This window comes from Schistocerca americana, chromosome 1 (genome assembly GCF_021461395.2).
Source record: "Schistocerca americana isolate TAMUIC-IGC-003095 chromosome 1, iqSchAmer2.1, whole genome shotgun sequence".
In the NCBI taxonomy this organism is placed as follows: Eukaryota; Metazoa; Arthropoda; class Insecta; order Orthoptera; family Acrididae; genus Schistocerca; species Schistocerca americana.
Window position 1 is genome coordinate 519,927,403 of NC_060119.1, and position 144,179 is coordinate 520,071,581.

At 39.6% G+C, this 144,179-nt stretch overlaps 3 protein-coding genes across 3 annotated transcripts; 2 read left to right on the top strand and 1 right to left on the bottom strand.

The window, feature by feature from the left end:
* Window positions 1-12,071: 12,071 nt before the first annotated feature.
* On the bottom strand, window positions 12,072-78,940 carry LOC124605310. Its single transcript, XM_047136897.1, has 4 exons — window positions 78,581-78,940; window positions 45,254-47,060; window positions 23,867-23,972; window positions 12,072-12,287 (listed from the first exon to the last, which is right to left on the bottom strand). The coding sequence occupies exons 1-4, from the start codon at window positions 78,808-78,810 to the stop codon at window positions 12,151-12,153; spliced, it is 2,280 nt and encodes a 759-aa protein (XP_046992853.1). The 5' UTR covers window positions 78,811-78,940; the 3' UTR covers window positions 12,072-12,150.
* Window positions 78,941-78,959: 19 nt separating this feature from the next.
* Window positions 78,960-121,058, top strand: LOC124605324 (selenoprotein M-like). The gene is made up of 4 exons (XM_047136924.1): window positions 78,960-79,150; window positions 79,257-79,327; window positions 80,136-80,205; window positions 118,973-121,058. The coding sequence occupies exons 1-4, from the start codon at window positions 79,055-79,057 to the stop codon at window positions 119,087-119,089; spliced, it is 354 nt and encodes a 117-aa protein (XP_046992880.1). The 5' UTR covers window positions 78,960-79,054; the 3' UTR covers window positions 119,090-121,058.
* On the top strand, window positions 79,339-80,128 carry LOC124605318. Its single transcript, XM_047136909.1, has one exon. It carries the CDS (start codon window positions 79,362-79,364, stop codon window positions 80,079-80,081), a length of 720 nt encoding a protein of 239 aa, XP_046992865.1. The 5' UTR covers window positions 79,339-79,361; the 3' UTR covers window positions 80,082-80,128.
* Window positions 121,059-144,179: the final 23,121 nt, after the last annotated feature.

The window sequence follows — 144,179 nt, forward strand, 5'->3', positions numbered from 1 at the left end:
AAAAGTCATCCACATAATTCCAAAGACTGCAAGAGCTGACAGGTGCGAGAATTATCACACAACCAGCTTAACAGTTTATGCATCCAACTTGCTGACAAGAATAATATACATAAGACTGTAAAAGAAAATTGAGGATGTTTTAAACGATGATCAGTTTCACCTTGGGGAAGGTAAAGGTACCAGAGAAGTAATTCTGACAATGTGGTTGACAACAGAAACAAGACTAAAAAAAAATCAAGACATGTTCATAGTATTTGTCGACCTGGAAAAAGCGTTCAGTAGTGTCAGTGTCAAATGGTGCAAGGTGTTCAAAATTCTGAGGAAAATGTGAGTAAGCTACAGGGAAAGATGGGTAACATACAACATGCACAAGAGCCAAGACGGAACAATAAGAGTGGAAGACCAAGAACAAAGAACTCGGATTAAAAAGGGTGTATGGCAGGATGTACTCTTCACTCTTACAGCTGAATCTATAATTCAAAGAAGCAATGATAGAAATAAAAGAAAGATTCAAGATTGGAATAATATTCAAAGTGACAGGATATCAATGATACAGTTCACTGGTGACGCTGTTATCCTCAGTGAACGTGAAGAAAAATTACAGGATCTGCTGAATGGAATGAACAATCTAATGTGCAGAGAATACGGAACGAGAGTAAGTTGAATAAAGATGAAAGTAATGAGAAGTAGCAGGAATGAGAACAGAGAGAAACTTAACATCGGGACTGGTGATCACTAAGTAGATGAAGTTAAGGAATTCTGGCACCTAGGCAGCAAAATAACCATGACGGGCAGAGCAAAAAAATGGTTCAAATGGCTCTGAGCACTATGGGACTTAACTTCTGAGGTCATCAGTCCTCTAGAACTTAAAACTATTTAAACCTAACTAACCTAAGGACATCACACACATCCATGCCCGAGGCAGGATTCGAACCTGCGACCGTAGCGGTCGCGCTGTTCCTGACTGTAGAACCGCTCGACCACTCCGGCTGGCACGGACAGAGCAAGGATGACATCAAAAACAGAGTAGCACTGACAAAAGGGACATTCCATGCCAGAAGAAGTCTACTGGTATCAAACATAGGCCTTAATTTGAGGAAGAAATTTCTGAGAATGTATGGAGCTCAGCATTGTATGGTAGTGAAACATGGACTGTGGGAAAACAAGAACAGAAGATAATTGAAGCATTTGAGATGTGGCACTACAGACGAATGTTGAAAATTAGGTGGACTTATAAGGTAAGGAATGATGAGGTTCTGCACAAAATTGGAGAGGAAAGGAATATGTGGAAAACACTGACAAGGACAAGGGACAGGATGATAGGACATTTGTTAATACATCAAGGAATGACTTCCACGGTACTAGAGGGAGCTGTAGAGAGTAAAAACTGTAGAGGAAAACAGAGTTTGGAATACATCCAGCAAAGAACTGCTGGCTTAGGTTGCAATTGTTACTCTGAGATGAAGAGGTTGGGTACAGGAAAGGAACTCGTGGCAAGCCTCATCCAACCAATCAGAAGACTGATGACTCGAAAAGCACAGCATGGGAAAGTGGCAGAATGGACCAGACGGGCATACTTGTGTACCGGTACACGACAATAACTTCGTAATCCTGAATGATGGTTATGCCACTAGAACAGTAAGACTAGGTGAAGCCCAGACAGCAGTATATGTTGTTTCTAATGCCACCTCAGCTGACACAATCTGACATATGGGAGTTTCTGCATGACACTTGGGGTTCAGACCACTTTCTGATATACATACAGAATGCCAGTGGTAAGAATTACTGTTGAAGACATAGTTCATATGTTTGGAATATAAAAAAACACAACTGGAAAAAAATACTATGAGGCAGGAGAGGAACAATTCTTGTCACACACTGAATCCAGAGACATAAAGAAAGACTACAATGGATTGGTATGGAGAATTAACACGACAGCAGCAACCCCCAACAGTGACAATCTGGTAACATATTTCATGGTCCTGTAATGCTATAGATGTGTGTGCATTCACACTGACAGACTGCCTAGTGACAGAAGAAATATTGTCCTGGTTAACCCCAAAAATGGCTAAGAACATGACTTTAAATGACCAAGTTGACAATGATGACCACCAACCTTTCAAATGGAACTAGAAATGAATATCAAATCATACAAACGTAGAGCCCCTGGACTACATCTGCTTTCCAATGATAAAATTCTTTTCCTCACAGAGCAAACAGATATTATTATCCACCTTAAACACTTTGAGGAAGGATCACATTAAGATGACAGAAATGAAAAAGATATACATTATATCCACTTTAAAGAAATGTGAGCCAATTTATATAGACCGATATCCTTGTTAAACTTTGTGCATAAGATTTTGGACTATACGGTCAAAAACTGTTTAAATGGTATGCAGAACATTTTCAACTAGTACCCAATTTTCAACTAGGTTTCCAGCGTTGAAAGGGCAAAACGCATATGCTATTGAAATAATAATGCTATTGAAATAATAATGAACATCCATCTGTATTACTCCATGAATAAATAGTTAATGACATTTTAAACAGATTTAAATCATGTATATGACAAAGTCGTTTTATATATTATGGTTCAGAAAGTGAGAAACTTGCAACTTTCATTGGCAGCTTGGGTATCTGTTTCAGGAACCAGCCCAGTAATGTTTCTGGATCACAGCGCTATCGGACTGAGGACAAGAATGGGGCTGGCAGAAGGATCAGTTCTTTTGCCCCGTTTTTTAACATTTATACCGGTGACCTCCGATATAACTTGTCACACAGAATTAGAATACTCAGATATGGTCATGATCTGTATACTTATGCTCCTTAAGCTTCCTTAGAGGCCATTAAAAGTAATTTGAGCAAAACAATACACCACTTCAGACATTGGTTACAGGAGAATGGATTTACCATTACATCTAATAAGTCAGCAGTCAGTATAGACTCTTGACACAGATTCAGACTTTCAGGTTCCCTTTAAATGATGTGTTAAAGATCTAGGCCTTCATATAGAAACTATATTTTGATGGTCCCACCATTTGGCTCATATCAAGGACAGGTCTGAAAGCACTAGGAATATACTGCATGCCACGACAGGAAATGTATGGGGTATGAATCCTGTAATAGCTTTACATATGCATCACATGTTGCTATGACCTCAACTAGATTACATCTGCTCATCTAGGACGATTATTAGTGATTGGTTGTCTTAATAAACTTAAACAAAACAAAAAATATGAGAATAGAAGATTATTTTCTGAATACAAAATCACCTTGCTAAAAAAAACTTTGGGTCAAGAATCTTGGGAATCAGTTTATAGAGAGAGGGGAGTTGACATCAAATGGGAAGTATTTGTAAAAATTTTAACTAGACATATAGATATTACTATCCTGGCAAAGAAGATCAATGTAAATAAAAATAAACCACCAGTAGTAAAATGTGTAAAACTGGATGAAAAAACGAAAAGACTCAAAGAAGGAATGGAGTATATGTATAAGCTACACAGAGAAACCAGTCTTGATTTATATAAAGAGGCTTATAAAAAATATAAATGTGAGTATCGCAAGGAAGTAAGGAGAAGGAAAGTAGAACATATTAGCAAACAGATCAGAAATTCTGATTGTGTCTCAAAGTCGTGCTGGGCAGTAGTTAATGATATGAGGAACACTGATTCAAAAACTAAAATTAATAATATAGAGTTAAGTATACATAATGATAATTTTTCTGATCCTTACATAGTTAGCAATATATTTAATGATTACTTTATAGATGCTATTGAAAATGATACTTGCATGAAACAGGAGAGGCAGTTTAAATATGATAAGGAAAAGGAACGGGACTCTTGTAAGCTACCGACAGTAACCATCAAGGACGTAACACAGCTAATTGACAGCCTAAAAAATAAAAGATCAGCTGGATGGGATGAATTTTCTCCTTTTCTACTGAAAAAATGCAAGGGTGAGTTAGCCAGACCATTAGTCCATCCAATAAATTGTGTACTTGAAGAAGGTGTGTTTCCGAAGAAACTGAAACTTGCTATAGTTAAACCTTTATATAAAAAAGGGGAAAGAAAGCACCCACAGAACTACAGACTAGTTGTCTTAACCTCAGTGTTTGGTATATTAATTGAAAAAATAATGCTAGAAATCTTAATCAAGCACTATAATACGAATAACTCAATAGGAGATTTCCAACATGGCTTTGGAAGTGGTCGAAGTACCATATCTGCAGCAGTACAGTTTGACACTGTCTGATGGAGAAAATAAATGAGGGTTACAAAACAGCAGGAGTGTTTTTAGATCTTTCCAAAGCGTTTGACAGAGTCTATCATGGCGATCTTTTAAGTAAACTTGCTTGTAATGGTGTCAGTGGGAAACTGTTGCTTTTAATAGAATCTTACCTTAAAGATAGACAACAATGCACAGAAGTTGTGTATGATAATGGAGAGGTAATCGAAAAAGGAGATCAAAGATAAGAAATACAAATTTTGGTGTTTGTTTGCTACATGAATGATTTCCCAAATTATTAGACACCAGTCATCGTATTACTATGTATGCTGATGACACCTCTGGGGTTTGCTGGGCATGTAGTAATGATGGCCTAAATTCAGTGGTACAGAATTTTGTTGAAAAAGCCCAAACACATTTTGAAAAAGAAAACTTGAGGGTCAATATTAACAAAACTAATTTAATTTATTTTAAGACAAGTGGCTCAAATAAAAATACTGTTGTAAATGAGGACATTCAGGAAAATACCTGTTCAGAATGTAAATTTCTGGGGATATATATAGATGACAGACTTTCGTGGAATCAGCAAATAGATCATGTCTGTGGTAAAATAATATCTAGTCTGTATTTACTAAGGAGATCAGTTCAATATCTATCTTATGGGATTGTATTGTGGGGTGGGTATAGCCAATACTATATAAGAAGGGTATTTGTATTGCAGAAAAGAGTAATAAGAACTATGGCAAAAGTAAGACCCAGAACTTCATGCAAAACCTGTTTATTAATTTTAATATTATGACTATCTATGCAGTATATATGTTTCAATCAATATTATTAGTGAAAAAAGACTAAAAAGTGACAAACAGGTATATGGAAATCCACGATTACGATACAAGACATAAATCAGACTTTCATATGGTGAGCAGAAGATTGAATCTAACAACAAAAACCCCATTCATTAAGGGAGCAATATTTTATAATTCTCTGCCAAACAACCTGAAACAGCTATCTGGTAGAATTTTTAAAAATGAGTTTAAAAAATGGCTTATATTGAAGTGCCCATACAATATGGTGCTGACATGATTTGACCTCAGGGATGCTATGCTAAATATACTTAAATGATCTTTTGCTTAATAGCATGTAATCTACATATATTGTGTATCAATAATCTAAATGTAATTACTGTAACATTGCCCATGCATGTTAAATACATGTTTCGAGCTGTAAGATAAATAAATAAATGTTGTATGGTACAGCCTCTGCACAGCTGCTGTAGACACCTAACAGGTACCAATAACAAGCTATGTGATTATACATAGGAACTCTTGGATCTAGCCTGACAAACACGAAGCACGTGTGTGTGTGTGTGTGTGTGTGTGTGTGTGTGTGTGTGTGTGAGTGCGTGTGTGTGTGTGTGTGTGTGTGTGTGTGCGCGCGCGTGCTTGCATGCACGTATGTAAAGATGATCTTTCACACTGTTTGAAATTTGACTGTTAACTTGGGGGCTGACGTACTTCTTTCAGTATTACTCTAAGATGTATGTTTGATTTATAGTATTATTCTCCATGTAACTGACATTCTCTTTTTTTTTAAGTTTTAAGACACTGTAGATTTGGGCTGGCTGCAAGGGTACAACCACAGCACAGAAAAACACCACTGTGTGTCCTCTATCAGTACTTTCTAAGAGGTTATCAACACTAAATTCTCCAAAACAATTATCTTCCAGCAAAGTCTGCATAACGTTTCCCCTCATCCTCACAACACATGGGTCCCTCTCACCCTGGGGTCTGAGTGACCTAGGATTCTTTTCTAAACTTCCCCAATATATCCCTCAATCCTTTGTGACAAAAGAACTAATAGTTATTAAACCTTAAATTAGTATTATCACTTTTCAATGTACCTATCAGCAGAGCTGGAATTTTGCCTCTTGGAGGTAAGCACTGCTTGTCGGTTACATCCATTTGTAATTTTATAGTTTTCTGAAATGAATGTTTCAACACATACAATTAACATGTTACAGCTGTTTTCAGATGCTTTATCAAGCTTAATGTTTTCCTTCCAGTAGCCTGTAAACTGGTAGTGTGTGTGTGTGTGTGTGTGTGTGTGTGTTTTTCCTTTTCCATAACTGTAGCATAGCATTCAAAGACATGTTCAACAAAATATTCATTAACCTGAAGGACCTGGGACTTAATTCCATTCTTTTTACATATACAAGCTTCCCCTTTCACTTTACTGCTTATAAAGTAGTGTGACCTCCACCCACTTGTATCCATTCTATTTGAGTGATTTCTATGTGATATTCTGATAAGAACACTACTTCTGCTGACATCCCAGCTGTCCTTTCATCTTACTGAATTGGTATTAAAATTGCAAATTTGTTATTAATGACATTTCTGATGTTTCAACAGAAGATTCTCCATAGCCATTTCAACTGAGTATTTTTTCTACAGCTTTGGCTTTCAGACAAATTTACCCTAAAAAGGCCTAAAAAAAACATTGTTGGAACATCACGATTTTTCTTTCCACAGCCGTAGTCTTTGGAATGAACTTAGACACAACAGAACACATATTTGAGATGAAAACTGGTACAGTACAGCTCGACCAAAGTGGAATGTATATAATTCAGAAATCTACCCAAACAGTAAATATTTCAAACCTGATGCATTCAGTACACTTTTATATGATAATTTTTTGTGGAAAGCAGAATGTGCCTAGTGCAGAAACAGAATGCAAGTTTTAAGACTTAAATAATAATTCACCATATAAAGCAGAAACATTCTTATACAGTACTACGGTATTACAGTATACATTAGTTATTCGCAACTCTACAAGAACGCTGCTTTCTACCACAAAGATTTTACAGCCATGACAATGCTGTTAAGCGGCACAAAACCACGAAAAGGGTTCAGCAGAGCGTGGCGCTATGGGTGTGGATATTAAGCTGTGGCACTCTGTGCAATAATGAGCCAGTTACGCATAGTGTCAGTACATCAAGAGAAATGAGTTGTTCATCAGTGTTTCTTGTTTTCAATTAGCATTAAAACGTGCAGGCTCACACTGGAATATTGTTGCATACCTACGAACACTCTGCAGTAATCTCTGTAGTGAAAGAGGTGGGCGATGTTTCATTAAACAATGGTTTTACCTGGCAACATCAAGCATTTCAAAGAAATGCACTACCTGCATTATTTTCTGATGGTCGACCAGTAACACCGCAAGCGTGTGTCGCAAACTTTTAATGAAAAGATTAAGGTAACTGGGGCGAGTGAGAAAGACAACACTCTGTGCATGAAATAAATTGTGTTTCAAATGTGCTAAAACACACATTTATGACACTGTAGGAAACAAGGATAAGATATGGTATGAATGGATGAAAGGGGATGGAGTAGTGAAATGAAAGGCGAAGGAGATGGGAAATGAAGAAATTAACAAGATTATGTGGGAATGGTTCATCAGTGCTTGGGCAAAAAAGTTACTTTTGTCTGGTCTCATGTTGCACAGACACAGACACAGACACAGAATAGCTTGTAAATATGGAATTTAAGGCATCCACAGGATGGCTGGACAGTTTGTGGTGTTCTGCCTACTTATTTCTACGTTTGTTGTCCTCGGTGTTGACATACTGCATTGCTACACTGGTTGAAAAATGGGGTGTGGAAGTACAACATTGACCACTTTAAATAATGTAGCCAACAAGTGCACATTTGCATTTCACAGTACTTTACTTTCACTGTTCACAACCCCCCCCCCCCCCCCCCACCCAATAATACACAGTTATATGGCCAGTGCACTATTGTTTAACTTTTGATAAGCATCATTAATAGGTTGCAAGCGAACATCCACATACTGCTTCAATAGTTTACTATTGTACACCTACGAGCAGTAAAAACTTAACCCCACAGTTCAAAAGTCTTGCAGAATATTGCGGTATGTATTTAACAGACACTGTCATTGTTTTAGCAAAAGACCTAATTGTGTTACACTTATTTCACAGTTAATGTGTTGTTGTTCTAATCAACACAGGTTCTTGTCTGAAACTCGGCCATGGACTGACTGTCTCAGTACCAGAAATTGGGCCCTTATATATCCTCACAATAACAGGTGCTGAAACTACACATTGTTCAATGTTTAATTTACAGAAATTATAATTAAAACTTAACTCATTAAATTAACTGAATACATCGAAAAATTGGTTCTTTTTAACAGTTTCTTCTACAAGAGTTTGGCCAAATTATTTGTTTAAATAACAAATACTGTTACGCAAACAATACTTTTGACAAAATTGTTACTTTTGACCTCCAAATGTTTATAATTAGTACAGAATTTATATTTGTTTATAAGTCAACAATAGAATTTAAGTTACGAAACAATTACCGATTTCATCCCATAACAAAAGATACTAAGTGGGCACATTCAAAATAAATTAGAAACTCAATTACGCACATAAAACTAAGCACAAAATTAGATCTTTGGTTATATTCTTTAAAACTGACGGTCAACCTTTCCCTTTTATGAGATGTAGATTATACTCACTTATTTTAATGCTAATTAGTTAAAAAAAAAAAAAAGAAAATAAAAAAGAGGAATTTAAGGAAGCACATGGCAAAACAAGAGAGGAAGTAAAAATATCCCATCTTGCTCCACCACAAGTTTCGAAGCTAGGCACATTGTCATGTGAAATGAAGTGTATAGGGATGTTAAGAATGTGCAGGAAAGTGTAGTAAGAGAATTGGAGACAATAATATACAACCCTATTGTGAATTATGAGTGGAAAGGTGTGTCCAATGCCGATGAAATGGGACTGTTTTATTGCACACTGCCTTCACAATCTCTAGCAATTTGAGATAAAAAGAGCATCAGCAGAAAAATGCCCTAGGAAAGACTCACTTGTACTGCTGTGTGGAAACATGTTGGACAAAATGGAAAAGCAACTGGTGTCTGGATAGGTGGCAAATCACATTTTTTTTTCAAATAAAAAAGGTGTGAGTTCTTTCAATGCCACAATGAAAACAAGGAAACCTCATTTTCCTTGACAATGCAACCTGCCACCCAAACATCAAGTTAAATGTGACACTGGCTTTGTTTCCACACCATTCAACCAGCCTCGCACAACCTACAGACCGCAGGATTATCTACACATTCAGGTCCTATTACAGGTGATTACTGATGCAATCTCTAATTCTTAATGTTGAAGAAGCTGAAAGTGCACTTGCTCTTTAAAAGTCAGTTTCTGTCTTGGATGCAGTAAATTGGATTGGCAGTAAGGGAAATAAAGCCCAAAACTGTTACCAAGTGCTTCAACAAAGCAGGGTTTAGAGATCAAGAACAAGATGCTTCTGTTGCCACCAAAGCTCAACAAAATCCAGCAGTAATTGATGAATTAATTAAAATACAAAATATTTCATGTAGTGCAGATGACTGCCTTCGAAGTGATGACATTCTGTCAGCTCACTCTGCTCTTATTTCAGCAACAGATTTAATAGAAATACACAACACAGAAGATGATAAGGAAGAAACAAAGGAAGAAGATGAAGAAGAAGAAGAAGAAGAAGAAGAAGAAGAGCAAAATGCTGTCCCTAGAAAAATTAATTCACCTGAAGAAGCTATTGCACGAATAAACAATCTACAACACACACAAATTCTTCCTAGGTGTTGCAACCATCGTACAGTGCGAAAAAATGTGCAGGAAAAACAGTTTCAAACAGGAAATTCAAACAGGTTTCCCTCCTTGATATGTGGTGAAAAAATGTAAGGCAAATAAAAATAGAATAATATGTAAACACATACAACAAGATCAAAATTTAAAGTTAGAGCAAAAATACAGAAATGCTGTATTATTTATCAATTAGTGTGATGATCTGTGTTCTATTGTACAATATACAACAGATGATCATACACTGCGCAGGAGTGAAGGTACATATAAATATGTGCATAATTACAAATTTATACTTCTGTGCATGATATCTGGCACATTTTACTTAACCTAATGCATTTTGTTTAATCCAGAAACTTCTCCAATTTGAAAAATTACAGTTCCATTTTAAGCTAGTTTTACTGTGCTACAATCCCGTAGTGTACATTTTCTTCACTGTAGGATGGTATCTCCACATTGGTGTGGGGGTGTATATTCTCCACTTTTTGAAAGAATTCAGAAAATCAAAGTTGTGTTTGTGTGGGATCTAGTCTCAACAAGAAGCTCTCTCAAAACTTGATTGCAGAACTGGAACCATATGGTTTATTTCTCTTAACTCCAGTGAAAGAAACCAAACATACACTTTGACTTGGATTACTGAAAGTGGTTATATCTGGCTATGACTTGTTTTTGAGAAACCTAAACAAGACTGTTCTTCTTGGAGCATTCGCTAAATAATTTAAGGCCATATGCTTAGCATATACAACAAGTTTATGAAAAAGAGGAATTTGTCATGATTGTCTCAAACCATACAGAGTGGTTAATGGACTGGAATATTCAATATTGTAGCAAGCATTTTTCCACTCAGAACCTGTTCTGGAAAGATGTAACAGTGCCGCTGTACTATTAATCTCTCTCCTGTTTTTATATCTAAATTATCCTCTGGAAGCCACAATATGTTGTGTGGTAGAGGGTACACAGTGTACCTGTAGTAGTCCATTAACTTCTAACATATGGGACAGTGACAGTATAAGTGTCCCTCTACGAAATTTGAATAATTAAGGAGAAAAAGAGAACTCACCAAATACTACAAGTGTTGAGGTGTCAAAAAAATAATGAAAACTTCGCTAGCTTTCAGACAAAAACTTTTAGGGAGGCAACTGGTCAGTGAGATAGGAACGTAGGAGTAAAAGGAAGCAGACGCACATGACAGGAATGCGACAGAAGGGCACATGAGCCAGTGAGTTTGTGCTACACAATACGATGATGATGATAATGATGATGACAATATGGAGGAGTGGACTAGGAGGGTATTGCAGGGCAGAGAAAAGGGAGACTGGTAGAGGGCAGGTTAGCAGATACCGAGGGCCACAGGGATTATGGGAAGAAAGGGTGTGTTGCAAGAATAGCTTCAATCTATGTAGTTAATAAAAACTGGTGCTTTGGGAGAAGGGGAAAGAGTACAGATAGCAATGGTTGTGAAGCAGCCATTGAACTTGAGCATGTTGTGCTCAGCAGCATATACAGCCACTGGGTGAACAACTCTGCCCTTGGTCAGGTTTGATCCACACAAAATGCTGTGCAGAGAGCCTGACGCAACCTCTCTCACCCCAATATACCTTCTGAACTACAGTCCCACCATCATGTGTTCAGTCAAAACACTGTAACTGCACAGGTGTGTGTGTGTGTGTGTGTGTGTGTGTGTGTGTGTGTGTGTGTGGTGGGGGGGGGGGGGGGGCAGGCATGCTGCGTGTGCAGTTATGACTGTATGTACTGCAGCTTGATAAAGAAGGATTCATCTGAAAGTTAGTGAGGTTTTCATACTTCGTGTGCCTCTTGACGACTCAACACTTCTACTATTTGCTGAGTTGTCTCCACACTCCAAAATTATTTCCAAAAAAATGTTCAAATGTGTGTGAAATCTTATGGGACGTAACTGCTAAGGTCATCAGTCCCTAAGCTTACACACTACTTGAGCTAAATTATCCTAAGGACAAACACACACACCCATGCCCGAGGGAGGACTCGAACCTCCACCGGGACCAGCCGCACAGTCCACGACTGCAGCGCCTTAGACCGCTCGGCTGATCCCGTGCGGAAATTATTTCCATTCTGCCAGAACTTTCCTTATCATATCTCTATGAAATTTAATTCCTATAAGTTTACAATTCTTAATTCATATTTCTGATGCTATTGATAACAACAGTCATTCAGTGCACAAGATAAAGAGTTTATTTCCAGTCATTTATATACACAATATTTTAAGAGAAAAATAACAATTTAAGAGCTCATGGAAATAAAATTCTGACATCCATAAGTTCATTCCAATTCAGCTGATGAAGTTTCGAGTCATTCTCATTCTTCTCTGAATCTTCATTCTCAAGATAGAACCTTCCTTTTGGGGCCTCAAGATCAGATTCGCCAGCTGCACAACAGGAAATCAGTTATTAAATATATATAATTTAACCAACATAATCATAATTTTCTTTTAGGAGTGTAAAAACAGATTAACAAGATCTCTAACTTGTAAGAAACATTTTGAACAGAAATCATCAGCAGTAAGAAAAAGATTTCAACTGCAAAGTAAAAATTGGATAATTTCTTGAAGTCAAGCGTAGTGCTAAATGTGCAAAGAAATAGCAAAGCAAAGTGATCTCTGCCACTGTTTTCACAGAACATTGTGAATTTCATGTAATATTCATCAACTTGGAAACCTTCATACACTGTATCCTTGTACAGCTTCAATTGAACTCTAGTTCTTATATTACATGCCTATCTGCATGATTCCAAATCACACTAAAGCAATGATATTTACTTTAACACAAATCTACTGAGTTTAATTACTAAATTAAAAAAAAAAAATGTTTTATGCAAGAAACTGGGAAACTTCATTAGCAGCAAGAATTTTAGAAGGGCTGCTCTCTCATTTCTAGTAAAAATGGAATGTTCTCACTTTCAGAGTAACTGCAATCTCTGGGTTCATGAAATTATTTTCTGTTCCTGATTGTACTGTTCTCCAAAACTATTTTCTATAGAACAGCAGCCAACTTTGTCAATAATAAAGTACCTAGTAAATAGCATTTTCAATTCTGAAGAGCACATCACCTGATAATATCAGTTACTCATTTACTTTTTCAAGTTTAGAACTGTTAAAAGTGACAGACAAGGAAACCTTTTACAAAATTATCCCACTCATTTAACTATTTAAATCATCCATAACGAGATTTTCATTCTGCAACAGAGTGTGCGCTGATATGAAACTTCCTGGCAGATTAAAACTGTGTGCCAGACCAAGACTCGAACTTGGGACCCTTGCCTTCCACAGGCAAGTGCTTACCATCTGAGCTACCCAAGCACAACTCATGACCCGTCCTCACAGCCTTACTTCTGCCAGTACCTCATCTCCTACCTTCCAAACTTTACAGAAGCTCTCCTGCGAACCTTGCAGAGCTAGCACTCCTGAAAGAAAGGATATCAATAGTACTACCTTCTGTTGCATGTTGGACGCAATGTTGCCCTGTATTACAGAATAGGTGAAGCTTCGAGGAAATTATACCGACTGTGACATGTCATCGCACTGTATTTAGAAAGTGGATGCCCTCAAAGAAATAGCAAAAAATGTTCCGATACAGAGCAGAAAGGTTAAAGACAGGCATATAAGAATAACTGTTCCTACTTTTCTGATGTAGTGGACATCTTAACTTGACATAAACTTTACTTGTCAGTGTTTGCAAATGTTTTGTTATCTGCACAAAAGCCTCTGCTCATCACTCAGACTTTAGATGCTTTTGTTTCAGTTGTTATTCTTACCATGGAGAAATGAACTATTGAAATTATTAGCTTGGTACATAATTTTATAGCATTTTTGTTTTGCATGTTGGTATTCTGATTGCTATGGTTTTATTAATCAAGTGTCATTTTTTATTTATAGTTCACTGTTGCTATGTGAGTTTAGATATTGTCATTTTGTTATTTGGAGGCAGTGGCTGGAGCTGTGGGCTCTAGAGTTCCAAGGAGAGAAATTGTAAAATTTCTGATATATTCTTCAGTTTGAGTTCAATATATGGGTGACAGCAGCACAGGCAGCCATAATCATTTGTGTCTTGTATAGGAATAATTCCATTTGACAAAGCTTGGCAAGAAAATGGTTTTCTCATTTTAAGGAGAATCGTTTCGACATTAGTGACTCTCCACATTTAGAAGACCTTCAAGGTTTGACAAAATCGATTAAATGCATTAATTCACAATGATCCAACAAGAATCGGCAAATTTAATGAACTGTGATCATTCCACCATCGTTTGACATTTGCATGCAGTGGGGAAGATTCAAAAACCAGGTACATGAGTACAATCAGGTGTATGGGTACCTCATGTTCTAGGCCAAAATAACAAAAATCAGCAGGTGACCATATGTGCGTCTCTGCTTGCTCACAATCAACTGTCTCACGAACAGCGCCGACAATTCCTACCCTCTATTGTTACTGGTGATGACAAATGGCGTCTTTATGCTAGCACATGGAAAAGAAAGGAATGGTTGAGCCCAAAAAAAGAAGCACTTCCCCGTACAAAAACCTGCATGCACCAACAAAAGATAAAGCTATGAATCTGGTGGAACAGCAACAGCATGTTGTACTACAATCTGCTTTCCTGAGAAGTAACCATCATTGCTGACATTTACTGTCAACATCTCGTAGAAGCATTGCAAGAACAATGACCAGGAACACTGCGTGAAGTGATCATACTCCACGATAATGCCCACCTGAATTCCGCTAGACTGACAAAAAATGTTGTACAGGAGTTGGGTTCGGAACTTACTCCATACCCACCTTATTCACCTGATCTTGCGCCCTCAGATCTTCCCTTCTTCCACACTCTATTGAACGTTCAAGGAAATTCATTTCTGGACGAAAATGCGCACCTCGAAACCATGTGCTTTCTAGAGTCACAGAATCAAGAAGTTACCCCAGCACTGGAAGACTGTCATAAATAGTGAAGGGGAATATATTACTGATGACTAAAGTCTCTGTTATGTGTATCTGTTGTGTTTATTAAACTTACAGGGAAAACGCAACGAACTTATGCACTAAGCCAATAATTTGTTACTACTGGTCACAGAATGCATTCTATGAAGTTCGAGTCTTGGTCTGGCACACAGTTTTAATCTGCCAGGAAGTTTCATATCAGCGCACACTCTGTTGCAGAATGAAAATCTCGTTATGGATGATTTAAATAGTTAAATGGGTGGGATAATTTTGTAAAAGGTTTCCTTGTCTGTCACTTTTAACAGTTCTAAACTTGAAAAAGTAAATGAGTAACTGATATTATCAGGTGATGTGCTCTTCAGAATTGAAAATGTTATTTACTAGGTACTTTATTATTGACAAAGTTGGCTGCTGTTCTATAGAAAATAGTTTTGGAGAACTGTACAATCAGGAACAGAAAATAATTTCATGAACCCAGAGATTGCAGTTACTCTGAAAGTGAGAACATTCCATTTTTACTAGAAATGAGAGAGCAGCCCTTCTAAAATTCTTGCTGCTAATGAAGTTTCCCAGTTTCTTGCATAAAACATTTTTTTTTAATTTAGTAATTAAACTCAGTAGATTTGTGTTAAAGTAAATATCATTGCTTTAGTGTGATTTGGAATCATGCAGATGGGTATGTAATATAAAAACTTAGTTTTGGGTATAAAATTATGTAACATTGTTTTTCTATGAAAGTGGGGAAAAACAGGTTTCCTAATTGCAGAACTGACACTGAAATTTAAATTTGCTGCCTCCAATATGTAATTTTTTCCGAACACACTCTCTGCATACTCATTTCTGATTTCCATGCACATTTTCAATCAGAATTAGAATATATTGCAGTAGCTACAAATTTAAATAACATTTATAGATATATTTACAACATTCATTGTATTTAATTATAATAGTTTCATGGAAAGAAAACAATTGGTAGCAAATTTCACATTTGTTTTGCACACTGCAGTTCTGCCAGCACTTTTATTATAACATACAGCTTTCTTCATCCCAGTTCAAGTTCAAAATGATGCATTACTAGACAGTGCTTTATTAACAAAAATGTTTAATTTCATGCTCTCTGTTATTTCAGAAACCTAGTAACAGCTATTATGATACACCTCCTACAATGTTACATTCAATCAACATTATTTTGAACATAATAAAATAAAAATTTGTCATAGTCCATGTCTCCTGTTCTCTACTGCGGCTCTGAAAGAACTAACACATGAATCTTATGAATCATGAATGAATATGCGAAGGTTAAACATCATGCTGAGAAAGAATACCAGGGGTATAATGCTTTCATGGAGCAGGAAACTGAAAGACAGTTATCAGGAGCCCATGACTATCACAGCTAGAGAACTGGATGATAGCACAACCACGACCTACACGGCAAGGGAGGAAACTGATAAATTGACAAACTTACAAATTCTTCTTCAGATGCTACTCAGGGATGAATTATTGTAAAATGTAAGTATGCTATATTTAATTTTATTTTTAAATTGTTTTAATTTATCTTCATCTCACTTTAAAACAAAAGGCTAAGTATTATAAGGATCTGTATGTTGAAATGTCTGGTGCTAGTAAGTCTTTGATATGGAGTGTTCTGTGCCTACTCATTGCCTGGTATGCCCACACATTTCAGTAAGCAGACATTAACACACTCACATTTAAACTGCAGTGAGTTGCATACTTCCTACATCACTGTCAATGGTGCTTTGTGAGCAATTTTTTCAGAAAATGTTTGAATCATAGCATCAAAGTCTGGGTGTGTTGCCAAATTACATTCAGTTGTCAAGATCTCTGAATCTGAGAGATGTTGTTGGTGCATAGTTTATACAAGACCTTTTTAACATGAGTCAGACTTCTGAATAACCCTTCTACTTCGGCTACAACTGTAGGAATTGTGTAAAAGTTGCACAAAGCTTTATATTTGGCAATAAGCTTGAAATTTTAAGCTCAAGCATCTTACTCTCGAGGTCTAATGGTTCCAAAGAAATGCATTCAAAGTTTTAAGTACAAATTGTTTTCAAATATTTAATTTCTTCTTCTTTATCTATTGTGACATTATTACGGTATTCATTGATAATTAACTCGTATGCTTTAGTGACCTGATCATCAGTCATCTTTGATTATTTCCACAAAATGCAAATGATTCATTTAAAACCATCACAGTTTTGTGATTTTCAAGTTAGACACTAAATTGTGAATAATAACATACAATAAATTTAACTTCTGAATTCAAATCTGCCACTTCACTCCTGGTTTCGTCATGAAATAATTTCCTCTCATTAGGGCGCACCTCTGTAAATACAAGACTGATATTAATTGCACGGGCAGCAACTTTAGATTAGGGAGAATGATGTCTCAATTTTCATGACAGTATTTTAAGTCATTTAATAAGCTCTCAAAGTATCTTATCTCAACATCAATTGTAGTATTTTGAGCTTGTAGTAATTTGCTTCTGTAGCCAGTTGGTACGAACAACTTGAGCTAAATTGATGCCATGATTAAACACTTGAATTATCTCACACAACCAAAACACACTGTACCACAGAAGTGTTTCAGCTGTCCAATTTAACTTACTGAAAGTTTCAACAGCAATGGCAATGTTATTCAAGTAAGCTGAAATCGATATTGCAGTGTCAACCTGAGCTCTCCAACAGATATCAGACATGGAATATAATGAACTTTCAATACACTGTTTCAGTGTTTATCACTGTTGTGAACTACTACTGAATAGTTTGAAAAGGAGTTGAATCACGGTGGGAAAAAAAAGTATCTGCTTTATGACAAGTCTCAGCTGTGTGCACTCCACATAAGGCTGTGATAAGTACACAGAGAAAATTTTGCAAGAGGATTGTATCTGACCTCCTTTACAAGAATTCTAATACTGCTTCCATTATCTTAACTTTGTCTGTGGCATTCACTGATAAGGACTAAATATTTCAGAAGTGTTGATCGTATTAAATGTGCAATAGCAACTCTTATTTTCTGATTACAATTTATGGATTCCAAAACCATTCATTTATTTCATATTTATTAATTTCCTTCTTGAAGTATATATAACACAGGATAAATGTCCTTAGTTCAATATGACTTGAATGAGGATTTGCATCAAAAGTAACTGAATAATACTCATTTTCACTTGGACCCAAGATGGTACTCTTGACATGATGGGCACAACTAAAAAAAAAAAAAATTCATTATGAGACTTACTTGACACATAATGCACTTTTAAACCCTTTCTAGCTTCTTTTGGTCTTTGACTTTTCTAAAGTGTTTTGCAAGGAAAGACTCATAGTGACTCAGAATCTGTAATATTCTGAGGACATTTCCATTACTTGGATCTCCTATTTTCTGAGTTGAACCTCTGAAGACCATGCCTTTGGTCAAGAAATAATGAAACATCAAGTAACAAGAGAGTTTACATGTAAGTTGGCTATCCTACGAGCGACCAAATAAGAACACACTTTATTTTTGAGCATCGACATGGCCAATGTACCTCTTGCATGTCATTTCATTTCTTCACTTTTACATTTATCCCAAGACAACTACATAAAAATAGAAATAATTTGTGTTTACTCTTAAATGCAAAATATTTTCTGTATACTTGTTTTTTGGAATCGGAAGTGCAATATCTTTGAATGCTGTTGACAAACCTACCAGATTATATCAATATTTCACAGCTGTTGCTGTGTATGTTTTTTTGGGAAATGTTTTGGTAGGATTTCCAACATCATTTAAAAGACTCCATCATAATGTGGTTTTAGAGCATGATGACTGAAGAAAATATTGAGCAGTCAAAGTTAAACATGAAACAGAATTGGGTGCAATTTATTTTCCCATATGACTCGTATAGAACTGAAGAACAGAAGTGGAAAGGAAGAGCCAGTTCGGTTATGCTGGTGCTGGGGTAATGTTCTTTTATTTATTGTGTGATACAAAATTTGTTTTACAATAGCAGTGTGATATTTGCCCTGTGGGTCCAAACCTTGATAGACTTGGGAGCGCCCCCCCCCCCCCCCCCCCCTGGAGGCTTGGGCCCTGGGGATTTTGCCCCCCCCCCCCCCCCCCCATTCACCCTGTCCCCCTTCCCAACCTCAAGTCATTGGAGCTGGCCACTGCATGGTGCTGGCTCGACACACCATGCTGGGATTGCAGTCTGGCAGATGTAGTGGAGACTGTGTCAGATGTGGCAGGTAAAGGGAGAGAAAGGCAGTAGGCAGGAAGGGGGGTTGCTTGCTAGGGATGTGGGAGGAGGGGGTGGCACGTGTATGGTTAAGCATGTGCAGCATGGGCACCAGAGCAGGTGGGGAGCAATCCACAATGACGGTGATGTGGACTGGGAGGGGGGTGACAAGACAGAGGAAAGGAAAACTGTCGGGTGGAGGGCATGGGGGCAGAGGGTTAACGGAAATTGGGGCCAGGACAGGTATGGGAGTGAAAGATGTGTTGAAAGGATAACACTCATCTGAATAATGCAGAAAAGCTGGCCACAGTTTAGCAGTGGCCATTCATTTTAGTGGACAGCTGGTTAGTTTTATATTGACTTGAAAAACTGCGTCAGTGATTGCAGCAGAGTTGGTATACACCATGGCTGCTTTAACAGGAGGCATTGCCTCTGATGGGGTAGTATAAACTTCCCTGATCTCAATTTCTGTTAATCCAATATTCTCAAAACTTCCATCCAACAGTTTCCATTTCCTCTGCCTTGTCACCCCTTCCTACTACATGTCTCTGCATCACCTTCATCGTGCTGTGTGTTCCTCCCCACCGGCTCTGGTACCTGAGCATCACACACCTAGCCCATGCATCTGTCACACCTCCCTCCCACATTCCTACCCAGTAAACTTATTGTCTTCCTCCAAGCTGCTAACTAACTACACCCAATCCCATTTACTTTCTCCCACCTCTCTCTCCCTCTACTAACCCCACCCAACACAATCCCCACCCCATCCAAGTCCATGTTCCGAACTGCAATCCTGGCATTGTGTGCCCAGCTGGCACCATGTAGGGCCTCTCTAGTTCGAGAAAGGATTCATTTTGAAAGCAAGCAAGTTTTCCTTCTTTTTGTGTGTGGCTATCAACAACTCAATGCTTCTGCTATTCAGTGAATGGTCTCCTCTATTCCCAAATTACTTACATTCTCTCAAAACAGTCTTGCTATAATACCATTTATTGTTGTACAGGGTGGTATCTATTGTATCCGTCAATTGCAGTTGGCAACCCAGCCCAAATGTGCACTAAATGTTGCACACACACACACACACACACACACACACACACACACACACACACACACACACACACATCTTTGCTATTGTGAAACATATGTTTTCTACTGACTGAATGTCCACAGCTCTTAAGGCAAGCGTTTACAGCCCATGTTTACATGACTCTTTTTCCTTGTTTTGGTTCACATTACCCTATAATCTTAGTTACAACAGTTCTGGTATATGTATTCCACTATCAGAGATATCAGAACAACTTTCATTTACAAATTTCGACTCGGTCATTTCCAGATCAGGGGCCCTTATCTCAAATTGACATATTTACCCTTCTCCATCATCCCTGAAAGTTTGTACCCTCATTACAGAATCACCCCAAATCTGTCTGCAGCCTTCTGTGACTTGTAGTTAATGCGAATGATGAGTTTCAGGCATGAAAATGTTATAATGCTACTACTTAATGCTTCCTCCATCACATGGCACTTCTCGTCAATCAAGATAATGTATTCTCAGCCAGTTATACTTTTATTCATTGTTTATGCCAGTAAGAGCACAAATTATGGCAGTTATTATCCTGAACAGAAAATAATTTCTCTAATTATTTTGGAGCTTGCTCATGATTAGATCAGAAAGGTTTATTATCTTTACAGCAACAATTGGTACATTAGTGCTGATTTGGATGAGAAACAAATGAGTAAGAGCACAAATGATGCCAGTGCAATGTCCCAAAACATGATGGAGTTCTAAAATTTTAGTTAAGTGACTTGCTACAGCTGTCACAAACACGAAGAAATGCATTTTAGCCATCAGATACACAAATTATACATCAATCTTTACTGATTTTGGTCCTATACTGCAATTTAAATTAGTTGCAGCTTGATATTTGACTCACTGGAGGAGACATGATTTCATTGCCCACGTAACGCCTATTTGCGAGCCGGCTTTTTCTACCATGCCGCCAGCAGTTCAGTTGGTAAGGTGCCCCTCTTGCCATGCTGTGGATAAACAGAACTTCGTGGTGTCGCGCATCAGATGCATATCTTGTGTTTGTCAACTCTCATTTTAAAGTGGTATTTTCTGGAATTGCAGTGTTCTCCAGGCATCAGGTATTGTCAATAAGTGTTTTGTGTTGGCATTGCATTAACAACAACAGTGCAGCATGTCTGAACACACATTAAAAGTTGTCATCCAAGAACACATTCACTGGCTGTGAAGATAATGTTATAATGCAAAATATTCCTCTGAATTCAATGATAGTAATGGACTATGCATACCACTCTGTTATGATACATAAAGATCCAACAAATCAGTGGAGGAAAATAGATATTTTGCTCTGGGTGGTAGGAAATGCTCCATTGGATGAAGTTGAACTTAGCACGCATAAGGCAGTGTTAATGGAATTTTTAGTGCTGTACGAGCCAAACACTCTACACTACCAGATGATTCATGAAGGACCGTGACAAGTTTTGAACACATAACTTATCTTGTGACCATGCTAAAATCTGCTTCTTTTGCCAAAATACAGCAGTGTGTCACTAAAATTCTAATGCATTTAAAACAGCAATTGTGACAGAACCTTGAAACAGTACCATATTAAACTAGCAACTGAGGGCAAGATAGGTCAACAGTTAATGAAAACGCCCATTCTCATTATAAAAATCAACATGCAACTTCACTTACATTGTAGTTGAAAAGCCCACAGAAATTCTCATTCCATCAGCTACGGTCCTTAAAATTGCATTATGTCATTGAAAAATACTCTCCTCTCTGGGCACATCATTTTCCAAAATCTTTTTTCAATAGCTCAGACCATTTATGAGATACGATGGATTTGCGAATATTTCATTCTGGCTTTTTCACTGGTGCATGCGTTCATCACAGAGCGCTCTTTAAATGCATTCCATTTTCTCGAAACTGAAGACAGGTAGTGATATCCTTCCACATTTAAAGAATAATTCAATATGTTATCTATATTTCATACACAGAACATAGGACTTCACATGCACCAAATATAATATCATATTGATAGTTATTTTTCACTGTAAACTTTAAGAATTTCATGGAGTAGTTCACTTGATATTAAAATATCACAATAACTACGACCATTAGCAATATGATAGCCAGTTCATCATTAAGCTATAAGATGTGCAAGGATCAGAGTTTAGTATTGAATAGTTTGTTTAAAATCATTTGAGAAAGACTGCAGATCAGCCAGCTTGTCAGCATGTTGTTATGCAGACAAGTGAGATTGACAAGTTTCGCGTCGAGTAGGCCTGGCATTATCGTCATGCGCTGACGTATTCAGCACACACTGGCAACTATGCTTCGCAATTCATCTTTTCTTAGGTGAATTGAAAGTCCTCAAAGTTACAAGAGGTTTACTTAACCATATGTAACACCAGTCCATCAGACTCTGAACAGCATACAACAGGCCGCACAAGAACACATCAATGAAAATGAAAGAAATAAAGTGAGGACTTATCTGAAATCATCTCATACAATTTCTTTCACACTCAGTTGTGACAATATTTCATCCATCCTGGATTTTCCATTGTTTGTTAAACTCAGTTGTGAGTTACTGAGAGCTCAGACATCTCTTTGCTCAAAGAGAACAATGAGCTATGCACAACATAAAGCATTTGGTAACAGCTTTCATGCAATTGCTTGGTGAGGCTGGCAGCTTTGTAAACAATGTAGTTTAGGCCCAGCCTCTTTTGGTATCTTACACAACCACAGTTCAAATTATCTCACAATGACATTGCTATGTTCAAGTGTCCACATCATCTCAGTTACAGCTAGCAGACAAACATAAAACTTTTCTTTCGGTATTATATAGGCCAAACAGGTCAGGATTTTATGATCAGAGTCAAGGAACATATCAGGCCAAACAAAAAAGACTGCTTTCGGCTAAATGGTCTGAATTTAAACATAATAATTTTTTTATTTTTAAAAATGATTCACAATTCAGTAAAGCAGTTAGCTGATGACATACCAGTAATTTATAAAATAATAATGTGATGCTGTATTTAGTTATAACATGATGATTGAGGGGGGGAAGAGGGGGGGGGGGGGAGAGGGATAGGGATAGGGAGCACTTATGAACATATCTGTTATCTGTCAAATTTTTATGTATAAACAGCTAAAGATATCTATCAAATTTTGAACATATGAAGACAATCGTAAGCAGTCAGATAACATTTGTTACCTCGATCTGATGTAATAACAAATGCAGACAATCCATGCATATAAAATGCCCAAAAATTCTGTATTTCATGTTTTGTTAATAACATTGCACATTCTAATGTAGGCAATGGTTTGACAGTGAAAAAAATATTACCTGCAACTTTGACAGAAGCCTTCATAAGTAAAATTAATCACAAATACACTCAGATGCTGATCCTGATACCAACACAATGCTGGAATTACACTCAAGCATATTTTATTGATTAACATTACTACAAAACTATACGATTGTACACATTTATTTCTGCCATGATGTGTGTTACTGTACATGAAGTAGAAATTTGCTGTGATTTATTTTAATCATTCTTTTTAAACACCACATTCGGGACTACTTCCATCATCTGTGAAAGCAATGTACTTATTAAATTTTTTACATTTCTTTCTATTTAGTTAAGGAGAAAGAAGAGCAAGCAGAAGAAAATTTATAGTTGTATTTGTGAGTAGTGATAGATAAAATAAAGGGAAACAGACATTAACCTACATGTTACAACACAGAAAATTATACTAACCTTCTATCCGTAGTGACATTTCCAAAGTGTCTTCAGAAATATTCAATACTGTAGCAATTATAAAACCTGACACCTCAGGTGTGTAATTGCTTGTCATTTTTAACTTCTAGAATAAAAATAAACATATAAATATCAAACATATGGATTTGGACAAACATATGACAAACGAAAAGCATGTTGAAAGTACCTAAAACCACAGAGTTGAACATAGTAATACATTACCACCAAAACAAAATCAACTTAATAACTTACTGGTGACACCTTTGCCTGTTGAGGGCAAGTGCTCTCCGACTGATCTATCCAACAACAACTCACAACTCATTATCACAGCTTTGCTTCCACTTGTACCTCATCTCCTATCTTCCAAACTTCACAGAATCTCTACTGCAAAGCTTGTAGGACTTGGCTCCTGGAAGAAAAGATATTGCGTAGACATGGCTTAGCCACAGCCTGGAGGATGTTTCCAGAATAGCGGAGCACTTGCCCGCAAAAGGTAAAGGTCCCAAGTTCGAGTCTTGGTCTGGCGCACAGTTTTAGTCTGCCATGAAGTTTCAATTTAGCTTATGATTTACCAGTTACAATTGTCAATCCTATCTTTTACTCTACTTCTGAATCACTTTCCATATGTAATACCTCTTCAAGCTATTCTTCAATGCCTGTGTTAATCTATTATTTTAATCTTGTTGTGATCGTTGATTTAAGCTGTTATTTAGGTTCTGATGTACCTATTTTTGAGGTTTAATATTGATGTTTTCTGGTTTGCTTCCTTAATATTTAAATGTTTAACATTTTCATTACATTACCACTGCATTGTCAAAGATGACATTTACTCTGTACTCATACCTCACTCTCAATGTGAAACTTCTTTTTCAAAGTTGTTCATGAGTACTGTGTCTTCTCTGATGATGACAATTAGCTGAAGTGTGATCATGACCTTATAAGTCTAAAACTGGCAAACAAAGTAACTTAAAATTGTAGAACATGCACAATATTGTGTTTTTGATTTATAATTACAAAATGTAAATGAGGTACACAATATGACATAACATATGCAAATACATGGAGTTTTTGAGAATGAGAAGAAAGACAGAGTGACAGCTGCTCTGGTTATTTGTAGAACATTCTTTCAGATAAAAAAACTGGGTGGCAATATCTTAAAACTGAAGATGACTAAGTAATGAACTGTTGTTGCCTTAGGTTCTAGTGTACAACAACATGGCCATTTAAGTCCAGACACAAATACATAACATTATTTACATTAAGACTTGAGAACACTGCAACTATTTTTCGAAAAATTGGTGAGGGAGAAACTTCAACCAAGCACACTTTTTTTAAACAACAATTTACTTTCAGTAATTAGTTTCTGGTCTGTGCCCAGCATCAAGCAGCAGTGAGGAAATCTTGTACAAATTTCTACCACTTATCCTATAATATAAAATAGTATAAGAGATTATATGATTTACAAAAGCTTTTACACTGTTCAACAACAGCTACATGTATACAGTTCTTTGACAAAATTATAAATTTCACAACCATTAATTTCAGGGGTTCTGAATTAAATAAAAAATATATCAAGAATATTGTGTTAATGTATGTAATGTATATTTTGTTAATGTATGGCAGCTGGAATTTTGGTAGTAACAGTTATTGTTACTACCAAAATTCCAGCTGCCATACACTAACAAAATAACAAGGAAAAACTCAGGTAAGTAATATAGTACATATAATAAGTGAGGAAAATGAATATACACACGAGGCAAAAGGGAAAACCTCATGATTCAAAGGTTCTTAAAAAAGTGGCCTCAAAAATAAATTAGAAACTTAGACAAAGCTCTCCCAAACAAGCTGATGTACATCTACATACACACACTGCATGGTGCACAGTGGAGGACACCTTGTACTAGTATTAGTCATTTCCTTTTTCCTACTCTCAAATGGAGTAAGGGAAAAATGACTATCTGCAAGACTTCATACAAGCCCTAATTGTTTTCAAGGTCCTTACATGAAATGTATGTTGGTTGCAGAAGATTCATTCAGCAGACAGCCACAAACACTGGTTCTTTAAATTTTCCCAACAGTGTTTTGTGAAAGGAAAATCGTTTTCGCTCTTGAGATTCCCAAATGAATTCACAGAGCATTTCCATCATACTCACATGTTGATCAAATGAAATGACAACAAATCTAGCAGCACACCCCTTAAATGCTTTGATGTTTTCCCTTAATTTGACCCAATGGGTATCACAAACATTTGAGCAGTAATTAAAAATGGGTTGCACTAATGTATTTAATTGATGTGACTGCATCTAGCAGCACACCACTAACACTGTATTGTAACATTATAGGATTGTTTCTCCTACTCATCTGCATTAAGTTACATTTTCATACACGTAGAGCAAGCTGCCATTCATCACATCAAATAGAAATCTTGTGCAATTCATCTTGTATTCTCCTACAGTCACGCAACAAAATTTTCCCATTCACTACAGCATTATCAGCAAACAGTTGCAGATTGCTGCTCATTCCGTCCATCAGCTTATTTATGTATATAGAGGACAACTGTGGTTTTTTCACATTTCCCTGGGGCATTCCTGATGTCACCCTCATCTCTGCTAAACACTCTTCTTTTTGAACAATGTACTGTGTTCTATTACTTAAAAAGTCTTTGAGCCAATCACTCACCTGAGATACTATTCTGTGTCCTCAGATATTCATAAATCTGCTGTGGTACAATGTGTCAAACACTTTCTGGAAATCTAGGTATGTGGAATCTGCCTGTTGCCCCTAATCCAAGGTTCACATGATATTGTGCAAGGAAAGGGCAAGCTGTGTTTTGTACGAGGATGTTTTCTACATCTGTGCTGATTTGTGGACAAAAGCTTCCCTGATTCAAGGAAATATATTATATTCAGTCTTAAAATGTGCTCAAGAATTCTGCAGGAATTCTCTTAATTTTACAGGTCCATTCTTTTACCTTTTTTATATACAGAAGACATCTGCTCTCTTTCCCAATCACTTGGGACTTGATGCTAGGTGCGAGATCCATGATAAATGCAGGATAAACTGTAAAACCAAAGTAAGATTCCATCCAGACCTGGTGACTTATTTGTTTGTAACTCTTTCATTTGCTTCTCAATGTCAGAGATTTTTGTTTCTATGTCCTCCAAACAGGAGTGTGTGTAACAAATAAATGATGGTATATCTTTTTTTGATCCTCCTGCATTAATGACATAATTCAAAATGTCAGATTTCATTTTGCTATCTTCTAACTGCCACACCACACTGGTTGATGAGTAACTGAACAGAGGACTTCAACCTGCTTAGTGATCTCATGGAGGACAAAAATTTTCTCAGGTTCTTGACAAGATCTTTTGATGGAAGTTGTTGCATGCTTCGTGCATCTACGTTTTTTTAGATGTATGAGTTTTCACCAACTTTTAGCTGTTAACGTTTCTGCATCCCTTTCAAACCAAGAGTGCAGCAATCTCTACTTCTTCAGCATTTTCTGAAAATTTTTATTAAACCATGGTGTGTCCTTCCCATCCTTAATACACTAACTAGGCACGTGCTTCTCCAAAACGCAATCTACAATCAGATTAAACTTTGTCTATAACTTCTCTATTTCCATTATACTAAAGCTAAATGATAAAGGCAGCCATGCAGTATTAATTTAGGAAGATGATTAACTAAATAATAAATTGATTTCTTGAAAAATAACAAGAAAAGAGAAGTCAATTCTGATTCAAACCTTAAATTAAAGGGAGTAAAAAAGTCAAAGAATAATTTTGTTGTACCGTCCTGTAAAAATCTGGATACACACTAATGAGTCAATGAGACACAAAGCTGTCATCAAAGCTTACAATTCATCAAGCGAACTGCCGGTGGCATCCAATCATTAACTAGCAAGAAGTCCATTCTACAAAATTAGAAACAAACTTAATGACTTTCTCAATAAAGCTTACAAATTTGAAGAGAGTTTTTGAGTAAGCTCTAGCTATGGGCTAACAGTAATCAATGGCTCTCAAGAGATTCACATATTTTGATATGGGAAACCTCTATAAAAGTAACCAGTAAATGAGACAACTTCATTGGTTAAAAATAATCTGCTTAAATATAAAATGCCATTTGTCAAATTACGAGTTTATTGAAATACTGACAATGGTGCTATTTAGCAACTACTTCAACTTTAATACTGAATATATCTAAAAATAAAGATGCTGTAACTTACCAAACGAAAGTGTTGGTATGTTGATAGGAGACAATAAAAAACACACAAACACACACACAAATTTCGAGCTTTCGCAACCCAAGGTTGCTTCATCAGGAAAGATGGAAAAAGAGGGAAAGACGAAAGGATGTGGGTTTTAAGGGAGAGGGTAAGGAGTCATTCCAATTCCGGGAGTGGAAAGACTTACCTTAGGGGGAAAAAAGGACAGGTATGTGTGTGTGTGCGTGCGCGCGCGAGTGTATACCTGTCCTTTTTTCCCCCTAAGGTAAGTCTTTCCACTCCCGGGATTGGAATGACTCCTTACCCTCTCCCTTAAAACCCACATCCTTTCGTCTTTCCCTCTCCTTCCCTCTTTCCTAATGAAGCAACTTTAGGTTGCGAAAGCTCGAAATTTGTGTGTGTGTTTGTGTGTTTTTTATTGTCTCCTCTCAACATACCAATACTTTCGTTTGGTAAGTTAGAGCATCTTTATTTTTAGATATATTTTTCCCACGTGGAATGTTTCCCTCTATTATATTCATATCATTGATAATGAATATTATATACAAGAAGATGGATTTGCAATGGACAGTTGTCTGGCTAATCTGCATACCAACATTTACATAAATCATTTGGAGTGGACATTTTTTGGTGCTTCTTTTGGGTCATCCACCCTCTGATTGGTTTGACACTGCCTGCAATGACTTCCTCTCTTCACCTCAGAATAGTGCTTACACAAAATGTCCTCAACTACCTGTTGGATGTATTACAATCACAATCTTACTCTACTGTTACTGACCTTTACAGCTCCCTCTGGTACCATGGATGTTATTCTGTGATGTCTGACTGTATTTTTTCATCCTGTTCTTTCTTTCTGACAGTTATTCTGTGGAGAACCTTCTCATTTCTTATCTTATCAGTCCATCTATTTTCAACATCCTTCTACAGCACCATATCTCAAATGCTTTGATTCTATTCTGTTTCAGTTTTTCCACCGTCTATCATTTGCTTCCATTCAATGCTGCACTTCTAGCATACATTCTTATACATTAATTCTTCAAATTATAGGCAGCATTTGATACTAGAACACCTTTTGGCAAGGTGTGCCTCTTTACCTGAGCTAGTCTGCTTTTAATGTCATCCATGCTCTTTTATTTATCATCCAAGGTAGCAGAGCTCCTTAACTACATTTAGTTTGTGTTTATGAATTTTGATGTTAAGTTTATTGCTTACCTAATTTCTGCTACTTCTGATTACATTTGCCTTTCTTCAGTTTACTCTCAATCCATATTCTGATGTCATCAGAATTCATTCTAACAAACATGTCCCGTAATTCTTTATATTTGCTTAGGGTAGCAATGTCATCAGAAAATCTTACTATTTATGTCCTTTTACTCTGAATTTCTATCTCTCTCTTGAACCTTTGTTTCATTTCTGTAATTGCTTCTTCCATGTTCAGATTGAACATTAAGGTCAAAAGACTCTATCCCTGCTTACACCCTTCCTTATCTAAGCACTTCATTCTTGGCCTATCATTCTTATTTTTTCCCTCCTGGTTCATGTATATATTGCATATTACCCATCTTTTATAATAGCTAACATATTTTCCTGATAATTTTGAACAGTTTGCACTATTTTGCATCGTTGAATAATTTTTATATGTCAAAAAATTTTATGAATTATCTTGATTTTTCTTCAGTCTCACTTACATTATCACGCACATCAGGACTACCTCTACGGTACTTTTACCTTTCCTAAAGCCAAACTGATCATCACTTAAGAGATCCTCAATTGCCTTTTCCATTCTTCTGTATATTATTTTGTCAGCAACTTAGATGCATGAGTTGTTAAGCTGACTGTGCGATAGTTCCTGCATTTATCTGTTGTTGCTATCTTCAGAATTGTGTGGATGATATTTTTCTGAAAATCTGATGGTATGCCTCCAGTCTCTTAGATTCTCTTCACCAACTTGCTGAGTTTTTTGTTGCGATTTACCCCAATGGTTTTAGAAATTTTAAAGGAACAAATTCAGAGCTAATACAGAAATAACCATAAAATTTAAATACAGTGCAACCGCATTTATGCATCCCTCACCTCTAATTTTATTTGCACTTGTACGTTGTATATTGTGCACTTTTTTGGTTTTGCATGCAAAGTTACCCCAGTTTCATACTTTTCCATTTATACTTTTTTGCATTTTTATGCTATTATTTGTCCTCACCACAGTCATTCTGTTGCCCTTATACAGGGTGAACACTAATAAAACCGACAAAGCACAGGAACAGTTTCCTGACTGGAAATGCAGGAAAAAAGTCCTATGAACATGTATCCAAAAATTAATGGTGTGCAAGCAACGACAACAAATCATCCCAGAAGCCAGTACAGAGCTGCATCGCGTCTACATCACACAGATGTTCAAGATGGCCTTCACGGAATGCAATGTCATGCAGGATACACATAATCATACTTTGGTATGCACCAGGTTGGTGGGTTTGTACAAAGGTTCGTCTCAATATCCTGTAGTACCGAGTGCTCAAAATCTGGTGTATACACAGTCTGCCGCCTCCCTGCATATTCATCTCTCTGAAAGGACCCATGATCACACATATGCATAAAAAGAGCTTGAAGTGGTGTGTGATGAGGTTAGTGTCTGTGAAGGTACTTGTTTTGGTTTCCATCTGCTTGGCCATACAAAAACACTATCTTAGCTTGTTCCTGACATGAATACCGACCATTCTCATTGCTTACAGTATGCGTGTCTATCACACAGCTTGCAACACACACGGAACACACAGCACATGCTCAGTGGAACTGTCATTCACCAGCGCCATCTACTCTGGCAACGATGCATTTCCACACACGTGTTCATAGGACCTTTTCTCCTCCATTTCCGGTCAGGAATCCATCCCTGCAGTTTGTGGGGTTTGTTAATGTTCACACTATATATTATAAAGATCAAGAAATCACCAGGTAACTTTCTGTATATGGTGTGGCCAGTGATTGTTGATTTACTGTGTGCGTGGAAACTCTGTCATTATTATGGGCTATAGATGCAGTCCAAATGGCAAACTTTGTTCATGACCACACGGCAGTTGGTTTCAGAGATAAAGAAGTGGAATGTGGTCCACGGTCCAACAGTCACAATTCACAGCAGTGGTATGCAGCTGCAGTTGACAGTAGTGTGAGCAGAGCACATTGAGTGAAATCAGGGGTGTTTCTGCTAAGGATAATTTTTAGTGTAGATTCCCATTTTTGTGCATGTGAAAAATGTTGCTTTCATCACAAAACAAAAGAAGATGTCTTTCCATTCAAGAGAAAATGAACATAATTGAAGAAGTGCAAAGAAGTCCTAGTGAACCTAAAGTGAGCATCAGAAAGCATCTCAAAATCTCATATTCTATCTGAACTAAGTCTACAAAATTGTTTTCAGCAGCAGTGTGCAGCTAATGTGCCTATTTCAGGCCAAATACTGGAATAAAAGGCATCAGAACTCATGAACAAGTTAAATGTTGGAAACTCTCATGCTTCTTTTAGGCAGTTACACCATTTCAGAGTAAGACATGGCATCACTGGCCAAAGAGTTTGTAGGAGTCTGCTTAATGCATGCATGCATCTTAAGAAGAGAAAATACTTTTTCTTCTGATTAGTTGTTCTGCTCGCACCTCCAGTACCACAGTTCAGCAACACAAAACTGGCACTTTTTCAAGAAAATTGCACGAGCAAACTTCAACTTCTGATTTTGGGCGCAACTGCTGCCCAAACACAAAGTACAGGAAGATGCTGGTCCAACATGTCTTCGCAAATCTCGACAGTGGAAAGTAATGTCCTGAACTGGATATGTTGCTTGTAAGCCAAAGAATGCATTGTGGATTAGGATACTCTTTACACATACACTACATATGTATAGCATTCCCTGCCCTTTCCATCTGAACCATAGTAACAATTTTACAATTGATATATAAATTAAATTAAATTTATTTTTACATATCTAGGCAATATAGTACATAAGGGCTGCTTGGGATCGGTTTAAGCCAAACGAATATGCAAATGCTTTCGAAAACCTGGTACCACAAAAGATGAAACTCAAGCTGAACCCAAAAAAGGTTGAAGATTTTGGTGTAGATTTTGATGTACAAGAAGACACTGACTGAGATTGCATTTCAAATGGAACTGATTTTGACGATTTTGTTTCTTGTGGTGCTCGATACTGCTGTGTGTTGTGTGTAAAGTTATGATGGAATCATTAAAGAACTTGTGCCACTATTAGCTGAAAAAAATCTGTTTCGAGGAATCCGGAGAATTGGATGATGAATATTTGGACCCTCACAGTCAGTCAGAAGCACTTTCTGCATTGAAAGTAACACAGCATTATGAATATCAAGAAACATCAGTGATGATAAAACACGAGTTTAATTGCATATGAACACTTGATCTATGAGTGCACTGTTGCTTACAAAAAACAAACCACAACTGAATTATTCTTTACACCTAAGTTACTTTAACTTAAACAATGGCAAATACGGGATGGAATGTAACAATATTATGAAAAGGAAAGTTGCTACTCACATTTTTGAAACCGCAGTCGTGTGTGTGTGTGTGTAGTCTATTTTTGATGAAAGGCCTCACTGGCCGAAAGCTGATTTGTGACAATCGTTTTGTTGTACCTATCTGCAACTCAGCATCTCCACTATACGGGGAGTAGCAACATTCCCTTTCATAACATTGTTACTTTAACTTAATTTAGACATAAGCCTATTTAAACTAATATACCAACAACTGTATGTTATATTTATCTTCTGTTCACATGCATCTAAAATTAATACAAATATATTAAGAAGTTTCATTTTAATGTTAATCTCACTTGTCCATTTATGTTATCACTCTCCTTCAAAAATGTATAAAAGATGCTCTACTGTATTTCAAACACTACTGGATGATACACTTACCTTGTTGCCCCAAATAAAGAATAAATAGATGTTTTTGCCAAACAGCTCAACATAACACAACAAAACATAAATTATGGAACTGATAGTGGCATAAATTTCACTGACTTAAAAATTTGTCCTAACAATGTGGCACGGACAACTGCTTCTGATGTACAGCTGTGCAATATTTGGATTCTTTTCAGCCACGAGTTTTTCCATCTTCCAATCGAGCCACAAATATATACCTTTCCTTATTGATATCTTTTGCCCCTCATATGTCGCAAGTATTGTGTTTTTCTTTGTTTTCTACAGTGAAGAAGATATTTTTGCTTTTTCATCAAATGACAGACCTTGACATTTGACATTTTCAATACCCAAGGTATATGCACAGGATGATGGTGTAACACATTTCAAGGGTCTTAATCCATTGTTCAATTCTTGGGTCCAAGTGTAACATTCACACTCGTAAAGGAGAAAAGAAAACTTGTACAAATCATCAGTTGCAAACTGATGTCTCATCTCATGAAGAATTTTCATCTCTCGCTAACACATTGCAAAAACAAATTTCAAATGTAAAGGAAATCTACTACAACTGAGGAGACAATCAGTAGCACATCATAATACCCCAATGAACATAAAATGGCATATTATAGAGCAATTCCATTGCATACCGAAGACAAGTTATAAGAATATAGTTATTTAAGCTCATGGTAATAGTTATAGCTTTGTAGTAATAAACAAACTCCCAAAGAACACTAAAAACTACTACAATAACAGAAGTACCTCCACATTTACTAGCACAGTCCACCCACTCTCCTCCCCAGTACTGTAAAAAACATTGGTAAGCTGTTATTGTAAACAGGCATGCTAAAAATATCTAATTATTTTTCCCAAAACTAATAAAATGTCCCTATTCTATGAAACAGACATGAAGAATGAAGCACATCAAAATGGTTCAAATGGCTCTGAGCACTATGGGACTTAACAGCTATGGTCATCAGTCCCCTAGAGCTTAGAACTACTTAAACCTAACTAACCTAAGGACGTCACACAACACCCAGCCATCACGAGGCAGAGAAAATCCCTGACCCCGCCGGGAATCGAACCCAGGAACCCGGGCGTGGGAAGCGAGAACGCTACCGCACGACCACGAGATGCGGGCAATGAAGCACATCACAAACACTTGTTTTATAAATTAAACTACACTTCAAAAACAAAATTTTATATTGGCCAAATAGATAGGAGTTCCAGCATATGGTACCAAGAACAAACGGAAGCATTCATGCTAAGCAATTTGATTATATTAGCTTTTGGTATCCACATTTTGTAGCAGGTTACTGTAAGGCCACCCAATGGGTAAATTGGTTTCTCCATCACTAGCTGTTATTGTCCAACTCTGTCTTTACAATGTGAACTATGACTGCCACTCTGATTACTTGGACTAAATCGGGTTGTGGTTGGATACTGACAGCTGTGCTTCTGATTTACTGTATTACTAGAGTGATGCGCCATATCTCCACTCCACAGCTGGTACAACATTTCTGTGTAATACTTCCATTTGATGAGCATGTGGTTTCCCCCCACAACACTAATTTGGAAGTGTGCTTAATATCATAATTGCAATATATGTGAAGGGGTATGCTTGGATCTATATTAATTTCAATCAGGGGCTGTTACTGTTTGGTTTAATTGATTAATGGACAATTTAATCTGGTGGTGCAGAATGCTAATTTCTGATTCAATCAATGTTCAGTGTTTGCAAAGTGAGAGTAACTATAGACATACCATTTTGTTGAGAATGGAGTATAGATGAATTTGTTTGAAGAATTAGAAACATATATACTCAGCCACAAACTGTAACTGCATCTTGAATGATAAAACTAAGAAGAAACTAAATGTTTCTACAACATTTCATCTAACTCCTATCATTTTGTAGTGAAAGAGAAAATATGGATTAATACATCAGAATCAGATTGTATTGCTCATATTTCACATGTAATTGCTAGAATCACAGGAGTTGGCCAAATGTGGAAACATCATGAGAAATACACACTTCTAGATAAATGCCGATGCTAGCTGAGCATGCAGGCAGCGCTGTTGTATTTGATCACGAAGACCACGTGTGCAATGTCCTTAATACACTGTGAGTGTTAGTCACGGCCAGAGCAGTGTCCTTTGTAGTTATGCGTGCATTATGTCAGAGCTAAGTGAATTGGAATGTGGGCAAATTTTTGGTGCTCATATGGTGAGTGTCACCCGAAAGCGAGAGAGCCAGTGTTTGGTGTTTCACGAAGCACCATACCAAAGATTTATACTGCATATGGTGAAAGTGGAAAAAAATTATCTACTAAGTAACAAATCAGACATAAGTGTGTGTCAAGTGACCATGATGAACAATCACTGAAGAGGATTGTGATTAAAAATGAGAGGAAGACAGCTGCGGAAGTCACTGCAGCATTGAATGTTGCACTCATGAACCCTGTAAGCACCAAAACAACACAAAGAGAGCTCCATAAGCTGGGAATTGTTGGGTGAGCTGGATTTCCTAAACCACTCCTCAATTAGGCAAACACCCTTAGTAGCAAAATGTGGTGTCAAAGCCACAAAACCTGGACTACAGAGCAAAGGAAGACAAGTCGTTTAGTCAGATGTGTCTTGTTTCACACAGTTTCCAATCTTTGGCTGAGTTTAAATCCCAAAAGTGAAACATGGCAGGGCTATGGTGCTGATTGGGATGTGTATATCATGGTATTCCGTGGACTCCACAGTTACTCTGCAAGGTTGCATTACTGCTGAGGATCATGTGACTGTTTTGACTAATCAGGTCCATGGCACAATGTTTGTTCCCCAATTGTGGTCACGTGTTATAACATGACAGTGCCCCTGTTCAGACAGCTCACATAATCTAAGATTGGTTTTGTGAGCACAATGATAAATAGTTGCATTTCCCTTGCCCACCGCAGCCACCAGACCTCAAAGTTATTGAACCTTTGTTGTCTATTCCATAATCATTACCTGAACTTGCCACAGTTTTACTGGAAGATTCCCTTTAAAATCAAACAGCATCAGTATTTATCCATTCTGAGACAAACTGAAGCTGTTTTGAATGCCAACAGTTTTCCTATACTGTATTCAGAACAGTAATACGGTTGTATTTTTATTCATCCCTGAATTTGAACAGTATAATACTTAAACAACAAAACAAGTGCCCACTAGTTTTGTAGTAGTTTTGCTTTGTTAGAACTTCAAAAAGAAGTATTAAATATTCCCTGTTAATGTACACATTTTATTACGATGCACATTACTGCAAACTTAAAAATTAAATATTTAGGGTCATTCACAACCAGGAAACTTTATATTATACAGCAAGAGACTTAACTTCCATCACTCTAAGTTCCAAAAGACCACTCAAAAATTTGACTTTTGGTGTCCAAAACAGTTTAGTTGGGGAAAAATGACTGCAGTATTTATACAAGGGAAATTATGACCACAGCTGTACCTGCTGTTATATGAGGGGCATCCACTAATTAATGCAACACATCTTTTTCTGAAAGCAGATCGTCTTTATTCAGGATTCCAATACACCATGTTATTCCCTACTCTTTTGCCTACAAAACCCTGTTTTTCAACATAATCTTCGTGCAAAGTGATGGCCTTATGTCACATTACTGGGAAGCCTGTATGCCTCTATGGTATCACTCAACTGGCTGATGTTGAGGAAAAAGTCTTGTTTTCATCAGTAACCACCCCATCATCTATGTACCGCTTCCTGTGGAGCACATCCGTCATTGGGACAAACAGATGGAGTTTAGGAAGGTGCGACATCCAAGCTGTGGAGTGAATGAGGAATAACAGTCCAATGAAGTTATGTGGGCTCTTCTGGGGTGTGCAGACTTGTGTGAACCCTTGCATTATCATGGATAAGGAGAAGTTTGTTTACATTTTTGTGGTAACGAACACAATGAAGCTGTTTCTTCAATATCCTACAGGTAGCACAATACACTTCAGAGTTGATTGTTGCACCACAAGTGAGGACATCAAGCAGAATAACCCTTTCAGAGCACCACAATACCATCACCATAATTTTACCGTCTGAGGGTGCGGCTTTGAACTTCTTCTTCGGAGGAGTGGATTCCATTATGTTTTGGTTCTAATTGATGAACCCACGTTTCTTCGCCTGTGATGATGTTCGACAAAAGATCATCTTGATCAGTTTTGTAACACGCAAGCAATTCTGCACAGATGATCCTTTGGTGCTTTTTATGGTCTTCTGTTAGGCAGTGGACACACACCTTTGAGAAATGCAACTGGGAGATAAGTGTGTCAGCATTACCAACAGAAGTCCAGTTGTGCAGCGAGAAATTTGATTGTGATCCATTGATCAGCTTGAATGAGAGTGTCCACACATTCCAATATTGCAAGAACCATGGATGCGTGTGGCCAACTGGCACATGCCAGGGTTTTGGACAGGTTTGTGCAACCTTGGTGGGATGATGACAGATGCCCCACCCAATGACTCATTGTGCTTTTGTTCACTGCCAGGTCTCCACAGACATTTTGCAAGTGCCTATGAATATCTATGATCCTCTGATTTTCTGCCAAAATAAACCCAATGGCAGCTCTCTGCTTGGAATGCAGCTCTGTTACAGACGCCATTTTTTCAAAGGCTCCTTACAGCACTGCCACTGATTGGAACTTCATAAAACTATAGGGGCTGCAGTGATAATATTCCACAATGTCTTACTGTAAATTCCACATTTTTTCAACCAAAACTGGATTTTTTTTTTTTTTTTGGGGGGGGGGGGGGGGGGGGGATGGGGGAATACTGCATTGCTTATATAGTACCCCTCACAGCATCAATATCACAGAAGTTAAAACTATCCCCTGTTATTATCACCATTTTATTTTATTTTTTTCCTTACATGCAACCAAATCACTTGTGTGATGAAATGTAAATTGTATATGTGGATCCAAATTGTTGTACTCAATCTATCTCAAGATTTAGTATGGCAAACATCATGTCAAAGAAGCATCTCTATGATGTAAAGGTATAACCACATGTCTTTTTCCTTGTGTGCAATCACTGAAGCACAGGAATAAAAGCACATGCACAAGAAATTAGTAGGGAGAACGCATGTACACTTGTGTGTTCTCGTGTGCACGCATTGCCCCACGGCCCAAGCAGTTTGCTACGCATCCATTTCTTTGTACGGCAATTTGTGCTGCGTTTAGTTTGATGAAAAGTGACATAAAAAGAAAAAAGGAACTGTAGGTAAAACAGTATACAAGCAACAGGGATACGAGAAATAAAAAGTAACTGCTATGCTTTGTAAATTTCAGAAGGTGGTCACAATGAGATTTAAGATTTTCTGCATGGGACATTGCAGCAATAGGGATGACAATACCATTTTTTAGCTAGAAACAGGCAACTTAGGGCCTACATACCAGTACAAGATATTTATCTTACATTTTCAAAACAAAGCATTTCAGTGATTATTCCTGAAACAGAGAAATACTTAAAGAAGTTCTTAGCCATAATGTGGATGGTAATTTACTTTCAACACATCATAAAATATTTTCTTTTATAAAAAGTTGTTGAAAGGAGAAAATATAAAAATGCAGTAAGTGAAACAGGCAAAAAGGAATACAAACGTCTCAAAAATGAGATCGACAGGAAGTGCAAAATGGCTAAGCAGGGATGGCTAGAGGACAAATGTAAGGATGTAGAGGCCTATCTCACTAGGGGTAAGATAGATACCGCCTACAGGAAAATTAAAGAGACCTTTGGAGACAAGAGAACCACTTGTATGAATATCAAGAGCTCAGATGGAAACCCAGTTCTAAGCAAAGAAGGGAAAGCAGAAAGGTGGAAGGAGTATATAGAGGGTCTATACAAGGGCTATGTACTTGAGGACAATATTATGGAAATGGAAGAGGATGTAGATGAAGATGAAATGGGAGATATGATACTGCGTGAAGAGTTTGACAGAGCACTGAAAGACCTGAGTCGAAACAAAGCCCCCGGAGTAGACAATATTCCATTGGAACTACTGACGGCCGTGGGAGAGCCAGTCCTGACAAAACTCTACCATCTGGTGAGGAAGATGTATGAGACAGGCGAAATACCCTCAGACTTCAAGAAGAACATAGTAATTCCAATCCCAAAGAAAGCAGGTGTTGACAGATGTGAAAATTACCGAACTATCAGCTTAATAAGTCACAGCTGCAAAATACTAACACGAATTCTTTACAGACGAATGGAAAAACTAGTAGAAGCCAACCTCGGGGAAGATCAGTTTGGATTCCGTAGAAACACTGGAACACGTGAGGCAATACTGACCTTACGACTTATCTTAGAAGAAAGATTAAGGAAAGGCAAACCTACGTTTCTAGCATTTGTAGACTTAGAGAAAGCTTTTGACAATGGTGACTGGAATACCCTCTTTCAAATTCTAAAGGTGGCAGGAGTAAAACACGGGGAGCGAAAGGCTATTTACAATTTGTACAGAAACCAGATGGCAGTTATAAGAGTCGAGGGACATGAAAGGGAAGCAGTGGTTGGGAAGGGAGTAAGACAGGGTTGTAGCCTCTCCCCGATGTTGTTCAATCTGTATATTGAGCAAGCAGTAAAGGAAACAAAAGAAAAATTCGGAGTAGGTATTAAAATTCATGGAGAAGAAATAAAAACATTGAGGTTCGCCGATGACATTGTAATTCTGTCAGAGACAGCAAAGGACTTGGAAGAGCAGTTGAATGGAATGGACAGTGTCTTGAAAGGAGGATATAAGATGAACATCAACAAAAGCAAAACAAGGATAATGGAATGTAGTCTAATTAAGTCGGGTGATGCTGAGGGAATTAGATTAGGAAATGAGGCACTTAAAGTAGTAAAGGAGTTTTGCTATTTGGGGAGCAAAATAACTGATGATGGTCGAAGTAGAGAGGATATAAAATGTAGGCTGGCAATGGCAAGGAAAGCGTTTCTGAAGAAGAGAAATTTGTTAACATCCAGTATTGATTTAAGTGTCAGGAAGTCATTTCTGAAAGTATTCGTATGGAGTGTAGCCATGTATGGAAGTGAAACATGGACGATAAATAGTTTGGACAAGAAGAGAATAGAAGCTTTCGAAATGTGGTGCTACAGAAGAATGCTGAAGATTAGATGGGTAGATCACATAACTAATGAGGAAGTATTGAATAGGATTGGGGAGAAGAGAAGTTTGTGGCACAACTTGACCAGAAGAAGGGATCGGTTGGTAGGACATGTTCTGAGGCATCAAGGGATCACCAATTTAGTATTGGAGGGCAGCGTGGAGGGTAAAAATCGTAGAGGGAGACCAAGAGATGAATACACTAAGCAGATTCAGAAGGATGTAGGTTGCAGTAGGTACTGGGAGATGAAAAAGCTTGCACAGGATAGAGTAGCATGGAGAGCTGCATCAAACCAGTCTCAGGACTGAAGACCACAACAACAACAACAAAAAGTTGTTTACACAACTTCAATGAAAAGACATTACATATTGATTAATATTGTCTTAGACCCTAGAATACACTAGAACGGAGATTGAGTTTTCCAATTTTATAATTTTTTTTTCTTCATCAATGTAGTTCATTTCAATTTCTAATAGTATGTTGAGGAGATACACATATCCCATCTTTTCTTGTGTTAATATGTCATGCTCCTCAACTGTTGTGCTATTTAGTCACCACAGCATCAATATTCATACACGGTTATCATATGCACTTTTCCTAAATTTTTATGATGTTTCTTCACCTCTGTCTTCCTACTCCACGACTTACATTATTCTTTACAGCAATATGATCAAAGACTTTATCTAATATTTGACACTCAGGGCATCACATCTCAAATTTTTATTCAAAAAATCTTTAGAAGCAGCATTCCATATGAATCCTCTTTGTCTGTTAATCATCTATAAATTTCTGCGAGCTTTCTTTGGAGCCAACAGACATTACTGCACACAGAGTGCCTTAAAACATAATCTAACACACTATACAACAAAACATACACGAGACCCAGGTGCCTGTCATCTGATAAGTGATACCCACTAAACCCAGGAAGTAATGCACTTTTATGTACAGCCTCCATTTCGAAGAAATTACACATGCACAAATGTACTGACGGAAATGTACACACATGCACAAAGTGAAAAAGAAGAAAGGCATATGTGGACACACCTTAATAGTGTATCTTTTCTTAAATTAAGTAGACTGTATAGACTTAGCATTAGTGTAAAAGTTTTTGGAGACTACACAATCAGTTGTAAAAATGTGTGTAATAAATCGTTGCTGAAGATAAACCTATGCCCACAACCAGCAACTGAAAAATAAATTTCATAAAAACTCTCCAAAACTATATTAGGCTACATAAGTACATAAACTATTTAAAAAGCACAACAACCATTAAATAACAAAATAATTAAATACAGGCAATACACAAAAGTGTTTTTGAATATGAGTACAAAGATAAAAATTAGTTGTTTAAAAACTTGATTGTTTGTGCCAGTCTAAATAAAATGCAAAATAGTCCTTCTGAACAACTCTATCTCACTAGGCGTACTCATAGTTACACACAGCAAAAGAATTAATGTAAATGTCTACGTAATTTAATTTAGTGTAATGTTTTGTAAATAGTGATATTATTTAATCTTGTGTTTCATTTACGTTGCAAGCTATTGTTCCAATTAAACGGTGTCTTGGCATGGCTGCAGGTTCTGTGTTACAAATCTTATGAAAGATCCAGCACAAGCCAAAACTTTGGAATTATTAAATCTACAAAGTCTAACAAAGAAATATTTTCAGAAGAGTCAATACAATACTTTATACTTTAATAGGTTACTGAAAATTTTAGTTTCATAACCCAAAAATGGAGGGCAAATCATTATTCAGACTGTGAGCTGACCTACTTTAAGCATTTGGGTTCACTTGTCCAAAATGTGGTATACTGCTGTCCATATACTAAATGTGCCACATACTGATGGGTGCTCTTAATGGACAAGGAAACCTTGTTGTTGCTCACTTACAGTCACTTCTCCTCCCAATGATGCACAATTAAGTCCAACATAATAAGATCACTGCATGTAGAGACATGCTGCATTGTTTCATTGGAGGTAGCCTGCAGTTCTCCGTGGCTGCTGCATCATATACCAATTCATTGCTTCCTGTGTGTCTTGGTACCAGCAGCTTATCCTTTTTTCCCAGCAGCTTATCCTTTTTTCCTACATGCCATATTTTTATTTATATGTTTACTTCATATGGAAACATTAGGGCTATCAGGCCCTCTCTTACAACTAGCCAGACTTCCTAGTTGGGTAGACATAACAATTCGTACGACACACAAGAAATATACACTGATCAGCCAAAACATTATGACCACTGCCCACCACAATGTTGGATGCCGTCTGGTGGCATTACGGGCATGTGACGCGATAACGAAACTATGTAAGCAGAGCAGACATGGACAGGGGATCACCCTGGCGAAGATATGGGCTACAAATGGGGAAATCCAAAGGGCAGATTATTATTACACTGAGCCAGTGAATGAGTATCTCGAAAACATTGAAGCTCGTTGAATCTTCCCATGCTACTGTTGTGAGGATCTGTGGAAAGAGCTACAAAGACAATGAAACTACCAATAGGTGCTAAATGGTTGGACATCCACTACTCTTCACAGAAAGTGGGGTTTGCACATTGTCTCCTCTGTAAAGAAGAATATATTACGATAGATGGTGATCTGTGGCATCTCTGTTGCAAGAACACAATGATGGTGCATGCACAAGTGTTTCGGAGCACACCATATGTCGTACATTGTTGAACATGGAGCTCTACAGCAAACCACCCCTACATGGTCACATGTTGACTTAACGACATCATCAGTTAAGATTGCAATGGGCATGGGGACATCAGGATTTGGCCATTGATCAATGGAAACGTGTCAGCTCTTTTCGCTACACTAGATCTATGGTCATCTCCGCAAATGCTGTCACTGAGGTAAACGGCAGTTTGAAATGTGCAGTACGCCACAGATACAGGTTGGTGAGAAAAATATTTTACTATGGGAGACATTCAGACATTTTCCTGTGCTTGCTTGGACCTGTGGTAGAAATCGAAGATTCGTTGACAGCTGCGAACAACTTGCTTCCCTTCATGCTTAATGTCTTCTCTGACAGTAATGTCTTCTTTTAGCAGTATAGCTGTCCACGTTTTGGAGTCAGGACAATGCTACAGTGGTCTGAGGAGCATTATAGTGAACCCACGTTGATCGCTCAGCAGCCAAATTGGTCTGATGTAAATCCTATGGAATCCATCTGGTTCATTACCAGGTACCATCACAACATATGCAAATCAGCAGCCCACTATTTTAGCAAATTACATGACGTATGCATAGACATCTAGTGTCCCACACCTCCAGAAACCTACCAACAAACTGTTGGATTCCTGATATGCAGAATCAGTGATGTATTTCGTTCCAAAGATGGACAAACAAGCTACTAACAGCTGGTCATAATGTTTTGGATCATCAGCGCATACAGGCAATGTAGTAGTAGTAGTAGCAGCAGCTAATAACGATACATGTAATAATGAATACAAGGAATATAATAAATGTCAGCCTTATTAATGTTAAGCAATTCCCTCATTGTCCACAGTTCATGGTCTTGCGATAGAATTCTCACTTCCCAAGCATGGGGTCCTGGGTTCGATTCCCAGCGGGGTCAAGGATTTTCACCTGCCCTGAGATGACTGGGTGTTGTTGCATCATCTTCATCATCATCATTCATCCCCATTATGGTCGGAGGAAGGCAATGGCAAACCCCTCCATTAGGACCTTGCCTAGTATGGCGGTGCGGGTCTCCCGCATCACTCCCCTACCCTCTGTCAAGAAACATGGGACTTCATTTCCAATTCCCTCATTATGTTATTGTCAAACATGAGTAGGCACATCTAAACAGAAACATATAATAACAGAATAGAAGGAATACATGTGGAGAAGAAGTTGACTGGATGGACGAAAACAGAGAAATAGTAGGGTAAGATTAGCTGTTGAGATGGAAAGAAGAAAACAGAAATTGAAAGCGATGAGAAAAGCATAGAAAGGGAAGCTATGCCGATGATAAATGATAAAGCTTTAATCTATACTTGAGTGCAGAAAGTGTTTTGGAGAAGAAGCAAGTTACAGGGTAATTTGTTCCACAATTGTTTGAGGAAATGAAGAAGAAGATGGAGATAGTGAAAGATTTAGTGTTATGCAAGATGCTGGACATATCCAATCTAGTAATGCGTGTAATGATAAGTATTTAGTATGTGAGGAGAGGTGTTGAGCACACCTGTGACTAAGAAACCAATGAAGTAAATACTGCACATGGAGACCATGTTGTCTACCTGGTTGCATCAACCTGAGTACAGGAACGACTGATGTGATCAAACAACAGAATGTTGCATCATATCTTACGCAAGCATTCATTGCTAGCTCAAGTCATCTGGAGTTATCACCATTTTTGCTATGTTGAACTACATCACATTATTAAAAGTTTCGTACGACTAAATACTTGGACTAATTTTTGTTTAGTTTGAAACAGAAATATTTTTCTAAAGTTTTGGATTGCATATAGGCAGGAGAGAGATTTCCTGCAAGCTGCAACCATTTGTTCTTTCCAATTTAGACACTCATCCAAGATTATGCAAACATCTTTTACTGTTTTTTAAAGTGATAATTGGATGCCACTGAGAAGTATTGGAGGTACTGATCCACGAAAATGTCTGTTGATCGACTTTCAGTGAGGTGTGAGAATGACCTGCGACTTCTTAGGGCTTAGTTTAAGAACTCAGTTTTATGCCCATCATGATACAAAACAATGACTGTCATTCATATTTGTTATATCATTTAAAATTGTTACAGCAGCAACAATGCTCACAGTGTTGGCACTTATATACAACAGCGTATTGTCTTCATAATCATATAAGTGGTAATTACAAGAGGCACAGGATGAAGTCCTGGTTGGGTTGGACATTTTACATATTCCTGGAAACCAATATCTGTGCTAAACAATACACAGTCATTTATCAACATAGATTTTCTAAAAAGCCAGTAAGAACATAAAAACACTTCTAAAAATCATGTGCAAAATGCATTGTGTTCCATTAATTCCTCTTAGATGTAACTGGAAACACCCTACACAAAAGCAACACAAAGATCAGATGGGTGTTAAGGAAATACAAAATCTATTTTTACAGTGTACTGACCTTAAAAGCAATTATATCATTCTTTTTTGGTTTTCCTTCCAGTTGAGGATAATGAAGTGGATCAATTGCATTAGGATTCATTTTCAGGCATGTCATATCAGCCTGATCCACTACTTGTGTACTCTGAAAATCACTTGTTCCTTCAGAATTTTTGTTGGTGTTCTGTTTTGAGACCGGCATTAAGGATTCTGATGCAGATCCAGAACTGTTGCACTGACTTTTTCGTTCAAATACAACAGGAACTGAATTCTGTTTTCCAAGAATTAAGAGCTTCTGTAAAGATTCCTTTGTGTTCATATTCAGATCAGCAGTGTTTAATGCCCACTGCTGATGTAAAGGAATTTGGTTTGGCAAAGATGTAATATCACTTTTAATTATACAATTTTCAGGAGTACAATATTCAAAGCTATTTTTCGTGGGACAGTCCGTAACTTCAGTTTCTGGAGTCAGATCATGTGTACTCTCATCATTGACATTTGGTGATGCTTTAGAGTCACAGGTTTCTTCAGTTGTATTATTTCTCATATCCATATCATTACTCAAAGGTACCTCTTCATTGCTTGTACTTTCTTTTAAATTTTCACCCATTACATCATCAAATCTTATGTGTTTCCTTGGTGGAATACTATACTGTGGAACTGTATGTTGTACGACCACAGATGGTAATGCAACAGCACTGTCATTCTGGATTCCATTTCTCTTTCTGTGTTTCCTTACACGGACCCTCTTACGCTTAGGCTTTGTGCCGATGGTTGTGTTGGTGACATTGTCTAGATGGTTTCCCAGGGCAGAATCATAAATGCTGGTACTGTCCTGCGACAGAAAGTCTGCAACTTCTCTAATCTTACACCCACCAGTAAAATTTGGAGTACTACTTACAGCTCTGTCTACAAAATCTGAACCTCCATAGTCTTTACTGTCACAGTCTTCTATGCCACTATTCACTATACCATCAATATTTTGGCATGTTAATGAAGATCCATTTTTGCACTTTTGAGCTCCTTTAGAACAACTAGTTAAAAATGTCGTGTCAGATGTGAATTCACAACTTAATGATAAACTTTGGTCTTGTGCCATATCTGTTTCTGCATCACTTTGGTTGAGTTTTTTATTACGTTTTTTCAAGTCTGTGGGATGTAGATGTTCTGAATCAAGACTCTTGTGGGCATCCAGTGATGCTAAGTCATTTTTTCTTTTTTTCTTATGTTTCTTGAGGCCTTTGGCAGTTTCTTGTTCATTGTGGTCACTTATGTTTTCAGGCGAATTGTGGCACAGCACATCAGATACAACTTTGTCCTCTGTAACATCTCCATTAATTTCAACAGCTTTGTTTCTCTTTTTCTTTCTGTTAGCTTTATTGTCAAAATGTATGCCATCACTGTTTTTCTTCTCAAGTTCATCTTGAAGGGGTTCTATACTACTGCCGTTGAGGACTTCCTTTTTTACTCTTTCTTTCTTTCGTTTACATTTTTTTTGATAGTGAATTTCAGGTTCAAGATCCTGCTGTAAAACATTTACACTGTTGGTAAACTTGCTCTTATCAATTTCTTCATGTTTTCTCTTCTTGCCTCGGGCTTCATGAAATAATGCTTTACCTATATGGGACAAACAAGAGTTGTTGATTTTCTCATTCTGGTAGAAATCTTGAGAGTCAAAATTCTCTGAACTGTCAGTCTTGATATTTTTTCTGGATTCTTGCTCAGGGTGAATCTCTTGTCTCAGATACTCTACTTCTTTATTGCTCTTTGTAAGATGGTCAGTTGTGGAACAGCTCTCCCCACCTTGGAAGTGAAAGGCTTTCAAGACTCTGTAACAAAATAATAAAAAATAGTTCTAGGATTACTTATTCAAAATGTTCACAAAGTGATAAGAAAGTTAAACTAATTGACAACAGATTTTGTAACATTATAATCATTTTAGAAATTGCAGCTTAAAAAATTGCAACTTAAAAAAGAAAGCTTATATAACTGGTATTGAGAAGCAGCTGTAAAGTAATAAATATCCCTAAAATATTTTGGACTATTACACGCTTTCAGTTTCCATTGTCTACTTTGGTTAAGTTATTTCTTACATTTTTTTTTTTTCAAAATTCTGAATCAAGAGTCTTGTGAGTATCCAGTGATGCTAAGTCATTTTTTCTTTTTTCCTTGTGTTTCCTGAGGCTCATGGTAGTTTCTTGTTCATTGTGGTCACTTATTTTTTCAAGTGAATTGACTTTGTCTTCTGTAGCATTTCAATTAATTTCACCAGCTATTCTTATTCTTTCTGTTAGCTTTATTGTCAAAGTGTATGCCATCACTGTTTTTCTCCTCAAGTTCATTTTGAATGTATTCTATACTACTGCCACTGAGGACTTCCTTCTTTAGTCAAGATGGACACCACAATGGTGCCCACATGAACCAGCTCTGATTTAAGTGTATTTTCTTTGGGAATAAGTTGCTACAAACAGTCAATATTTGGAGCCGCATAAGCTTAAAGCATTAAGTAGTGCAGTGTGTTACTGGTTAGATTCAAGACTTTGTAAACTATGTAACAAACATAGTGTGTTTGCTCGCAGCATACATGAACAAGCGGCTAACATCTACATCTACATCTACATGGATACTCTGCAAATCACATTTAAGAGCCTAGCAGAGGGTTCATTGAACCACCTTCACAATTCTCTATTATTACAATCTTGTACAGCGTGCGGAAAGAACGAGCACCTATACCTTTCCGTACGAGCTCTGATTTCCTTTATTTTATTGTGGTGATTGTTTCTCCCTAAGTAGGTTGGTGACAACAAAATATTTTTGCATTCGGAGGAGAAAGTTGACAATTGGAATTTCGTGAGAAGATTCCATCGCAATGAAAAACACCTTTCTTTTAATCATGTCCAGCCCAAACCCTGCCCATCATTTCAGTGACACTCCCTCCCATATTTTGTGATAATACAAAACATACTGCCCTTCTTTGAACTTTTTCGATGTACTCCGTCAGTTCTACATGGTTAGGATCCCACACCGCGCAGCAGTATTTTAGAAGGGGGTAGACAGGTGTAGTGTAGGCAGTCTCCCTAGTAGACCTGTTACATTTTCTAAGTGTCCTGCCAATAAAATGCAGTCTTTGGTTAGCGTTCCCCGCAACATTCTCTATGTGTTCCTTCCATTGTAAGTTGTTCGTAACTGTAAGTCCTAGGTATTTAGTTGAATTTACGGGCTTTAGATTTGACTGCTTTATTGTGTAACTGAAGTTTAACGAATTCCTTTTAGCACTCATGTGGACGACCTCACACTTTTCATTATTTAGGGGTCAACTGCCAATTTCGCACCACTCAGATATCTTTTCTAAATCGTTTTGCAATTTGTTTTGATCTTCTGATAACTTTATTAGTTGATAAACAACAGCGTCATCTGCAAACAACCTAAGACAGCCTCTCAGATTGTCTCCCAATCATTTATATACATAAGGAACAGCAAAGGGCCACTATTATAAGCATCTTGCATTGAAGTCCGCACTAAATTTAAAGCTTCTGTGAAAGATCGTCAATCTTGGGGGTTTGCATCTGTTTAAATTTGGCATGTTTGTTTCACTGTTTCCGCAACAGTGTTCTGACCCGTTTTGTGTACCATGGAAGATCAGCTCCATTGTTTGTTAATTTATTTGGTATAAATCTCTCAATTGCAGCTGATACTATTTCTTTGAATTCAAGCCACATCTGGTCTTCACTTATATTAATTTGGAAGCAGTAGAGATTGTCTCTCAGGAAGGCATCTAGTGAATTTTTATTTGCTTTTTTGAGTAGCTACATATTTTTCATTTATTTAATCTCGCTATGACAACCCATGTTCACTAATCCCTGTATCCGTTCTGATGCTTGTTATTACCTCAGGATTATTTGTTGCTAAGAGGTCAAGCGTGTTTTCACAACCGTTTATTATTAGCGTGGGCTATGAACTAACTGCTCAAAATAATTTTCAGGGAATGCATTTAGCACCATTTCGGATGAGGTTTTATGCGTACCTTTTGAATTAAACATGGGTTTTCGCCAACATATTGAGGGTAAATTAAAGTAACCACCAACTATAATCGTATGAGACGGGTACGTGTTCAAAATCAAACTGAAGTTTTCTTTGAACATTTCGGCAACTGTATGATCTGAATTGGGAGATCGGTAAAAGGATCCAATTATTATTTTATTTCAGTTGCCAAAAATGACCTCTGCCCATACTAACTCACAGGAACTATCTACTTCAATTTTGCGACAAGATAAACTACTTCCAACAGTAACAAACACGCCATCACCAATCATGTTTAACCTATCCTTTCCGAACACAGTTGGGTTCTTCGCAAAAATTTCGGCTGAGCTTTTGTCCAGCTTTAGCCAGCTTTAAGTGCCTATAACAATTTGGGCATTGGTGCTTTCTATTAGTGCTTGGAGCTCTGGTACTTTCCCAACACAGCTATAACAATTTACAACTGTTATTATGCTTCCTGTATCTACATTCTTCCTGTGTTCGACCTGCACCCTTTGAGACTGAATGGTCTAGCATCCTTCATGTTTCACCACTTCAGCAGGTGTGTTGTGATAACTACACTGTGCATTATCAACAGTAGCTGGGACACCGTGTTGGATCAGGATCTGCGGCCACTAGATGACTTCCTTGTCAGCCACAGCTGCAAGCACCACTAGGGACTTCAGCCAACAGCATCTTATCAACAAAATTCTAGAGGCGTGCAGCCAAAGCAGTGTGTTCCTTTGTGGTAAAAACTGAGAAGACAATGTAATAAGACAGAAAGTGAGTGCTGGCACCTTGACAGTTATGCTGACAGATGATGTAATACAGGATATTTACCAACCATTGAATATGGTTGCTACGACAACATCGTCAATTTCCTTCAAGAGGCAAAGGAAGTTCCCGTTGCTGTAATAAATGAACTGATGCAGAAAGTGTCCCAACGGGTCATGTTTTTGTCCAGGTTGCTTGGACAGATACAAGAACTGTGAGAGGAGAATGAAAGATTACATCAAGAAATCTCCGAATCAGATTTGGGAATACTGAAACCCCTTGTTGAGCTTCTAGAGCATGAGAGCTCCAACTTGACAGAAAAAGCGAGTATGTATATTCCTTCATATCCCATTATAGCTGTTTCACAAAAACCAATGCTAAGTACAACAGCTAGATCCACTAAGAACACAGATGTGAAGAAGAAACTGACTGATGTAATAAATCCAAGGATGGATAAGACTAGGATCTAACTGATATGGCCAGACATTAGCACTGTCCTAGTGGAAACAGAAAATGATGATTACTGCAATAAGCTTAAAGAGGAAGCAAATCAGATATGTAGCATTAAATGTGAGCCACTGAAAAAGAAGAGGTATCTATTAATTGTGTGCAATGTGCTCCAGGAAGCGGACAACACTGACCTTTCCGAAGATATTTATGAGCTTAACTTGTCTGGGCACAAGCAAAAAAAGGAGTTTGAAGACAAGGTATGAAACCTATGTCAGTCACATAATGAAAGTTACTTCCCATGTTCGTAAGCTTCTGCACCAAAAAGAAAACATGTATGTCATTTTCCATGCTTTAGGAATAAATAAGTATGTTGACATGCCCAAATTTTATAAATGCTGTGATTTAGGTCACATCAAGAATATCTGTAAGTGTAAGGACAGAATGTGCTCCCACTGTGGAGCAGAGGGCCACCAGAAAAGTGTAAGCTCAAAAATCAACAAGAAACCTGTCACATTCCTTGTCGCAACAGGAACATTTTGTGACTCACCTGTGAAAGAATGTGCAACCTATGCAATGCTTTTAGAATGTGAAATAGCTAGAACAGACTATGTATCCATCTAAAATACAAGCAATATGGTGGTCAACTCCGTATCAAATCTATGTAAAGCAAGAAGCAGAAGGTATGATGCACAGGAAAAGGAAGTGCAAGAACCTGTCAACAGTAGCCAGAAATTAACATCATGCCATAGCCTGACATCAGCAACTTGGGATTATACTGCCAGGAAGACGAGTGTCACATTTTGATGACATTCGAGCACCAATTATTAGAGAGTTTATTGAAAATTTCATAGATGACATAATACCGCAGAAAAGATTTGAGACAGCAGTTGCAAAGTAACTTAGATGACAGGCTCTTAAATGGGTAATAACCCAGGAAAAGATGTGTTGCACGAGAAATGAACTTGAGCTACAGAAATTTAGTGCAAGTGTAGCTGAACATTCAGGAAGCTTTAATACGGACCGTATAACTCATAATGATCTGTCCTCAAGATAAGAAGGCACTTCCTCATCAAGTGCGAAATCACACAAGATGAAGTTCGTGAACTTTGTTCAAGGACAGACCTTGTGGGGAACATCTGCATCAACCGAAGCTGCGGAGGCTGCTGACGGAAGAGATGTTCCTGGTGCAGTAACACCTGCAACAGGAGGCTTCTCGATTTGGCATCCATCCAACTTGACACTTCATCTACATGTAAATCCTGCCAAAGAGTATGATAAAGATGGCGATGATCATGATAACATCAACACCGCATCTGCAGGGGAGTAGACGCCCATGGAGCTTCGATATTATGTGCAGAGCCTATCCTGTTTCAATGTGGAGTGTGGTGACTGTGATAATACTGATCAGTACGAAAATCACACAACAGTGAAATGCAGTGAAAATCAGGTCCTTCTGTCGGATACAAAAAATATTTCTTGCAATTTGAGCCTTACTAAAAATGATTTTCAATTGCAATCTGACAAAATTTACAATAATTTAAAAGTTAATGTCCAGTTAAGTCATTCGGAGGATCCCAGTGTATTGCAAGTTGCTCTTAGACATTTTTCAGAGTTGGGCATCCTAAATATAAAATCTATTATGTATCCTACACCCGGGGCATTAGACAGGACTCTTTTGAGAGTAATTAATTCACCAACAGAGTTTAAACCATTATGTGACCTCCTTCATCAGGCATTCATGAGAATAGATGAACCATTCGACTTTGGCCATTTATAAGTGGACTTTGCAAATGTGTGAACAAGTTTTCTTCAACCCACCCCTCTCTTCTCCAAAGTGCTTTGTTCAGACTCAAAACACATAAAAGGATAAATTACTAAAGATAAATGCTAGTCGAAGTAAAGTGGCAGTAACTGAAATACAAAAACTATTTGATGTGCTGAATGTTGACATAGTGTATTTGCAAGAACCATGCCGTACAATTGTTAAGCTCCCACATTTTCCTGTGGATATGGTAACAGTAACTGGTCACAATGAGGCAATGTCTGCCATTGGCCCTACAATTGGGAAATTCACTGTGACTAAGATGGCACTGCTGTGTGAGAAGCACATGGTCACAGCAGAAATGATGGATGTGCTGGCAAAGTCTGTTGTAGTAAGCATATATATGCAGTATTCTCACCCCATCATACCTTATGCAGATAAGCTCTGGGTGATCACTCTATATGGACAAGGTGCATGTCTCCTTGTGTTAACATATGCAAATGTAAAATCCTCTCTCTGGCACAGGATGCAAACTGACAAATGTGGTGAGATACTAGAGGAGGCACTACAGGAGCTACACCTCATTGTTTTAAATCTAGAAGGCCAGCCGAGCACATCTGAGGGAAAAGTAGATGGCACTTTAGCAAATGGCATGACAGCAACTAAGATTAAGAGTTGTCAGGTATTAAAGAACCTAACATCTAGTGACCATGATGCAATTTTGATTAAAGCGGTTATAACAATAACACAAAGAGACAAGCAGAGGAAAGCAGGATTGGGTTAGACATCAGGAAAACAGATTGGAATGGCTTAGTTACCTACACTGCAGCATTTCCAATGGAACTGCTTCCAGTACATGTATACTTGGGTGCTAACTCTTGCAAAGATCACAAGATATTTACATTCCTAATAAAAAGGTAAACAGTCAGGCTACAATCCCTCGGAGCCCAGAATGTTCCATGCTGAGGCAAATGGTAAGATCAAGAAGAAATTTTAGGGCAATCAGAGGTCACTGCTAGCTCCATGAATACAGGGCAACTAAGGTGTGCTACAAAAAATTGCTCCACAAAACTAAAAGAATACATGGGAGAAATTTCTACAAAGGCGACTGCAGTTTGACATATGGGGAAGACTGTATAAATTATTGACTGAAAAGGTTAAGGGCCCTTCTGTCATGCCCACAATTCGTAAAGAGGAAGGCTCAATGATGGGTGGATGGAGTCAGCGGGATATCTGCTAACCGTCCTACTTCCTGATGATAATATAGACACAGATACTGAAATACACACACAACATAGAAGTGAACTAGATAATGAATACAACAATCAGACATCGGTGATACCTTTCGCTCAAGAAGAAGTTGCTGTAGAAATTTCCAAGCTCAAAACTGAAAAGGCTCAAATGGCTCTAAGCACTATGGGACTTAACTCAAAACTGAAAAGGGACCTGGTCCGGGTGGTGTCTACCCTGAGATCATATGGATGGTAGGTCCATAGATAAAACCATATTTGACAGCATTACTAAATGAGGCATTGTGAATAGGTAGGATCCCAGTGATATGGAAAACAGCTAGAGCATTAGTAATTAAAAAGGGCAAGGATAAACAACCTGCATCACCAAAAAGCTATAGACCTAGTCACTTACTGAATGCCTTGGCCGAAGTTCAGGAATGGTTGTTCTGTGATCAGATATAGGTGCACAGGAAGCTCTCGGGTCTAAACAAGTGTCAGTAAGGATTCAGAAACGGGATGTCAATAGATGATATGGTTAACAGACCTCTTTAGATTGTAGAAAATACAATAGTGAAGTACGCAGTCATGCTCACGATTGACATGGCAGATGCATTCGAAAATCTTTGGTGGACTGCAATGTTCGCACATTTTTGATATCTCAGGGTCCCAAAATGTCTGTATAAGAGCTTTGTAGATTATTGCAGTGGGTGCAGTATTCAGTGGCTTGTGGGGCAGAACAATGTAATCAGAAAGGTTACCAAAGGCTTTCCTCAAGGCTCCATATAGTGGTCCACTATTCTGGGAGCTCAGAACTGCCAAGCCTTGGTTGGAGCGATGGTGTATTAAAGTAAACGTCGACAAGTGCGAAGCAGATCTGTTTACACGCAGACCGGAACTACTGTGCAAACATCAACACAGTAGACAGATAACGCTACATACACGACCAATATGTTTCTGAGAGAAAGTCAGATATCTTGGTGTCTGGCTGGACCGGAAACTTACATGGGGGGGGGACCACATCGAATACATTGTCAACAGAGCGCACGTGAGGCTCAAACAACTCTACCCAACGCTCAACAGGGAAAGCACACTGAATAGGAGGGTGTCGAGGTCCATATACATGACACTGATTAGACCTCTGATGACGTACGCAGCTCCCGTCTGGGGATATGCAGCTCCCACACGACTGCGCCGCCTGCAGATCATACAGAACAAAGTGCTACGAATCATTAGCAAAGCTACACACGCACCGTGGATCTTCACCAAGAATACCACCCTGAAACCCTCAAGGAAGCATCCAAAAAACACGCCACACGACTATACAGGAACTGGAGACAGTCGAACAATCCTTTCATCCTTACTCTGGGAAACTACGATCACAACCATAGGTGGAAGCACAAGCGGCCAAAGACACTACTATATAGGGCATAGCCACCTATGGCCAGTTAACATATACCAACAAGTGACAAACGTCGGCAAGCCCCTGCAATCAGCAACGCTGACTGGAAATTACCAGCTGCTATCTGAGCTGACCAACAGGCCACAGCAGGGAAACCGACGAGCTCGCCCACTGATGCACAAACAATTCGTCAACATCATCCTACACTGTGTTCCGATATATGACCTATCAGACACAAAAACAATTATAAACCTAACTGTTGCAGATCGCTGAAGCTGATTGAGAGTTCACCACCGGCACCCAGCGGCAGCCGCCAAGCAACAGCACTGCACAACATCAAAGGTATTGACATGCATGATACCCACTACTAACAAAGCCTACCCTTGCACGACCTATCGCAGGCAGCAAGACATCTGCTACTGCTCTTACCACCCAACCTATCACAGAGGTTTTTCCCCCTTGGCTCTTGCCTTGGCACTTTTTTCCCTCTGCCCTTCAAACCGCTACCCTTCGTTTGACTTCGTCCCAATCTATCTCCAGATGAGCGAGTATTAATGGTTAACCTTAACCAGACATATGCAAACGTCGCAGTATCCACATCCCGTGACACCTCACTTTAGTGAAAACTAACCCTTATGCAGAGATGGCAGTAGACCTTTTGAGTTGGACATCATGCCAGTGGGCATGCAGGGGCTCCACCTCTATTAAAAAAAAGGGATCTTAGTATTGAATCCCTATTACATCTATTATATGGACCAGATGCTACTGAAGCTGGTGTTGCATACGCAGATGACATCCTAGAAGATGTGTCTGCAGAGTCCAGTGCGAGACCTGAGGAAAATTCAAATGATGTACTTGCTCAGATGTAGCACTGGTGCAAGAACAACAAACTCACTACAACTGTTCATAAAACCACATACATACTTCTAAATGTAAAACTTTCTCTTGCCAGAAATTCTTCACTGAGGCTTGACAGAATACATCTACATCTACATCTACATTGATACTCCGCAAGCCACCCAACGGTGTGTGGCGGAGGGCACTTTACGTGCCACTGTCATTACCTCCCTTTCCTGTTCCAGTCGCGTATGGTTCGCGGGAAGAACGACTGTCTGAAAGCCTCCGTGCGCGCTCTAATCTCTCTAATTTTACATTCGTGATCTCCTCGGGAAGTATAAGTAGGGGGAAGCAATATATTCGATACCTCATCCAGAAACGCACCCTCTCGAAGCCTGGCGAGCAAGCTACACCGCGATGCAGAGCGCCTCTCTTGCAGAGTCTGCCACTTGAGTTTATTAAACATCTCCGTAACGCTATCACGGTTACCAAATAACCCAGTGACGCAACGCGCCGCTCTTCTTTGGATCTTCTCTATCTCCTCCGTCAACCCGACCTGTATGTAGACATTTAGGCAGTCTACTAGACCAGAAAGGAAACTTCCTAGAATGCACAAAATGTGTTACTCAAAAAGTGGCCAAAATTAGGCATAAAATTGCCCATGCCGGCACTGGCTGACTATAAATTACCACTGCATGTGTTGTGGTCATACCAGGAAGCTGTCTTCAATGCCATTGTGGGCTTCACTGCCAGTGACTGGGTGCATTGCCTTAGACTAGGAAGCTACAAAACAATATTGCTATGAATTCAGTGGTTGAAGCTCACCAGTGCCTTTCACATTACACCTCTGGAGGGTTTATTGAGGATCCTCGGGATATGTCTGGTGCATATCGTTGTACGTTACAGGACATGAGGAATATGATTTTGTGTACGAGATCACAGGAAAGCATGTTACTGATAAAAGACCTTTACAAACCTGAAATCTAGATGAATAGCAGTCTGATTGGGGCACTAGGAGCACTGTAAGGCACGTTTACAGCATACTCCCAAGCATCAGGAATAGACTCAAACTGCGCTATATTGCACTATTCAAGGTATGGTGCACCTGTTAACAGGTCACGGTCCATATCCCAGACATTTTCATCAAGTGGGATGTAGTTAAATATCAATCTGTGAATCTGCAGAGGCAGGTTCTGCTGATCATGTTGTTCTTAGGTGCCCCATTTTCAGGTAATCGGATATCTAAAAGGCAACCGCTTCATTTCCAGTCTATCAGATCAAGTGGATGCTTTGAATATCAAAATAATGTCAACAGGTCAGAAGAAGCGTTTCTTCAGTTATAGGTAATGGTAGGCACATGTAAATGTAATTAAGATGACCTTCAAATACATATAAGGAAAAACAAAAGAAAAAGAAAATAAAAACAAAAGAAACAATGCTATGGTTACCCACACATGTATGCGCAGACTCGAGGATTGCTGAGGCATACACAGTGTTGGTGATATAGAATAGTGCAGCAACAACAGGTTGAGTATTAGGTACAGTTGTAGTCAGCCAGCAATCCTAAAGTTCTTTTGAGGCTACCAATAACATATTTAGTAAAAATGGAAGTTATTCACTTGGAACCTGAGTCGATTTCTTTTATTTTACGTTACCAGTAATATCTCTAGTAACATAGCTTCTGCTGCTGGTGGTGGTGTTCTTGTTGTTAATGTAAGATTGAAGTTATTCACTTGGAACCTGGGTTACTTTGATTTATGTGATGGTTTTTTTTAAAATTGATAATTATTATTATTATTATTATTATTAGTAGTAGTAGTAGTAGTAGTAGTAGTAGTAGTCGCAAAGCTCCCAGAGTGGAAGACACTAAGTAAAGATGTTTCATTTTCCGTTCTCCTTGTTCCTTTTATTTGCCCACCATCAGTTTTTCATTGTTTGCGAGAATTTAGTTCTTCTTTCTTCACTCCATTTTGTTCCAGTTTTTTGGGCTTTTGTCTCTGGTTTAACCTCCCATTTTTCTACTTTTATTCTAAAATGGTTCGTTATGTCTATTTCTTCTTTGGTGATTTTGGCTAATTCCAAGTCTTTTTTTAACATTTTGGATCTATTCTCCTCCATTGATGAGGATATCTACATATTTTCCTATTCTTTTTGTTAGTCTGTGTTTGGGAAGCCTCATTATGTGGCCATAGAATTTGAAGCGTCATTTCCTCATGCCTGTCTCTATGTTAGAATATTCTTCAATTCAGTACGTTTTCTGTAGTCTATATCCATTTTCGGTCCATCTTGGTCCCGAAATTTTCCTAATTATTTTTCTTTCTTCTTTCTTTAGATTTTCTATATCAGTTTTCCTGTTTAGTGTCAAGGTTTCACTGGCATATAACATCGAATGTTTAATTATTGTTTTGTAATGTCTAATTTTGGCATTTAAAGATAAACATTTTTTATTACAGAGGTTTTGCACTAATCCTAAACCTTTATGAGCTTTTTGTGCTCTTTTGTGTTGTGCATATTTTTCATAGATAATTTCTCCTACATATTTAAAGTGTGATACTCTGTTAATTTCTCCATGTTTGAAAATTTCTAAATTTGTTGTTGTAAACACTGTCTTTTCAAATGATATCTGCAGGCCGACTTTCTCTGGGCATTCTTTTAGAGTTTCTATCTGTTTTATAGCCATCTCACAAGAACCTGCGATTATTGAGAGATCGTCCGCAAAGGCTAAGTGGGGATATTTTTTTTTTTAAATGAAATTGGTTTCCAGCAATTTTCTTCTTCAAATGTCTTTTCCCATTCTTCCATGACTCTATCTAGAACTGCATTGAACAACAAATGTGCGCAGACCACAGAGGAAGCGCCTGCAGCCGTTGGTGGAGGGGGAAGGCCATAGGCATAAATACTGGACCAGGTCCACTTGAGGAGCAGTCTCAGGTCGCACCTGATGAAGGTCACAGGCTACGTGACCGAAATATCGTGCAAGTACGATGCTGATATCCGGCAGACACCCGACAACCCAAGATGCATGTAATGTGTTTGTGGACCTGTAATTCTTTCCTCAAGTTATTCCCAATAGCTCATTTGGTATACAATATCAATGAAGTTGAATCACAACATTGGACTCAACTGATAATGACAATACTGACTGCTTACTCCAACATTTGCCAGAAGTTGGTTGTGAAAGTCAGATACAGCCAAATTAACTACAGTATAGTGATGTTAGAGCCCATCTTTCCTCAATAAGAAGTCTAGTCCTCACAACATACATATTTTGAGACTTGTTTATTGATTGAATGTTTATCTTCATATGCTTAACTAGTAGTTACATCACTTTTCCAGGAAATAATACTATAATGCATAACAGTTTACCATCTGCATTCCACTTCAAAAGCTGTCACTTATACTGTTAAGCCTCAACAGATCTTAACAACTGGGAGTAGACAGCTCTTTACAGCTGGGTTAAACAGCCACAATTTTAATAACTGCCACTGTCTGGCACTTCATGCATTTCAGTTCTGGTTTGTTCCCCACGTGTTGTCATCACCACAATCCTTGTCAGCAATCTGGCATCCAATACTGGACATAAGCTGCTTCTAGACTTTTCCATGCATTTTGGTCTTCAATGGTACATTTCAGTGCCATTCCTGCACACTTTTCAATGTCATCCACCCACCTTCCATTAGATGATTATCTTGGTCTCTTCTTATCTCTTAGACTTTAACAACGAATTTCTTTTGTTAGTCTGCCATCCATCCTCCAGCATTATGCCCTCCAGACATCATCTAAAGTAGGACTTGCTTCCCTCTTGAGACATTTCAGGATCTCCTCCTCTGTAGGCAGCACACCACTGCTGATAGTGAGTTGGACAGCATCTGTGTGCTTGTTAGTAGGTGGCAGTTTTCAAATTACCAAGATATTTCATATCTGCAATAAGGAAACCACGAGCAATATCATAAGTTTTTTCACACTCTGCAGCGGAGTGAAAATCTCATTCTGGGAACATCCCCTATGCTATGGCTAAGCCATGTCTCCGCAATATCCTTTCTTTCAGGAGTGCTAGTTCTGCAAGGTCCGCAGGAGAGCTTCTGTAAAGTTTGGAAGGTAGGAGGCGAGGTACTGGCAGAAGTAAAGCTGCGAGGACGGGGCGTGAGTCATGCTTGGGTAGCTCAGGTGGTAGAGCACTTGCCCGCGAAAGGCAAAGGTCCAGGGTTCGAGTCTTGGTCCGGCACACAGTTTTAATCTGCCAGGAAGTTTCATATCAGCGCACACTCCGCTGCAGAGTGAAAATCTCATTCTGGATTCTGGATGACTGACTGATCTGGCCTCATAACATCACCAAAAAAGGCCTTGCTGTGCTGTTAGTGAGAACAGCTGAAAGCAAAGGGAAACTACAGCCATAATTTTTCCTGAGGGCATGCAGCTTTACTGTATGGTTAAATGATAATGGCATCCTCTTGAGTACAATATTTCAGAGGCAAAATAGTCCCCCATTCAGATCTCTGCGCGGGTACTACTCAAGAGGACGCCATTATAGGGAGAAAGAAAACTGTCGCCCTACGGATCGGAGTGTGGAATGTCAGATCCCTTAATCGAGCAGGTAAGTTAGAAAATTTAAAAAGGGAAATGGATAGGTTAAAGCTAGATATAGTTGGAATTAGTGAAGTTCAGTGGCAGGAGGAACAAGACTTCTGGTAAGGTGAATACACAGTTACAAATACAAAATCAAATAGGGGTAATGCAGGAGTAGGTTTAATAATGAATAAAAATATAGGAGAGCTGGTAAGCTACTATGAACAGCGTAGTTAATGCATTATTGTAGCCAAGATAGACACTAAGCCCACACCTACCACAGTAGTACAAGTTTATATGCTAAATAGTTCAGCAGATGATGAAGAGATTGAAAAAATGTATGATGAGATACAAGAAATTATTCAGACAGTGAAGGGAGACGAAAATTTAATAGTCATGTGGACTGGAACTCGATATCAGGAAAAGCAAGAGAAGGAAAAGTAGTTTGTGAATATGGAATGGGGTAAGAAATGAAAGAGAAAGCTGCCTGCTAGAATTTTGCACAGATTATAATTTGGTTTAAGAATCTTGAAAGAAGGTTGTATACGTGGAAGAGGCCTGGAGACACTGGAAAGTTTCAGATAGATTGTATAATGGTAAGACAAGTTTTAAATTGTAAGACATTTCTATGGGTAGATGTGGACTCTGACCACAGTCTATTGGTTAGTTATGAACTGCAGATTAAAACTGAAGAAACTGCAAAAAGGTGGGAATTAAAGGAGATAGGACCTAGAACTAGAAGAACTGGAGTTTGTAAAGAGTTTCAGAGAGAGCATTAGGGAACGATTGACAAGAATGGAAAAACGAAATACAGTTAAAGGAGAATGGGTAGCTTTGAGAGATGAAATGGTGAAGGCAGCAGAGGATGAAGTAGGTAAAAAGATGAGGGCTAGTAGAAATCTTTGGATAACAGAAGAGATATGAACTAACTGATGAAAGAAGAAAATATAAAATGCAGTAAATGAAGCAGGCAAAAAGGAATACAAACGTCTCAAAAATGAGATTGACAGGAAGTGCAAAATGGCTAAGCAGGTATGGCTACAGGACAAATGTAAGGATGTAGAGGCATATATCACTAGGGGTAAGATAGACACTTCCTACAGGAAAATTAAAGAGGCCTTTGCAGAGGAGAGAACCACTTGTATGAATAATCAAGAGCTCAGATGGAAAACCAGTTCTAAGCAAAGAAGGGAAGGCAGAAAGGTGGAAGGAGTATATAGAGGGTCTATACAAGGGCAATATAGCTGAGGGCAATATTACGGAAATGGAAGAGGACGTAGATGAAGATGAAATGGGAGAATGATACTGTGTGAAGAGCTTGACAGAGCAAGTCGAAACAATGCACCAGGGGTGGACAATATTCCTTTAGAACTACTGACAGCCTTGGAAGAGTCAACCCTGACAAAACTCAACCATCTGGTGAGCAAGACGTATGAAACAGGTGAAATACCCTCAGACTTCGAGAAGAATATAATAATTCCATTCTCAAAGAAAGAAAGTGTTGACAGGTGTGAAAATTACCAAACAATCAATTTAATAAGTCATGGCTGAAAATACTAACTCGAATTCTTTACAGACGAATGGAAAAAACTGGTAGAAGCCCACCTCGGAGAAGATCAGTTTGGATTCCGCAGAAATGTTGAAACACGTGAGGCAATACTGACCGTACGACTTGTCTTAGAAGATAGATCAAGGAAAGGCAAACCTACGTTTCTAACATTTTTAGACTTAGATAAAGTTTTTGACAATGTTAACTGGAATACTTTCTTTCAAATTCTGAAGGTGGCAGGGGTAAAATATAGGGAGCGAAAGGCTATTTATAATTTGTACAGTAACCAGATGACAGTTATAAGTGTCGAGGGCATGAAAGTGAAGTAGTGGTTGAGGAGGGAGTGAGACAGGGTTGTAGCCTATCTCCAATGTTATTCAATCTGTATACTGAGTGAGCAGTAAAGGAAACAAAAGAAAAATTTGGAGTAGGAATTAAACTTCATGGAGAAGAAATAAAAACATTGAGGTTTGCCGACAACATTGGAATTCTAACAGAGACAGCAAAGAACCAGGAGGAGCAGTTGAACAGAATAGACAGTGTCTTGAAAGGAGGATATAAGATAAACATCAACAAAAGTAGAACGGGGATAATGGATTGCAGTCGAATTAAATCAGGTGATGCTGAGGGAATTAGAGTAGGAAATGAGACACTTAAAGTAGTAAATGAGTTTTGCTATTTGAGGAGCAAAATAACTGATGATGGTCGAAGAAGAGAGGACATAAAATGTAAGTCTGGCAATTGGCAAGGAAAGCATTTCTGAAGCAGAGAAATTAGTTAACATTTAGTACAGATTTAAGTGTCAGGAAACCTTTTCTGAAAGTATTTGTATAGAGTGTAGCCATGTATGGAAGTGAAACATGGGCGATAAATACTGTAGACAAGAGGAGAATAGAAGCTTTCGAAATGTGGTGCTACAGAAGATTGCTGAAGATTAAGTGGATAGATCATGTAATTAATGCGGAGGTAATGAATTGAACTGGGGAGAAGAGGAATTTGTGGCACAACTTGACTAGAAGAAGGGATCGGTTGGTAGGACACATTCCGAGGCATCAAGGGATCATCAATTTAGTATTGGAGGAAAGTATGGCGGGTAAAAATTGTAGAGGGAGACCAAGGCATGAATACACTAAACAGATCCAGGAAGATGTAGGTTGTGGTAGTTATTCAGAGATGAAGAAGCTTGCACAGGATACAGTAGCATGGAGAGCTGCATCAAACCAGTCTCTGGGCTGAAGACTACAACAACAACATATGGAAGTTTCAGAATCCTTATGTGAGATTATTAGATTTTAGTAAAACAAATTCAACAGGTTGACACAGCATCAAATGCTAAGGAAAACAAAGAAAAATACTGAATACACAGTAACACCTACTGTTCACATATTCGTATGCAGGCTCGTCTAAAGCATTCCAGCCAAATATCAGAAAGCTCTACTATTCAAGGTCATGACTAACTGGTTCTGATTGTTGCTACGATTGTGTAAGTATGTCACTGATATTCAGCACGTTGTGAATGAGAGAAATGATGAATAAGGTTTATGGCGCAAATTATTGATACGAATAGTGTTTCTATAGGTACTTGTGAAGCAATCAAGCAGAAGTTAAAAAATATTGGCACTAACATAAGCTTTATCCCACATTACAAATAAAAATAAAACCCTGAGGAGACCAGACGCATGCACAAACTGAATAACTGATAAATGAAATGTTTCTCACTCCCTGTGGAATCCAGGATGTAAGTTGCTAAGGATGTAGCTCAGGAAAGCACCCACAGACAATGTCACATGTGCAGTATATACAGCTCCTGGCTGTTGGTGTTCAACAGCACTGCAAGTGATGGTAAACCTGCTTCTAAATGCTCTGACATGAAATGGGAATACTTTGATGGAGAGAAACAGTGGTGATGTGCTGGGGAGAAGGTCACTGGTTGCCACAAAATGCACAGCCTACTGTTAAGTTGCAATGGATCATTGGTAAGTTGTGCAACATGGTTACACAGAGAAAGCATATTATCAAAATGGTGAGAATTTGATGAAAACACGATGTGCCATTCAATGCCATTTTAACATATCACATAACCAGCCTTTTCTACCAGATAATTCAGTAAATCAAATGTGAATAAGCAATTTGAAGTGAACTGCTGACAGCTCAAAAAGAATGCAGGAGTGTAAGAATTGTTGGGACTCCTGAAAACAAATCATCTGTTCAACAGCCAGACATGTCCTACACCTTATAATAAGAGAAGAAGTATTCTGTCTCTGCAAATGTGAAAATCTTTACAAACTTCGGATTGTGCAATCTCTTAATACAAACTACAAATCCAGTTCTGTGAAATTTGCTCAGAATTCTCTAAGAAAATTATGCCAAAGTTAACAACTTGTGGTCAAGTGATGAGACACACTTCCATCTCTCTGGTTTTATCAATAAACAAAACTTCAGATACTGCGCAGAGAAATGTCCTCATTTACTTCATGATACACTTCTTAATGCAAAGAAAGCCATAGTGTGGTGTGATCTGCTGCAAATGGTACAAATGGTCAATCCACCCTTCCCTGGCCCAAGACTGAGGCTGGTAATGCAGTGATTTGTTATACTATATGACTTGTTAAGTTGATAGTGTCCAGTATCGGCTGTAGAGGTACCCCTTCCTTGTGAATATTGGGCAGTCATCATGTGAAAAACTCTGCAGATTTCATGAGAATACTGAAGGACATCCAAATACAGAGAGATGACCTACTCGTGAGCTTCGACGTCACCTCCTTGTTCATGAAAGTACCTCTACAAGATGCCTTGGCACTCCTTGATCACCACTTCGAACCTGAAACAGTGAAGCTCTTTGAATATGCACTTACGACCACCTACTTCAAGTGCAATGGAGAGCATTATGAACAAGTGGATGGAGTGGCCATGGGATCTCCTCTTGCTCCAGGGATCACAAATCTTTATACGGAACACTCTGAGGAGGTGGCCCTACAAACTGCTCACCATAAACCCAGGCACTTCTTCCGCAATGTCGAATGCTTTTGTGATTTGGCAGCATGGCAGTCAGGTACTGGAGGAGTTTACGGACCACCTAAACACCATACGTGAGAATATCACCTTCACGATGGAAGTAGAGGAGAATGGCTGTATTCCATTCCTGGTCATACTGATTAGGAAGAAGGTGGATGGCACGCTGGGCCATTCAGTGTATAGAAAGAAAACACACACAGACCTGTACCTCCATGCAACCAGCTGCCGCCATCTGGCACAACATCAGTCAGTACTGACCACCTTGGCACACAGGGCATGCATCATTTGTGACAAAGAAAGCTTCTTAGATGAATTACACCATCTAAGAGAGGTATTTCGGAAAAATGGGTACAAAAAAACACAGATTGGTAGGGCCTTCAAGAGGAGACAGGCTGGTAAATTTCATGAAAAGGAAGAAGAAGAAGAAGAAGAAGAAGAGGAAGATAACAAGAGACTTGCCTTTCTGCCATATTTGGGGCCCCTGTCAGCCAAAATCAGGAGGCTACTGAGAAAATCGAACACAAATACTGTCTTCCGACCACCGTCGAAGACGAAAGAGCTGCTGGGCTCAGCTAAAGACCCACTCAAACTCAACACACCTGGCATATATAGCATTGCCTGCGAATGTGGTGTACAGTAAACTGTAAAAAACGCAGCACTGCATCTCGAAAAGGTGCGAGGAACACATCAGACACATCCGACTTCGACAGACAGAGAAATCTGCTATAGCTGAACATAGTATCAAAGAAAACCATACCTTTGATATCGAGAACACCAGGATGCTGTGCCAAGCCAGGAGCTATTGGGACAGTGTCATTAAAGAATCGATATAAATACGTGTCCACGAGAATCTTGTGAATAGGGACATAGGTTATCAACTTAGCGTGGCCTGGAATCCAGCAATAGTCGCAATGCGCTGCGAATGCATGAAGAACCGTCCAGCTCGCGAGATGCGACTGGAATGCTCTGACGGAGACACAAACGGTGCACCCACTTTCCCCTCCACCCTGCCCGCCGGTTCTTCTGGATCCAGCCTCCCATGGCCAGGTGGTGCGGGGCATGCCGCAGGTATAAAGGGACCGGAATCTGCAAAGTCTTGGCACTTCGCCAGAAGATGATGAGTATGTCACTCATCGAAACGTCGCAGTTTGAAGACACCGTCACCCGGCTGGAAGCTCGAGAACTCTTCACCAAATGCTGTGAATATTTTGTTTTTCTATTTTATTATTTCCTGCACAACTGATTTAGCTGATTTAGCTCCCAGTGACCTTTTTACAGGGGTGTCTAAAATTACAAGTGTTTCCGGCCAATGCACTCACAAAAATCTGAGCTCTCTAACATACTGTTAATGAGATTATGACACCATCTGGCAATCTGCTGTGAGAGATCATACCAAGTTTCCAGGCCAGGCGTCAACAATGCTTTACTTGTAATTAAGGCCATTAGGTACTATTCATAATATAATTTTGTGTTGCTCCTCCAGTGACCTTTCTTGGACTTTCAACTTACACACAATAAAAATTTAATCCTTCAAAAACCAATTAGATTTACAACTCTTCTTGTTTCATTAGCAGGCCCTATACCCTGCTACTGGTGCGCCTTTTGTTATGGAATTATATACTTCTAAGCAGAGTAAAATTTGTTATTCACATAAAATTAATATTGTTGTCTTTTGTATACCAAGTTCACTTGGTAGTACACACAATGAAGCATTTGTTCTAGAGTGGGTATGCAGATAAAGAACATTGTACACATTGCACACACCAGTTATCTGGATGGTACAATTTCAACTAACTCGCTCACTTGCTCTCTCTCAAATATTTACTCAATGAGTAATGACACAATGTTTAACCAGAGAATTTAACTTCACAAAAAGGAGTGAAGCCATTCTTTAGAGATGGTGCACATCTAATAGGTATATATATTTTTCACCATGATAACAAAATTTCAGGATGCAGACAATAAATAAAAAATAAGAAAAGGCAATCAGTTACTTAAAGCTGATGGATTCATGACACACGCACAACCACACAGACAACCAAAAGCACAAAGTTGTGGTGACAACTGCTAGCATATTCGTTTGGATGTCTGTATGGTTGTGTACATGTGTATGTGTACATACCATAATATATCAAAAACTAGCTAAGTCTCTGAACTGTCATGTGTGGCTTTGCACCACACATCACTCCAGTAGCCTGTAGGTAAGTACATGCGTTGAACAGTATCGTAATACGGCTTTAAAAAAAATGAAGTTCACCTTGAAGTACAACCACAAAGACAACAAATTAGCACCTTTCCACCATTAACAATTTTAGATTACCTCAGTGTTACGTTGCATGGTGGGAAAGATCATGTTACGGGAACATGTGGGTGCATGTTTGGGAATCTAGTCATTAAAGAGTCTCCACCTTTCCCCTGTACTTTGCCTTTCTCTCTCAATATTCCTCCGAGTGTTCCCATTACTTGCTTATGCATGCACCTACATGTTCCACAAGAGCATAATCTTTCTTAACAAACTCCTGCCTATCCTCCCTCTTCCCACTCCTTTTATTTCCCCATCACACACAATGGACAATATTGGTGCGCATCCAATTAGGCACACGTCCTGGAGACAACAGTACCTGTGTGTGTGTGTGTGTGTGTGTGTGTGTGTGTGTGTGTGTGTGTGTGTGTGCTGAAGGCACTAAACTATGAAGTCATCAGTGCCTCCTCCACAGGTCCAAACCACTAATAATGGTTCTTCAAGCAGATGATAAGAGGTACTTCATGTATATCACCTTGTCACCCTTAACAAGGGTCTTATTAGTACATACCAGACCACCAAAGGATATAGGGAGTAATAGTACACAGGGCAGGATGGAAGAAGGCAGGTCACCGTTTGGGGTCAAGTTTACGGCCTTCGAGATGCAAATCACACAGCTTATTCTGTCGCAGATCACAACAAAAGAATAATAAACTATGTTCTCCTTCACATCTAAATGGTGTGTGAGGCATGTGAAGGTTCTTGAAGGATAAAGAGGTGAGAAGGAAGAATAAAAACATTTTAGGAGTGTAACCAGTATTTTAAGAAAACATAAAGGGAATAAAAGAGGTAAGACATAGGTATGGGGCGAAGACAATCGGGGCATCTTGGGTATCACATGTGACTTCTCTTTCTGGCATCACCACACTGTTGACATAAACAGTATGAGAAAATTTCTCTTCTGGATGAGGCATCAAACCCAAATAGCTACTAGTTTATCATTGGTCAGCATTGAAGTAAGTGTCTGCCACAGAGTTTCCGGGAGAGGACACCCTGAAACTCAGTGAGCATATGTTAAATTACGAATGAGACAATACACTTACATTGTGGAGGCTTTGTTGTTGAACCAGTATGACCAATGGAGATTTGGCATATGACAAACTCCCTCACAGAATCATGGAGGGAAGATCACCACACTGAAATAGTTACCTGAATCATGCACAGTTTCTTGGAGGGGAAAGAGAAGCTTATGTCATGATATCAGCACTTGCCACTGAATGAGGAATAACAATGACAAGGATAGAGACAGTATGGGTTGAGGGAGCATCTAAGACTTTAGGAAGTGTTGACACTGATACCATCTTCACCTTAGGTTCCTACTTTTTTGTGTATTTTGTATCTTGAGAAGCTTTATCTGATTCGAATTCTAGAAAAGGAAAACACAAGCCCTTACTTTCTGTTGTCCATGGCTCTGTCAGTACTGGCTGAACAAAGGACACTGGTTTATGGTATTCCTGGAAAAGGGTTCACAAGAGGGCACTTTTTTTGCATGGTCCAGATGAAGGACCTCCTTCTATGGTCAAGATTGATGGTCAGGGTTTTGGAACTGATGGAGAAGGAAAGGGTGGCATTCTCTCCTCAAGGGGGCAAACATACCTACATTGCTGTGAAGGTGGTTGGTGGAAGTTAAAGAGTTATCTGGAGAAATCTTCAAAGACAGTGGCACGCAAAGTAATAGGATGAAGACATTTACACTTCCTCCTCGGCCCAAAATATGTCAGGCAGACAAGGGTCTTGGATTAGTAGATTTTTCACTTTTTTTGGAGATAGTCAGTGAATAGGATAGGTGTTGTCTCTGGCAACTGACACTGGATGGAATTCTCATGGCACTGCTTTTTGCTGTAATTTCTGTAGTTAAGGGTGACGTTTTCTCTCCCAGGGGCACTGCCATATTGTAGCACTGTTTATGGAGGCCGGAGTTTGTGCTCTTCAATGAAGCAGAGAGCTCTATTGGTGACAGTGTAGCTACTGGCAAGTCAAACCTAACTGAAAAGGTCTCTGCGGAGGAGTCAGACAAAGTGTGCTTCACGACAGCCCGCCTTCCCTATTTTTCCATTCCTTACCATCCTGTATTTTTCTATTCCATATGGCAACAGGAAATCTTGGGGCATAGTGAAACCTATTCTCCTAGGGGAGAACACCCTGATGACAAATCCCAGAAGCAGAAAAGTGGCACACTCACTACTGGGCTAATGCTGTGCAGCACCCATAACATGGACAGGAGAGATTTACCAATGCCAAAAACCTTACAAGTGTGTCTCAGAATACGATGTTCTGATTTAGGCATTGGCACACGGAATGTTAGAATTCTATATGGACCAGAAGCTGCCAAAATTGTAGCAGGACAGAAAGACACATGTAGACCAGCAATCGAGAAAATGTATACAACACACAAAACCTCAAGCGGAACCTTGTTGTGAGCTTGATGACCATCCTCATAAACGGATACACAAAGGGACCTGGGCTTCTCCAGATGGTAATACCATCAATCAGACTGAACAAATTTCTGTAGATGAGCAGTATATGGGCTATATGATAATTTACAGATTGGTTGGTTCAATTTAGGGAGGGGACCAAATAGCAAGGTCATCGATCCCATTGGCTTTGAGAATGAAGACACCCATGCCCTTTCAAATTAACCAACCCAGCATTTGCCTGAAGCGATTTAGGGAAATCATGGAAAACCTAAACAAGGATGGCCAAAAGTAGGTTTGAACTGTCGTCCTCCTGAATGTGAGTCCATTACATATTACAAAGGGACTAATGCAGACACACACCTTTACCTAGTAATTGGCAAACAATAACTACAGCATATATACACTCCTGGAAATTGAAATAAGAACACCGTGAATTCATTGTCCCAGGAAGGGGAAACTTTATTGACACATTCCTGGGGTCAGATACATCACATGATCACACTGACAGAACCACAGGCACATAGACACAGGCAACAGAGCATGCACAATGTCGGCACTAGTACAGTGTATATCCACCTTTCGCAGCAATGCAGGCTGCTATTCTCCCATGGAGACGATCGTAGAGATGCTGGATGTAGTCCTGTGGAACGGCTTGCCATGCCATTTCCACCTGGCGCCTCAGTTGGACCAGCGTTCGTGCTGGACGTGCAGAGCGCGTGAAACGACGCTTCATCCAGTCCTAAACATGCTCAATGGGGGACAGATCCGGAGATCTTGCTGGCCAGGGTAGTTGACTTACACCTTCTAGAGCACGTTGGGTGGCACGGGATACATGCGAACGTGCATTGTCCTGCTGGAACAGCAAGTTCCCTTGCCGGTCTAGGAATGGTAGAACGATGGGTTCGATGACGGTTTGGATGTACCGTGCACTATTCAGTGTACCCTCGACGATCACCAGTGGTGTACGGCCAGTGTAGGAGATCGCTCCCCACACCATGATGCCGGGTGTTGGCCCTGTGTGCCTCGGTCGTATGCAGTCCTGATTGTGGCGCTCACCTGCACGGCGCCAAACACGCATACGACCATCATTGGCACCAAGGCAGAAGCGACTCTCATCGCTGAAGACGACACGTCTCCATTCGTCCCTCCATTCACACCTGTCGCGACACCACTGGAGGCGGGCTGCACGATGTTGGGGCGTGAGCGGAAGACGGCCTAACGGTGTGCGGGACCGTAGCCCAGCTTCATGGAGACGGTTGCGAATGGTCCTCGCCGATACCCCAGGAGCAACAGTGTCCCTAATTTGCTGGGAAGTGGCGGTGGGGTCCCCTACGGCACTGCGTAGGATCCTACGGTCTTGGCGTGCATCCGTGCGTCGCTGCGGTCCGGTCCCAGGTCGACGGGCACGTGCACCTTCTGCCGACCACTGGCAACAACATCGATGTACTGTGGAGACCTCACGCCCCACGTGTTGAGCAATTCGGCGGTACATCCACCCGGCCTCCCGCATGCCCACTATACGCCCTCGCTCAAAGTCTGTCAACTGCACATACGGCTGTCGCGGCATGCTACCAGTGTTAAAGACTGCGATGGAGCTCCGTATGCCACGGCAAACTGGCTGACACTGACGGCGGCGGTGCACAAATGCTGCGCAGCTAGCGCCATTCGACGGCCAACACCGCGGTTCCTGGTGTGTCCGCTGTGCCGTGCGTGTGATCATTGCTTGTACAGCCCTCTCGCAGTGTCCGGAGCAAGTATGGTGGGTCTGACACACCGGTGTCAATGTGTGAGTCCAGATCATGAAGATTTCATCAATAAATCTGTACCAAACTTTGGGTTGGCAGGCTTGGGTAACCAAGAAGGCTTCCTCTAAGCGACCCATGAATAGGTTGGCGTATGAGGGGGGCCTTCCTGGTACCCATGGCTGTTCCCTTTAATTGTTGGTATGTCTGGCCTTCAAAAGTGAAGAAGTTGTGGGTCAGGATGAAGCTGGCTAAGGTAATGGTAATAACCTAAAACCTCTTTCCTCATTACCTTAGCCAGCTTTTATATATATATCTGATGTCTGATCACTGGACTTAGAGTATTCAGCTCTGGCTGAGCGCCTCCGGCACCGCTATATATATTTACTTAGCCCGTGTTGCTGGAAAATCAAACTTATCAGCGGAAGTGACGTCACGATAAGGCGCGCGTGACGTCTTATCAGCTGTCCTTGGTGCTCTGGCTGCTGCTGGCTCATTTCACTCGCGGCAGCCGCAGAGTACACATCCTTATCTATCCCGTGAGAATGTTCTTTGAAAACGCACATATGAAGCAAATGACTACTTAACATCTAACAAAGAAACCTCCCCCCACTTCCACCCCCTCCATTATCTCGGTTTCTTATATATATATATTTCTGGGTTAACACACTGTTTAGGAAGAAATTATTCATTAGCCAAATGGAGGCGGTAAGAAAATGCCTAATGTGTGTGCAAGCGTAGTGATCTTGCAGATGCCTCTTAGATAAAGTTACGCATTTTAAATTGTTCTTCACAATAACGATAACTGCGAATGGAATTCATGATAAATAATCCATTGCACTTTTAAGAGAATAGTGATGTCCAGAACTACAACATTAGAAGAAAAAATTATCTTTATTATTCACCAACCAAAGTTGTCAGTAGTTCAGAAAGGAGTTCAATATGCTGTCACAAAATTCTTTGTTCGTGTGCCCTACAACATAAAATGTCAAATAGGTAGCAAAGTAAATTTTAAATTGTGCTAAAATTATTTCTTCTGCACAACAACACACATTCTATTCTGTAGATGAATCTTATCAATAGCTACATAAGTAGTACTAAGAACAATGATATGTTCATTACAATTAAATTTAAGGCAGAATGTTCTTTGAAAACGCACATATGAAGCAAATGACTACTTAACATCTAACAAAGAAACCGAGATAATGGAGGGGGTGGAAGTGGGGGGAGGGTAAAGACAGTATGAAAAATACACAGTAGTTCAGTCCATTTTTTGGCATAAGGAATTACTGTGGGCTGGACAGCAAATACTTCTTTCACAGCACAATGTCTTCAGTCATGACATAAAAAGCTAATAACCACAAACTACCATGTGATATTTTTCTATTTTAAAAAATTAAGCAGTAAATTAAATGTCAAGAGCTGGCATTTCATGATGTGACTACTGTTCTCCCATTCGGTACATTCCATGTTAAGTGTCCTAGAATAAAAAATAGTCCCCACTCGACCATCTCAGATTTGGTTCAAAACTTGTTTTTGTATACGTATGTATGTGTTAGGTCAATGTGCAAAATTTTGGCTCAATTGTTATAGTGATTCACAAAGCACACGGCGTGATGAATCAGTTAACTTTGTGCATCTTCTGTGATATCTATCACTCTGAATTTTTGTATCCTAGTACAACTTTTGTTGCTGAATGCAGCTAAAACATTCAGATTCCTTAGAAATGACTACCCATTATGCCACTTGGTCTGAAAGTGCCTTGTACAATTTATTATGAAAGATTCAAGCCCTACTTTAATCATCCTTTACTATACGGGAAAGTCAGCTGGTACCTGGATTTTTGGACTGCTAGTCAACAACCAGGTGCTCACTATACTACACCAGTATTAACATTTATTAGTAAATAGTTCTGATTTTGTTGACCCTTGTCTCAAGGGTCAAATTGAAAATTGCAAATTTCTAGCAATTTCAGGATCAGTTTTCTATATTGTTATCAACTCTGATCTTCTTTCTATTGACACCACTGCAAAGAACACATTGTTGCCAAAAGGGACTTGAAAAAGTAGAATGGTAATTTTCCATATAAGGCATTTAAAATAGATTAAAAGAAACCTAAGCTGTTACGGTCACCACATGTATTACTGTGTTGGCAGCTGTTGTGCTGGAGAATGTCAAGGCACTTGTGATGTGATTTGCTGGTAGAAATTATTTGCAGCATGATACTTCTGTTCCTCTGATGTGCAGGAGCAACTGTTTCATATATTGGTCCAGAAATTTCTGGAAATTAAATATGCAGGTATGACTTTTATAACACAGGGCATGGGTTCCAGAAACTTCTGTAAATTAAGATGCTGTTTTATAACACAGGGCATGGATTCCGGAAACTTCTGGAAATTTGATTTGCTGGTATGACTATTTTATAACAGGGCATGGGTTCAAGAAATTTCTGGATATTTGATATGCAGGTATGACTGTTTTATAAAAATATTCTTTGAAAATGCACATATGGAGCAAATGACTACTGAACATCTAACAAAGAAACTGAGATAATTTGCATGGATTTAAGAAACTTATATGCCGGTAGCCTACAACAGTTTCATAACAAGGCACTAGAAACTTCCCGAATTTTCTGTAATGTTCTCCTGTCTCCTCACTTTATACATTCACAATATATAAGATGTAATTTGATTTGGGTAGCATTCATGTTTGTATGCAAATTGTCAATCATTTGTAGTTATCACCTGTGAATGTTTACATTGCAGTTTGGTTGAATCCTTCAATACACTGTTGAATGATTGCTGAAGTTACAACTTGTTATGGCTTCAAACAATGGAAATATGGACCATTGGACAAATAAACAAGTCTGTGTGTCATTTAACTAAGTTCACCAAGGACAAACGCCTTCTGAAGTCAATTAGTGACCTCTCTGAGGAGGATTGGAATTTGCTGATCGTTGAGTTGGATGTTAAGACATCATGAATCAGAACTGTTGACTAGGTTTAAATATCTGCAGAAATCATGCTACAGTCCATTTTAAAAGAACAATAGTGTTCAACAAAGGTCTGCGTCCTGTTGATGTTGCAACAGCCGACTGTTTGGAACAACTTACAACAGGTGATGTTAAGCCTGGACAGAGGCTTTGCTATGCTTGTTGATATCAATGCAAAAAAGGCCAAGCCATTGCCATCATCAGAGCCTACAGTTGCTTCAGACAGCTTGAAGTCTAGTTTGACAGCAACTGGTGCATCACCACTAAAATTTCAGTGCGTTTCAAACTGGGATTCTAGTGGATATGCAAAATGAAAGATAAGGCAAGTTCAAATGATTATGGCTACCGAAATTGCTGAAATTGGTGGGCTTAGAGCAGATGATGTCACAGAATCGCAACCAGGTCAACTTCTGAGAAAATTCAGATTTTAATTTTGGCCCCTAGCAGGGGAAGGCATAGTAGTGAAACCAGATACAAAGCAAGAAAACGCTTTGCAAGAGATATTAAGGAAAGTGTAGCAAAATTCTATGACAGTGATGAAGTCAGCCAAATCTGCCCTGCAAAAAAGGACTTTGTTGGCATAAGGACACCAGCTGGTCCAAAAGTTCATATGCAGAAATGTCTGCTGCTTTGTAGCTTGAAAGAAGCCTATCAAGAATCATCATCATCAGTTATCTGCTATAATAGCAGGTCCTTTGCCTCTCCATTTTCTGCGATCCATTGCTTCCTTCTTAAGGCTGCTGTATGTTGTACCATCCATCATGTCATCCAGTATCTGGAATCTCTTCCTTCCTCACTTCCTTTTCCCTTCTACATAACCTTCTAAAACTGTTTTTATCAGTCCGTCATTCTTTCTTAATATATGCCCAATCCAATTTCTTTTTCTTCTCTTTAATACATCTAGTAACTGTCTTTTCTCTCCCACTCTTCTCAGTACCTCTTCATTTTTTACTCTGTCCATCCAACTTATTCTTTCCATCTTCCACCATGTCCAGATCTCAAAAGCCTCCAGCCTTTCTCTGTCTTTTTTCCTCATAGTCCATGTTTCAGCGTCATATAGAAGAACACTCCATACAAGACATTTTATGAGTCTCTTTCTGAGTTCTCTGTCCAGACCGCTGCAGAAGATTCTCCTTTTCTTATAAAACGTCTCTTTTGCCATTGCTATCCTTGTTTCAATTTCTGTGGTGCACTTCCAGTCGGTGTCTATTCTGCTTCCAAGATACTTAAAATTTTGCACCTGTTCTAGTGTTTCTCCATTCAGCACAATTTATATTTCCTTATTTCTTCCTATTGCCAATGCTTTTGTTTTATTTGTGTTAATTTTCATTCCATATTTTTTCCGTTAGTTGCAATGGTGTCCACCAAATCCTGTATTTCTTTTTCCCCTGTGGCTAGAAGGACCATGTCATCAGCAAATCTCAAGCACCCTACTCTTCTTCCTCCAATTTCTACTCCTTTGTCATCTAATGAGCATTGGTCAATCATATTTTCCAAGTACAGGTTGAAAAGAGTAGGTGATAAACAGCATCCTTGTCTTACCCCTTTCCCTAGTCTGATCCAGTTTGTACTTTCTCCTCTCACTTTAACTGAAACTTTTTGATTAAGGTATAATGAGTTTATAAGTCTTCTGGTTTTCCAGTCCACTCTCTTTTCCCTCATAATAGTCGCCAGCTTGTCCCAAACCACATTGTCAAATGCCTTTTCTAAATCGATGAAGCACATATATAGGTCTCTTCCTTTTTCAATAAACCTTTCTCCCAAGATTCGTAGGAGCCCTATTGCATCTCTGGTGCCTGTATTCCGTCTAAAGCCAAACTGCTCCTCACCGAGATTCTCCTCTATTACTTTTTCAAGTCAAGAATACTTTATTCTTTATCAAGAATACTGCAGACAAAATTTACCAAAATTTGGCTTTTCCAAATTTTGTGAGCTCTGGCCAAAGTGGTGCATCATAGTTTGTTCAGCAAGAACACACTCAGTTTGTGTTTGTACAGCTCATCAAAATGTCAAGTTGATGCTAGCAGCAACTCCAATTAAGGATGACTACAAGAGTTTGTTAGCCAAAACGGTTTGCAATATGGATTAAAAAGATTACATGCTCCGACGACGTGACCAATGCCCTGGATTAGAAGTCTTGGAAAGATTTGTAGAAGCTGCATTTGACGGGAACAACACTGATGAAGCAATTTAATACAAGGAATGGATACACACTGACCAAGATACCCAGAAAACAAAGCAGTCAACGATTGAAGAATTTATTCAAAACATTGTGACCAAAATTGTGACAAGAAAACAAAGAAAATCTAGAATGTGGAAAGCTGGTTTTTCTGATGGATTTTGGAGAAAATTATTCATTTATTGCACAGGATGCTGTATAAGGCTTCCTTTGGGAAAATAGTCAGGACACATTACATCCCTTTGTTATTTATTACAAGGCCTTGACTGGAAAGATCGAGTCTCTTAGCTTCTGCATCAGTGCAGAATGGAACTTCTTCACCACAAACCATGGAAAGTCTCCATGTGATGGTATTGGGGGGAAAACAAAGTGATTACCAGCAAGAGCAACTCTCAAACGGCCAACTTCAGATCAAATTCTAACACCAAGTGATCTACTCAGATTTTGTGACGAACAAGTTAACAGAATCAAATTTCTTTTCATCACAAAGGATCAAATTGATGCTGCAAGACCTTTTCAAAAAAGGAGATTTGAAAAAGGTTACATGATTGCAGGGACCAGAGAAAACCACTGCTTCAGACCAATCGATGAAAAACTGTTACAAATCAGCAGAGTTTCCAATGACACAGTGTCATTTATTGCAAGTGTTGATCAATCAGTATACTTCTTGAGTGTTCCAATTGACAGCATCCAATCTGGGCAATACACAGCCTGCATTTATGACAGCAAATGGTGGATTGGAAACATCTGTGACACATCATTGGAAGAACGAGATGTCTTCGTCAGTTTCATGCATCCACATGGTCCAACTAATTTGTTTCATTGCCCCTAAGGAAGGACACCTGCTGGATCCCAGAGCAGCAGATAATCAGCATTTTGTCAGTTCCAAGTGCCAATTCCATGGGTTGGAAATACACTTATGCAATTAGATGTGCTGAAGAGCATTGCAGAGAATTTTAGAGTCATGATAATGGTTTCATGAACTCCGACAACAAATTTATTATACTTGGTTCATTCTGTGAACTCATTGCTTTGTTATGTTCACAACAATGTTGTTTATTTGCTCATTTTTCTATGTCATTCATTAAAGTTATCCTGTCAAGCATGTGGTATGCGCAAAAGCAAAGGTATTTTTGAAGCTACTTTAGAAACCTTATATGTAAAATTACCATTCGCTTTTTAATGTTCCTTGTAGCAAAAAATGAGCTCTTTCCAATGGTGTCAGTTAAAAGAAGATCAAAGATGGTAGCCATATAAAAAGCTGGTCCTGAAAAATTCTGTAAATTTTCTGTTTGACACTTGAGACAAGGATCAATGAAATCAGAACTATATACTCATAAATGTGAATACTTGTGTAGTATAGTGAGCAGCTGGTTGTTAGCTAGCAGCTCAAAAATCACAGTCACGGCTGCTTTTCCCTTATAGTAAAAGTTGCTTAAAGTATGACTTATATACTTCACCATAAATGTTACAAAGCACTTTCAGACCAAGTAACATATGGTATAGTAATTTTTGAGGAATTTGAGTGCTATAGCTCCATTCAGCACTAAAAGTTGTACTAGTGTACAAAAATCCAAGGTGATAGATGTCACAACAGATGCACAAAGCTATACCAAAGTTGGCCAAATTATTCACCCCGTGCAATTTATGATTTGGTATAGGTCCACTCAGGTGGCCCTAGCTCTCGAACCATTGAAAGAACTGAGCCAAAATTTTGCACAGTGACCTAACACACACATGTGTAAAAGTTTTGAACCGAATCTGAAATGGTCGAGTGGCGACCCCTAGGACACTTGATGTGGAATAACCCATTTTAAAAACATCTGCGTTAAATTCTGGAAGGATCTCAGGACTAATTCAATGGTGCATGTGAGCATGTGCTTAAATATAACACGACGAACGCGATTAAGACATTTAAAACCTATGTGCTGCATTATTGCACCTCTTTCAACACGTTTATGAAATAGTCTACATATTATACTAGTTGTTACAGGAGATATACGCATTCCGAGAGCACACAAACAGTTCTGTCATACAATTTGGTGTCCAGGGTGACGCTTGTTTAATATCTGTTTCACTTAAATTTTAGACAGGTTTGTTGCTCATAAATGCTTACTTCACAACGTTACTGTTCCGCAAGACATTAACATTCTCAGACTCTGGCAAATAAAATCTTTCGTCCAACAAAGACAATGGTCGCTCAATCGCGAACACTTCCGAAATTCTGTCAACCACATCTGCTATTTGCCGGTCACGAGAGAGATCGACATAAACACAGGAGAACTTCTTGATGTCACTAAAGAACTGAGACAAATCGAGCCTGACTCTAAAACCACCGGCTTCCATTACTTTCCACTAGAAAACCACAACATCGCACAGATTACAACATAAACATAAACACGAGTACTTCCCAAAGACCTTCCTTTAAATAACAAAGAACACACAGCACATGGGCCAGTGCGAGCTGTTGCAAACATCTTTCGTAAAAGAAAGGGCACAAGCTAGACCGCACAAGGCCTGAACTGTCTACGTACACTCAAAGCTAAAGTCTGCGAAGAAAGTAGCACTGTAGGTAGTAGGTACGCCTACAATGAAATATCAAATTGTTGTGTGTTTGTTAGCGTCTGTCGTCTGTGTGTCTTACGCAGATACTGCAAAACAGCAAGTAGCCAAAGCAAGAATAGAAGTACGAGATATTATGTGTAACTAGCCGAACATGTGGTACTTAATGGTAATTCAACCAAATTTTATGACTTTCAGCGGTAACTATAGTTTCATGTTCTTCTTTGTAGAGCTGTAAGGGATGTCGTCTGAACAGACTACCAGATGTCAAAAAGTTCATCTTTGAAGATGTTCCGCTGTAGTATCCTTTTGTTAGAATTGTAGTATTGATTGAAATGTTTTCGCTCAGAACTAAAGGGCGTCGTTATTCAAGTACGTTAACAGCCTCCTCCGGTAGCGGTAGTGAATGTTCGGTAATTTCAGTTCCAAAATCCAGACCTAGAATATTGATTGACGGTATAGATGTTACCCCGGAACCATTATTTGTTGATATTGAAGACGTATTTGGCAGTGAATACATACAACCAGACGTATCTCATGACGTGATTTCGCGACGAAAAGCTGGAACTCTAACAGTATCTAGAGCTCCTTCTCTGAAAGAAACTACCGATTCGTATTCAGCGGAGTATGCATTGCCTCAGAAACAGCCAGAGAATGGGAGATTAGATTTTCAGACTTGCGAACAAAAGGCTAATTCCGTGGATATGTTGTACGGAAAGAAGATAGATGCAGAAGATAAACGAGTGGCCGAACTTGCGTTGCCAGACAAAATAGTAATTCGTATGCGCGAAACTCTGACGTTTTTTCTTTTGGATGTACCTAGCACAGTAGCAGAAAGAGATTTCGAGGAAGGGCAGCGTATTGCAGAGGACAATGAGTTATACGATTATTTAACTAAGGGGGAAGGTCAAAATCGGTACACCAGGGACACTGAAGTGCAAACTGTGTGGACTGTAAGGAAAAGTAAGGCAACGCTTGCACCTATGTGTGCAATGAAAGATAACTTTGCCATGGCGTCTACGTACGATCTGTATAAATCTTTTGGGAACAACTGAACCTTTGATTTTCGCTAAACTGGAAGACAGTTAAGTTCCTTAACTTACCTGCAGCGAAGATGTGACCTTCAAATCGGTGCCGGGGGCATCGCCGGAGCTTATATTACTAAACAAATTTGATCAGGTAAGTGTGATGATGCTTACATTAATTAATTGGCAAATCTCACACTGACAAGTTGCCGTGTTGCTGCAGTGGGTACCCCCTACTAATTTCGCCTGTTGAAAATCCACTTATTACCTCAGTGGCATTATGTTTTTACTTCACGTTGGTCGTTTCAGCAGTGAACAAATACTGCACGTTAGTGTAGTGTAGTGTAACGAGTGTTACGAGTATGAGTGTGGCATTGACTGGAGCCTCCTCCCCCACTCTCTTCTGGAAATCTTGATTGTGGTGACGGCTGAGTTGTAGCATAGCCTGATGTCTTGATTACGCCAGAAAGTGCTTATTTGGTTAAAAGGTGGTGAAGCTAATGAACGTGAATGCCATAGAAAGGTTGTGGCAACAGCTTTACTTAATGACATAGGTTTATATTTTCACGCCATATTTAATGCACCTTTTGGCATAAAAGCTAAAGCTGCAAGGTAAATTCGGGAAACTTACATTAGATTGTGTATGAGACTCTGGTGAGTATTTTGATGAATATTATTTACATACAGAGCCTGACAAAAAAGGATGAAAGTGCCCAGAAGACATGGTCAGATCTTAGTGTAACTTCATACATGCATCCACTTAATGGCAGGTACGTAAAAACAGTCAGAGTTGCAATGCTCATAGACCAGCAGAATGGCAACCAGAGTACATTAATTGCCATTGTTCATGTTTAATGTTATCATGCTTGGTAGAGTATTACATAAAGGGCATGAACGGTGTTAGATGTTGAGTGATCACTGTGAAGGCTCTCCCTGCACACATAAATTATCTGATGTATAGAGTGAAGAGTATTCTGCAACTATTTGCTGATAACACTGTAGTATTTGGGAAAGTATCATCATTGAGTGACTGTATAAGGATACAAGATGACTTCAACAAAATTTCTAAATTTTGTGATTAATGGCAGCCTGCTGTAAAGTAGAAAAACGTAAGTTAGTGGAGATGAGGAGGGAAAATAATCCTTCACTGTTCAAATAGTGTGTGGTGTGCTACTTGCACAGTCATGTCGATTAAATATCTAGGTATAGGTAATGTTGCAAAGCAATATGAAACAGGATGAGCATTTGATGTCAGTGGTAGAGGAAGCAAATATTTGGCTTCAGTGTATAGGGAGAATTTTAGGAAAGTGTAGCTCGTCTATAATGGATACCACAGGAAGAAAACCAGGATTTGTGGCTTACTGTGAGGGCCACGAGGACAAGACAAGAGAAAGTGGAGCTTGTATGGAAGCATATAGACAGTTGTTTTTTTCTCCTCATTCCATTTGCCTTTTGTACAGGAAAAGGAATGACTAGCAGTGGTATAAAGTACTCTCTGCCATGCACCAAATAGTGGCCTTCAAAGTATATATGTAGATATAAAAGGACATGGAGATGCCACGTAATTGAGTGAGGCAGCACTATTAAGAGTGTATGAGGGGCCTCATTTGTGTGCATAATTGAATCATGCAGTATCTAGATTTGCTGGGCAATTTTATGTGCCAGATAATAGCCTGCGAGAGAATGTGAGGGCGGGCATACTCATCATCAATGTTCCGATTGACATCATGACAGGAAGGATTGCTGTATTGTGCAGCAGGTACATCATAATCCCTTCACATCTCTGTCCACCATCTGAGAACAAGTAATGGATTCCCTATAACATTCAGCAGCTGGACCAGGTAGGCTGCTGTTAAGACCACAGTGTGAAACAGCTGCGTTTGGAGTGGTGCTATGTCTGGGAAGCATGGGCTGCCAATGAGTGGTATCACATTGTGTTCAGTAATGAATTGCAGTTCTACACTACCACAGGTAACCATCATTGGTGAGTATGTTGTCAATCTGTGAAGAGATACCCTTCAAATGTTTTTGTGAGATGGTGAGAGACAGATATGGTGTGGGAGCCAGATCACAGCTGGTTGGAGGGGTCTCCAATGGCACAAAGGTATGTCACCGACATCCTGTGACTTCATGTGCTGTCTTTCATGCTGTAGTATTTCAACAGGACGATCCCTTTCCACATGACACATGTCAGATTTCAGCGCTGTCCTCGTCCCAATATCCAGGATATCAAGGACACCTGTGAGCAGCTTGTTTCAGCACAATGGCTTTATGAAATCATTCCCAACCAACTCAATTCATTCATGTGGAACAGAGGCAGTGTAATGTCATATTGATAATAAGTGGATAATACTGCCACGTTATGTGTAAATTGGACTCGATTTTGTGATCACTGAAATTACGTCACATACCCTTTCAACATGTGAAGTTTCATTTTGTTTCCTCCTACATTTCTGGTTGCTGGTGTGTGTGTGTGTGTGTGTGTGTGTGTGTGTGTGTGTGTCAGCCCATATCATAGATAAACTATGGAAAATGGAAGGTATTCCCAGTAAATGTGCCTTAGTGAGGTCAGCCATTTTGTCTCAGTTTTCAGAAGACTATTTTTCATTAATTGAATAAGAAAATACTGACAGCTGTTGTTAATGAATAATAAAGGTGTCAGGTCAGGTACAGATTATTTTCAGTAACTCATACTCTTCAGCTGCTCTACTGTCCAAAGGCACACAAACAGTTTTGGTAGCTTCTCTGTGATTGCAGTGTTCATATTGTGGCACAAAAAAGGCAATCAAATTGTAAAACACTTTTCAGGAGTACTATTCCAGGAGAAGCAGGGTTTTTGATGGGGACAATGGTGGTTGTGACACATATGATGGCTTTGCCACTTGCTGCCAAACAAAACTATGATCTCACAGTCTAATGTAGATCTTGTGGGCTATGTTAAAGATCAGTGTGTCACTACATTCTGCATTTACAGAAAATACAGTATCAGTGGTGGGGTCAATGGAAGCGTCCAATCCCACCCATCGGCTTTGATGACCTGTGATTTAAGGCTGTTGTGGTGTGTGACATCACGACAGCCCCAAGTTTAGTTTATGAGTGTGGCGTGTTTATAGGTGTCATTTTCTTGCGGTCAGTGGTGCCCTCTGGTGATGTGTTTATTGATTGCGTGTTATGTGGTGTATTGGGTTCATTTTTGTGTTACTGCTTGAACCTTGAGGTATTGTTTTTGACTGTGCTTCAACAGGAATTTGTTTAAATGAGTTAACAATTTAGTTTTTGTTGTGTCTAAGTTATTGTAGTGCTGTTTGCTGTATGTCATGTGTGAATTTGTTTAAATTAATTTGTTGCTACCTTAGTTAGGTATGGAGGATATGACGGATAAGTTCAACAGTGTGCATTTTCGTGCAGAGATGAGGGACAGTGCTTTGTCCCTCACCAAATTTTTGCAACTTTATGGGCTGTGTGTGTGGCTGTGTGTGATTGTAGTGGCTGACCTAGAGTACAGAGCTTGAATTTTTTTGTGGTAAGTAATCATTCTTTTCGGTGTATTTTTGCATGTTATGGTAGTTAGTGGAGTACTTCTGAGTTGTTTGGTTGGTGGTATTGGTGATTTGGTATTGTGAGCTGCTGTTGAGCTATATAGGTCAAGGGAAGTGTTCAATTCCAATTTTGTTTGTCTAGGTGTTGTTTTTGTGGTACCAATATTTGTGACTGTGGTGTAATTTTTGGAGTTTTATAATGTGGTATCGACAATTGCGGTTGAGTTGTATAGGTGAAGGGAACTGACCGATTCCAGAGGATATTGTGTGTAGTGGAAGTTGGGAGTTTTATTTTGTCATGTGGTACGTTGGTGTGTGTTTATATTCAGTTTGTCCCCACCCAAAAATCCCCAATTTCCCACACTTGTCCTGTTAGTTTGACTATATTTTTGGAAGAAGATGTGTGTGGTGGTTTTTCAATTTATTTTCACTTTTGTTGTCATGTTTACATAATAACGTCATAGGCGCAATATTAAAGCCATGGTGAATGGTTGTTACCGCCATATTGGCGACGTCATGGTTCAAAGCAGACTGGTGGAATCGGACGCTTCTGTCTTCTGTATATCATTGTTAAATTCGGAATGCCAGTATCACAATCTTCAGTACACGCAAAAAGTTGATAAGTTCTCTTTCATAACCAGGCTACTCACCTTTTTGTAAAATATTCTCTGTCATTGAAGTCTTTTGTAAGACTGAAACACCCTCCTCAAAGTGACACACTAATGATACCTTCGGCATAAGGTAAGCATTCTGGATTATTACTATTATTAAGTAAATTAATTATTTGTTCTAGCTAAAGCAACTTTTGTATGCACTTTTTGTCCTTTTGTATGGGGAAGCAATAGAGTATTTCGTACAGTGAGTGTGAAGTAAACAGGTATTTGTAGAAATGTTTCAGGGTCCTATATAATTCATGGTATTTGTTAAATGAAATTCGAAAAACTTTGTCTTGGAACATAATGACACGTTAGAGTGAGTTTTTGTGATTGAGAATGCTGTTTAGTCATTCAGTTTCTCCTATGTGGTATTTGACACTACTCTGTTCACTGTTTGCCAGCACTTCACTTGGACTGCTGTGTGATTATCATCCAAATTAGTGGCATGACAATATTTATAGACATTTTAAAATTCTGATCCATGCAGACGTTGTTGTTGTTGTTGTTGTTGTGGTCTTCAGTCCTGAGACTGGTTTGATGCAGCTCTCCATGCTACTCTATCCTGTGCAAGCTTTTTCATCTCCCAGTACCTACTGCAACCTACATCCTTCTGAATCTGCTTAGTGTATTCATCTCTTGGTCTCCCTCTACGATTTTTACCCTCCATGCAGACGTATTTGATTGAAATACATTAATGTGCTTGGTTTATATTAGTGGAAATTATGGTGCAAGTGTAACCTTGTAATAATACCACTAGCTACTATGCATGTAGACCCATAGATGGATTTCTTGTCCTAAGATGATTTCTAGTGTGGCTCATCGTGACACTAGGTCTAAATAGAAATGTACAGGGGTTCAGTCTTTAGTCTGTCCATAGATTTTTATAGTCACTTATTGTTTATTTCACTTCTCACATCAATTAGTGTTTGTAAAAAAACATCAAGCTATGCCATGGCTCTGACCATACTAAACTGTTGGCCCCTCTGTAACTGGCTGGGTACGTCAGTTCAAATGTAAGAGGACAAAGGCCACCTCCATGATCACTGTGTCTATTGAAGAACAATGGTGCTCCTTGTAAACTTTGGATTGATGCTAGCTTTACATTTTACTTTTATTGAATCTAATAGGGGACCTAAATTGGCCATTGGCACAGACAAAGATGAATAGGAGACTATTTCAGAAAGTTAATTGGGGAAAAAACAACAGTAAAAATCCAAAAACTTCACAAGAGATTTCTCTATTGTGACACATGATAGTAGACCTTTTTCTCGTGAATTTAAATTCGTTTGTTTTGCTAACTTGCAATCAGATTTTCACCCTCCTACCTATCAAGCGCTTGAGCTGTGCTACCTACAGTCCAAAAACATAGAATGAAATTTGGAAAATGTGAAAATTAAGGCAATTTTTGATGATCCAATGTAACGGCGAATTACATTTGAAGAATATCAAATGGTTGCAATTTCAGTACTCAAAATATAGCACCTCATTTCTTGCTTATTAATATTCACGTAGAACCATTACCTCGTTGACTATATGAAGCAGACCAATTGGCAATCAATTTACCTTACAGTATAATTTTCATGTGTGGCTGGAACTGTTTCATTTTGATATTTGAGAATTTATTGTGACAACAGCATAAAAGGTACAATGAGATCATTTTTTACAGTCTCCAGTGATGATCGCTTTCAAAAACACAACAGTCCAATAACTGTTAAAAGATACACACTCTCTCTCTCTCTCTCTCTCTCTCTCTCTCTCTCTCTCTCTCTCTCTCTCCATTGAGCTGTTTTGAAACTGATGTGGTACACACTGTGAAAGCTGAGCCTGTTATGGATGGTGTTATTTGCAGAAGCATGGCTAGTGTATATTTAGTTTCCCACTTCATCAACAGTTACTTATCAACGAAAATAATCAGTTATTGATAATATAATGTGAATGGGTACATAAAAAATTTACTAACCCTGCAGCAGCAGGGGAACACATACGCAAAATGGTTTAACTTTTACAAGCTTTCGGAGCTAGAGGCTCTGTCTTCTGGCAGAAGAGTTGAGACTTACAGTTATACAAAATCAAGTAATAGACATGGCTCAATGTTAGCATCAATAATGGATTGATTTGATGTCTTCGTGTGTCCTTGTTCTCTATGCTTGTTCAAAGCGCTTTTGAATTGCTTGGCGCACTGGTAAACACCTTGCTCTCATCAAATATTGACCATATTGCACAATTTGTCTCATATTGTGTTGCAAGTTGAATTCAGCTCCTGGTACACCTCCAGTACTCAAAAAAAGCAGATTACAGAACACTGTTTTTCATTGGTGTAAACAGAGAGGGAAGTACGGAAGCATCCGATCCCACCCGTCTGCTTTGACCCATGATGTCACAAATATGGTGGGAACCACCATAAACCACGATTCCAATATGGCACATATAAAGCCGTTACGTACACATTATGAAGAGGAAAATACAAACACACACACGTTCCACAAAAAACCTAATGACAGTAACGGGACAAGTGCGGGAAATGGGGGGGGGGGGGGGGGGGGGTTGGGGGGGGACAAACTAAATATAAACAAATTTAGACACCAACCCCATACAAAACCACACAAAACGACGAAAAAAACTGACATCACAAAACTCCCCAAATACCACTAAACACAATATCTTCTGGAATCGGACACTTCCCTTGACCTATATAGCACAACAGCAGCTCCCGATCCCACAGATTAGGATCAAACACTTCCCTTGACCTATGTAGCTCAAAAACATCTCCCGATACCAACATTCACAGCCACACGTTGGGATCGAACACTTCCCTTGACCTATACAGCTAAAAAAAATCTCCCGATACCAATACCAACATTCACAGCCACACATTTCTATAAAACACTTCCCTCGACCCCAACACACAGCACATACACTAAAAACAAAAGAATAAAAACTTACCACAAAAAAGTTCCGGTGCTACAAACTAGGCCACCACACACACACACACACACACACACACACACACACACACACACACACACACACACAAACAACGAAAAAATACTCAACCAAAAGAAAGACCCAACCCACTCACACCTCAATCCCCCCCACCAACCCAACCTCCCCCCTCACCCCATAATAAAAAACCCATAAACAAAAATCTCAATCACACATTACAACTCAACAAAAACTTCAACAAAATAGATCCTTCACAACTATAACACAAACCAACACACTCCCCCCCCCCCCCTCCCCCCCACACTCTAACACGAAATAAACCACCCTAACCAACCACCTTTGTCCTATACATTTTACTAACAGCCCTTAAAAAACCCGAAAAACACAATAGCCCTCAGGGACACTCTTCCGCCAACAGTACTCATCTAAATGAGACTGAAAGTTGGAAGAGTTCCTCTTCCCCCTTCCAAGAACTGACTTAACAGCCCCCCACAACCCCTCTATTGTATTTGTGCAAGCCCTCGTCTCATAATTTTTGAACTCTAAGCTATGGTTAACGATTAAATGATTTAATCCCCTCTCACCCAACCCCCTATATGAAGAAAATGCATCTGAAAATAGAGCACTTCACGACCTTGGCAATTAAACTGAACAGCTGCAGAAACTTTATCAGTTCCAAAGTGGTGTTCCCCATAATTTCCCTCAGATGCACGCTATTAATTTTATCCTTCATATCAATTCCTGAAGAAAAACCGCAACCGATTAATTTACTAAGATTACTACACAACATAAAGCGAACAACAGTAAATTAACCTTCACACAAAACCACAAAATCGTTAACTCACTGAAACGAATTCCACTACAAACACAACCAACACTCGAACATTTCTGTATAATGAGCAAGAGCAAACTGAGCCCATTACACCACACAAACGAAAGCCCTTAACATACCACCAGAGGGCACAACGAACCACAACACGACATCTGGAAACACGCCACACACACAAACCAAACTCCACGCCGTCATGACGTCACACACCACAACACCCTTACGTCATGGGTCAAAGCCGACGTGTGGGATCGGATGCTTCTGTCGACCCACAGAGAGTGACACAATGTCAACTTTGCAAGAGTGCAAAGCGAAGTGATGTGACTATGCTGAAACTTGCCACAAGCAAAGGAAATGGTGCCATCTAGCAGCCGATGAGTGTACTAAGCAATACTGCCAACCTGAAGACAATTAGAATGAAAATTTATTGACTTATGCTTGTAATTCACATTTATAGAGTCATGATATGTGAGTTTTGTGGTATTCAAACAGTATGAGCTGTACATTAAATTGGTTTATATTGAGAGCTAGCTCCTATTTTTACAAAACAATGATAATCTGTAGGTCTTTCTGCTAGTGACCCCTTCTCTACATAGGCTGTTTCTCCTAAGGGTCATCAGGTGCATTTTCTCTGTTGTTTCAGCTGATATTTGCAATTTCTTTTTTGCAACATGTAGCAAGAGTCAGCCCAAACAAATACTGCTCATTACGTCTTTCATGCAATGCCCAGCATCAATCGAAAGCAAAATGGAATTGCAAATATCTGCCGAAACACCAGAGAAAATGAACCTTATGACCCAGAGTAGAGGCACCTGATATATTTCATTTGTAAACAAGACTTACCGAACACACACACACACACACACACACACACACACACACACACACAAAACACACACACACACACACACACTTATAACACAAAGAATAAACTCCAGCAGCAAGTGAACAACACAACTGCATGATGGTAGCAGACTGCCAAGTAAGACAAGACGGATCACACAAGGATGATGTGACAAACAAATGTTTGCCGACATGGTGAATTTTAGTGGACACTGGGGATTGTAATTTTAATTTATAAATAAATAAATTTCAAAACCATTTTGATTTTCTAGGAGGTTTCAAATTGATGCTCACAATTTGAAAATTCATTCCAGAAATAAGCCCGTATATTGTGGCGAAGCCAATTTTCTGCAGTATCTTTTCTTCCAGGAATGCTAATTGCACAAGGTATTCAGGAAAACTTCGTAGAAGTTTGGAATGTAGGAGAGAAGGTAATGGTGGAGGTAAAGCTGTGGAGGGTTGTATATGAGATGGTACACATATACACACAGGGTGTTACAAAAAGGTACGGCCAAATTTTCAGGAAACATTCCTCACACACAAATAAGGAAAAGATGTTATGTGGACATGTGTCCGGAAACGCTTAATCTCCATTTTAGAGCTCATTTTAGTTTCGTCAGTATGTACTGTACTTCCTCGATTCACCGCCAGTTGACCCAATTGAAGGAAGGTAATGTTGACTTCGGTGCTTGTGTTCACATGCGACTCATTGCTCTACAGTACTAGCATCAAGCACATAAGTACGTAGCATCAACAGGTTAGTGTTCATCACGAACATAGTTTTGCAGTCAGTGCAATGTTTACAAATGCGGAGTTGGTAGATGCCCATTTGATGTATGGATTAGCACGGGGCAATAGCCGTGGCACGGTACGTTTGTATCGAGACAGATTTCCAGAATGAAGGTGTCCCGACAGGAAGACGTTCAAAGCAATTGATCAGCGTCTTAGGGAGCACGGAACATTCCAGCCTATGACTCACGACTGGGGAAGACCTAGAACGACGAGGACACCTGCAATGGACGAGGCAATTCTTCGTGCAGTACAGCGTGTGCACGCACTATCAGCAGCTGATTGGCCTCCACAGGTACACTTCTGCGAATGGTTCATCCAACAATGTGTCAATCCTCATTTCAGTGCAAATGTTCTCTTTTCGGATGAGGCTTCATTCCAATGTGATCAAATTGTAAATTTTCACAATCAACATGTATGGGCTGACGACAATCTGCACGCAATTGTGCAATCACGTCATCAACACAGATTTTCTGTGAACGTTTGGGCAGGCATTGTTGGTGATGTCTTGATTGGGCCCCATGTTCTTCCACCTACACTCAATGGAGCACGTTATCATGATTTCATGTGGGATACTCTACGTGTGCTGCTAGAACATGTGCCTTTACAAGTATGACACAACATGTGGTTCATGCACAATGGAGTTGCTGCGCATTTCAGTCCAAGTGTTCGTACGCTTCTCAACAACAGGTTCGGTGACCGACGGATTGGTAGAGGTGGACCAATTCCATGGCCTCCACGCTCTCCTGACCTCAACCCTCTTGACTTTCATTTATGGGGGCATTTGAAAGCTCTTGTCTACGCAACCCCGGTACCAAATGTAGAGATTCTTTGTCTCGTACTGTGGATGGCTGTGATACGATTCGCCATTCTCCAGGGCTGCATCAGCGCATCAGGGATTCCATGTGACGAAGGGTGGATGCATGTATTCTCGCTAACGGAGGACATTTTGAACATTTCCTGTAACAATGTGTTTGAAGTCACGCTGGTACGTTCTGTTGCTGTGTGTTTCCATTCCATGATGAATGTGATTTGAAGAGAAGTAATAAAATGAGCTCTAACATGGAAAGTAAGCATTTCCGGACGCATGTCCACATAACATATTTTCTTTCTTTGTGTGTGATACATTTGTCCCACTGCTGCTTCCACTGTTCAAAACATTTTTTGTAGTCGCCTGTAGAAATGGCTTCTTCAGTGTTGTCAAATTGGTGTCCTTTCATGCCCCTTTTCGCGCGTGAAAATAAGAAAAAGTCGCATGGAGTCAGGTCAGGTTAGTAAGGTATGTGGGGCAGCAGAACCATGCCATTTTTAGCCGAAAACTGTCTTAACACAGATGGCTGTGTATAGGGTTGTGTGTTGTCACAAATTGGGTCTTTTTTAGGCGAGCACTTTTGTGCAATATCCTTATAATGGTCTGTGAGTACAAGCTCTTGAACTTGGTCAATATTTTCGTTGATTTGGCCAGTTGAATGCCCAGAACGAGGTTTGTCATCAATCAACATGTCTCCATTTTTTACTTGAAGCAAGTCACTCATACACTTGAATATACCCATAGCGTCATCTTGGTGAGCTGTTTTCAACAGTAAAACACTTTCAGCAGCATTTTTGCTGCATAGAAAACAATAACTTGCCATCATAAAAAAAAGAAAACAAGAACAAAACAATGCTAGCAAAAACAATCCCCGCAGTTGAATGGAACAAGCCAGGTCAACACCACTGGCGGCATTGAACTGGCACTGAGCCATGGTATATACGCCTTGCGGCAGAAATGTGTACTGCACAAGGTCCACCCATGCGTACTACATAAGTCATGTTATTCCGTTTTTGAGTATCCACTCACAATGTGCTTGGATAGATCTGCCAGTAGAGCACTCACCCATGAAAGCCAAATGTTCCAAGTCTGGCAGACAGTTTTTTGCTAGGAAGTTTGAAATCAACTCATACTCCACTGCGGAGTGAAATTTCGTTCTAGAATGACACAATTGTTTTCATGGACTTTTGCAAACAATTTTGCAGTTGTAATTTGTATTTCTACTAACTTGCTCATCTCCAGATGCTTTTCCTTTCCTTGTACCTTGAATGGCTTTATAAACTTCTTCTATCATTGCCTGTAGAATGACATCATTAATTAACATGTTTTCTGATTCATCTCTTGAACTAACAAACCTTTAAAGAAATCATCTGATGCAAGTTAAATCTCCTCCCCACTGATCGTTACTGGGCCATTTGCGATCCTAACTCAGGATGTCAAGTTTCTGTTGTGTTTTTATTTTTGCTCTTATTGTTTTCAATTGTTTCTCTTAGCAAATTCCTATTGTACCTTCTCAAATTCTCAAAAATATGTTTTAAAGTAGTTCTGTTTAATTCACCATAATCTGGTGAGTCACTGCTGACCATATATGAAAAATAACTGTATTCTTGTTGAAAATTGTTTGAACCTTGTTAGCATTGCAAGCTCCCCCCACTCAACTGTCCCTATAGAAAACAACTACACATACCTGTCAGTTACATTGTAGAGGCACCTACCTTGCAAGCTTATACCATGGGGGGGGGGGGGGGGACATTTGTGGCTGACAGCACCTGTATGTTTTATCCTTGAGATGGTGCTGGATGGGTTATGGCCTTCTCCAAACGTTATCGACTTGTTTTTGTACCTTCAGTTGGAAATAGTCAGAAACACAACAACAACAGGTGGCCAGTCATTGTGTGGCTGGTCTCATTGTTTAACAAAATTAGAATTCAAAGATGTCTTTACAGAAATTTTATTGTACTAGCAATGTTTCTAAGCTTGATAAATTGTTAAGTTTCGTAATTACATACAGTACACAGTCAGCAGCCTGTGCTATACACAATATCTCTCAGTAAAATCAAATTAAATCTTTGTTACTTGTGACATGGAGCCATAATTATATCTTGACATGACCCTAACAATCCACATGCTGGCTCAAGTCAAACTGAAGCAAAGTAAGATGTCTCCTTGTAAATATTTGGAAATCTTGAGCAGATACAAATAACAATCCTAATGCATTTTTGGAAATCTTTAGCAGATTATGAATAACAACCCTAATGCTAATGTCTTCCCACACCCCCCAAAAAATATGCTGTTCACATCTCTTTCTGAGAGTGCATGCACAGCAAGCACGGACTCCAAGCAGTTGCTGTACATCTTTTTTTCCTGTGTTGCATTCTCACTCTCTAACTGCATATTTTCTCAGACAAAGTCTCTAGGATATATTTCCTCGCAACAACCTAGCTTGTTTGTATAACATCAGTTATGGCTTTTCCTACTTTGATTTATTTATGCGTATATTTGTTTTTTTCCTACTTTTTTGATTAACTCATGTTCGTTCCCAATAACTGAGCTTGACCTCCATGATTCCAAAATTTTTTACAGAAGTGCAGGCCATAAGGGGGATGTCATCCAGTACCTACCATGGTAGCAAGTCCATGTGGGGGTTGCCAGGCATCTATACAGTGGTAGCCCCAACAAGGCAGGGCACCCGCTATTGATGTCAGGTTTTACCTCCCTTTTGCGCATGCTAAGAAGTAGGTGCCCATCTGTTTAGGGCATTGGGACTCCGAGCAATGGCTGTCATCAGAGATGGCCAATGCTCTGCCTCAGCAATGCCCATGGTGAGAGCCCTTGTTTGGAGTAAGTGGCATCGTGATGGATATTTCATGCAGTGAAAAGACCAAAGTTATCAACCAGTGGCTATGAGACCATGGTAATCTCTTCAAACAGACCTGATTTCTTTATATATATATATATATATATATATATATACGTGGATGGATATGTGCGTGTGTGCGAGTGTATACCTGTCCTTTTTTCCCCCTAAGGTAAGTCTTTCCGCTCCCGGGATTGGAATGACCCCTTACCCTCTCCCTTAAAACCCACTTCCTTTCGTCTTCCCCTCTCCTTCCCTCTTTCCTGATGAGGCAACAGTTTGTTGCGAAAGCTTGAATTTTGTGTGTATGTTTGTGTGTCTATCGACCTGCCAGCGCTTTTGTTCGGTAAGTCACCTCATCTTTGTTTTTATATATAATTTTTCCCACGTGGAATGTTTCCTTCCATTATATATATATATATATATATATGTGTGTGTATGTGTGTGTGTGTGTGTGTGTGTGTGTGTGAAATCTTATGAGACTTAACTGCTAAGGTCATCAGTCCCTAAGCTTACACACTACTTAACCTAAATTATCCTAAGGACTCGAACCTCCGCCGGGACCAGCCGCACAGTCCATGACTGCAGCGCCTTAGACCGCTCGGCTAATCCCACTTGGCTGAATTCTTTAAGGCATATTGCTACAACCCTAGCCATTCCAAAGAAGGAAAGCAAAATAAAGTGAACTGAAGAGTGGCACTTCTTTCAGTTTTTGATGGAGGATCCTTTCTGTCTGTTACTCTCCTTGTAGACAATATTGAAAATGTATCAAGACAAATGTCTTCTTCAGTACTGTATTAAGTGATTCTGTGTTAAAACTTCAAATCCTACCCAGTCCTGAATGTTACTCTCTTGTGAAAAACTTTGTAATGTTTCTTTGCAACATTCCCTAACAGCCTGGATGTTAAATTTCTCTCTGTGACTTGACACTGCATATGGATGAGGGATTATATGAAAAGTGGGGGAAGTGAGGCTTCTGATTTGTATATCATGTATGTGACATGGAGCCGTATTTCCTATACTATGCTACGCCTTAATACACCAAGACATCAGGCTTGTCTTCCCATTGCTGGAACAATGCAGTTTGTGGAGATTGTAGTCAGCTGCTTCTTGAAAACTCACCACATGATCAACTGCCATTCAGTTATAGAGATGATCGCCCTCCATGATCACTGGTACATGGTACCCTAATGAAGGAATGTAAAATCAAGGAACTTATCATGTTTTGAACCTGTAAGAAGCTTGACCATTTATATCCTATACTAGCATTATTGCATTTGACAATATTGTGACCACGTCATTGGCAGTACATAGAGTACTTACTCCGTCCATCCCCTTAAAATCGGCCTCCAGTAGCCATGCAAGTAGACATCTTTGGGGTCCTAAACTTCCGACATCCAGACCAGCCATATCCTCCACTGACATCTACTGGTGACAAGGATCCCTTTAGGGCAGGCTGTTCCAACCAGGCTCCAGGGAGCTGGAGCGCTCACTGCGGCAGTTTGGAGCCCGCGTGGAGGGGGAAAGTGAACTCACTGCCCCCTGGACGCATGCAGCCGCAACTGACGCAATAATCCGTGTTCAATGACAGCTATGACTAGCCGCGGGAGCCCTGTACCTCTATTGGAAGATACCTTTCTATTGATTGAGAGGGATGGTCGTCCGCATTGTCTTGTATGTCATAAAGTATTTAATTCTGCGAAGAGGTACAATATACAACAACGTCATACACATCTTCACGCAGCGCACTACGATCAGGTAGAAGGCGTTGCATGCAGAGAACTGGTAGCCAGGCTTAAGAACGACATACCAGGAGACGTAAGTTCAAAAACGGTTTCCTAATACGGAGGGTATCAAAACATGCAACATAGTTCGTGTTCTGTAATGCGTTTATAATTTTCAGGCGAATGAGAGCGGAGAAAACACTACTGAATCTGCAATTCGAGCAAGCTACAGGGTCGCTCACATCATTGCGACGAGTGGCAAGCTGTTTTCCGTGGGACCACTCGTAAAATCGTGCATGGTAGCAGTTGCAGAATGTTTGTTTCCAAGGGAGGTGCAGACAATTGAAGGGGTTTACCTGTTGAAGCAAACAATGTCTCGTCAAATCCTGGACATGGCAGCGGATTTAGAGACACAGCTCAGGAAAAAGGCGGAGAGCTTTGTTGCATTTTCGCTAGCGCTTGACGAAAGCACCGACATATCGGACTGTGCTCAGCTTGAAGTCTTTGTGCGTGGTGTCGACATGGAGCTGCAAGTAACTGAAGAACTCTTGGATGTGGTACCACTCGATTACACCGCAACAGGACGTGACATTTTTAAAGATGTTTGTGAATCAGTGGACAATATGAATTTTCCTTGGGATAAACTCCATTCTGTAGCGACAGACGGCGCACTATAAATGACCGTACGTCACCAAGGTTTTGCTTCTCTTTTGAAAAATATACTGAGGGACGAATTCGGGAGAGACATTTTGACTCTTCATGTGCTGTGTGCTGAAACAGTAGAGCTAGGTGGCGTAATGAAGTATGAATCATCGCCAATTCAAAGGATTCCTGAAAGATATGGAAGCGGAATATGGGGATATACCTTACCACAGTATAGTTCGTTGGCCGAGTCGGGGAAAAGTTCTTGATGTTTTCTTTGCCATTCGTGAGGAAATATCCCTTTTTCTCGAAATGAAAGGGGAAGAAATCCGTTGTCTGAAAGATATAAAATGGATATCAGACCTCGCGTTCCTAGCTGACATAACTATGCATCAGAATAATTTAAATCTGTCATTTCAGGGCAAAGGGCAGCTAATCGTTGACATGCACGACCAGATCAAAGCGTTCATGGAAAAGTTACGTTTATTTGAGAGGCAGATGAGTAATGGACATTTAACATCCTTCAATCGTCTTGCTTCTTTAAAACTACCTGAAGGTACTACTTTCGGCAATTTCCAAGCATAGTTAAAGCAGCTCATCACGTAGTTTGAAACACGATTCCGAGAACTCACTAGTTTGGAAATGGAACTTAAGGTGTTCAGCACTCCTTTTTCAATTTCCCCCGATGACTTGTCACCGTCACTTCAGTTGGAGGTTATTGATTTGCAAAATTCAACTTTGTTGAAAGAGAGGTACTACAACACGTTGGATTTGTCACTATGGTATCATCCATTACAGCAAAAAGTATTTACCAAGCTTCACAACAATGCCGCTCAGATCATGTGCATGTTTGGATCTACGTATTGTTGTGAGCAGCTTTTCTCAGCAACGAAAAAAGTACAAAGTAAGGAACAATCGTTTCTTCGGGATGCAACAATGAAGGCCATCCTCTGCATTAAAGCTGCGAACACTTTGACGCCTGATATTTCTGATCTAGTATGCAATTTCTTGTAAAGAAGTTGTTTCTTATTTATTTCCTAATCATCGTATTTCCTGGTGTAGCATGTCACCACGTCGTAGCAGCTAAGAGTATGAGGTTGTCAATCTTGTAAGACGCAGCTGGCACATCAAAACGCTTGCCTTGCCGCCTGCCTCAGCCTGCCGTGCCGGCCCACTCGAATGGTCACACCGAGCGACACAGCTCCCTGGAGCAGGGAGCGCTCCGCGGCTCACTACGGAGCCAACAAGCTGGAACAGCCTGCTTTAGGGGATCCTCTCCTTGGAAATCTACAGACCAGCAGTCTGACACTAGCCATTAGTGAAAAGAGCCATAGACTGTGATCCCAGTGTTGCCCACTCCTCTTCAGTTCCTATGCTCACAGCAAATACACCCTCATAAGAGTCTGACACTCTAAAGTAGTTACTTAGAAAAAGAAGACTATTCTGGTGACAATGGAGGTGCCAGCGTCCCATCTCCTTGGGGGACTCCGTGTTCACAGATGTTGTTCCACATCCAATGGTGACAGTGATCCTGGGGGTGACCTCTCTCTTTGGCTCCTCATGCCTAACCAGGACGCTATTACTGTGAAAATTCAATGGCACTGCAATGCATATTACTGTCTCTAACCAGAATACTACTACTACTACTACTACTACTACTGCTGTCATCCTATTTTGTGAACTGTGTTGCTCTTGTAAGAAATGCATTGCACTAATGACCATTCCCCAACACTTTTGAGTTAACCGTTTTTCTGACTGAACCATTCTAGCCCAGAGAGAGTATATGGAGGTGTGTGATAGTTTACATAGATGTCATCACCACCATACCACATGGGAAGTAATATCAGTGCATGTGTGAACAACCCAAGAGATACAATGTTTATTTGCGCCTGGGCAGGATAGATACATACCTTGATATGGCCACTTTAATCCAACAGCTCTTCACCGCCACTCCCTCTTTTCTCCCACTTACGGATTTTAGCACACACCATTCCCTGTTGGGGCTCTGATGTCATCTGGTAGGGACTTTCAGATTTACCAATTATTTTCCAACCTTGATCTGTGTCTCCTCAATGACAGTACCTCTATATATTTTATTGCTGCGCAAGGCACCTTTTCAGCAGTTGACTTTATGATCTCTTCTCCTACGCACATAAAAGACAAGTTGATGACATCCCCCTATCCTTTTTCCACTTTCCCACTACCTCCCTTCACCCCTGATGCTCAGGTGCGTGATGAACCTTTCACTGACTGGTATCTGCTATTGTCTTCATTCCAATTCTTACCCCGGGCATAAACCCAATGTCCATCAACAGCTACCGACTGATTAACCTCACCAACTTGCTCTACAAATTGCGATATGATAGCCCAACAATTATGCTGGGTTCTCGACACAGGAGTCTTCTGTCCTTCTATCAATGTGGTTTCTGGGAGTGGGGTGATCCACATGTGACTATCTAGTTATGGTGGAAACAGTTATTGTACAGGCTTTTTTTAGCTTCTGTCCTCTCATTGAAATCTTTTTCAACCTATGTGAGGCATACAACTCTGCTTGGTGCCATTACATTTTACTTATCTTCTGTGACTGGACCGTTCTAGGATTGCTACAGATTTTTATTCTGATCTTTTCATTTTGGAGAAAGTACAGTGCTCATCTCCCCATAGGTCGTAGACAGTGGAATCCCCCTAGGTTCCATGCTGAGCATTACATTTGTCTGTATTGCTGTCAATGGGCTCGTGACCTCAGATGGACCATTGTTTGCCGCAGCGTCATATGTTGAAAATTTTTGCAGTAGGTATAGCCGTGATCTGTATCCTTGGCTGAACACCAGTACAAGGTGCCATTTGAAGGGCTTCTGCTTGGACCCTTTCATATGACTTCTAGCTTTCTTCCACAACAACGGCAGTCATGTATATCTGTCATATACTGAGCTCCATCCTGACCCAGAACTCTTCTTGTGTACCCAGTGCATGGACACTGTTGCACAGTCACAATTTTGGGGACTCCGCATTGATAAAAAGTTGATATGGGTGCATGTAAAATTGTGCACTTCACAAAATGAAAAAACAAGTAGTACCCAATAACTGTAATATCAGTGAGTCATTGATGGGATCAGCCATTTCTCAAAATACCTGGGTGTGTAACACTTTGTAGGGATATAAAATAGAATGGATCACATTGACTAAGTCGTGGGTAAAGCAGGTGGTAGACTTTAGCGTGTCAGTAGAAAACTGGGTAAGTGCAATCATTCTACAAAGGAGATTGCTTACAAATCATTTGTGCCAAGAGTTCTAGAATAATGCTCAAGTTTGTGAGACCTTTACTGAATAGTACCAACAGGAGATATTGGAACATATACAGAGAAGAATAGCATGAATGGTCACAGAGTCTTTTGATCCATGGGAGCGTGTTACAGAGATACTTAAGGAACTGAACTGGAAGACTCTTGAAGGTAGATATAAACTAACATAAGAAAATGTGTTAACAAAGTCACAAGAACTGGCTTTAAATGATGATTCTAGGAATATACTTCAACCCGCTATGTATCGGTCACATAGAGATCACGGGGATGAGATTAGAATAACTGCTGCATGCACTGAGACATTGAAACAGTCATTCTTCGTGTGATCCATACATGACTGGGATGGGAAGAACCCTAATAACTGGTACAGTGGGACTTACCCTTTGCAGTGTACCTCACAGTGGCTTGCAGAGAATAGATGTAGATGTTGATGTATTCTCCTGTAACCCTTGCCCACCCCTGCCTGGTGCATACCCAGACCATGAATTGAATAACAATTAGCAACAGTGATCCAAACACCGAAATAGAAATATTGAAATTACCATGTCACTGGTTCCAGACAAGTGTGTTGCAGTTTAGCTAGAAAGATCCAAGCAACATCTCTCCATCCCGTATTTCATTTATAGCAAAGGTGAACCAAGTACTGTCTGTTCTCCAGTAGGGATCCAAGTCCTTCAGATGACGTCAATGACAGTAACAAAACGCTGTTATATTGTTTCTAGTGTTGTACACTCTCAAGCAATATTAATCATGTACCTGGCAAAGAATGCAGTTGAAAAGGAAATGAGAAATGAACTAGAATTTCCTAAAACACGCAAAGAGCAAAGGATGTTGAAGGATTTGAAACAATCCTAGTTGGTATGATATTGTAGTGCCTATGTTGTTCTGATTACAATGCAAAGTTCCTTTGGACACACATGCATGTCCAAAGGAACAGGCACTCCAGCGACAACAGCCGTTACAAAATCAAATTTTCATTGTCATCATTCCATTCTATAGTTGATGTTAGTCCTTATTCACAACTGCGAATTCATAAGTAGGCCTAACGTAACTACCATACAATTTTTTTTTTTTTTCAGGCCAAAATTTATTTTTACACGAAAGAGCATTCTTGAAACTACTTTTCTACATAGTTGCCACTATTGTTCAGATTTTTTTCCTAGCAGAGAACCAACTTTTTATCCCCTCTTCATAGAAAGATGCCACCAACGAAGACAGTGACTGCTGAACACCATTTTTTGTGTTGTCATAGCTGTCAAAGTGCCTCCCTCCAAAATCAGTTTTCAGTTTAAGTTCAAGAACATATGGCAGTCAGAAAGTGCAGATTGGATGGTCGAACTGCTCCCAGCTGAATTGTTGAATGTTTTGGGTGACACCTATAGAATGGGGATGCGTGTTGTAATGAAGCAACACAATCGCACACCAAAGTTTTTCCACTTTTCCACAGCATCATACTGCATGGGCAGTTTTTCACCTCTAGGAAGGAACCCAGCAAGCATAAAGCAAAAAACGGTGATTAGTGCGGGGGATAAACAAAATTTACACCAGACAATTGCAATAAATAACAATTCACTTACTTACAAACTCTTTGCTAAACACAGTGCTTTCCTGTATTTGCTCCCTATTTCATTGTTACTTACAAACTCCTTCATTTACTTACAAACTCTTTGCTAAACACAGTGCTTTCCTGTATTTGTTCCCTATTTCATTGTACTTATTTTATTCAATTTGTCTAAAGTTTCTGTGAAAACCTCACTTAATGTGGTTTAATTACCAGGTATTTTGTTCCCTTGAAGGCTTGTTATTTATTGAGTAACCTTTTTCTGTGCCTATAGAATCATTATTTTTTAAGATATGAACTTGTTTGCTGAAGGCGATATGAAATCTACATCTACACATCACAAGCCAACTGATGGTGTGTGGTGGAGGCGTACTTCTGATGTCACTATCTGTTCTCCCCTTCCCTGTTCAATTCACGAATTGTACATGGGAAGAATGATTTTTGCTAAGCCACTGTATCAGCTCCCAATTTCTCGAATTATCTCATTGTGGTCATTTCCGAGATGTTTTTGGGAGGAAGTAGTAAGTTGTCCAACTCTTCTCTTCTTGGAAAGTAATTTCTTGAAATTTTGATAACAAATCTCTGCTTGATGGTCAAAGCCTCTCTTACAGCATCTGCCACTGGAGTTTGTTGAGCATCTCCTTAATGCTCTCCACCAGCTAGAGGATGCCATAGTGAAATGTGCCTCTCTTTGTTGGATCTTCTCTATCTCTTCTATCAGTATTACCTACCTGGTAAGGGTCCCAGACTGATGAACAATACTCAAGAATCAGTCTAACAAGCACCTTGTAAACCTCTTCTTTGGTGGATGAATTACATTCCCTTAAGATTCTTCCTGTAAATATCAACCTGGAACTGCCTCTCCTGCTAGTTGTTTTATGTGATCATTCCACTTAAGGTCACTCCAGGTGGGTACCCCGAGATATTTTGTTACATTTATATACATTCAGTGTCGCTGCCAGTCCCTGCACCAATCATCAACCCTTTGTAGGTCCTTCTGCCTTCTGGGATAGCTGCCTTTGTATAGACAATCTCATCATCATCGAACAGTTGTAAAGAGATTCTAACACATTCTACTTGATCATTTATATACATTGTAAACAGTAACGGTCCTATACTTCTGTGGGGTAACCCCCCCCCCCCCCCCCCCCCCCTCCAGAAATGACCTTAACATCTGTTGATTTTGTTCTGTTAAGAGCGATGTGTTGAGTTCTGTCTGTAAGAAAGTCTTGAACAATTGCAAATGTGATGCAATATTCAGTAAGCATGCATTTTTTTTCACTAAATGGTAGTATGGGACAGTGTTCAAATGCCTTCCTGAAGTCGAGCAACACAGCATCAACCTGAGTGCCAGTGTCTACAATGCTGTGGATCTTAATGACAAATAGAGCAAACTGAGTTTCAGAAGCTTTCTGTTTGTGGAATCCATGTTGCATAATTCTACGACAGATTGATATCAGTGATATAGGCCTATACGAATGTGAACCTCTTTTATGACCCTTCTTCAATACAGGAATGACCTGTGCCTTTCTTCCAATTGTCAGGTATCCTTCATGACAGATTGTTGCTAGAAGGGAAGCAAATACTGTCACATAATCTCTGTAGAATCTTACAGGTATCTCATCTTTCCATTACAAAGTGATGGTAGTTGTTTTATTTTGTGATCACTTATCTCAGTATCTGCCATTTCGAAGTGTGTGTGATTTTTGAAAGCAAGATTTCTACTATGATCTGCTGCAATGAAACAATTTCGGAAGTCTGAATTCAGTATCTCATCCTTCTGTCATTTTCTGTTTCAATGCATAATGGTCACTGAGTGACTGAATAGATGGTTTCCTACTGCTTATTGATTTTACTTATAAGATCAAAGAAAGCCTCTTAGGGTTTTCAGTCAGATCTGTTGCCAAAATTTTACTTTCAGTGTCATTAAATACTTCACTCATTGCTCTCCTTGTGTTTATTTTTGCTTCACTCACCTTTTATTTGTCAGCTGGGTTTTAATTCTCTTGAATCTGTGATGAAGCTCCCATTTTTTACGTAGCAGTTTTCTAATACAGCTATTAGATCATGCAGGGTCTCTTCCATCACTTAAGATCTTGCTCAGACCATACTTGTCTAAGGCATATTGAATGATGCTTTTGAATTTTTTCCGGTTACATTCCACATCTTTGACCCCCACACTGAACATTTTATGTTGACTATTCAATTTGTATCATGTCATTCTTGCTAAGCAAAAATATTTTTCTATCTTTGTTAACATTCCTTATAATAACTGTAGTCATAGACACTATCACAGCCTTATGATCACTGATACTATCTATGTTAACAGATTAGGGGAATTCAGGTCTGTCAGATGCTAGGAAGTTTAAAATGTTAATGTCATGAGTTGGTTTTTCTGTCCATCTGCTTGAAGTAATTTTCAGACAAGACATTCAGAATAATGTCACACAAATCCCTGTCTCTTGCACCAGTTTTGATGGCATGACTCCGAATCTGCACCTGGCAAGTTGAAGTCGCCCCCAATTACAGCAGCTTGATCAGGAAATTTATTCATGAAATTCTGCAAGTTCGCTCTGAACTGCTCTAGCACTACAGCTGCTGATGCAGATGGTCTGTAAAAACATCCGATTACCATTTGTTACCCACCTCTGACGCTCAACTTCACTAAATTTTATCGAATTTTTTGCTGCAATAAATGTGCAACAACCATTGGCAACTACCCTATCCTTATGATAGATTTTCCAATCTGAATTTAGGACTTAGTTGCTATTCACATCCGATTTCAACCGACTTTCTGTTCCTGATACTATCTGGGCTTTATAACCTTCAATAAATTATACCAATTCTGGGGGCTTACAATGGATGCTCCTGCAGGTTACTAATAGGTTACTAATAGTACATTAACCTTTTCTATTTCTGCCGTGCAGGAACAAGCATTCTCTGAGAACAATGTTCCTCATGTAGACTACCTTCGATTTCGGCCAGCTGTTCATCACGCAATAGCAGAAGTTCAGAAATTCTCATCCAATAATTTTGTAGAATTGTCTGAGCCTCTGATTAAACCTTCCACTCTGCTCTAAACCAGAGGATCATGATTGACCCCGGGTACAATGCTACAGATAGTGAGTTAAGCCTGCACCTTGTGTGCAATGCTAGTAGTCTTCATCAAACCAACCATCTGCCTGTAGGAATGACATTAGCCAAGAGTTGCAGCCAGTATGCTTGATAGTCACTGTAAGAGCCGCCTCTTCATTTTGGATGAGACCCCCCCCACCCCATATCAGGTACACACTGGCATTCTTTCCTGACCAGTGTGCTGTTTCTCTGAGGGGCCCTATTATTTGCCCAACATTGGAGTTTCCAATGACTAGCATATCCGCTGTGTGCACTTTTCTGGACTTGGTTGGAAAATTGTTCGCTGGTCAAACAGGAGAAACATCCGGTGCTCGCTCAGAAGTTTTATCAGCACTGGGTAGCACATCTTACCTGTTGTTAAGGTGTTAGGAGTCAGTCATGCGGCCAGTTCCCACCTTTGCCTTCCACCCAGAGATATGCAAACCCATAACTGTCCATAACTCACTCTGGAGTCCAGACAGACCAGTCAGATGTTGCGTATCAGAAGTCTCAGTGACAGTCGGTGTCACCAGTAGATTCCAGTGGCACCAAAGGTCTCAGGTCTCTGATGTCACAGTGTCTCCACATCTTTGAGCAGTAACCAGAGGCCTGTTGACTGTGGCCAGTTTTCCACGTGTCCACACGCACAACAAGCACCATTCCTATCCATATTGTACTGTGTCAAAATCTGTGTGAAATCTCAAAAAATACAAACAAATTGATTTGGACTTACTGGGAGTGAACGAGCAGAGCCTTGCAAAATCAAATGACACTAGTGTTACTGATTGTCTGATGCTACAATGTAAACTGGGATTTCACAAAAGCTACTGCAAGAAACAAATGAGCACGCTCCAGATTCAAACACACTAGTGAATCAGATAGAAACACAGGTTATTTACACACTGTAACAGATGCTTGTTTAAAAATAAGGCACTGCACTAAACTAAACACTGTGTACTAATGCAAGTTGCTGGCACTGGCCATTGCTGGTGCTCCCATTGCTGGCGATCCTCCTGTCTGGGAGGCATTGTACATCCACACTTACCAATGAATTCTCCTTGGTGGGCTCACAATTCTTTGATGAGATCATGTATGGCAAGCGCGGGGTGCTAAGCTGTTGCATCACCTACATTCTCTCCTGTGCTACATTCTCTTATTGCTGGACTATCCTTCCTTTTCTTACACTCTTTCTCATGGTGGAGCCTTTGATGCCGACCCATCTGTTTTCTTTGATGTATCTTCCTTTCTTGAAATATTCTTTCATTTGTCAAGTTTTGGGTGAAGTAATATGAGATCCTCTTCTGTATTGACCTCCATTTTCCAAATTTTTTTGTAGAATGGACCGGCTGGGGAAGAATTCCTTAAGTAGCACCTATTGAAGATTGCATGTGCAAAATACCTCCAAAGGCTCATATTTGCATTCAAAGCCAACACGACAGCCAGTCTAATGTGGTGGTGTCATTATGTATCCATTCAGCTGAACCCCCGGACAACACAGGGGCCATACTGCTGAGCTAGTAGCTCCCCATGCATGCCAAGGAGTAGATGCCCACCTTTCTTGGCCATGATAGCATTCAGTAATGGCCATTGTGCCAGATGGCCTTTGCTTACACCAGTGTTGTGACTGTGGGGAGAGCCCGTGATCAGATTAGGTGCCATCAGTGCGAACAATTCAAACAAAATTCATATTAAGTTACACCAAAACAATAGCTGTTCTGATCTGACCATCTCTTCCGACAGGAATCAAAACTTAGATGTCGACAGTTACAGCACTACTGCTTTCTCTACCCTGGCTATCCCATGGGAAAAGGAACAAACCAGATGTCAAGAAGTGAAACAATTTGTTCAGTACTTAGTACAAACTGATGGGGATACTTTTATTGTGACAACTGATGGGGATACTTTTATTCTTATTGGAATCATCTTTCACTGAGATCTTATGGCTCCAGGCAAGGAGCAACTGCATAATCTTCAGCTGCAGGGCATCCATTTTGTTCAACACATCCAAAAAGGTGTCAAAGATAATGGAACAAGTACAGACACTTTTATCTTAGCCCTGGAAAGGAATGTCCTCATACCTTGGTGGTGAACTAAAGTTGCAATAGAGGCAGGCAAGGGCAAATTTAACAGGATGAATTGCAAGTAGTCAGGGGCGCACAGAACCTAGAAGCTGCCAAAAGACCCAATACACCAACCAAACTACTGACCGACTAACCAACCAACCAACGGTCATTCTGAACGAAATCACAAGCAAGGGAAAAGGTTGCAAGTGAATCACCATCTGACAGCTTGTTACCAAGAGGCCACTTCGATGGACGGCAACACAATGGGTGGCGGTGACAACAAACTTTCGATGAGATACCAGTAGCTATTAACCTCTCACAGAATGGAGCCTTTGTTCACTTTCCACACAGTTGGCTCACTGTCGTCCCAACGGCTTCAGCTCGGTGCTCCAACTTCCTCCCAGCACTATCCAAACAAGATATGCATGCCGCAAAAATTCAGCCCACTGGCCATGGTGCAGCGATAGCATCACTGGACGACAGGAGGAGAAAACGAGCAGTGGAAGTTGCCCAGAAAAGAAATCGATACTAGCTGACACAGCTCACTCTGGAAAAAGTTTTTCATGGTGTCCAGTGTGATGTGAAACTTTGTCCCACCACCAATGAGGTCCTTGCGATGATTCCACTTTGGTCATATATCATCCTGCCACATGTCGGACCGAAAATGTGGTAATTGTGAATAACTACCTTTGTGTGTCAATTGTACAGACACCTGTCCTCCATGTTCACCAGTTTGCCGGTTCATCAAAAAAGGATAGGAAAATACAAAAATTTAAGTCTACTGACCACCTGTTGTATACTGAGGCACGAAAAAAGTATGAATGCTTACATTCTCTTGATATGATGGCCAATTATGTGAACATACAGCCATCACTCCCTCTACCTCAGTTTTGCCCCAAACAGTTCTCCCAGTGCACTCCTCTCTTAAAGTTCTTGTGGCATCATGATCGGGAACTGCTTCTTACACATGGCTGGAGCAGCAGCTTCCTCCTCCGACGTCTACCAGTGACAAGACTCCCTTTTAGGACCCTCTGCCCCTCCTTGAAACTCACTGATAAGAGGCCCTACGCCAGCCAGTGACTGAATGAACAATGGCCTGTGGGTACCAGGGCTGTCTGCTCATCATCTGCCCTCACACTGGTCACAGATAGGCCATTGCAAGAATCCAAGCAACCAAAGGCCATGAAGAAGAAGAAGAAGAAGAAGAAGAAGAAGAACAAGGAGGTTACTCTGGTGACCTAGAGGCACCAAATTCCTCCATGCTGTTGGAATCTGAACCAATGCCTATTGATGTGGGTCCACCACCATTGGTACAGGCAGTGATCTTGGGGTATGACCAATCCACCTAGCCTCTTCACACCCAACAAGGATGTGATGCATTTTGCCGAAATGTGCTGGCCCTGAGAAGGCATCTGGAAGGTTCTGTACATTAGTTCATACAGGTATGGTCTGACAGCTCATTCCCCTTCATACCACATTGGAAGAAGTGCGAGTGCGGGTGACCTTAGCAAACCCCATTTGCATAAGCCTCCAGGCCATTTACTTGGTCACGTAAGCTCTCCTTTCCCCACTTTTCTCCTTCTTTGGGGGGAGAGTATCACTTTGTCTGGTAGGGTCCTCCTACTTAACCTCCTACTTCATACCAACCAAGATCTGTGTTTACTCAATGATGGTACTCCGACACACCTCAGTGCTGCCCATTGCATCTTTTCAGCTATCAATCTAATGAGCCACAGTATCATGGCTGCACTGTATTGCCGCTGCATTACGATCTTTATGTGACAACAGTAACTTTCTGGTGGCCCAGTCACTTCCGTGCCATCACCAGATCGACTGACAACCACATTAGGCACTTAGAAGAGTTACTGGCAGTTGTATGCATCGGCTGTTACATTTGCCCTGTTTCTGTCAGATCGCATTGACAAGGTTGTGCAAGCCATCTCCTGCATGATCATCCACATTGCAGGAACTGGTATTCCCCTTTCAGCAGCTCCCCTCCATGAGGAATACGTTTGTGACCATTGATGTGCTTCAGACAAAGGCACACATGCCTGGGTTCAACCGTGGTTCCATAGACAACCACAAACATTTTTTGATGAGGGCATTGACCATCTGGTCCCACAATGAGATACATGTGTTAACAGTTATGGTGATTAAACAGTTTACTTACTTTTTTCCATCTGTCTTGTTTTCATTTTGCTACTCCTTATATTTTGGATCTAATAGCAAATAGACCTGATCTCTTTGATGATGTTCACTGTGAACTGTTGGCTGTCAAGAGGGCAATGCATGAAGCCTTTGTAGACTACCATATCAAAATATTATCGAAAGATTTCTCTTAAAACACAAAGGAATTCTGGTCGTATATAAATGCTGTTAGTGGTACCAAAGTTGATGTCAAAACAATCGTGAACGAGACAAGGACTGAGAATAGTAAAACAAAAGCAGAAATGCTAAACTCCATTTTCCAGAGTTCCTTAACAAAGGAAGTATTGCCCCTATGTAATCCTTCTGCCACTGCATTGGTGAATGTTGTAGATTGTCAGTAGTGTTGAATGAGCCCAATGAAACCCCTCTCAGATTCTGGACCACATTTGAGACTGAATTAGCCCCTCTTTTAACCGTAATATACTGTAAATCCCTTGTAAGTAAAAACCATGTCCAGTAACTGGAAGAAAGCACTGGTCACAGTTGTCTGCAAGAAGGGTCGCAGAATTGATGCACAAAACTAGTGTCCAATATCCTTTACGTCCATTTGTTATAAGAGGATTGAATGAAAAGTAATCCCTTCACCTTCGTTAATTGGGTTTGGGTGGGAATATTTAAATAAATCAAATGCAGAAATAATCCTTGGAATGTGATCTTTAGTTACCAGTATTCACTTTTCCACATAATCACCAGCCAACTGGATACATTTCTGCCAATGATGAACAAGTTTTCTGAAGCCATCATGGAAGAAGTTTACTCTGTCTCACAGTGCTCTCAGCGTCTTCTTCAGAAGCATAATCATGTTCCCGCAGATCGTCTTTCATTATCGGGAACAAATGGAAGTCAAATGGTGCTAAATGTGCGCTTTCATTTCACGAGTCAGCATCCGTGGTACCCATCATGCACAGATCTTCCAACAGCCAAGCAAAGCAATAATGTGACCCACATATTCTTGTGAAATGCCGATTGTGTTTGCAATTTCTCTCTGAGTGATAGGATGATCGCCTTGAATCAGTCTGTCAACATTTTGCTTGTGAAACTCGGTGGTTGCTGTCACGGGACGTCCAACTCTTTGTCACTCATGTTCCCTCCTCAGCATCTTTAAACTTAATCTCTCAACGACGCACAATACTCACATCAACACAAGCACCATAAACTGCACGCAGTAAACTGCCACTAGAATGAGTTACTACATATGCTATTTGTCTTACTGCTGTAGCTTATGTTTTTGTGTATATTGCAGAGAAATAAGGATGTTTCACAATTAGTTGTTTCTGTCAGCAATATCCAACAGTGTTTCATAAATTCATGTTTTAGACAGCTTTTTCTTCAAAATGACTTGCCCATATTATGTTCGGTTGTTAATTTAAATTTTATTTGGTTGAACACACTGATGTTCTTCTTCCTCTTCCTCTTCTTTAATGTTCGACACCAAAAGTTTGTAGTAGTGTGCCAGTGCACTTTTCTGTCTACAGACCTCTTCATTTCCGATATGTAGAGCATTCCAAGTTGTTCATAATCTGCTGTGTATACAACAGACATAGTAGTCATCCCTAGCAATTCCTTTCCTCAGTAGCTCCTTCTCCTAATGTTCCAGTGATGTTATTGTGTCTTCAAATGCCCGCATCTCGTGGTCGTGCAGTAGCGTTCTCGCTTCCCACGCTCAGGTTCCCGGGTTCGATTCCCGGCGGCGTCAGGGATTTTCTCTGCCTCGTGATGGCTGGGTGTTGTGTGCTGTCCTTAGGTTAGTTAGGTTTAAGTAGTTCTAAGTTCTAGGGGACTGATGACCATAGATGTTAAGTCCCATAGTGCTCAGAGCCATTTTGTCTTCAAATGTGTGTCTTCTTGTTTGGATGTGCCTCCAGAGAGATTTGGTTTTTTGTATTATTGGCAGAATCTCATCAATGGTAATTATCTCTCCAGCTATCTTTTTTTTCATCCTTGTGTAGAACACAATCCCCATGGCTTCTAGTTCTCTCTCTCTCTCTCTCTCTCTCTCTCTCTCTCTCTCTCTGTGTGTGTGTGTGTGTGTGTGTGTGTGTGTGTGTGTGTGTGTGTTTCACACCCGTATAAGGCCATACTCGTAACAAATGCTTACATGATCAGTTGATTTACAGTTCAATTATTATTTGTATTGGGTGTGTGAGTTAGTTCTAGGTTTTTGAAAGTCCGTCAGTAATTGTGTGAGAGAAGGCTGTCTATCATCAGTGTGGCTGCTTTTCAAGTCCATTCAAAATGGTTGGTGGGAGCCTGTTACTGTAAGAACAGTGATTGTGTTTGTTGTAAAGTAATATTTGCTGCTGTCAGTCAGAAAGTCAATAAAGGAAAATTGTTACTGTAGGCAGCAAATGTTGTAAAATAACAAACACAGACATTGTTTTCTTTATTACTGCCATGATTATTTTTAACTTTGGAATACTACCTGTAATTTCATTAAGCCCGTTGGTGCCAGCATGATTTAATCTGATGTTATAACCTTTTGATTTCTTGTTTTTAGTCTACTTATTTTTGCTGAACACTATTTTTTCATGATGTTTGAGTGATGACTTCTTTTGGTTTCTGATTTTATGTCAACAGCTGATTATGTTTGGTCATTCCTGGTTTGATGTTAGTTTCCATTTAATGTTATTTGTATTTGTATGTTGGTAAAGAGCCTTTCCACCAGTGTAGTAACTATTTTAAAAATATGGATACCCACAATCTTACTTCACTAATTTTAGTTTATTGTCTGTCAGATTTGAACATTACTTCTCTAAGTGATGACCCACAAAGTGAACACATGTTCTCAGTCATTACCATAGTATGTCTTGGCAAAACTGCAAGACCTTCTTCTGTGTACTGGTGGCAAGTTTCAACTTCTCCTTTCTCACCACCACCACCACCACCAACAACAACAACAACAGCGACATAAATATGGTATCGTGCTATAAACGCTCTCATTACAGTTGCCTACATTTGAAACTTATATTAAAAACAGCTCTTGAAAAAGAGTCTACCAGGCACAATGTTTCCATCTGACAAATGGCACATCATCAACATTGTCGTACACCCACACACTTCTACATCTGCATCCGTACTCTGCAAACCATCATGAAGTACATGGCATAGGGTCTGTCCTAATGCACCAGTTATTGGGGTTCCTTCCCATTCCATTCAAATTTGTTATTAACAACCAAACCCAATTCAAAAGTAATAGCAGTGTGCATAACTACAATACTAGGAGAAAGGACGATCTTCACTATTCAAGATTAAATCTAACTTTGGCACAGAAAGGGGTGAATTATACTGGCACTAAAGTCTTTGGTCACTTACCAAATAGTATCAAAAGTCTGACAGATAACCAACAAGTATTTAAGAAGAAATTAAAAGAATTTCTGAATGACAACTCCTTCTACTCCATAGAGGAATTTTTAGATATAAATTAAGAAAAAAAAAAATATATATTAAAAAAATAAAAATAAATAATAAAAATAAAAAATAAAGAAAAACAAAAAACACACACAAAAAAAATAAAGTTGTTATATTAACTTAAGTATGTTGTTAAATTAACCTAATTATGTCATGTATTGGAAAATTCGACTTGTTCCACATCATTACAAAATATCGTATTCATGATCCATGGAACTAGTATTAATCTAATCTAATCTAATCTACGTATGTATCACAGGAAGAATATTGTTTGAATGCCTCTGTTGTTATAATCTTGTTCTCAGAATTCATATGTGAGTGATTTGTAGGGGAGTTGTGGTAAATTCCTAGAGTCATCATTTAAAGCCAGTTCTTGATACTTTGTTAGTAGACTTTCTTGGGATAGTTTACATCTATTTTCAAGAGTCTGACTGTTCAGTTTCTTCAGCATCTCTGTAACATTGTCCCACGAATCAAACAAACCTGTGACTACTAATACTGCCTTTCTCTGTATACTTTTAATATCCCCCATTAGTACTTACTTGGGGTCTCTCACACTTAGCAATATTCTAGAATGGGTTGCACAAGTGATTTGTAAGCAATCTTCTTTGTAGACTGATTGCACTTCCCCATTATTCTCCCAATAAACTGACATCTGCCACCTGCTTCACCCACAACTGAGCCACTTCATATCCCTACAAAGTGTTACATTCAGGTATTTGTATGAGTTGGCTGATTCAAATTGTGACTCATTGATTCTGTAGTCATAGTATAGGCTACTATGTTTTTCATTTTGTGAACGGCACAATTTTACAATTCTGAGTATTTAAAGCAAGTTGCCAATTTTGCACGACTTTGAAATCTTATTAATATCTGACTGAATATTTATGTAGATTCTCTCTGACAGTACTTCGTTAGAGGTAACTGCATCATCTACAAAACATCTGAGTTACTATTAATATTGTCCACAAGATCATCAATATACAATATGAAGAGCAGCGTCCCACCTGAAGGTGCTTCTGCATCTTCTCCATCCAAGATAACATGCTGCACCCACCCTACCAAAAAGTTCTCAATCCTGGCACAAATTTCACTTGAGACCCCATATGATCGAACTTCTAACAGTAATATAATTGCATAGGTTTCCGCAGCCAGAGTCAGTCGGCATAAAAGTTTTCTGAGTATGGTACCGCGTCTTAATGTATAAAACTACTGCTGCTTGAGAAAAACTAACATTTTGACCACAGTTGCAGTGGCCTCCTTCTGGGCCTAATGGTGCGTTCTAGCTATGCATGTCCTTTATATTTTGTTGTTACTGTTCACTGCGCATGCCATTATGTCATAATTTTGAAACGGTAGTTAGTTTCATTGGTCACTTAAGGAAGAAGGAGAGGGAACATTATTTTAATAGGTTATTGCGGTGGAAGGAGAATGTAACCTCTGTTGTCTATTGTCTCTTGCATTATGTGCCATGATTGGTGGTCACCGTCAAATGAGAAGTTGGCTGCTGTTTACCAACTGGTGGACATCGGCCATGTGGCGGCAGTTACTCACCGTTAGTGCTCGTGCCTCATGTTGACAGTGCAGTCTGTTGGGCTCTGATTGCTGGCAGCCAAGATGGGGCAAGCCTGGGTACATCCTCCCTGTTCATGTTATTTGGGTGTTTAAGTATTTCAATGGCCTCTCTGATTTTTGCGTTTCATCATAACAGGCTGCTGGTCCAACACACAGGCTTCACTGAATTTTATTTCTTTTCCGCAATCTTGATGATGTTCTGCCACTGCAGATTTGTTGTGTTGTCCTAGACGAATATAGCACTCGTGTTCCCGAATGCATGTTGCTATTGGCCTAACAGTCTCTCCGATGTATGCCTCTCCACATTCGCATTCCACCTTGTAAATGCCTGCAGTGTGAACGCGTGCAGTGTGTAATGCATCAACCTTGTCCTTAGTGACGAAACGCAAAATCAGAGAGGCCACGGAAATACTTAAACACCCAAATAAAATGAACAGGGAGGTTGTACTCAGGCTTGCCCCATCTTGGCTGCCAGCAATCAGAGCCCAACAGACCACACTGTCAACACGAGGCATGAGCACTACCAGCGAGTTAATGCCGCTGCGTGGCCAACGTCCACCAGTTGGTAAACAGCAGCCAACTTCTCATTCGACAGTGACCACCAATCATGGCACATAACGCAAGATCCAATAGACAACAGAGGTTACATTCTCCTTCCACCGTAATAACCTATTAAAATAATGTTCCCTATCCTTCTTCCTTAAGTGACCAACGAAACTAACTACCTTTTTAAAATTATGACATAATGGCATGTGCAGTGAACAGTAACACAAAATATAAAGGACACTGCATAGCTAGAATGCACTATTAGACCCAGAAGAAGGCCGCTGCAACTGTGGTCGAAACATTGGTTTTTCTCCAGCAGCAGTAGTTTTATACACAATGACACAGTTCTAACAGTAAACATACATGTGGTACAGTCAAATGCTTTATGGAAACTGAGAAATACTGCATCTCTGTTTGTCTTGATCTGAAGCTTTCAGTATGTCATGTGAGAAAAGTGAAAGTTAGGTTTCATGTGATCAGTGTTTTCAGAATTCATGTTAGTTTAGTTGGCATGGAGGAGGTCATTCTGTTAAAGATGTTTGAGATCAGAATACATTCTAGGATTTACAACAAATTGATCTCAAGGATACTTCATGATAGTCCTGTGGATCACTTCTATATGGGATGTGATAGTGATTCCATCAGGCCCTGGAGCTTTGTTTAGTTTTAAGGGTTTTAGCTGTTTCTCAACACCACTAACACTAAAACTGATTTCACTCATCTTCTCCGTGGTACGAGGATTAAATTGGGATAACTCTCGTGGGTTTTCCTTCATAAAGGAACATTTGAAAACAGAGGTAAGTATTATAGCTTTGCTTTGCTATCCTCAGTTTCAGTACTTATCTCATCCAATAGTGACTAGACACGTAACTTTGGTGCCTTGAACAGTCTTTACAAATAAACACACTTTCTTTGGTTTTTGCGAAAGGTCATTTGACAGTATTCTGCTACAGAAGTTGTTGGAGGCTTCACACATTGCTCTCTTGACAGCCAAATGCATTTCATTCAGCATCTCTCTATCTCTAGTCCTATGCTTTGTTTTACACCTGTTATGTAGTGGTCTCACCCCCCCCCCCCCCTTTTTTTTTGCAGTGACTGTATACCATGGAGGTCCCTCCCATAACGAACTACTCTACTAAGTATATATCTGTTCAGTGTACAATCAACTATTCTTTTAAGCTTCAGCTGTAGTTCCTTTACATTCTCCGTCCCTGTGCTCATAGTGTGAAGTTCCTGATTGAGATATGACACTATCGATTTTTTAGCTTGTTTACTGAACATATTTTTTTGCTTGTTTTAGTTGTCCTTTGTGCTTTGGTAATCATTGTTGCCACAACTGTCTCACAGTCACTGATACCTGATTTGATGTGGACATCCTCAAACAGGTCAAGTCCATTTGTTGTCATTAGATCCGATATATTTTATCACGAATGGTATTCCAAACTACCTGTTCTAGGTAGTTTATAGAGAAGGCATGTAGTAATGTTTCACAGGATGTCTTATCATGACCACTACTAACAAAACTGTAATTCTTCCAGTTGATTGTTGGATGAATAATGTCTCCACTGATGATTACAGTATGATTGGGGAATTTATGTACAAGCGAACTGAAGTTTTCTCTTGAGTTTCTGGAACTATCAGGAGATGAGTCTGGTGGACAACAGAAGGATCCAATTACCATTTTATGCCCACCCATGAGATACTGAGTCTTGCTCAAACAATTTCACATGCAGCTTCAGTTTTTATCTCGGTGGATTTGAGTTTCCTCTCTACTGTGACAAATACCCCACCTCCATTTCCCATTAGCCTGTCCTTTTAATATATACCTCAGTTTTCCCCATAAATCTTCCAGCTATCAGTGTCAGGTATCAATCTGCTTTCTTTACCTAGTATTATGTAGATTCACTTCTTTTCAGGAGCCCTTTGAACTCTGCGAATGCTTCAGCAGTTAACCATTAGGGTTATAATACTCTCACCTGTGTGAGGCATTTTTTTCGATCTTACACTGATACTTTAGGGTTTCTTACAGCTGTCATTATCTGAATTGGACGGAGAGTCGCTGTATGTGCACCCCACACACACTTGACTACTGGATAGTAGCCTCTGATGTGTTTTGCACACCTGTTCCTTTTTGGGGCCCTAGGGTTCTTAACCTTATGGCTCAAGTCCAAGAAGTCGCAGCCTAGCTTGTCACAGAACTTTCGAAGTCTCCAGTTCAGTCCTTCCAATCGACTCAAAACCAAGGGGGGGGGCCACGATCAGTTCTGGGCATGCTGCTGCAAATTGTTAGCTTCATTGAAACTCGTGCTAGGCTGGTCTTTTAAACCTTTCTGCTGTCGCCGAAATGATCCAAGTATGACCTTGGTGCCCAGACAGTAGGCATCATTTGTTCTAATGTACACCACAATCTGCAGTTGCTTGCACCTTGTTCCCTCAGTGGCTGCTGGAATGTTGAATGAGGCCCCCAGGAATACACACTGAGTGCACCTGGTGTTCTCTCCTGTGCCTTGTTGCCACTTCCCTAAGGGACACCATCATTTGTCAACAATTAATAGACCCCTACCCTTTTGCGTTTGCCTCCTGGTAGCACTGAACAAAACAGGTTTTCCCAAAACAGGTGAAGTCAGTCCCACTGACTTAGTTCCTGTTGCAGTGGAAGACAGCACCTCTATCTTGTTGGTTGGGAAATCAGTATAACACCCCGAGTCTTACATGGTCCCTTTCCCCACTGTACAGGATGCCTAGATCTACCATTGAAATGTCACTTGCAGTCAAGCGGGCAGGTAAGTACAGAGCCCATACTTTGTGCAGAGCAGACAGGATTCACAGCAGAGGATAGTACTTGAGGTACCTTTGGTACTGGTACTTGACTCTCTGGAGCTCATCCAACACACCAATTTGCAGCTGCTGCCAATCATTTGACAGTAGTCAGGGCAATTTCCAGCTGCTTACGAACATTAACCAAATTATCATGTTCGAGAACAGTGGGACTGCATTGTGGCTGGTGCAGTATATTACAGGTAATTGAACAACTAACTTAAAAATAAGCCTGCTGATATCTTTTATATCTCTTGAGCTAAAAGGATTACTAATTCCTTACAAGAATTGAAACATAACGAGATTTCTGTTGAGGCAACAGAAAAAAATTACTAATTTCGTAAAACTTTTTTGAGGTTATTTATAATTATTAGTGAATTTGAATATAGAGTTAATTTATGATAAATGTAGGTAATATATAGTCTTCTTTGAGGGAAAACTACATGTACACAATATGTTGGTTAGAATATCTGCTGCATTGATTTACTACAAATTAGATTATGCACAGTACAGTGGAAACTTCCGAAAAGTCTCAAAAGTGCACATTTATTCCAATTGATATACAGTGAAATTCGGGGTGATGTGTTCTTTGACAGTAATTGTGAATCACAAATGCTGATTTGCTATGAAGTAAGTTATCCAAAAACACTTGTACTGATAACTTACAAAAATACAGTTTTGTAAGCGTCTGAAAATTCTCAAAAATAACCTATTTCTCATGTAATTATACAATGAAATTAGAGAATGTATATTTTGAACAAGAATAGGCCTGCTGTTCTTAAAGACCTTTTGACAATGACAGTAGGAGTTTACCGTGGCACTCACAAATGTTCAAAATTTCACAATATATCCAGTACAAATGGGTTTTGTCACAATCAGTGAAAGATTATGCAGAAATGATGTCAACAGTAAAATTATGTGGACCTAGAATTTCATATCGGCATGAGGAACTGTGGAGAGATTTTGAATTTAATACAGAACATCAATACTGAGTCTGATTATTAGGAACCTTAAACCACTACCACTACCTACCGCCCCCCCCCCCCCCCACTCCCCACCCTCCTCCTCCTCCTCCTCCTCCTCCTCCTCCTCCAAATACGGCAATGGTAATTCTTGTTGTCTGTATTTGAACTGACATGTCACTGGCAATTGACAATTTTTCCTAATTTGAACATTGAGCACCTGGAAATCTGCAAAAATTGGTGTCTCTATTGTGTACCTCCTTTGGAAGCACAACCATATAAACAGTAGGGGTGCGATACTGTGATAGAGTGCTGCGTTGATTTACTGGAGTTTCCTTCAAATTATGAGGAGGGAAGATTAAAGTTTAAGGACTTGTTGGGACAAATAGGTAATTTAGAGATGGAACACATGTTTGGATGTAGAAAGGAAATAAGTTATGTTCGCTTTGAAGCAGTCATCCTGGCAATTGCTTTTATCAACTTAAGGAAGCCATAAATCTTGATGGCCATCTTGGTTGGTGGTTGATATGAGCTGACAGTCCTTTGATTTTTGCGGTTTCCATGAATCATGAAAACATTTTCTAGATTGTTTACCATTGAAGAAGTCAAGGGTTGAATTGTCTTACCCTTTTACAACTACTCAGTCTCCAGTAATTTCAGTATCATTACAGCTAGGCTGATCTTGTAGATGATTCATTTGGAGTCTGCAAACCATTAAAAGAATATTTAATTCTTGAGGTGTGTAGGTGTATCACTGAGAACTATAGTTTTTAGGACAACTAATAAAAGTAATTGATGAGGAAAACAGGAATGTTGTATCATGGAACACTTATTTTGGGGGAAGGTACTTAAATTTGATGTATTTTACAGTGTAACAGGCACTTTCAGCATACTGTGCTCCATCTCTCTAAAATACTACAGGTTTGGCATAAAATATCTTGCACAAACAGATGTTACTGTTGAAATCAGAAAAATTATTTAACAAAATGGAATGTGTATGTTGTTTCAGGGTATTGTTTGTCGAGATATGCAGTTTATATTTGAAGTCCATTACTAATCTGTCAGAGCTGCTCTTTTTAAAAATATATTTATTTTGTCAGACTAATCCTGACTAACCTATTTTGCTTCTAGTTTTGGTTATTTCCCTTTTCTCTCGCTCTCTGAAAATAAACTTAAGTTGCCCCAAGAAGTATGATATATGTGTGAAATGTTGGAGTGTAGCTCACATCACTGAAGTATTTAAAATTACAATATTTTTTAATTAAATCAGTGATCATATGTAGAAAACTTTGATAATTTATGGGAAATCAGACTGTATGCCCAGGGACCTCAATACATGGTAATGAAAATTTGTAATAAATTAAAAGGGAACAAGTTGATGCAGATGAATTTAGGCTCGTTTAAAAGAAAGCTGTATGAGGTACTGACACTGAAATGTTATTACTCAATGGATGAATTCATGCAGGACAAACTGGAAATAAGAGCTGGATACAATGTGTTATATATCCCAAGAAACATCCTTACAGTGTTATTATTTATTGCAGTGCTATTATTTATTAATAATCATTTTAAACATATTATAAATTTTTGACATGTCTCCTATACGCAAACCAAATGGATTGCAAATGTACGTCATGAGATGAACAAAACACAATTCACAAATGTTCATAATGATTGTCCTGAACTATTTTTATAATATAAAAATGTTTTCAATTTTTTTGTGTACTTTCAGGAATTGGAAAGGATTGACCTGGCACCATTGTCTCGAAAGGATTGCAACACCTTACTTGTGGACCGAGGATTTCATAAAAAAAGTGAAGCAGAAACAGTGAACCGAAATGAATTTTGACGATGGTGGTGGTTTGTCTTTTGCATGAAGTCCTTCCAGTTCCAGTATCTGAAGAAAAAAGGGAAAAAAACTTTCCCATTTGGTTTCATTAAATTACTTCAATCACTGTAAATAATGTTGAATATTGGTATAAAATCTGTTTACTTTATTGAAAACAGTATTTGTTTCACTGGGTTAATCAGTTTGTGCTTAAGGCTCTGAAGGAGCTTCTGTCTTGCATCAGAAATTTAGTGTGAATGAATGATTTTTTGCCAGTTGTTATTATTTGGGCATTAGTGTAACCTGTGGCTTAAGACTTAAGGCTTTTAAATATACAGGAACCATAATAGGACAAAGGTCCAAAAAAGTGCATATCACTGTAAATCAAGTAATCCAGACATTAGACTATAGCCTTTTTCCTTGTTTCAAATCTTTCCATCTGTTCCCTTCATATCCACTCATTTTTCTTATTGAAAAATATAGTTTATAAATGAAAGTATGTTTACTTTTATCAGTTTTGACTTGATGCCATTTCCAAATTGAAAGTAAATTCATTTGATTACAGTCTTAGTGAATTTATTTGATTACAGTCTTAGTGACATGGTTGCTGAAGTGGAACTTGCGTCTGTGTCAGTAAAATTAATGCAAATTTTAAATACCGAAGAAGAATTTCATAAAATGATATGTGAATGCAGGTTGATAAACTGTATATGCTTCCATATAAAGTAGATGTTTGTAACAAGTAATTAGTGATTGTCAGCTGTAGTTTGTGACATATCATCCATGATGCAATTGGTCAGTGTCATAGTGTAGTTTACTCAGTCTCCTATTAGTATTGTGATATCTTGTTGTAGTTAATGTGCTGCATGTATTCATCCAGAATGTGTAAACCAATTACTTACAGAAACAAAATTGTCATGGTTGCCTTTATTCAAACAGTTTCTCATTGAAGCTAAGTTGAAAAATGTTTTATGTAATAAATTAATCGAGGATACTCTTGTAGAAATGGAAACACTGCACAAATGATGAATTTAGCTACATTTTTAGTTCAAAAACATTATGCGGCTCCTTCATCACACCTTTTCCAAAAACTGTTAGAAATGTTTCCCAAGTTGCACTAAAGTCCATGTGTTTAAGCTGTAGTCAGGATTTTAGATAGTGTTGAAAGTAAGCTTATTGCCAATATCATGTAGTTGTTATAAAAGAGCCCGGAAACTAATTTTTAGCACTATATAACGGTTTGTCATTTCAGCCACTGTGTCACCGTCATAGTCTTGTTTTGGCATTGCCACATTTTGCCAATCAGTGTAAAGTCTTTCTGGAAGTTGTATGTATACAATGATGTGCATTTTTCTTTTTGTAAATCACATAAATGTTAGTTCATACAGTGTCTATAATAAGGTACCCTAAGCACGTTGTGTTTTGGTAATGGTTTATTTTGTAATTATCAATGGAAAGCAACCACATTTGCTCCTCCATTAAAGCTGCAAGCTGTGATACAAACCATGTACAATAATGTAGCTGCATCAGATCTGGTGCAGACTTTTGCCTTTCTCATCTGTGCATGTGGCATAAACAAGCTTCTTTCATGTGTAGTGTTTATCATATACTGTACTGGTGAATTGTATTGTCACAATATCTGTGTGCAATTTTTACACACAGTTTTCATATTTACACAACGATAGTCGACCACTGCCCATTAAAAACTCATTTTGAAACAGTGCTCCTGAAACTAAAAATAACTTTAGAACAAGAAAGAACGCACAAACTTGTAACATAGTATTTCTCTTTACTGTATTGTGATAGTGTATACAAAATATCTTGGTGTTTTGTTGTGCATACAGTATCAAATTCGTCTTTTTCAGGTAAATGTACTTACAGACATTCCAGTTTTAGGAATATTTTGTAAATAGTCTGTTACAGGCCTATCTTCATGTTATTGTCTAATTTCCAACCAGTCACAATAAAAATGCAGAAATATAACATTTTACTGGACTTTCTTTTCTTTGGAATTTGTTATCCTCTCATGATTCCAAGGTTGTATAAAATGTAGTAATGAAAGCACTGAAATAATGTGTGTGGGGTAGTGAAATGTATGTAGATGAGGTGGAGGTAATTTGCTACAGTGAGTGATTGCAGTTTCCCGTAATGAACAGACATACAACAGGTTAGTCCAATGAAATTTCACAGCACACACACACTCTCTGCCTGAACCTCAGCCAACGTGGTAAGTGCACTGTTTCACTGGATTTTTACTGTGATACTGGGTGACGAAGTAAAGTGTGACAAGGAGCAAAGACATCCTATTATTCAATCTTGCACACCTTTCTATTTCAGCACACCCACAAAGCTGTTCTGATTTAAATTCATCTTCCAAAGTGTTGCAGTTACTGGTGGAAATTGAGAGTACATATCCAATTGCCAATTTTCAAAATAAATACAATGCTTCTGATAATAAATGTGTTGTATATTGCACTCGTGTCTTGCTGTGTTTTGTCTTGTCTTGTGTACAGTGACCATTAATTATAAAGTTTTTTAACATTTGGAACATCAAAATTACATTGATATGGACTAAATCCATAAAAGGTCTGTCTTAATGAACAGATTCCAATTGAGTGAATGTATAACAAGATTTATCTTGTCTCTGTGACATGCGTAAATAAAACACACACACACACACACACACACACACACACACACACAAACAGTGGATTATCATTACAAAAATAGTTTATAGTGACTATCATCATTCGCTGGTTCAAAAAATGCTTGTGCAACACATCATTCACCAAAGCAATTCATTACATTAAAGATTCCACTTCTTAGGCGAATGTTGGCTGAACTGTGAAGCATTATCCAAACATTTAATATTAATATCTTTTGTCTCTTATACAACCATAGCTGTACTTGTATCTCATTTGCAATAAATGTACTTATTCATGTTTATTACATATGGAATGCTCCACGGTGAATTTTAAGCCATCTATCATAGCCATATATTTGCCTCAACTTCACTTTCATTATGTTTCTTAACCTTTTTACTAGGTAATTATTCTTTCTGTTTGGATATGGGATATGAAATTTGCAAAGAGAGAGAGAGTGGAAAAATCTTGTTTTTGACTCAGCAGATGAAATGGTTTGTTTGCTGAAGAGTCATGCATTGTTGCTGGCTGTGTGCAGCTGAGTATGTGCACTGCTTCTCTACTCCCTCATTACTGCTGTTTCTCTCCTTCATACCACTCCCCTCAGCTTGCAGTCAGTGCTGCCACCACTTCTTGCCACTAGCCTAGTAGCTGCCGACGAGAGGCAGGGAGTCATGAGTAGTAGTTTGTTTGGATCTGATTCTCAGAGACTGTAGACGCAGTGGCCAGGGATGGCAGTTTTGTGTGTGTGTGTGTGTGTGTGTGTGTGTGTGTGTGTGTGTGTGTGTCTGAAAATTAAGTTGTGGGAGTGTGATTGCCTTTTCTACATGCCTGTCTGTGGCTCAGCAGTCATCTTTATGGTGAGTTGTTTACCTACCCTCGTTATTATTGATTCTCAGAGTATTTGAACAAGTTATCTGTTGCATAGGCTTGATCGCCATGGTCTTGTGGTGAAGCAAGCTGGGATAATTTTAACTCCCTTCATGTTTTGCCATCTTCCTCCTCAAAATTCATTTTTTCATTTTTAACTAATTACCATTAACATGTTGTTGTTGTTGTTGTTGTTGTTGCTGCAGTCTTCAGTCCCGAGACTGGTTTGATGCAGCTCTCCACGCTACTCTATCCTGTGCAAGCTTCTTCATCTCCCAGTACCTACTGCAACCTACATCCTTCTGAATCTGCTTAGTGTATTCATCTCTTGGTCTCCCCCTACGATTTTTACCCTCCACGCTGCCCTCCAATACTAAATTGGTGATCCCTTGATGCCTCAGAACATGTCCTACCAACCGATCCCTTCTTCTGGTCAAGTTGTGCCACAAACTTCTCTTCTCCCCAATCCTATTCAGTACCTCCTCATTAGTTATGTGATCTACCCATCTAATCTTCAGCATTCTTCTGTAGCACCTCATTTCGAAAGCTTCTATTCTCTTCTTGTCCAAACTATTTACCGTCCATGTTTCACTTCCATACATGGCTACACTCCATACAAATACTTTCAGAAATGACTTCCTGACACTTAAATCTATACTCAATGTTAACAAATTTCTCTTCTTCAGAAACGCTTTCCTTGCCATTGCCAGTCTACATTTTATATCCTCTCTACTTCGACCATCATCAGTTATTTTGCTCCCCAAATAGCAAAACTCCTTTACTACTTTAAGTGTCTCATTTCCTAATCTAATACCCTCAACATCACGCGACTTAATTCAACTACATTCCATTATCCTCGTTTTGCTTTTGTTGATGTTCATCTTATATCCTCCCTTCAAGACACCATCCATTCCGTTCAACTGCTCTTCCAAGTCCGACAGAATTACAATGTCATCGGCGAACCTCAAAGTTTTTATTTCTTCTCCATGGATTTTAATACCTACTCAGAATTTTTCTTTTGTTTCCTTTACTGCTTGCTCAATATACAGATTGAATAACATCGGGGAGAGGCTACAACACTGTCTTACTCTCTTCCCAGCCACTGCTTCCCTTTCATGTCCCTCGACTCTTATAACTGCCATCTGGTTTCTGTACAAATTGTAAATAGCCTTTCGCTCCCTGTATTTTATCCCTGCCACCTTTAGAATTTGAAAGAGAGTATTCCAATCAATATTGTCAAAAGCTTTCTCTAAGTCTACAAATGCTAGAAACATAGGTTTGCCTTTCCTTAATTTTTCTTCTAAGATAAGTCGTAAGGTCAGTATTGCCTCACGTGTTCCAGTATTTCTACGGAATCCAAACTGATCTTCCCCGAGGTCGGCTTCTGCAAGTTTTTCCATTCGTCTGTAAAGAATTCGTGTTAGTATTTTGCAGCTGTGGCTTATTACACTGATTGTTCGGTAATTTTCACATCTGTCAACACCTGCTTTCTTTAGGATTGGAATTATTATATTCTTCTTGAAGTCTGAGGGTATTTCGCCTGTTTCATACATCTTGCTCACCAGATGGTAGAGTTTTGTCAGGACTGGCTCTCCCAAGGCCGTCAGTAGTTCCAGTGGAATCTCATCTACTCCGGGGGCCTTGTTTCAACTCAGGTCTTCATCTACATCCTCTTCCATTTCCATAATATTGTCCTCAAGTACATCGCCCTTGTATAGACCCTCTATATACTCCTTCCACCTTTCTGCTTTCCCTTCTTTGCTTAGAACTGGGTTTCACTCTGAGCTCTTGATGTTCATACAAGTGGTTCTCTTATCTCCAAAGGTCTCTTTAATTTTCCTGTAGGCAGTATCTATCTTACCCCTAGTGAGATAAGCCTCTACATCCTTACATTTGTCCTCTAGCCATCCCTGCTTAGCCATTTTGCACTTCCTGTCGATCTCATTTTTGAGATGTTTGTATTCCTTTTTGCCTGCTTCGTTTACTGCATTTTTATATTTTCTCCTTTCATCAATTAAATTCAATATTTCTTCTGTTACCCAAGGATTTCTACTAGCCCTCATCTTTTTACCTACTTGATCCTCTGCTGCCTTCACTACTTCATCCCTCAAAGCTACCCATTCTTCTTTTACCGTATTTCTTTCTCCCATTCCTGTCAATTGTTCCCTTATGCTCTCCCTCAAACTCTGTACAACCTCTGGTTCTTTCAGTTTATGCAGGTCCATTAAAATACGTGAACATAACCTTAATTTTTACGAAAAAGAAAGATTGGCCCTTATTTTTAAAGAATATAACACCAGATCAAATTTTGTGCTCAGTTTTAGGTAAGTAATTGATTTTCTAATTTATTTCAACTATTCCTAGTTTGTATCTTTTGTTATAGGGTGAAATCAGTAATTGTTTCATAATTTAAATTCCATTGTTGGCGTATAAACAAATATAAATTTTGTACTAATTACTAAATAAGATGAATATCAACAAAAGCAAAACGAGGATAATGGAATGTAGTCAAATTAAGTCAGGTGATGCTGAGGGAATTAGATTAGGAAATGAGACACTTAAAGTAGTAAAGGAGTTTTGCTATTTGGGGAGCAAAATAACTGATGATGGTCGAAGTAGAGAGGATATAAAATGTAGACGGGCAATTGCAAGGAAAGCGTTTCTGAAGAAGAGAAATTTGTTAACATCGAGTATAGATTTAAGTGTCAGGTAGTCGTTTCTCAAAGTATTTGTACGAGGTGTAGCCATGTTTGGAAGTGAAACATGGCCGATAAATAGTTTGGACAAGAAGAGAATAGAAGCTTTCGAAATGTGGTGCTACGGAAGAATGCTGAAGATTATATGGGTAGATCACATAACTAATGAGGTGGTATTGAATAGCATTGGGGAGAAGAGAAGTTTGTGGCACAACTTGACCAGAAGACGGGATCGGTTGGTAGGACATGTTCTGAGGCATCAAGGGATCACCAATTTAGTATTGGAGGGCAGCATGGAGGGTAAAAATCGTAGAGGGAGACCAAGAGATGAATACACCAAGCAGATTCAGAAGGATGTAGGTTGCAGTAGGTAATGGGAGATGAAGAAGCTTGCACAGGATAGAGTAGCATGGAGAGCTGCATCAAACCAGTCTCAGGACTGAAGACCACAACAACAACAACTAATTATAAACATTTGGAAGATGAAATACTAGTAATCTTAAAGTATCTATTTAGCTCTATACGAAAACATGTTAGCAAAGCCAGCCCTTAATTAATTCCAAAGTAATCAACTGTTTGTCAAAAGTATTGCTTGCGTAACAATACTCGTTAATATCATGATTTAAACAAATAATCCGGCCTAACTCATGTAGTAGAAGAAACTGTTAAAAAGACGGAATTTTTTGACGTATGCAGTTAATTTAATGAGTTAAGTTGTAATTGTAATTTCTGTAAATTTAACTTCGAACAATGTGTAGTTTTAGTACCTATTATTGTGTGGATATATAAGGGACCGGTTTTTGGTCACGAGACAGTCAGCCCATGGCTGAGTTTCAGATGAGAAACCTGTATTGGTTACAACAAATACAATGTTTAACTTATCAGTGAAATAAGTGTTACACTAATAGGCCGTGTGTTCAACCGATGACAGTGTCTGCTCCATATGTACTTCATTATTCTTCAAAAACTGTAAACTTTGTGGTTAGGTTTTACTGCTCGTAGATATTCAACAGGAAACTATTGTAGCAGTATGTGGATGTTTGCCTGCAACCTCTTAATGAGGCTTATCGAAGGTTAAACAATAGTGCACTGTGTAATTGGTAATGGTGTTCTATTAAATGTTGTTGTGGTGGTGTGTATGTCTTATTGTAAAACATATGAAAATGTAGCAACAAGAATAACAGTATTATTTGAAAGAAAGAAATAATCTCTGATAATTCTTATTTATGTGCTGCTGAGCCCGACTATAACGAGTTTCAATAATTCTTTGACGTTAAAATGTATGCACCAAATAATTAATACATCACACCACAACCTCTACCCATAACAACACTGGTGTCATAAATATTTTTATTTAAAGTCACTGATAAATTAATCTTATGCACCAGCTATAAAATTATTTCATTTACATAAAGTCTAAGATTGGTGTCAAACAAAGTACAGTCTGGACTGTTGCGGACACAAAACTTAAAATATTCATAGTTGTTTACAAATAAGTCTGTACACTAGAATTCCATTTAGTAAATTGTATGTTATATTTTTCTTTTGATCACTTAGGACTACCTTTTGCAATATTTAGAAGAACAGCCCTCAGCGTATCTTCGATCTCATCTGCTTCATACATCATAGAAAAGAAGAACGGAAGAATTCCACAGACAATACAAACACAATACATTCTTTCAGTGGTATTATCTATTGTTACATGATTATTGTTTGTAGCAGACTGATTATAAAATAATAAAACATGTTATTTCACTATGTAATAATAAGTCACAACATAATAATAAGTCACGAACACTGTCCCAGACACTGGCGACACAAAATATTGGCAATGACATTATAACTGGCCATATCACTGTGTGTTATTCGTGGGTTGTGAACAACAAAAGACGGTGAAACGTAACTGCGCATCTGTTGGCTACATTATTTACCATAGTCAGTGTCTAAATTAAAAACCCCATTTTCAGCCAGTGTAGCAATGCAGTACATCGACACCAAGGACAACAAACGGAGAAATAAAGCAGGTGGAACTGCTACAGTCTCATTTTGTCAACAAGTTGTCTGTGGCTTGTGAATAGCTAGCCACACGAGTGGATTTCTGCAATGGGCCAAAATTGCAGGCCGTTTCTGTGGATATCCGTAATGGATTGGGCCTGCCGATATGAAGCCATTGGGTTCCCACTAGCGTGCAGGCTCTGCCCGATGGATCTAGTCTCACCAATCTGCCCGCAGACCGTGTTTATTTGTGTGTGGCGTAATGCAGCAGATTTTCATGGTTTCTGTGGCTATCTGTAACGGATTGGGCCTGCTGATATGAAGCCATTGGGTTCCCACTAGCGTGCAGGCCCTGCCCGATGGATCTAGTCTCACCAATCTGGCGTAATGCAGCAGATTTTCATGGTTTACTCATTGACCCAGGACTGCAGTGCTCCTCAGAGGCCAAGGGCAATGGCTTTCAGAAATTGCAACTGTCTCGTCACAAGTACTTTGTACAGTTTGGTGTTTTACAGACATTTTATTTGTTCTAGTACATGTTGGCATTTCATAAGTAATTTATACGTTAGTGTTTGGACGATAAGAAGAAAATTGTCAGTCACTGGGAGTTTGTACACTATGTACTCATATATTTCTCAAAAGAAAAATCACAAAATACCTGTAAAATAATAGATATAACACAACAGATAATAATCAACAATAACGAATATAGTAGAACCAACATTTTATTGGCGGTCAACTACAGTGTCTTCCCTGCCTTACACTTTTCTTTCAGGAGACCTACTTTTTTGTGAGGTTGTTTTTGAAATCAGTCAAGGTATTTTAAATCTGTCTTGCGATTCTAAGGAAATGAGTATTTTTTTGTCAGCAAATGTGTTTTGTGTTATTGAAATAAAAAACGAACATCAGTGGTTTTAATGAAAAACATACCATTTGGCTTGCTTCCTCCATCTAAAAACAGTTCATTATAAAAGATGGTCTAGTACCTACGATTTTTGCTCACATCAGGAAATTCCATCTGCTTGATAGTGGTTTTATTTAGATATTTCTTCATTTGCACTGTTGTTTCTTGTACCATAGCTGCAAAGGGATACTGTCTCGGCTTCCCCTTAGATATCAAAATTTGTCAGGGAAAAATGCTAAAAAGTGTCTGGAAATCGGGGAGTATCACTTTGGAACACTTGTGGCAATCTTGCATATGCATCAGGTCATGTTTTTCTTAGAACAACATGTATGACATATTCTTCCTATTTCTTTCATTATCTTTTTAGAGGGGTTGGTTAGTGGTTGATATTTTGAAATAAGCACGTCCTATGCCAAAAACTCCTTGACAGTACTTATAAATTTACTTCCATTATTGGCGAGCAAGTGATTTGGTTTGCGTACATCCATGAAATAATGCCTTAGGCAATTGATCACAGTAGTTGTGTTTGCTAATTTGATGGGATATAGCATTACATACAATGCAAGCTAAAAACAAAGGATGCAAGCATGAAAACAAGCAATAGAAACTCTCACCATGTGTTGGCAAACATTATCTTGCTGCAATGTAAGCCCTGGGTGGCTTGCCATGAAAGGCAACAAAATGGGGGTGTTTAATATCATTGATGTACTACTGTGCTGCAAGGCTGCAGCAGATGACAAAAAGGGGTCCTGCTAAGAAAAGAAATGTCACCCATTTGCCATCTGCTGCACCAAATCATGTAGTGCTTTAGGAATTACTAGATATGAAGATTACAACTTATTAATACTGTTTTTATTTCTCTACTTACATTTTTTAAATAATAAAATTTTGTCATATGTTGGATGCATTTTTGTGTACTGAAATATCCATATCCCTTGTGTGTGAACCAAATCAGAACCTCTACTACACTTCAGGTACACACAACATCCAATCATATGACTTTCCATGTTGTCTCCCAAATAAAGAGGATTATATTTTGTTTTGTGATAAGTTATCCTTCGTGTTCAGTCATGACTCACTGGCTATATTGCTAAACCTCCATCATTCCCTGAATTTAGATTTACAAACTGAAGTTTATGTATGAGAATTCTTTGTAAATAATTCGACTGTTTTTCAACAATAACATACGTAGCACAGTAAATGAAGCCACAGAAGAATAATAAAACTGCACAGTGTCAATTTTGTTAGGTAGATGGTAGTGTGTCTCAAGAAAACTGAGCCTAATATCTGAAAACTGTTTTCATTTTTGAGTACAGGACCCACAGTGTAGCGAAAAATAATTCTTTTTTTTTTTGTGTGTCAAAAAAAATCTCAAATTTCACTCTGGTGTGGGCCCCGTAATAAATCTGCAACATTACCACAGCAAATTTCACCCATCATTGTGGGGAATGCCTAACCCTGTGTTGTTGGTCTGAGTCTTCTTTGAAGATTTTAACTTTCCTAAACGTATCTTTGGTTCTGTTCCCAAGTCCTGCTAAGTGTGTCTCAGGCTTCCTCCACAGTGCTTAATGTGTACCTGCTTTATAACTCTCTTATTGTGGCTCAAGTTTATTACACCCCTTCAGATTTGAATTTTCCTCCTTCGTGCATATGTTGTACCCACTATTGTGTTGCTTTGACTCTCTCATATGGCTAATATATACTCTTTGTTAAACTACCCTTTTTTTAACCTACAGAGGAGTGATACTAGTTTTCAGGCACACTAGTTTGTGGGTATTTCTTCTTTCTGGCCTGTTGTCAGACAGGTTCAGGTGCCCAACCATATAATACTGCCTGACAAAGAAGTGAAGCACACAGAATGCAAAGAGGAAATGAAATGAAATTTGCCTATCTGAAAGGATGTGTGATGGTATTTCAGTGATTACAAAATTGTCAAATTCACAGAGAACTTGGCAATAAGATTCCAGACATCAGTATGATGTTGCTCTCCCTGTAGCCTGAATCCGTAAATTGATTCAGCTTGAAGGATGCCATAAAGCAGTTGTACACTCTCCTGAGGCAAGCTCAAACACAACCGTTGAAACTGGTCCTTGACATCCAGGACCCTGGGGCAGAGTTGATGTCCAGGCTGGTTCCAGACATGTTGTATTGGGGACAGATCAGTGGATCTTCCTGGCCACAAGAGTACCTGAACATCGTGGAAATAGTTCATAGACACATGTACCATGTTTGGACAACCATTGTCCTGTTAAAAAATGTTTCCACAATACTGTTGCACAAGAGGTAACATATGATGACTTAGGCTGTCCACGACATACTGTTGTGTTGTAGATGTTCTCTGTGTCACTTGCAGCTGTGACCTAAAGTTGTGCCTTATGGCTCACCACACCACGACAGAAGGAATAACACCATTATCCCTTTGAACATGTTGGAAGAATGGGACCTCTCTTGACTGTCATCATACTCACCAGTGATGATTATCCTGATCTATGCAGAACCACATTCATCACTGAACACAGTGAAATGCCATTCATAAGCAACCTATCCTTCCTGATCACAGCACCTATCAAGATGCAGACATTTGAATTGTGGTGTTAATGGTGTCTTATGAATGAGATTGTAATCCTCTAGCCTGGTTGCTGCTAGTTTCCAGTTAATAGGGTCGAATGACACAGAATGTTGGCAGGAGATCCATTTCTTGTTGTCAGGTTGCAGGCAGGGATATGAAGGGATTGTAGTGTGCTCGATGCACAATATGGTGATCCTCCCTTGTGGTGGTCAGCTGGAACCCTTATGAAGAGAATGCCTGTCCTCACGCTCCCATGCAGTCCAACATCAGGCCACTGTCACTTTCAAATGCCCAACAAAGCTGGATAGTGCAATGAGACCTGTTCCAAAGTTTGTGAGGTGGTGATAGTGCTGTTTCACACAAGTATAAGACCTTAACTATGATCACTCAATATCTTATGCTGATAACACTCCTTACATACCCTACCAGGCTTGGTAAAAACACTAAACACAAACATTACTACTGCATCCTGGTGACCGTGCTACCGGTTGCAGAGAATTGCAACTCTAATGACTTATGGTCTGCATACCCTCCAATGGTGCAAATTTGTATGAAGTGACAATGACAATGTCTTATGGGTGAATAAATTTATTTATTTTGTTTTCATGCAGGGCATATTAGTACCAGTGTTTAGCCCCTCTGCAACCCCCCCCCCCTCCCCCTTTTTTCCCTTGGAGGGTGGATAACGGTATTTCTGAACAGGCGTGTCCAGGCACAGGTGTAAAGTAAGATTACAAAATAATCAAGAGATATCGTGGGGGTAGTTAATATGTATCTGCAACCAATGTGTGGGTTCAGACCATAGGATCCCACCAATGTAACAGAAAGAGAGGTAATGCTTCTCTGCCATGTGCTTAACAGTTAGGCATTTTCCACTTCAGCATTGTCGTACACTTCTTTCAACTATACGTACAGGGCATCCCTTATTAGACACTGTGATGCTCTTTGTGAGGTTGAGCACCATCATCTCGGTGTTACATTCAGACTTCTGTCAGTCTCAAGACCTACACAGTTGAGCACCAGATACTTGCATAAATGAAGAATGGTACTTTGATGATGAACCAGTGTTAGGAATGGTGCATATGTTATAAATAACAGTTGTAATTTGCAGAATTTTTCATTCGTCCCTTTGTGCACTGTTATGAAACTTAGAATTTAATTTGTTTGTGAGACTGAGACTGCAACCGAAAGTCTTGTCTTTCAGAGGCAACACACTTATTGTATAAGCTTTTAGGCGTGACCCTTGTGCACCACTACCTCAAATTCTGTCAGCTACACTACAGATTCCACAGAAGTTTCCTTTAGAATTAAAGTGTCTTTCTTTAGAAACTGTTTGTTTTTGTGTTCTCTCACCCACAATCACATTTTTTGCCAGTTTTAAAACCTATAAAAATTAGAAATACTTCGGAAAAGGGTTAAAATTATATGGCAGAGAAATGGGGTTGTCTTATTGAAAGTCTGCAATACTTCAAAAGTGCCAACCTAAAAGTATAGGCTGAAATCCTGGCAATGTACACAAAAGTCTATCACACTCATAATCAGCTAAAAATAAAGGACACGTCCCTGCTTCAATTTGTCTAAACCCTCCAGACAAAACATTAAAACTGTAGCACATGAGGATTTGTAATTGATGAGGAACATATGCTGTGGATTGTCTTGCCAGATTATGAAGCCGTGCATATTCATTCATGTTTATTTAGAGGTGGGCCAGGTTAAGTTCATTCTGTATGGGCAACTAGTGTGAGGTATACCACAGTCAGACAGTTTGTTTTACTAAGAACATCTTATTGTCCCTTAGCAGCAGCCACTCCTACTACCACAGCTGCATTTTCCTGACTGTCAGATGACAGCCCGCAAGCCTCCTTGACTGCTGTATTGGCTTGCCTGTTGTTCTCAGAACCCACAGGCTCTGGCACTCATGCCGTACTTGTTTTCACTGCTTTATATGGACATAGTTTGGAAACTAAAAATAAATAAATAAAAATCAAAGTTTGAAGTAGTCTCTTAGAATTAGAATGAATATTTTCAGTTAGAATATATATTTCTAGTTTTGAAGATATAGATGACAAAAACATATGCAATAGCGACATTAGTTAGTGAACAAAGTGTCTTTGGTAGAGGCAGAGAGTGAATATGTGGCAATCAAACCAGTTATTAGACACATACGAGCACTGACGTGTTGTAATAAGCTATTACAATAAGCAGGAGAAAAACAGTTGGACTGAGGTTTTGACTCTACAGCCACCTGGAAAAAAGTGAATGACAAAGAGAAAAGGTAGGAAAATTATTCCTTGAAACCAAAAAAATGTGATAATGCAAATAAGTTGTGTTTTGAATGAGTAATCTGTAAGTAACTCAGTGGACTTTAAAATGTAAAATGTATCATGTTTTGTGATAGCAGTTTCCAATAAAAACACATGAATTTTGTATTATCTGTGATTTAGTCTCTTATTGTACTGCACTGAATATACACTGAAGCACCAAGGAAACTTGTATAGGCATGTGTATTCAAATACGGAGATATGTAAACAGGCAGAATCTGGCACTGTGGTCGGGAACGCCGATATAAGACAACAGATGTATGGCGCGGTTGTTAGATAAGTTACTGCTGCTGCAATGGCAGGTTATCAAGATTTTAATGAGTTTGAATGTGATGTTATAATTGGCACACAAGCAAAAGGACACACCATCTCCCAGGTAGCAATAAAGTGGGGATTTTCCATATGACCATTGCACGAGTGCACCATGAAGATTAGGAATCTGGTAAAACATCAAATCTCTGATATCACTGCTGTCAGAAAAATATCCTGCAATAAGGGGACCAAAGATGACTGAAGAGAATCATTCAATATGACAGAAATGCAGCCCTTCCACAAATTACTGCAAATTTCAATACTGGGCCATCAACAAGTGTCAGTGTGCAAACCATTCAACAAAACATCATCGATATGGGCTTTCAGAGATGAAGGCCTATTTGTGTATCCTTGATGACTGTATGACACAAAACTTTACACCTCACTTGTGGGCTTCAACACTGACATTGGACTGTTGATGACTGGAAACATATTGTCTGGTCAGACAAGTCTCATTTCAAATTGTATCGAGCGGATGGACATGTACGGGTTGTCTGCATGTCAGGAGGGCACTACTCAAGCTGGTGGAGGCTCTGTAATGGTGTGGGACATATGCAGTTGGAGTGATATGGGACCCCTGATACTTCTAGGTATGACTGTGACAGGTGACAAGTACGTAAGCATCCTGTGTGATCACCTGCATCCATTCATATCCACTGCGCATTCTGAAAGATTTGAGCAATTCCAGCAGGACAGTGCGACACACCACATGTCCAGCATTGCTACAGAGTGGCTCCAGGAACACACTTCTGAGTTTAAACACTTCCTCTGGCCACCAAACTCCCCGTACATGAACATTATTGAGCATATCTGGGAAGCCTTGCAACATGCTGTTCCGAAGAGATTTCCATCCCCTTTGTTGTTCCGAAAAGATTTCCACCCCCTTGTATTCTTACAGATTTATGGTCAACCCTGCAGGATTCATGGTGTCAGTTCCCTCCAGCACTATTTCAGACGTTAGTAGAGTCCATTCCACATCGTGTTGCAGCACTTTCTGCATGTTCACTGGGCCCCTACACGATATTAGGCAGGTGTACCAGTTTCTTTGGCTCTTCAGTGTATCTATACAACAGTGCAAATTTCAAAGCTATGCACAGTATGTCTTGTTTTGAAACTAACTGTTTCATTCACTCATGGTATTTACTGGTAACAACAGCAACATCCACCTTACTCTTCATCCTAAAAGTTGCATTCAGCACTGCTCAAAGTGTTTCTGTCAACTTTAGTTGTGCATTAACAGTCTGTACAGGTTAACTGATGGGAGATTTCGGTAAATATGCACTTTGTGCATGGGTTCGCTGAATTCAGTGGAAAAGTGTGTCCCAACAATGCTTTACAGACCTGCTCCCACAGTAACACCAAACAGAGATCATAGAATTTTTCATAGTATTTTTGCATGAGAAGGCTGTTGTGTTACTGAGCTTTTTAGATTCCGTACGCCAGTCTGTGCCATCCAACCTTGATATAAGTCACGGATATGACCTGCACTCATCAATACACAGAAATCCCTGGTGCACATTCCAAAAAATGCTGTGAAATGGTGGTGCAGCACCTCAGTAAAGAGATTATACAAATAGAATTGGTGCTAAAAGACCACAGCCAGCCAAATTCCCTCATTGTGCCCCAAATCCATCACTTTTAAATAGGATGTTCTGGCAGGTCCATTGACAATGCAGCCATTATCCATCTGGGGCTGCACACAAAGGCCCTGTAAGACTAGAGGAAACAAACTCTGTCTGCTTCCCATGAACTATCACAAAAATGTTTAAAAGATTCAAATTTTTGGTGCTGTTCTTTTAGGTTCCTAAAGTGTACAGCCAGGTGAGGTTAAAATTGAATGCGAGACTCAGAAAAGAATGACTAACAAAGGAAATAGATTTCTTAGTCAAGAGTTCAAATCATTTCTTCTACATCTGTTTTTCAAACCTCCTAGTAGTGAGCTGCAACAAATTGTTGTATTTGTGCTGGATAGGTTGAAGTTAGATATAGTGGGACTTCTGGTCAGGTGGATACAGGGTTATAAATACAAAATCAAATAGGGGTAATGCAGGAATAGGGTCAATAATGAATAAAGAAAATAGAAGTGCGAGTAAGCTGCTACGAACGGCATAGTGAATGCATTATTGTGGCCAAGAAAGACACGAAGCCCACACCTACCACAGTAGTACAAGTTTATATGCCAACTAGCTGCACACATGACGAAGAGATTGAACAAATGTATGATGAGATAAAAGAAATTATCCAGATAGTGAAGGGAGATGAAAATTTAATAGTCATGGGGGACTGGAATTCGATATTAGGAAAAGCAAGAGGAGGAAAAGTGGTAGGTGAATATGGGATGGGGCAAGGAATTAAAGAGGAAGCCGCCGGGTAGAATTTTGCACAGAGCATAACTCAATTGTAGCTCACACTTAGTTTAAGAATCATGAAAGAAGGTTGAATACATGGAAGAGGCCTGGAGCCACTGGAAGGTTTCAAATAGCTTATATAATGGTAAGACAGAGATTTAGGAACCAGGTTTTAAATTGTAAGACATTTTCATGGGCAGATATGGACTCTGACTACAATCTATTGGTTATGAATTGTAGATTAAGACTGAAGAAACTGCAAAAAGGTGGGAATTTAAGGAGATGGGGCCTGGATAAACTGAAACAACCAGAGGCTATAGAGTGTTTCAAGGAGAGCACTTGGGAACAATTGATGAGAACAGGGGAAAGAAATACAGTAGAAGAAGAATGGGTAGCTTTGAGAGATGAAGTAGCAAAGGCAGCAGAGGGTCAAGTAGGTAGAAAGATGAGGGTTAGTAGAAATCTTTGGGTAACAGAAGAGATATTGAATTTAATTGATGAAAGAAAATATAAGAATGAAGCAGGCAAAAAAGAATACAGACATCTCAAAAATGAGATTGACAGGAAGTGCAAAATGGCTAAACGACAAATGTTAGAATGTAGAGGCATATATCACTAGGGGTAAGATAGATACCGCCTACAGGAAAATTAAAGAGATCTTTTGAGAAAAGAGAACCACTTGTACGAATATCAAGAGCTCAGATGGAAAACCAGTTCTAAGCAAAGAAGGGAAAGCAGAAAGGTGGAAGCAGTATATAGAGGGTCTATACAAGGGCAATGTACTTGAGGGCAATATTATGGAAATCGAAGAGGACGTAGATGACGATGAAATGGGAGATGTGATACTATGTGAAGAGTTTGACAGAGCACTGAAGGACCTTAGTTGAAACAAGGCCCCGGGAGTAGACAACGTTCCATTAGAACTACTGATAGCCTTTGGAGAGCCAGGCCTGACAAAACTTTACCATCTGGTGAGCAAGATGTATGAGGCAGGTGAAGTACCTTCAGACTTCAAAAAAGAATATAATAATTCCAATCTCAAATTAAAGCAGGTGTCGACAGGTGTGAAAATTACTGAACTATCAGTTTAGTAAGTCATAGCTGCAAAATACTAACATTATGTATGTACAGACGAATGGAGAAAATGGTAGAAGCTGACACTGGGGAATATCAGTTTGGATTCCATTGAAATGTTGGAACATGGGAGGCGATACTGACCCTACGACTTATCTTACAAGATAGATTATGGACAGGCAAACCTAATTTCTAGCATTAAATTCTGAAGGTGGCAGGGGTCAAATACAGGGAGCGAAAGGCTATTTACAATTTGTACAGCAACCAGATGGTAGTTAAAGGAGTCAAGGGGCACGAAAGGGAAGTAGTGGTTGGGAAGGCAGGGATACAGGGTTGTAGCCTATCCCCAATGTTATTCAATTTGTATATTGAGCAAGCAGTAAAGGAAACAAAAGAAAAATTTTGAGTAGGAATTAAAATCCATTGTGAAGAAATAAAAACTTTGAGGTTTGATGATATTCTTTCAGAGACAGCAAAGGAATTGGAAGAGCAATTGAACAGAATGGACATTGTCTTGAAAGGAGGATATAAGATGAACATCAAAAAAGCAAAACAACAAGGCTAATGGAATGTAGTTGAATTAAATCAGGTGACGCTGAGGTAATTAGATTAGGAAATGAGACATTTAAAGCAGTAGATGAGTTTTGCTATTTGGGGAGCAAAATAACTGATGATGGTCGAAACAGAGAAATTTGTTAACATCAAGTATACATTTAAGTGTTGGGAAGTCTTTTCTGAAAGTATTTGTATGGAGCGTAGCCATGTATGAAAGTGAAACATGGACAATAAATAGTTTAGACAAGAAGGGAATAGAAGCTTTCCAAATGTGGTGCTATAGAAGAATTAAGACTGAAGAAACTGCAAAAAGAATGAGGAGGTACTGAATTGAATTTGGGAGAAGAGGAATTTGTGACACAACTTGATTAGAAGAAGGGATTGATTGGTAGGACACATTCTGAGGCATCAAGGGATCATCAATTTAGTATTGGAGGGAAGTGTGGAGGGTAAAACTTGTAGAGGGAGATCATGGCAAGAATACACTAAACAGATTCAGAAGGATGTAAGTTGCAGTTGGAGACGAAGAAGCTTGCACAGGATAGAGTATCATGGAAAGCTGCATCAAACCAGTCTCTGGACTGAAGACCACAACAACAACAACAACGCTGTTGCGCTTCTGAGCGTCAAGGTGTATGTTTTGGTGATTTTATATTGCAGTGATCTTCAGCAAAGAACAGAAGACTGGGTTATTGGGTATGAATAAAGAACACAAAACTGGATTTTCTTTCTGGACATCGTACCAAATAATAGCAGTAATATAATGAGAAGAAAAACCATATGGAGAAGGGTAGTCCTCAATGGAAGCCCCTTTTATATAGATGTCCAAGGATATTATGCCTTTGGGTAATTTTGAGGGGTAGCAAAAAACTGTTGCTTGGTGTAGCTGCAAGAAACTGTTGAGTAGCTGCCTCCAGCAAGGTCATGTTGTAAACAGTGGAGTGATAGCTCTGGAAACCACAAAACTAAAGAGCTATTATGATTCCAAGTTACAGGCAAGACAACAGTTTCTGATAGTTCCTACACAGTTGCTAAGAGCAAGACTAATATAGCTACTTGGGCATATATTGTCATCCTCAGTTTTAAGGTGCTGGTTGAAATAGCCACCTTCTTTGAATAGCTAATTGTTCTGCTACTCAGTGAGGTGCCACAAATCCTATTATGGATGGGTGAAGTGCCGCAGGTGATAGAATCCGGAGTCCGTCTTCCACAAAGATAACAAGGGTTTTTTTCTTTATCAATGATGGAAGCACCAGAATCCATCTTTCATAGGATAACAGGGCAGCTATGTTATACTCTTTATGGCTGGTGGAACCAAAGCATCAAACCACGTTGTCAGTACCACTGTGGTAATGGACCACTGCATCTTTATTGCCAGTGACGGTAAAATTGCACAAAGACTGTGGGCTATATTTTTAGAATTGGCCTGGAGTTTTTCATTTTACAATAAAGCAACACTTGAGCACCTTTACCAGGAATTTTCCTGCTGATCTCCCATAAAACCATATTCCCCTTGACCCAGAAACGCTAGCTTTTTTCAATTCTTGTGGCTACATAAAGCTACCTGCCTGGCAACAACACTCATCTACCTATTAGCAAATAGACTACCTTGATTATTGGCTGATTGGGATAAATGCTTCAGTGGCATGGCTGGCTGTGTTTTTAATACTAGATAGTCATTCTCAAATACTGGTGCAATGCCTGTATCTTGGATGGAATGATAATTGACTAATACTTCGGAAAGAACCAAAGTTGTGTGATCTCATGGCTTTGCATGAGACCTTTTCCATTTGATCTGTTTGATTCCTTGTTTTGATTCAGGGGACACTGGTGAACCAATGCTACCAAAGCCTTGAGTTGTTTTCCTTGTCTACCTGAGACAAGATATTCTATAATCTGTTAAAAATTCCTTTAGGATTGATGTGAGTGCTGCAAAGACTGATAAGTTGCTTTAAATGCTCACAAGTGTAAACTAATGAACTTCACCAAATGGGAAAAAGAAGTATCCTATGACTAAGTTAATGAGTCACAGTTGTAACCGGTCAACTCGTACAAATATACACGGGTGTAACAATTTGAAGAGATATGTAACACAAGTGGCAGACAGCAGTTCTTCGATGGAATAATAAGGAAGTGCAGTCAGTCTACAATAGAGACTGCTTACAGTGTCTTTGTGCAAGCCATCCTAGAATATCACTTAAGTGAGTGGCACCAAAGAGGAAGAACTGGGGATGTTGAACTGATACTCAGAAGGGCAGTACAAATGATCACAGGTTTGTTTGACCCATGGGAGAGTGTAACAAAAGTCCTGAAAGAACCACAGTGGCAATGCTTGAAGATAGATGCAAACTATCCAGTGAAAACCTTCTTAGAATGTTTCTAAAACCAAATTTAAGTGATGAATATACAAGTGTATTACAACTCCTCTACATATTGCTCCCACAGTGATATTGAAGACAAGACTGTACCAATTACAGCATGCACTGAGGTGAAGATCCTCTTTGACAGAGTTGCTACATGATACCCTCACCCAGCAGACCACCGTGTTGCTGTTGCACAGTGTCAACTGTTTTTCTGCCCTGGACTCCACAGGTCGACAGCAGAAGAACGCCGATGCTTCTGTTGACATGGAGCAGGACCCTTCTGCTTCTGTGCCCTGTAGCAGCGAGACTTCAAAGGCTGGCACTCGGCAGCCACTGAGGTGACACCCCTTCATTTTTTCCTCATCATGACTCTCCTCCAATGGAATGTTTGTGGCCTTCGATCCAACAAATCAAATTTACAGCTGCTCTTAGAATCACAGCATCCACTTGTTCTCTGCCTTCAGCAAACAAAACTGCATCCTCGTGACCACCTTGGGCTCTTGCATTTCTTCCTGGTCCGCTTTGACCTTCCCCTCCTTGACCATTTCCTTTGTACCATTTACATCCATCCATCATTCGATGTCATCAGGGCAGACTTCCTCCAGATTATTGGGAAGCTACCTCACCCCTTTCTGCTATTCTGTGACTTTAATGTGCACCATCCTCTTTAGGGTTCTCCCAGAACCTGTCCGAGAGCTGCCCTCTTAATCAACTTAACCTCTTCTGCCTTAACACAGAAGCATCCACGTTCCCTTCAGACTCCACACGCACACATATTCCATTTGGACCTATCCTTCTGCACTGCCCAGTTTGCCAATCATCTCAAGTGGTCCATTATCTCTCACACATACTTGAGCGACCATTTCCCATGTGCTATCCGTTTGCTGACTCCTACCCCACCCTCGTGCACTCCCAAATGGCAGCTTACTAAGGCTGATTGGAGGCTTTACTCCTCCCTGGCGGCCTTCAATGAACAACATTTCCCCAATTGTGATATCAGGTGCAATATCTTGCAAATATTATCTTTACTGCCACACAACGTTCGATTCCTTGCTCTTCCTCTTTACCACGCCGTTGTCCTGGTTCCTACGTGACCTGAAGTGTGCTGCAACGCAATTTGCATGCAGGTGTGTGCTCTCCTTATTTTTAACCGTCATCTACAATGGCAAACTGCATTCATGATAAACAGATGCGTGCACAGTGTCATTGTGTTCTTCAGGATAGCAGAAAAGTTAGCTGGATTTCATTCATTAGTTCTTTTAAGAGTTCCACTCCCTCTTCCGTTGTGTGGGACAACCTCCGTCGGCTCTCTGGGACCAAGATCTATTCCCCAATTTCTGGCCTGACAGTAGCAGACAATGTCATTGTGAACCCTATTGCTATCTCCAACACCTTGTGCCGCCATTTTGGGGAGATTTCAAGCTCCTCTCACGATCACCCTGCTTTCCTCCATCAGAAATGAGCAGAGGAGGCTCGGATGATACTCTTCTGTTATCAGATCGTGAGTGCTACATGCTGCCTTTACTATGAGGGACCTAGGCCATGCTCTCACTTCATCCTGCTCTCATGGAGCATCAACAATGACTTTAAATTTTTCCACCAAGAAAACCATTTGCATGAATTTCTATTGGTGCAATTGATTTCTTCCACAGTCTTTACACCATGAACCTGTTGCTCTTCCTTTCATTGAAACTACATAATTCCTGGGGCTCATGCTCAACATGAAACCTTCTTGGTCCTCTGATGTGTCTTACCTGGCAGCCCACTGTATGTGGTCCCTCAATGTCTTACATGTCCTCAATGGTACTTCGTGGGGTACAGATCAAACCACCCTCTTCCGTTTGTGCTGGTCCCTGGTCCGTTCAAAACTAGACTATGGGTATTTTGTTTATGCATTTGCATGTCCGTCTCTCTTACACTGTCTCAATACTGTGTACCATCGTGGCATCCGTCTGGCAACTGGCGCCTTTTGCACTAGCCCTTCTGAGAGTCTCAGTAGATGCTGTTTGTCTGCCATTCGTGGCCACCTATCTTACGCCTCCTTCTTCGATGACTCCTTTCGTCACCTGTATGGGGGGCATCCTCCTTCTCTGTTACCTCTTGGAGTTTGATTTCAGCTCTTGCTCTGGCAGCTTAACTTCATGCTTTTCCGGTGGGTGTGAACACTTCAACATCTGGGCTTCATGTGGCGGGCTGTCTCTGCCTTGATCTTCATTTGCTTCCTAAGGACACTTCTCCAGCCTCACTCTATTGCCTTCAGCTTCATGGCATTCACATGGAATTTCATGATAGTACATTTGTGTACACTGATGGCTCTTGGACTGACCTGGTGTTGTGCGTGCCTTTGTCATTGGGACCGACATTTTTCAGTATCGGATTACGGAACCCTGCTCAGAATTTACAGCAGAGCTCTTCCATCTGTACCAGGCCACGCAGTACATCTGGTGACACAGGCTTTTCAATTGTGTCATCTGCTCAGACTCTCTCAGCACCCTTCAAAGCCTCTGTGTGCTGCACATCCATCCATCCCTTAGTGCAACGGGTCCAGGATAGCTGTCACCTCCTCATATGCCACCGCTATGAGAACAGATGCAGCCTCATCAGTTAGAGTTGGCTCTCAGTGCCAGAAGGCTACACCTGCTGCCTTGATGGTGGGGGGCACTTCCGCTGCTGTTGCTCCCACACCACCTACCTCGGGAGCACTGCCCCCTTCCCCCCCCCCCCCCTGACCATCAGGGACACCAGTCCCCATTTCTCAGCTGAAGTGCCCAAAAGCAGCTGGTCATAGGGCTTCACAATCATCCTCAGTCCCAGAGACTGAATCAGTGAAGCCTTCCCTGCCAGAGAAACCCAAGGAGCAGCAAGAAAAGTCCAAAAAGAAGACCAAGGAAATTGTGGTGGCAACCACACCACTGCTACCTACAAGTTCTGCATCTGGAGATACGGTGGAGATTCTAGCATCTGCTGAGGACCTAGATCTCGCCAGACCCTCACACACAATGGATATAGATTGCTCAGGCAATAAGTCAGTGGCAGCAGGTGAACCTGAGGCGTAAATTACCTCACTGAATGTTCCCTGCCTTCCCAGTCTCACGATGATGTCATCCTCCAGTGGAATTGCGGCAGTTTTTTCCACCGTCTGGCTGAGCTACAGCAGCTGTTACGCTTTACACCTGCTTTCTGCATTACCTCCAGGAAATCGGGTTCCCGGGAATGCAGACCCCTGCTCTCCGTGGCTATAAGGGATATTACAGGAACTGTAGCGACTATAATCAAGCGTCAGGTGGAGTTTGCATTTATGTCCTAATCTCAGTCTTTAGTGAAACTGTGCCCCTTCAAACCCCTCTTGAAGCTGTGGCTGTCAGAATAAGGACAACGGAGGAAATAACTGTCTGTAATGTATATCTTCCTCCAGATGGTGCAGTACCCCTGAATGTATTAGTTGCGCTGATTGATCAACTCACTAAACCTTTCCTACTTTTGGGAGATTTTAATGCCCATAACCCCTTGCAGGGTGGCATCGTGCTTACTGGCTGAGGCAGAGATGTTGAAATTTTACTGTCTCAGTTTGACCTCTGCCTCTTAAATACTGGGGCCGGCACACATTTCAGTGTGGCTCGTGGTAGTTACTTGGCCATTGATTTATCCATTTGCAGCTCAGGACTTCTCCCGTCTATCCACAGGAGATCACATGACGACCTGCATGATAATGATCACTTCCCCATCTTCCTGTCACTGCCCCAGCGCCAGGCCCATGGACACCTGTCCAGATGGGCTTTAAACAAGGCAGACTAGGAAACTTTCACCTCTGCAGTCACCGTTGACTCTCCCCAACACGGTAACATTGATGTGATGGCTGAGCAGGTGACTACAACAATCATTACTGTGGCGGACAACGCGATCCCTTGCTCTTTAGGGTGCCCCCGGTGAAAGGTGGTCCCTTGGTGGTTGCCAGAAGTCGCTGAGGCAATTACGGAGCGTTGGCAAGCTCTACAGCGGCACCCATCCCTGGAGCATCTCATAGCCTTGAAGCAGCTCCATGCCCACATTCACTAGCTTATCAAAAGACAGAAGCAGAAGTGTTGGGAGAGATGTGTCTCGACCATTGGGTGCCATACATCACCTTACCAAGTTTGAATGAAGATCAGATGTCTTTTTGGGTACCAGACCCCAACAGGTGTCCCTAGCATTAACATCAATGGCGTGTTATCTACCGACACAAATGCGATTGCAGAGCACTTTGCTTGAGCCTCTGCATCAGAGAACTACCCCCCAACCTTTCACACCCTCAAACGGCAGATGGAAAGGAAAGTCCTCTCGTTCGCTAATGCCACAGTGAACCCTGTAACGCCCCATTTACAGAGTGGGAGCTCCTCAGTGCCCTTGCACATTGCCCCCTTGCCCCAACACAGCTCCTGGGCCAGATCGGATCCACATTCAGATGATTAAACATCCCTCGTCT

Bases quoted from the DNA above. Each gene is read 5' to 3' on its own strand.
- LOC124605324 (XM_047136924.1), top strand. From the start codon at position 79,055: ATGAAATATCAAATTGTTGTGTGTTTGTTAGCGTCTGTCGTCTGTGTG. The intron at 79,151-79,256 runs GTACGAGATATT...TCTTCTTTGTAG, and splicing joins TAGCCAAAGCAAGAATAGAA to AGCTGTAAGGGATGTCGTCT. The intron at 80,206-118,972 runs GTAAGTGTGATG...GTGTACTTTCAG, and splicing joins TACTAAACAAATTTGATCAG to GAATTGGAAAGGATTGACCT.
- LOC124605310 (XM_047136897.1), bottom strand. From the start codon at position 78,810: ATGGAAGCCGGTGGTTTTAGAGTCAGGCTCGATTTGTCTCAGTTCTTT. The intron at 47,061-78,580 runs GTAAGCATTTAT...ATTTTGTTACAG, and splicing joins CGGAACAGTAACGTTGTGAA to AGTCTTGAAAGCCTTTCACT. The intron at 12,288-23,866 runs GTTAGTATAATT...CCTGTTGTGCAG, and splicing joins AATGTCACTACGGATAGAAG to CTGGCGAATCTGATCTTGAG.
- LOC124605318 (XM_047136909.1), top strand. From the start codon at position 79,362: ATGTTTTCGCTCAGAACTAAAGGGCGTCGTTATTCAAGTACGTTAACA.